Here is a 144,179-nt window from a genome sequence, read left to right as displayed (position 1 = left end):
TTCGATACAACAGATTTGCTGCATTTCAAATACATTTCATGGTCATCCTAATTGAGTCTTCTTTATGTTTATGCAATTCAATGTTGTTCTTATCTCATTTCTCTCCATCGTTCTAAGGAATATTACATTATTTGTTGTTGAGCCCAGAATACATAGCATCTCACACACATACTTCCAGTAGAAGGAAGAAAAGGAAATATATATAAATAAGGGTGAAGAAGGAGGATGGCAAAGTGAGACAAATGTTTGGAATTTAACGTTTTATTCTCTATGTAATACCCAACCCACCAAATAACTTTTAGTTAAAGAAAAGGCTCTCTGCTCCCACCCCACTTATCCCTAACTTACAAATGAAACCATTTGTTCCTGAGTAGATTAACTGAGAAAAGCTCAATTCACTCTATGACCCTCTGCTTAAGAAGTCACTTAATCTTTCCTCTGGTTCTTTGCGTTTACAAGTGGGACAGTGATATTTGCCCTCTACTTTCTCCTCAAATAGAGTGGTTAAAGAAATGTTCTGCTTGCTTTGACCACTAAACTGTGATCATGAGCTCCTTGAGGGCAGGGACTGAGCATCCATCCTTCTATCCCTATATTAGAGCAATGCTCAGTGTTTGATTTAGACCATTTCAATTTTAGTGAGTGAACTAAAATCTGCCTTAGTATCTGTATTGGTTTGCAAGGGCTGCCACAACAAAGTACAAAAAGCTAGCTTAAACAACAGAAATGTATTGTCTCGTATTCTGCGGGCTAGAAGTCCAAAACCAAGATGTGAGAGAAGGACCTGTTCCAGGTCTTTCTCCCCGACTTACAGATAGCCCCCATCTCTCAGAGTCTCTTCACATCATCTTCCCTCAGCGTCTCTTCACATCATCTTCCCTCTGTACATGACTGTTTCTATGTCCAAATTTCCCCTTTTCATTAAGACATCAGTCATAATGCATTAGGGGCTCACCCCACTCCAGTATGACGTCATCTTAACCAATTACACCAGAAATGGCTCTATTTCCAAATGAGGTCAGACTCTAAGGTACTGGAGATTAGGACATGACCATATGAAGTTTTAGGAGACACACTTCAACCCATAACAGTATTCCTTTAAAGACAAACTAATTATCAGCAAGAAACCTAGGCTCTGAATAGGTTCTGGTCTGAAATGTAATGCTATATATATTTGGTAAGGTCTAAACTCCAGAAAGAAAGAAACTTAGTCCTATAAATATATGCTCATGTGTGCTCTCCCTCTCCATCTTATCCCCCTTTCTTTTTCTTTCTTTCTTGTCATTATCCCTTTCTCTCTACTCTGTTCTCTTTTAATAGACTACTCCCAGCAATACAAGGAATGCACACATGCAGGCTAGAACATAACTCTGGTTTTCCTAGCTTTTTTCTTTTTTTTTTTTTTGGTCTGGCTCAACAAAATTTATTTATTCTGCTCTATTGTGGACCACATACAAAGGTCTTTTAATAATACCAAACAGTAGCTCGGTAGAGGCACATATACCCATTTTTAAAAACTATACCAAATTAATAAGGATTATGTGTAAAAGTTCTCATCTCTCCACCCCCATCAAACCTTGAGTTGACAGTCTCTAGAAGCTGAAGCAAAAGAAAAGAACGCAACGTTTCTTTTGCTTTGGATCACATCTACTTCTTTGTTCAGGATGTAGACTTTGACCCTGAGCCATCTATTTTGTGTTTTTGTTCCTGACCTTAGTTATACATTTCAGATGTGAAATTGCTCACAGATGGCTCAGTGATGGTCTTTTGTTACTTACCTTGGAAAAAATTATCTTGTGTCTGTGCATGAATGTCTAATAAGAGAAACAATATCTGTATACTAGGAAAGAGAGATGGATTAGTGCCCTGTAAATCTGTTGAGGGTATTCTGATAGTAAACCTAATCCAAAATATTTGATCAATGATACCATAAAATATTGATTTTTGGCAGCCTATTCCATGCAACAACCAAATCCAGATTATGAACTTTTTCAAACTTTTTATAAGATAGAATTCAGTGGATCAAAAATGAGCTTTGAAGTATGTATCTCAATAGAGAGGTGCATGAGTTCCTATTGAATAGAATATCAACATATATAAACTGTTCAATCAAATGCTCAAGGTAAAATTATTAAGTGATTTAAACCTTTACTTTTATATGTGTGTGTATATCCAAGTTAGAAAACCTTTTCCCTTTCCCTTTAGGTGTTCAGCATTCTTCCCTTCTCTATTCATCAAATCTTACCTTGTAGAAACATCTGAAACTCATTTGCATATATTCAAGTGTGTGTGATAAAAGTTTAAAGTCTTATACCTTCCAATGAGAATTGTAATTATTAATAATATCATTATTAGCAGTAGTAGGTATTGAATCTTTAACATAAGACAACTAAGAGTCCACAGTCAGATTTCAGGCACCTGTAATATATTTGAGTGAACAATTTTAAAAGAAGACAGCAAAAATAATCTTTCTGCATCCTTGAAGACCTCCTGTGAGAGTAAAAGCCACCTCTATCACCTAAGGTAGGCTTTTCAACTGAAAGTTTGTCAACTATTAGATTTCCATAAAATTAATTTAGTGGGATGCAACCAGAATTTTTTTTAGTGAAATAGAACAGAGTTGAAAGAAATAGAATAGAAAGTACCAAATATATGTACATATATTTGTGTATATATGTACATATCATCAAAACAAAAGCAAAATTAAAAATATTTACTCTTTATTAAATACTGAGTCTCTATACAAAGTGTATATTTTACTGGGTGTCATGGTGGAAAACATTTGAAAGGCACTGACGTAGGTGGAAGATGCAGTTTAGAGAATACTGCAATGAACATCCATGAGAACTACCTCAGGATTCCATCCAAGGACTGTCAAATTTGTGTGTTTGGAAGGTCAATTCTACTGTCAATCTGAAAAGAAAATCTTCCACATTTGTAATATCATCATTCAACAAATATTTCCTTGGTGCTCAGTGGGTCATTTGTGTTCAGTACAAGAGAAACAAGTCGAATATGACAGGATCTCGGCCCTTGAGAAATGGACGTCCTTCTGGGAAGACAGACCAAAGAAACAGCTACAGTGCAGTGTGAAAGTGGGATTGATGGTCACAGAAGACTCAAGGAGGAAGGAGAGCTGCTAACCCAGACCAGGAAGGCTTCCTGAAGGTAGTGACCCCAGACCTTAGTGTTTGTGGACAAATAGAGTTAACAACCAGCTCTATCAGTCAGGGTTCAGTTGGAGAAAAGGAACGCACTCCATGTGTAGTTCAAGAGGGAGACTTTAATAGACAGAAGTAGCTGCAAAGGTACTGGAAGAGTTGATGGAGCAAATAGCAAAATGTGAAGCAAGTCAGAGATTAACACCTGCAGGGAATCACTCCAGCTCCTAGGGCTGAAGAGAAAAAGAGAAGTAGTTGTACCTGGCAGGGGCAGGGCAGCTGGGGCTGCCAGGTGGGCATAGAGCCGGGGTGGAGTCTGCTTACCAAGAGCTGGGCCATCAAGGACGTGCAGCACGGCCAGGGAAGCTGCCCGTAGCAGAGAGAGGTGGAAAAATACCCTGATTTCTACCTTTCTCCTGCATGCCAGTTTCCCATCCCTGCCTCCCGCTGCCCGGGGAAGGGAGTCTAAGAATATGTTTTGCAGAGTCAGCTCCCTGTGATACAGAACAGCGCAGGGAAAAGACAGGAAATGAATGGGAGACCCAATAAGCGAGTAAGCAGGAGAACATGCAGGGATGCTGAGGGGCAAGAGAAACAGACAATTCTGGAGGAGCTGTAAGTTGCTCAGTACGGATCGTAGGTGGACACTGGACACTGGTGGAAGAGGTTAGACAGGTCAGCAGTTTTAGGTCACGAAAGGCCCTGTGATCATCCCGATAAGTTTCCATTTTTTTGTAAAGATGATGCGAGCCATTGAAGATTCTGGTGTGATTGTATGCCTATGTGTATACATGCAAAAGTTTTTGTTAAAATCAAAGTAAAACAGGGACACAGTTAAAAAAATTAAAAAAAGGACAACCATAAAGAGCTTATGCTGAAAAGCAGCATTCTGCCCACCATCCTTTCTCTTCCCACTTCCGCTTCACAAGGGAATTTCTTTTCGCCACTTCTGTTTTAGTTCTTCTGGTAATTTCATTGGCAAGTTTAAATATGATGCTGATTCCATTATGCTATTTTCTTGATTTTAAACTTTAGACAGTATATTGTGACCACTCCTCCACTATAGAAGATAAGGACTTAGTTCACTTAAGCTAAACCCCGTGTCTCTCTTCTTCTCTCAACTTTTAAGTTCTTTTACTGTTTTTAGCTATCGTATTTTTGTTTGTTTGTTTTACCTTCTGGAGCTTTAAATGATCGTTCTTTTTGTTCCAGCAATGTTTAACAATATCTCCTGATACCCTTTCCCATCTTGTTAAATGAGAATGTGAATGTTCCTATATTCCTTTTTGCTGCCCATCACCTGCCTCCATCTCCCAACTTGTGCCAGGTTGAAATTCACTTATCAGTCTGGCAAGGCATTAGATATTCATAAGCTGACTTCTGGAAAATGGAATCTTCATGTATACTATAAAGTGGTGAAATCATTCAAGTCTTTCTGACACTACAGTCCACTTTCTTTGCTCCTGATCTCCATTCCATAATGGAGTGTGAATTATTCCTAGGTGCAGTGCTATGTTGGAAACACAAGTGATGTGATTACAAACCATATCCTTGCTAAAATAATGTCTCTATTATTATTTTCAGGAATTAGGTGGTCAAATAGGCAAAATTATTTTAACTAGCATTGGGATAATAGAAATTATTTTCCTAAAGAGTCAACTGAAGGGAAAAGTTAGCTTAAATCTAAGTTCACCTCTAAATGATACAATAATAACTTAAAACTGATCTGTCTTTGGAAAAATAAACAGAATCCTTCACAAAAGAGCAAGGAGAGCCATCAGTGTGGTTATACCTTTCTGTATGCAATTGATGAGGCCTTAAAAACTTGCATGCTAATCACATGCTTAGAAACAGAATTGTATTTCAGGATCATTAGGAGACCTCACTATTCAAAATAATTCCATGATGAACCAGTTATAAAGCACAGAATTCTTTCATGGTGCAAATAATCATCTTCAGTTTATTTTTCAGTCAATCCAAATTTTCACATATTGAGTTTGCTTAACTCACGACACAGCTGTGTTTATGGAGAAAACTGAATCCTTGTAGATGAGTAACATTATCATCATTCATTTTCTCCAGACTATGAAGGATGGGCAAAGATGACAGCTATGATCCTTAAGGCTTGCCAAGAGCTTACCAGAGTGATCTTTTATAAACATGCTATGGATATTTTCTCTAGGATACACACACTTTCATTTCCTTCAAAAAACTTTCCATGAAGGCTGAGCCAGGAAGAAAAGATAGATAAGACTGTACTATCCACCTCTCTCTGCCCCCTGTCCTCCTTGCTTCCTTCACACAGCCTCACCTGTGAGCTTAAGAGGGCGGCTCTTCATTATTTCTAAGAGTCACCCAAATTAGAAGTGGCCACTTTGCACAGCCACTTCAGTAGGTAGTCCTGGTATGTCTTTTGATTGTTTCACAGTCATCTGTCTTAAAATAGTGTGACTCCTGATGGTACAGGTTTAAAATATTTAGTTTAATAAACACAGATTTATCGGGTCTACTGAAGGTGGACCATAATGGGCAACTTGCAATTTCTGATAATGACATAGAGAAAAATTCCTATAGGAAAAAAATTCCCAGTAATGCCATTTCTCTGAAGTGAGTCATTAATCCAATAAAAGAAGAATAAAATGTTATTATTTTTTGTAACAGAATAAAAATTAAAGAAAGTAGCTAACAGAAGAGGAAGGCAAAATTATGTACCTCGTGAGATATTAGACAGCCATTATAAAAATAATGATGATGTGGGGCTGGCCCGGTGGCGCAAGCGGTTGGGTGCGCGTACTCCACTGCCCCTCGGCCCGGGGTTCCCTGGTTCGGATCCCAGGCATGCACCAATGCACTGCTCGTTAAGCCATGCTGTGGCAGTGTCCCATATAAAGTAGAGGAAGATGGGCACAGATGTTAGCCCAGGGTCAGTCTTCCTCAGCAAAAAAAAAAAAAAAAAAAAAAAGAGGAGGATTGGCATTGGATGTTACCTCAGGGCTGGTCTTCCTCACAAAAAAAAAAAAATAATGATGATGATGATCATGGAGCAACAAGGAAAATGGTTATGGTGGGCAAGTGTGCCCTGCTTATGTTAATATAAGGAGATGAACAACTGCTAGAAAAGAACACACACAAGCAAGTGTTGTTAGAGAAGAGCAATTATAAGTAATATTTCTGTAATTTCTAAGTATTTTTATTCTTTATATGGTTTTTGTAATAAAAAAGAAGAAATACTTTGAGTAGGCTCTTATCACCTGTTTTTGAAAAAAGAGAGGGAATGAAAAGGAAAGAAATTACTGCTGAATTCTGAGAAATTGAGCTGTCTTAAATGAATTACTTCAGCTCTTGGACATTTCAACTCTTGTTTATGATTGCAAATACATTTGGGTAAGTAAAGAGTTTTCCCATTGATGAATTCCTGCTAAACAACCTTATAGAAAACTTAGGGAGAAAACTAGAAAGAAGAGCTTAGGGAGCGAGGATGATGAATCAGATGAATGAATGATCCCAGAATGGCTGGTAGGAGAAGGGGAGAATGAGTGAGGAAAATGAAAGACAAGAATTCCTATTTATTAAGTACCTACTATTGGCTAGGTCCTTTTAACAACATATGAAACACTTAGTGCCAGATGCAAAGGAGATGCCCAATGCATAACTATTTTATTAGTTGTATTATTTCTGCCTTTACTACCACTGTTTGAGGTAGCTGTTTGTAAACTCTATAATCTGTTCCACAAATTCAAGGTACAGGTGCATTCACATCTCTACTTTTCTTACATGCTTATTATTAAGAAGATCTCTATCTCCCCAGAGACCTTCCCTTCTCTTGAATTGTCCTTTACCACAGGGTCAAAGGGGAATGATCAGACCGGCTGTCCCTGAATGATATGATATCTATGTAGAGCAGTGTTTTTTTCTGAGACTGAATGAAAATTATGGATGCAGGCCTCTCTATCTTTCCATACGTATTCACATATGGGAAAAATAGTGCATATCATTTCAGGAGAGGTGCCTGGGTCTCCAAGCTAAGAATACCCGATCTAGGAACAATGACAGCAGTTGTACAACTGGTACCCAGTGGGCTCCAAGACATAGATGACAACTGTGCTCACAATGTAAAACTTCTCTTTTCTCCTAACCCTCTCCCCTCCAAGGATGGACCCTGAAAAGGTCTGAAAACACACAGATCACACTGTGTGTGATCTCACACAGAGGAGAAATCCTTGGAAAAGAGAGAGGGCCACTCCCAGCTGAGGCAGAGGGGAAGATTTGATCTTAGATCAAGTGCAGAGTTTTGATAACTTGGTTTGGGACTGTATATCCTAATATCTAAATTGAATCTTGTTTGGGATTTAAAGCGACCAAAGGATTTTTTCTAAATGGCGTCTATTCAGAAAGAGAGATATTATCCAGAGAATTATTACCTCACTAAATAAATTTTAAAGAAACAACGACAGACAATAATAAATTGTCGTTTTGATATACTTGTACTATGGATATACACTATGAATATACATACATGAATACATATTGTATATATATAACAAATCTATATATTTGTATATATACTAGAATGTATAAGTATATATGTATGTATATTATATACATAATTGAACACTGAGTGCCAGAATTATGCTAGTTTCTTAACATATTTTATTCACTCTCAATAATCCAATGAGATAGGCACTGTATTGTCTCTAATTTACAAATTAGCAAACAGAATCACAGAGAAGTGAAGCTACTTAGCTGAGGTCACACAGCTCATAAGTCATATTTTAAACATAGCAGTCTGAATTCAGAATTGGTTTCCTTAACCTCTAGAATATTTCTAACTTGAATTAATCTTCTTTGTTCCTGAGAAGTTGGCCTCCCTTTTGAAAAGTAGGTCATGACTACTGCCTACCCTACTAAGGCGTAATCCACACAGAAGGTAGAGTGGACAGAAGGAGAATGCCCACAGAATTGACCCCTAGGCATTTTTGTATGAGACCATTATCCAAGTTAGGCTCTTGGGCCACACTATGTCTTCACAGAAAACCACGTTAGAGCCAAATAGAATGATAGTCTTTTGGCCATTGTCTATTTATAGGACAAGCATTGTGAGCACTTTATGACTGCTCAGAACATTGGCAGAAATTTAGCTAAGCAGATAATGCTATACCGAGACATGTATAGCCAGTTTGAATATTTACCTTACCTAGATCGAAATATCTTAACAATGGAAATTATGCTCCTTGAATACCATGAGTATAAATATTATGAAAAATTTAGGCCATTCTGAGACATTTGAGTTTCTTAGTCAACTTTGAAGTAAAAGATTTCATATACTATATATTATGTGCTTGCTTATAACTGCAAAAACCAAGCGCTTCTCTTTAGAATATCAGAATAATTATCTCATATTCTTCTCAGGCTTCAGCCAAAACTCCTAATCAGTAGGCAAAGCCTCACTCAATGTCTTGTTGTGTTTTTTCTTGTCCATATTCCTGATCTCCATAAAAGTAAGGACCCAGTCAGTCATGTTCCCTTCTGTATCCTGAGTGTTTAGGAGAGTATCTAGCATAAGGTAGGGCTCATTTTTTTTTTTACACATTTTTGAATGAATAAGTAAAGGAACTAGAATAAAGGTTACTGTTCTGTGCTGGTTAACCTTAAGTGTCAATTTGCCTAGGCTATAATGCCCAGAAGTTTGGCCAAACACCAGCCTACGTGTTGCTGTGAAGATATTTTTTAGATGTAAGTAATGTTGAAATTGGTAGGCTGAGTTAAGCAGATTACCCTCCATAATGTGGATGGGCCTCATCCAGTCAGTTGAAGCCTTAAGAGAAAAAGCTGAAGTCCCCTGAGAAAGAAGGAATTCTACCTCCAGATTGTCTTCAGAATCAAGATTACGACGACAACTCTTCCCTGAGTCTCTAGCCTGCTTGTCCGCTCTGCAAATTTTGGACTTGCCAGCCCCCACAATTATGTGAGCCAACTCCTTAACATAAATAAATTTCTCCCTCTCTCTCTCATACACAACACACATGCACACACACACACTATTGGTTCTGTTTCTCTGAAGAACCCTGTATAATACATGTGCCTTTTACACTTACTTATTTCCAGACCACAACGAAGTATTTAAGGGTCCACTTAATGTCATGTAAAAGAATTTTTCTGGCTTTTCAGTAGATATGGCTTTAGCATTTCCAGTTCAGCTGGGGATGTTCACATGGAATCAGAATCCAGGCTCTCTGCTCAACATGTTGCCTGTTTTCTTACCCAAAACTGTAAACACAAATTTTCTGGGTTGTGAAAGGAGGGGTTAAATGAGCATTTTTATCTCTTGTGAGCTTCTTCTAGCAGCCAAACCACCAACTTGGGGTTCCAGATTACAGATACAATCTGTTCCACATAAATGATACTTTGGCTGCATTGCAGTGTCTCAAGCCAATCTTTCAATCGTTTTATTCTCTAATCCAGTTTGTACATCTATACTTGTCTAATTCACCTTCTAATTTCCATATCAGCAGCCAATTATGTGGATTGCTCCACTACAGCCAAAAGATTTAAGTCAATTTATAGCATTAAAGGTAACTGAAGCCAAATCAAATCATGATCAAGGCTTATTTGTTAAATTTCAACATTTGAAGAGTTGTTAAAAAAAAAAAAACACAGAGCCCCTTTGACAGATGGAAACAAGGCAATGACTGAAAACAGAGCAGAGAGCATGTTGATGATGTTTTTAAAAAAAAAAAAAAAAAAAAGCCAAATCGCCTACGAAATGTTTCTAAATTGAGTGCTTTAAATAGAAAACAATCCATCAACCCAATCGAGGAATTGCGAATGTTGCCAACTCCTTGTCATTTTCACCAACTAAGAACAAGCAGATTGAATTCAGAAGACCATATAAATATTGTGGCTTCATGGATATTAAAAATAGACTTGAGAGAAATGACCATAAAATGTGATTTTGAACTCAGATTGGATGGGACACTAGGTGGATAATAGAGAAGCTGTGTGTTGTAGAGCATGAATTTGGGTATGGATTTGTTGGGATGGAATGGTGGTGGCTGAACTGTAGGGACAATGAAATGAGAGGGGGGATTTAGAGAGTAGGGGTGAGAGTTTAGAGTATTATCAACGAGAGGTTGGCAAAGTGATTAACATGACTGAGACATTGTACACCCCCATATATTGGGAATCTGATTGGCTATACCATGCATTTTAACAAATTTATTAGAACTTCGTTTTTCAAATTTGTAATACAATTTCCTAATTGCTCCATGTTACAACATATTCCCCAAAACAGTTAATATGGAGCTTCCCCTCCAAATTCACCCACTATGCCCAAGGAACCCAGTTATAAAGGTGCCACTACAAACAACAAGCTTGTTACAAACAAGCCAGTTATAATGGTCCCTTACTAGACAATTAATGTGTCTATATTCTGGTTAATATTTTATGTGACATCTCTTTAAGATTCTCTTTTGTAGGCAGGATGCTCTTCTATCGCTGACAAATCACTAATAGGCCTCCTTCTTCCTGAACAGGTTCACTGCATGCACAAAAATTTTTGTATGTTTTTCTTTGTTTTGGGAATTTACCCTCTAGACTACCCCAGGGTTAGTCAAGCTATGATGCCAGGGCCCCTGTAAAGGGGAAAGAGGATGAGTGAACTTGGCTCTTGGGCTTCCACCTCCTGTTTCAACCAGAGAGTCTGGCTTTAAGCCTGTTCACCTTGGTGATCAACTTGAGAGTGTGTTTGAAAAAGGCTTTTATTGCTTTCAAGAAAAAAATTTTTTTTGAAAACTGATGTTCTAGCTTATTCTCTTTCTCAGGTTCTGACCTGCTCTCTTGAAGTGGAGAATAATGTAAAGTTCTGCGTACAAATTCAGGAACAATTTTGTTTTCAGGGATGAAACATAGCAAATCTATGGTAATATTTGTGCAATACTTGTGCATTATTGACATTGAATCTGAACACTTAACAAATAATCTGAACACTTAACAAATAAGAATATTCTCAATTAAACTTGTGTCTTCAGAGCTAGATGAAAGTACCTTCATTTCTGCTTCATTATTCATCTGTCAAGTGTTTAGGAAAATGCGGATTTATTTAGAAGCTGACTTATGGAGTGTCTGACTTGTGTTAGTTTGACAAATCAGTATTCTTATACAAGTCTTTTCTCTACATGCTCTCCAGAGCCCTTATTATAGCAAATGAGTATCTTGTGACAATGAAAGAAAAAAGCTTAGATGGTATTTGGTGTGGAATATGACCCTTTTATTTTTTTGCCAATCTCTTGAAGGTGATAGAAAAACTTTATCACCTGTAGTAGGCAGAATAATGGCCCCCCAAAGATGTCCACGTCTTAATCCCTGGAACTTGTGAATATGTTGCCAGACTTGACAAAGAGACTCTGTGGATGTGAATAAATTAAGAATCCTGAGATGGGGAGACTATCCTGAATTATCTGGGTGGGCCCAATGTAATTATAAGGATCTTTGTAAGAGGAAAGCAGGAAGGTCCAAGTGACAGGGAGATGTGTACATAGTACGTTGCTGACTTATGAAAATCCAAGAAGAGGCCATGATCCAAGGAATGTAGACAGCTTCCAGAAACTGGAAAAGACAAGAAAACACGTTCCTCCCTTGAGCCTCTAGAAAGGAATGGAGTCCGCTGACACCTTCATTTTTAGCCCAGTAAGACTTGTTTTGGATTTCTGATCTCCAGAATTGTAAGATAACATATTAGAGTTGTTTTAAACCATTACTTTTCTGCTAATTTGTTACAGCGTTAATGGAAACTAATACAATACCCATTAGAATTGCAAAAATTGGACACGTGGATAGCATCAAGTACTGGCAAAAATGTGAAGAGATGGGAAGCTTGTATACTGCTAGTGAAAATATGGCCTGCTCTACTCATTCTGGAAAGCAATATGGAAGTGTTTAGTAAGATTATGTATGTGTTTGTTCTGTGACCCAGAGATCTTACTACTGGATACATATCCCAGAGAAATATTCCCATATAGTTTTGTAAAGATAGTCACGTTCAAGGACGTTTGTACAGCATAGTTGGTGCTAGTGGGAGCTTGAAGGAAATCTAAGTGTTTATCTCTAAGATAAGGGATATGTAAACTGATAAAATACTGTGCATCAGTTAGAAATGGCAAGCCAAATATATATAACTATATGGTTAGATCTTCCCAATAAAATATTAAGTGAAAAAGGCAAGAAACAGAAGATTTATTTCTCAGTAATATTTATATAACACAAAAAATAGCAATAATTTATTCAATTGTTGATTTATGTTAGTGTGGCCGCACTGATATTTGTTTTACTCTGTGGACTGTAATTCAATACTATTATCATTTATTTTCTTGCTCAAATTGTTGCATTTTTGGTCATTGAGAGCTCTTTCAGGTTGGCTCCTGTACCTGAACTGGCTCCTGTAGCTGTAACTGAATTAAATTGCTTGTATCTTTACCATAATCTTCAAAATATTTACTTGAAATTTGGTCATACTACAAAAGAAGAAGGAGAAGGAAGAGGAGGAGGAGGAAGAGGACAAGGCAGCAAACAAGCAAACAAAACATTTTGGCTTAGCATGTTTTTGGAGAAGTAATGATGTCATGAATTAATTATTAATTGAAATCAAACACTTAATCATAATAATATTATATCTCCCTCCTCTTCTGTTAAGTTTGGTCTTTAATACCTTGAGGACTGAACACATTCAAGGCTCATCCGTGGGGCTGGATGCAATAACAGACATCCCCATGGAAGACAGATGGAGATACCTTGCGGTAACTCTCAGGACTTGCTCATAAGCACAAATGAGTCAACCCCTGGGGATTCCCAGCAGTAACTCTGTGTGTGTATGTGTGTGTGTGTGTGCATACGTGTGATTACTGTACATGTACATGCAATCACATAAGTATGGCTGAGGCGAGGGGTAAAAATAGTGGAAGTTGTACAGTCAGGAATGAAGCAACATTAAGCAAAATAAAGATGTTTTTATTTCCAAATATTAGCAGTGTCTCACATTGCTACTATATGTGGATGCCAAACAGAATGAAAGAGCTATACTAGAAGATACTTAACTTAGGGACTGGAAACAGTCTTTCCTCACCCCCACTCCCCTTGGTTGCCTTGGCTTCTTGATCCACAATTGACCACTCCCTCCTCCCTGAGCACTCTTTTTCCTTGGTTTCCAGGACACCACATACTCCAGGTCTTGCTCCTGCCTCTTTGGTTGTTAATTTTCAGATTTATTAGTTCCTTCCTATTGTCCCAACCTCTAAATGCGGAAGTATTCCAGGACTCAGTCCTTGCCATTGTCTCTTCTTTGTCTACATCCCCTTCATTGGTGGTTTTACCCTTCTCAGGACTTGAAATTCCTCCTATACACTGACAGTTCCTAAATTTATGTCCCCAGCCTAGACCATTTCCCTGAGCTCTACACTTGTATATCAACTTGCCTACATATTATTTTCTTCTGGATATCTAAGAGACATATGAAAATTAGCAAGTCCAAAGTCCAAAGCTAAATTACTGCCTTCCCCCCACCATACTTCCCCCCACCCCACCAGTTCATTGTCAGGAAATGGCAATGCCAGTTGCTCAAGTCAATATCTTTTGCATTATCCTTGCCTCTTCTCTTTTCCCACACCCCAAAAGCAATCCACTGGCAAGTCTTTTGAAGTTACACATTCAAAATATATCCTGAATCTTTTTATTTCTTAGCACCTCAGTCTCAGCGCCTCACCTGAATTACTGCAATAGCCTCCTAGTTTGTCTCTCTGCTTCTACCTTCACACCCAACCCTTGGAGAATGTCCCCAACAGAGTCACCTTTTAAACTTATGTCAGATCACATCACTCCTTTGCTCAAAATGCTCCATTGGCTCCCAGAGTAAATGTCCATCCTTACAATGGCCTAAAGGCCCTCGACATTGTGTACCCCTCCACTGCTCTTCACATCTTTGATCTCATTCCTTCTACTCTCCAGCCACGCTGACCTTGCTTCTCTCTTGAACCCACTAGGTACATTCGTCTCTCAAGGCATTTGCATTTGCCAGTTCCTCTGCCTGGATGCGATTTCCCGAGATAGGCATGACTCTCCCCTCTTTCAGGTTTTTGTTCATGTGCCACCTACTCAGTCATGTCTTCCACCATAACAAATTTGCAGCCACTTTCCACACCAGGAACTCACTCTCTCCTTTCCCTTCTTTATTTTTTCCATAGCATTTATAAAGATCTAGCGTACTATATATTTTACTTTTTGTTTATTTTGTCTTTTCTAACTAGAAAGCACCATCCATGAAGTCAGGGATGTTTACTACTATTTCTCTTGAACCCAGAACAGTATCTGGCACATTATAAGTGTTCAGTACATCGTTGATGATTGAATGAATTGAATGAAATAAAAATGAATTTCTTTGGCACTTCACCAATCACAAATGGGGCAGATAGTAATACCTCTTTCTTCAAAGCAGCTCAATGTTTGTCAAGGCTGAGTTCATGTCAAAATGCCACTCTTTAGAAGGGATTTTCCTCTCCCTGCAATGGGACTACCCTGTGGTCAAGGAGGGAAGCCCGGGCTAAATGGCCATTGCAGCAACAGGCTGGTGTCCAGAATAGGGAAGAACGTGGCAGGAAGAGGAAGTGGGCAAGCACCCTTGCCTGCTCTTCCCACTCTCTATGCAGACAATGCTCTCCAGAGGCTACTGTGACAGTCTACAAGCTATTTCCACTAGGGCTTTATTTCAGCTCAGTAGCCAAGGATAATCTGAATAAAAGGAATAAGGCGGGTTATTCAGTTTCTAATTGCTATTTGCACAACTTTTTCCTAATTGCATTTTCCATAGACAATTTGTGCCAAAACGAACATTCCACTAATGATGCTGGCAAGGCAGTTTGTCAAACACTGACACCTAGTGAATGTTACTATACAGACCTTGTTCTGGGCTCTATTTCGGGTCCAAGAAATTCCACAGACATTCAATTTAGGAGGCAATCAAATCTCATTCACCTACTTTTAGTATTAGACTTGGCAGAGCTTGACTCCAAAGTGGCGCTCCCGCTCATTATTGGGCCCCTGCATATAAGTGAGTGTATGCCCTTGGAATGCTGGCAACAATTTTAATCTAAGAAAAACAATCAGGACGGAAGAAATCCTGCAAAACTACCCAGAGAGCCTCTCAAGTCAAATATAAATGTTTCATTTTTGTCAACTGCCATGGTGTGTGATCAACAGTGCGCACTGCTCCTTCAGTGATGGAGTGAGCAGAACTCAGTCTTCAGCTTGCAGGGGTCCTGGGTGGAGTGGCTGGGCTCCCTCTGAGATAAGAGTGCCTCAAATCTGAGAACCGGCACGTCAGAGGTACTCTATGCCAACTGGTGTGATATAATGGAGAGATTTTCAGACCCATGGAGAGACAGGGACTTTTGTGAGGTGTGATGGAATCTGAATGGAACTTATAATTACACATAATAGGGAACAAATGAGGGCTCCACCCGAGCCACACTCCACTTATTTACTAAACTTCTCTGCAATTTAGTTTACGATGCCATTAAACAGAGAGCTCACTGAGGCCCACGGTTTTGAGGAATACTAAGTGAGTTGTGCAGGGAGAGAGCCTCATACATTGCAGTGTCCTGCACCTTTCTTTCTGCTCCCTTGGCATCTCACAGCAAAGGACTGGGCCAAGCTAAAACCAGGTCTGTCTTTGAGTTCAGTGTTTCATTTCTCTCTCTCTCTCTCTGCCTTGGTTGTAAGTGTGCTCTGAGATGGGAAAAGCACGGAGCAGAAGGAATGCGCAACCGTCTCTCCCTCCCCTTCTCATAGCTTGTGACTGGAACTCATAAAATCCATGCTGACACTGCCCAGAGAGTGGAGAATGAGCTCAGGGTCCCAGCCGGTAGCCCTGCTTGCTTGTGTGGAGCGTGCTCTCCCACCTGTCTTCCTGAAGTCTAGAGGTGTCAACATTCAGATTCAGAGATAGTCTCCAAACCAGATTCAGGTTCAGAACCCTGCTCCGCCTCTTATTAGCTGTATAGCCTCAGACAAGTTATTTAATCGCTCTCTGCCTTGGTTACTCCATCTGTAAAATGGGGACAAAACAATTCTTACCCAGAGGGTTGCTGTGAGAATTCAGTTAGTGTGTATATATTTTAGCTAATAATAATATTACTATAATGTAAGGAAAATCAGTGTGGGGGTAATGTGTGGAATGTTCCCTAGAGAAGACATGCATGATGGAAAAGCAGCACTAGACTTGTTTGTTTATGTAGTTTTGTTCTGGTTTGGCAGATTTTAGATTACGGTACTGTCCAGTTCTTGGCAAAGTCTAGCTGTTTGAAGTCTCATCTCATTCTTGGATATATAGCAGCACCTTCTATGGACTTCTGAAAGAGACTGACATTTGGCTCATGATCTTCCTTCCCCTCCCCTCCACTCTCCCCCTCTCCACTCCTCCTCTTCCTTTCTCTCCTTCCTCTTCCTCACTCTCTCTGTCTCCGCCCCGCCCCCTTCACTCTCTAATGGAACGCTGGATTTTTCCTTTCATGGCACTCTATTCATCTTCATTCCTCTCCTCTTTGTCTTGGATGCCTCTACTCTGCCCTGAAATCTCTCAGCATCTACAGGAAATAGCGTGCACACGCACACGTGGATGTGTGCGTGGGCGTGCACCCGTCTTCTCTATTTTTATTGACAGCAAATTAGAAATGCTTGCCAAAGCAGGCCCTGCTTTCTTCACTCAAGATTTGTGTCAGGTGGCAAGAAAATACACAGTGGCTCCCTGGGCTCCTCACAGTTACCCTAACAGCTACCAGAAGGATTGGAAGTTTGATCTTTGTTCAAATAAGGTGAAATCTGGAGTACCTAGACAGACAAATGCAAGCGCAGTGCTTTGGTCCCTTAGGTCTTCGCCAAGATGGCAGGCCCATGTTTCTTTTGTTACTGATTCATAGCTCACAATGGACAGTTTTCTTAGTTACACAGATCATTATACAAAAACACAAGTGGCATTTTCAGTCCTAGAAGCCAAATTGTCATTGTGTTAATTGGCTACTGGGGCTCCTGTAGATGGCTTTGGACTGTGTCCTAACTCTGAACCCTGGCCCTTCCCTTATCATCGCTTGTTGTTATTAGGAGGTATTTCAGCCATAACAAAGACTTAGAAAGGTAATATCATGTACCCAACACCTGTCAAAAAATATGACAAATACAGCTTCCTCTTGCCTTAATATCAATTTAAAAAGCTACACGGACTTTTGTTTATTTCTTATGTGCCTGTTTTTTTTTTTTTTTTACATTTAACCTTAAGTGCTGTTATGTTTTAAGTCTGGTTCTTGAATGGATATGTATTGAATTTAGCTTAATTACACTTATTGTGTTTTATTTTTCCCATCACATTTTGTGTTTTCCATCTGTCCTGCTGTTTCTATACTTATTGCTTTTTCTTTTGTAAATTTTATTTGGATTGATCCAGATTTCCTTATTCTTTTACTATCCTGTGTTGGTTTCGAAGCTATATATTCTATTTCTCTTTTTTATGGTTATTCTTAAAATTTTACTTACAGATAATTAAGAAATTCAAAAGTTATATCATAACCTTTACTATTTGTAAACAATAACTTAGAATATTTTAACTTTGAAGATTATCTCCATTAAGTTAGTTCCTGAACCAATTTATCTATTATTTTTCTTAGAGTTTATACAGTATTGCTTTTGTAAATATAACTACAAATTTACCAGTTCCTTTGCTCATCATTGCTTCTTTTGCCTGAGCTCTTCCTTTCTGAGAGAAATTAGAATTTCTAAGTTAAAGTCTTTTGGTGAAAAATTTCCTCAATATTATTCTTTTGAATATGTCATAATTTTATCTTTATTCTTGAAAGATAGTAATTTTAGGGTATAAAAATCTTAGTTGACAGTCATTTTACCTCAGCACTATGAGGATATTATTTTTCTTCTGCTTTCAAGCTTTTTTTTCTGTCCTTTCTGTCTGGCTTCTATTACGATCATTACAGCCATAAAATAATCTGTTTTAATTATACTGTGTTTAGGTGTGAATTTGGTCTATTTTATCTTGCTTGTGATTTAGTGTAATTCATGATTCTGAGGACCCATGTCTTCTCTCATACCTTATTGTTTTGGACTATATGCTTATGTTGGAAAGGAGCAGGGGAGCTTTACTTAAGGAGACCTTATGGGGACTGGATTGAGAGTGTGAGACTCCAGAGTTATTCTATGCTTTCTTCTGCCATGAGCATTACTGATGAATGCCTTGACCTCTTTCATGCTAATATACTAGCTTCTGTATTCCCAGATCACATAGGAGTGTACATTTGATTCAGAATCTCCTTGAGGATGTACCTCTAGTTTCAAATTCTCAGAGATCTTTCTACCCCAGGCTAAAATGGACAAGCTTTCTCTGCTTATCTCCATGAATTGGTGGATGAGTTTTTTTCCTCCTAGACCTTTCTTCCACGAAGGGTGTGGCTCTTTGCTGGTCCTGCTTCATCCAGGCACTTTAGTCAGTTTCTCACTTTGCACAGTCTCAACATTTGTCCCCTATGCCCTGGTGACAGTTTAAAACCTAAGTCTTTTCCATAGTCTACCACCTTGACTTTCACTTTCTTTGTATTTCTTCCTGAGTGCTCAGATATGGATTTAAAATATGTTCATTACATTTTCCCATTAGGATGGCCATTTATCAAAAAAACAGAAAATAATAAGTGTTGGTGAGGATGTGGAGAAATTGGAGCCCCTGCCCATGCTGCTGGGAATATAAAATGGTGCAGCCACTATGAAAAACAGTAGGGCAGTTCTTTAAAAAATTAAACATAGAGTTACCATATGATTCAACAATTCCACTTCTGGGTATATATCCCAAATAATTGAAGGCAGGGACTTGAACAGATATTTGTACACCAATGTTCATAGCAGCATTATCCACAATAGCCAAAATGTGGCAGCAACTCAAGTGTCCATTGAAGGATGAGTGGATAAACACAATGTGTTATATATATACAATATAATATTATTCAGCTGTAAAAAAGGAAGGAAATTCTAACACATGCTACAACATGGATGAATCTTGAAGACATTGTGCTAAGTGAAATTGTGCTAAGCCAGTCACAAAGGACAGATATTGAATGATTCCACTTGTATGAGGTACCTAGAGTAGTCAAATTTATGGAGACAGAAAACAGAATAGTGATTGCCGGGGGCTGAGGGGAGGAAGGAATGAGGAGTTGTTGTTTAATGGATATAGAGTCTCAGTTTTGGAACATGCAAAAGTTCTGGAGGTGGATGGTGGTGATGGTTTCACAACAATGTGAATGCAATTAATGCCACTAAACTATACACTCTAAAATAGTAAATTTTATGTTATATATGCATGTTACTACAATAGAAAACAAGTATATTTGTCACATTTTATCCAGTATTTCTAGGTGTTTTAATATCAGAAAGTTTTCAAAGCTATTTGAACTGCAATTTTTCCCAAACAGGCATTCCCTAATAATGTTGCCCTTGGGCCTTTAGGCTTTTATTCTACTTCAGTGTATTGCTGAGACAAATAAGTAAGAGAGCAGAGAAAATAAAACCTGAGGCTTCACTGTTGGATAGAGAATTCCTTTTCTTTACTCTTATTTGATGTATAGGGTTGTTGTATTGTACAACTATAACAGGATTATAGGGATCTCAAGCCTCCAAAGATGAGAAACCAAGTAGAATCTGACCTCATGAGAAATGGAACTGGTATCAATGCAGCTACATGGCCCCTCACACAGAGCTTCTCTTCTTCTCTCTGGCTTTTCTATTTTCTCTAATAATTATCCCATTATCTTCACTGCTTCATAGTATCCGTTCACTTCAGCTTGTTGTAACGCATTTGAATTGACCAGATCCTCTTTACCTCATAAAAATTCTTGATATGGTATTTTGGCATCCGCCCTTCCTAATAACTGCTACAAGTTCTTAGCTTCCCAATTCCAAATTTCTGAGAGGAGTCTGATTTGATGAGGATTTTGAGTACAATCATCTGGATTAGATGTGTTCATTCATTAATAATGAATACACTAGGAATTTTCACTTCTGGCATGGCAATGTGAGCAGCTCCATGGCCCTACTCTCCAGAAAAACTAGTGAAAATTATTCTTGAAAGCTCCAAACGTTTAAAGTTTCTGGAAATGGTCTTAAGGGTATACAGCAAATGAAGACACATTTATTCAAGAAGCCTGCTAAAACTTGGTAAGAACAGCAAAATTGTGTGGCATTTGAACCACAGTCTGCTCCCTCTATTCTTCCTATCCCAGCTCATCGTGATGGAAACTGCACTCTAGATGGGTGCAGCCAAGAACACAGGGCTTTCTCTTCGCCCAACTCCCAGTCAAAGGCTATAGTTTCCTCCCAGGAGGGACAGGATGTCAGTATTTCTCATCCTGCCCCTAACTACGTGTTGCAGAGGCTAAGTCCTGAGCAAGTGGAACCAACACCTGGGGGATCTCTTCTTCAGCCTCCTCTCATGGGACAGAAGCTCTACCTTGGGTACAGTGAATACTGGAGCCCTATCACCCTTGCCCCACTCATACGGCAGATGTTGCACATCACAAGTGGCAAGTTGAGACCTGAGCCTACTGTCCTCAATCCCTACCTCCTTGCCAAATACCCCAGATCCTAAAGCAGTGGTATCACTCAGAGAAAAGTGTGCCACTTTCTTCACCTGAGCTTCAGAAGGGAACAGAGATTTTGCCCAGAGATAAAGGCAGGTCATAAAACTAAGCAATCAAAGCACTTTCTAAAGGAACTGACTTCATTTGCAACAGAGTATGGGGATGTTCAAGCCTAAGGGCACTCTGAAAAATCATGGAGGTTATGGTGAAAAGCAATTAAGAGGAGACTTATAGATTCATTAGAGATAGAAGATAAACCATGAGCCAGCTAGTTAGCAGAGAAAAACAGTGAAATGGACAATTAGGATGAACCTTCTAGGGTCAGAACAAATCTGAAACACTGACCACAAAAACTATCCCTAACAAAAGATCTTGAATTTAATTGGCTCAGTCTGTGGCGAAATCTATGCCCCCAAGCATTGTTGAAAACAATAGAGCAGTCAGCTAGCAATTAGTTAGGCTTAACAGCTAATATGATTAGGGAAAGAGATCGTCAAAGAGAGCCCAACCAAGCCCAATGTCATCCCAGAGTGACGGTGCATGCTCAAGGCTGCTCCCTCTAGGAGCAACATTGGCCATTTCATACTGTAGGGAAGAAATAGACTTTACTTAAACTAATAGAGCCAATCACTACACAGATAAACAGGCAAAATAAATAAATAAGTAAAGAGCAAACCCTGGTGTGAAGAGCTTGAGAACCAGTACTAGACTTGCTATAATATATTAACTAAAATGTCCAGTTTCCAACAAAAAAATTACAGCACATACAAAGAAAGGAAAATCTATATGTGGGGGAAAAACACAGACAACAGAAACTACCTGTGAAAAAAACAGATGTCAGATTTAATAGGTAAAAACTTTAAAGAAGCCATTATCAATATGTTCAAAGAAGCAAAGGAAACTATGCTTAAAGAAATAATGGAAGATATTTTGGCAGTGTTTCATCAAATAGAGGATACCAAAAAAGAAATTGAAATTATGAAAAAGAACTGAATGGAAATCCTGGTTCTTACTGAAAAGTAAAATAACTGAAATGAAAAATTAACTAGAGGAGTTCAACAGTAGATCTGAACTGGCAGAATAAAGAATTAATGAACTTGAATATAAATCCTTAGACATTATACGACCTGATGTATAATCAACCAGTCTAATCATCTGGTCTAAGAGTGGGAGTCACATGAATACAAAATAAGGCCACTGCTCTCCAGCAGCTATTAGAAGGGAGTACAGCAAAGGCAAACAATAATCAATAACTTAGTAGAATAACTGAGTAATCAACTCTTAATTTTTGTGTTAGATAATAAAAACATATTTAGTTATTATCAGCAGGAACTTTCCATTAATGACAATCCTGAGGTTCTGCCAGATCCTAAAGTACCTTCATAATCAAAGAAAGATTATAAATAATTAGTGATGGTTTAATGACTAAGTATATTGTATTTTGTTTTAATTCCACCTTACCATTATAAATATCAACTTTGTTGAGTTAAATATTTGATGAATGTAGAATATTAACCTGTGTCATATAATAGAGAACTTAGTGTGCAGGACAGTTTCTAAACTAACCTTCTACTTCTCTGGAATAGAATACGCCTCATGCTTAGACACTTAAGGCTTAAGGGATCTTGAAGACTCTCTTTCCCCAATTTCGTTTCTCACAAGACTTATTACTTCTAGTTAAGCCCCTTCCAGAGGCAAATGAAAGAAGGATAATATTTAAAGCTGGATCAATCTATTACCTGAATTTGCATGAGCTAATTTTGTACTTTCCTAAGGCAAGGCAGACAGACTGGAAGGACGCAAGATACCTGAGAGTCACTAATATTGGAAGAGGACACAGCTTGGGCAGTGCCGAGTATGAGACTCAACTTTTACTCCTTCTAGACTTTATTTATACACTGTTCATGGAGAGGATTTTGAAAAGCAAATTACTTTCCTTTTTGGTGAAATAATTCAAATTTGCTAAACTCGTTTGTCTCTGCTTTAGTCCTCAAATCTTTTTGAATGACTACAATTTGAGTCAATGACAGAAAAATCCATAAAGAAAAAATGGTGTTCTGTAGTGAGCCATATACAATGAAGCTATGTTGTAATTATGGAACATACACCAGTTCTGAGGCTTTTTGATTGAGAGGAAAACAATAGTAAAGATGAGTATTTACAGGAAAGACTAAGTGTTTAAATTCTAATGAGTTAAATCATCCACATTCTCTTGTGGATTATAAAATTGGGAAGGAAAGGATGCCAAATTATGGATACCGGTACTTTTTATAAACAAATCTGTAAATCAAGTGGCTTCAAGAATGATCTGATGTGAGGCAGGCCCATGAGATTCCATTTGCCGCACTGCCTTAAAAAAGTGCTGTGGCATTAGCAGCTTCATTCCTTTGAGTTAATCTCAGTGACCCTGGCCTCTGAGGTGCAAAAATGTGGTCAAAAAAGAAATGTGTATTATTTTTCAGTAATTCATAAAACCTGTTGGAAAATATATTTTTGATCATAATAAAACTATACTATGTTAGTTGAAAGATCAGTTTAATTTTAAGTTTTCTTTTCACTGAAAGAACACAGAGGAGGGACACCCATCAGATGTGTGGTGGTGGAAGGGGTCAGGAAGGCTAATTACTGAGCTCATCCTTGAAGGAAAAATAGGAGACAAGAAGTAGTTAGGGTAGGTTATGGAGAAGAGTCCAAACAAAAGAAGCAGCATGCACAAAATCCAGGGGTAAAAGTGAACATGATATGTGCTGGGACCTGCCAGTATGTCAGTTTGGTTGAAGGGTAGGCTGTGACGAGGAGGTAGAAAGATCTATTAAGAGATGTGGCTGGAGAAGTCAGGCAGAGGTTCTCCCAAAATCTAGCAAGAGTTGACAGCGGCCTTAAGTAAAGTAGAGCCAATGGGAATGATGAGAAGTGGAGGAATTTTAGAAATACTGACATGTGGTAAAGACAACAGAATGTGGTATCTTTTGTGGATATAGGAGAAAAAAATGGACGCAAGCATTTACGTCCTGGTATCTGATTTAAGAAATAGGGAGCTGGTGTTAACATTTCCTGAGGTGACACTGCAAATGGAGGTCTATGTTACCATCAAGTGTGGATGATGTGTGGAGGCAGAGGCCAATATTACTGACACTTCAACAAACTTTATTTCATCTTTACAAAGCATAAATTTTGTGAATTCTTTTCCCTTTTCTGGTCTTCTGTGTGCAGAATGGAACACTTATTTCTAAATTTTAATTGAAAATGTTGATAAGAGAACATCATAAGCACTCACATGTGCTACTAGAAAGGCAACCATCCCAGTTCATCAGGAAGTGTGCACAGCTGAGGCATTGACCAAGCAATTCAGGCCAGAACAAGGCTCCTTACCTGAACTATCTGGATCATCAAAGATAAAATAGTGGGAGGCATTTTTCTGTTATCTGAAGGATAATTTCCTCAAATCTTCCCTTTGTTTGATGCATGTAGTCACAGTGAAGCTTAAATTACTTTGCTGGAAAAAATGGATGTTTAAAATCAATCTCCTTTAACTCTAAATAAATAGAATTTGTTTTCTGTAGTGACTATAGTTAGAACATGTTTTAGATATTTAGTCACATCCAGGAACATCTAAGAACACTGACTAGGATCCAGAATTTTTTTTTTTTTACATATCCTCGATGGTAAGTTAACATGATCTTTTTAAGAACTGCCTTGGCTGTTGTCAGTGTGCAAGTTAAAATGTCTGAAATCTGAGAGGAAACAGATCATCTTGGGAAATCACTTCAGATGACAAGGGAACTATAACTTTAGCATTCAAACCACATCAATCATGGGGGTGGAGGACTAGTACTAAGCACCATATGAAATAGTTGGGTAGTTTCCAAAGGCGGGGAAAAAATCTATAGCAAGCACTGTAATGTTTAGTTTTAGGGGTGTGGTTCTTTCTTTTGAAACATTTGAGTAGCTTTAAAAAGAAGCATTTCCTTATACGTTATACTGGCTGATTTTTTTTTAATACTAGCTAAGAACAGCACCACTGGGAAAAGATCTGAGTTGTCTTTGGTTGCTAGAGGATACCTACACTGTTTGAATAAGAGACACATATAATATTTCTTGCTCCCAAAATTATTATCTGCCAGTCTGTTTTAAAAAAATGAAAGTCCACTATTAGAGATTTTTTTCTCAGGAGGGATAATAATCCATAATACTTACTAATCATCTGATAACATCCTTTACATGCCATAGCAGGGGGAAGAAAGTGAAGGAAGCTCAAGACAGGGGAGGTGGAGAGGTGAAACTGGATATCTAGAGAACCACAGGGTATCCTGAGCTGCCAGGAGAAAACAGTGAGAGTAGGAGCAATTGTGGTTGAAAAGGAGGGTGGAAGGACATATTAAAAAAAATTAAATGTTGGCGGACTTCACCATTTTCATGGAGCTGGGTCTGGGGTCAACAGGTAATAAAAGAAGAGGAGAGAGTTGAGTGACTTGCCTGTATGTGTGATCATTACTGATTTTCCAGTATATACATACACTTCCAATACATGTATACATTTCCTAATACATACATGCACTTACATATACATATATTTCTTAACAAAAAATATGATAATCTCTACACATGTCAGTGATAAAAGAGTGTGTGGAGATCAGCAAGCACTGATATAACTACCTTTTCGTATGCAGCAGGCCCATGTATTTGCCTGATAAAGTTTTATTATTACAGGTCCTTGAGCACATGATTGAGCAGTCCTGTCTTGATTTGTTCTGATAGCTTGAGATAAACATGTCTGCTTTGCAGAGATGTCCCTGGGGTAAGAAAGGAGGGCAACATCAGTGAAGATAATGCAAAAAGGAACTCATAGGGGCACCAGAACATCAAGTTATGGTCCACTTCATAGAAAACTATGTAACACATTCATTTAATAAATATTTATTGCGCTGGACATTGTATTTGGGCAAAACATAAATAGGAAAAACAAGCATGGCCTTGGCATTGCAGAGCTTAAAATATTGATAGTGATCAAGTAACCTTATAAGTAAGCAGCATTTAATTGCAAGCGAAATAAGTGCTATGAGAAAAAGGGAACATGATCCATAGGAGAATATAACAAAGACACCCAGACTAGATATGTGGAGTTGTGGAGGGGGAAGATGGTCAGGATAGCTTCCTTGAAAAAGAAAGGGCTGAGCTGAGATCTAGTGGATGTGTAGTAATAGTTCTCGAGGTGAGTAGGGAGACAAGAAGGTATGTATGAGGAGAGAGAGTAAGAGAGAGAGCAAGCCAAGAAGTAGGAATAAAACAGCAGGCGGAAACAAGGTGCAGTGGCTGTATGAAGAGAGGAGGGGCAGAGTGGTTCAAAATGAAGGAGTAGGCAGGGACAAACCATACAGAGCTTTAGGTCAAGTTCAGAATGTTTTGTTTACCTTAAGAGGAAGGAGAAACTGATCAAACATTTTAAGCAGATGTGTTGTAGCAAAAATTATGTTGGCTGTAACTGTGTAGAACGGATTGCAAAGGAACGCAAGTGGCAGAGGGGAGACCAGTTAAGAATCTATTGCGGGAAACCAAATAAAGATAATAGTAGCTTGGATTAGGACAGTTGTGATGGGGATGGAGAAATGTGGATAAATTCGACAACTATTTAGGTAGTAAAGGAACAGTATTTGATGACAGATTTTATATTAAGACTTAAGGAAAGTAATGTGTCAATAATGCTTGTGTAATACGATGGATGAGATGACATTCTTGGGAAGAGAATCTGGTGTAAAAAGGAATATATTCTGGTTTTAGACATATTGAGTTTGCAGGCCCTTGAAATAACAAAGAGAGAATGTTAAGTGCAGGAAGATATCTGGATTTGGAGTTCAATGATTGTGTTTGGAATGGCTGGCGTTACATAACACCTCTTGCTCCATCTGTAGGAAGAAAATGGTATGCTGATGTTAGGAGCTCCTCTGAGCCAGATCAAGTCTGCCTTCTGACCATGCAGAGATTTCAATTAATGCATCTATTGAATTTTGCATCTATTGAAATCTATTTAGCATTTGTAAGCCTATACTTTATTATGTAGCACATATAATAAGCATCATAAGTGACTTCTCTTGTGACTAAAAAAACAACCACCACCACCAGCCTCCATTGACAGATTCATAGAAAAAATGGCCAATTATTTTGACCATTCCTTCAACAAACTATTATTGGGCATCTACTATGGATAAGGTGCTCCAAATACAGCAATAAACAAGACAGGGGGAAAACACCCTACCTTCTCAGAGCTTATGATTTAATGAGCTAAACTTGTTTATATACAAAACAATATATACATTAAGCAAAATGAATAAATTTAGTATATAGTATGTTATATAATGATAACTATTGAAAAGAAAACATCAAGCAAGGAATGGAGTTAGGAAATGTATGCATATTGGAAATGTTTAAATTTTGAGCAGGGCAGCCAGGAAAGACCTCAATGAGAAGCTGATGTTTGAGAAAAGATCATAAAGAATCAAGGGAGTGAACTGTGTGGATACCTGAGGGAAAAGCATTCCAGACATATAGAAAATAAATATCAAAATGGCAGACATAAATCGTACCTTATTAGTAGGTACATTAAATGGAAATGGATCAAATTCTTCAATTAAAGAGCAAATATTGGAAGAATGAATATAAATACATGATCAAACTATATGCTATCCAGAAGAGACAGCGTTATTCAAATAGCCAAAATGTGGAAACAACCCAGATTTCCATCAACTGATGACTGGTAAATGAAATGTGACATATTGTATGATGAAATATTATTCAGCCATAAATTGCAATGAAGTACTGATACATGCTACAACATGGATGAAGTTTGAAAACATTATGCTAACTGAAACAAGCCAGACACAAAAGGCTGCATATTGTATGATTGCATCATAAGAAATATCTAGAACAGGCAAATCCATAGAGAGAAAATATAGATGAGGGGTTGGCAGGAGCTGAGTGGAAGAGTAATGGGGAGTGACTGCATATGATATGGGGTTTCTTTTTGGGGTGATGAAAATGTTCTGGAATTATATAGTAGTGATGGTTGCACAACCTTGTGAATATACAAAAACCCACTGAATCACACACTTTAAAATAGTGAATTTTATGGTATGCAAATTATGTCTCAAAATAAATAATTACCATAGTTCAAGAGGACAAATGACATATCAGATTGGAAAAAGAACAAAATGGAACTTCTAGAATTGAAAAGAACAGTGATTAAAATCAAAACTAATGGATGGTGATAACAGCAGATTAGAGACAGCTGAAGAGAGAATTTGCAAATTGGAAGATAATTCAGAAGAAAATATCCAGCATGAAAAACAGGGAGAAAAATGATGGAAAATGAGAAGATAGACTGAAACCATAAAGGATGCAATGAAAGGTTTAACACAAGTTAATTGAACTCTCAGAAAGAGAAGAGAGAGAGAAAAGAATGGAAGCAATATTTGAAAAAATTATTCATGAAGATTTTCCATAACTAAAACAGATTCAAGCCACAGATTCATGAACTCCAAAAAAAACTCCAAGCAAGGTAACAAAAAACATACCTAGACAGGTGGTAAAACTGCTTAAAAACCAAAGATACAGAGAAAAATATCAAAAGCAGCTGGGGTGCCAACCCAGTGGCATAGTGGTTAAGTGCACGTGCTCCACTTTGGCAACCCAGGGTTCACAGTTTCAGATCCCAGGTGCTCACCAATGCACCACTTGTCAAGCCATGCTGTGGCGGCATCCCATATAAAGTAGAGGAAGACGGGCATCGGATGTTAGCACAGGGCTAATCTTCCTCACCAAATAATAATAATAATAATAATAATCTGCTAGGGAAAAGTAGCAGATTATTCTCAAAGGAGCAACTATTTGGCTGACTGTTGATTTCTCGAGAAACAAGAGAAGTCAGAAAACAACGGAAAGGTATCTTCAGAGAGCTCAAAGAAAATAATGGCCAAGTTAGAATCATAGCCTCATGTAAATTTTATTTGAAGAAAGAAGGAAAATAAGACATTTTCAAATAAAGAAATTACCATAAGAATTATTTTTTTAAAATACCAAAACATGTTCTTCAGGAAGAAACAGCATATCAGATGGAGTTGGAGTAATATGAGCAAATGAGTAGTGATAGGAAAAATTGGTGAAATGGAAGATAGATTTGAAGAAATTACTCAGAATGCAAAATGGTGAGTCAGATGAAAACTATAAAAGTGTGGTTAAATGACATAGAGGATAGAATGAAAATGTCTAATATATCTTTAATTGGAGTCCCCAAAGAAGAGAATTGAGAAGATGAGGAAGAGGTAATATATGAAGGGATAGTTTGAAGAGAGAGTTTTACAAAACTGTTGGAAAATGAAGATTCAGCAGCACATCATAGGTAACGTGCAAAGTAAAGATATTTTAAAACAGAATAAAAAGACATTACAAATAAGACCAACTGAAAATTTTCAACAATATGAATGAAGCTATAATATAGTGAATTATATATCTTGAAGAATGTGAAAAATATATATAACTATTGACTTAAAATTGTATTCCCAGGTACATTTTTGTTCAAGAATGGCACAGATGTTAGCTCAGGGCTGATTTTCCTCAAGCAAAAGAAAAAGAGGAGAATTGGTAATGGATGTTAGCTCAGGGCTAGTCTTCCTCAGAAAAATAAATAAATAAATAAATAAATAAATAAATAAATAAATAAATAAAATTAAGATTACATGTATAAAGAGAGACAGATAAATGAAAAATATTTACAGACAAATAGCAATTAGTTGAACAAACTTGATAAAGCACCGCTCAGCTTAACCCACTGTACCACAGTAGGCAGGGAATGAAAGAGAAGAAAGCAGAGATCAACAAGAAAATACGATGTTTAAAATCATGATAATTTAGAGGAAGAAAACCAGGCATGCAGTTATCCACAATGCAAAGCAAATGTGATGTGCTCCAGGTAAAGTTCTTCAGGAAGAGAAAGGGGGATGAGATTAACTGTGGGTTAGAGAATATAGGAGGAGATGATGTTTAAACTAGATGTTGAAAGATGGGGAAGATTGCCACAGGTTGCTTTGCAAAAGAAGAGTTCAAGATGTCAGAAAATGTCTAAGACATTAGAGAGGATAAAAAAACATGTTCAGGGAATAGGAAGCAGTAGAAATAGAAAATGAAGGGGAATGTCAGACTGGAAAAGAGTATAAAGAAATTAACTTTCTGTGTATTGTGAAAAGAGAAAAATAATCTGATAATGATGGCATGAGGCTGTAATGTGAGCAAAGTGAAGAAGTGATTAGAAACAATAATTCAAATTAGAAATAAGTGAAGCGACCACATAATTTATCCTCCAAACCAGAACACTTTCGAGAGAAACATGGGCACTAAAATCGTTAAAATGTTATAATTTTCAGAAATATTTTTAGGCCAGCAAATTAGTTTTATTTCTTTGATGGACTCGTAAAATTGTTCATTTTAAAATTAATTTTCAAAAGTAGAATATACCAAGCTATATTAAAGCAAAAACACTGATTAGCTGAAAATTAAAATTAAGCAATTATTTTGCTTCTGTTGTATATATTCACATACTTGAATCAGCTCCACAACTTTTTCTGCTTTTAACGCCTTGTCAATAATATTTTCTAGAGAATATATTTTCAATGTAATGTTATTATTTTTAATTTTTTATAAAATTGTCTGCCGTCTTCTTGAAAGTTGCCTTTTATGGTACTGAATTTGAAAAGGACTTGTCTGTATGCAATGATAGTTTTACTTGATCAAGTGCTCTCCCTACACACGTAGACATGCTTAATAAGCTCTGAGCAAGTTCTGCTAAATAGAAGCTTTTCTGAATTTAAAATTTCTTATTAAACTGTGAGATTTTTAGCTTAATATTTCAGATATTTTTTGATTTCCTAATTGAGGAAACTATCTTTGACAAATATTACTCTAAGACAAAATTTATCAAAAAATTCTCTGTATGATTCTTTTCAATGTTTTGCCAAGCTTAAATGTTAGAAACCTGTAGGCCTTCTCAATTTTATTCTATTCCAGTATGGAATTGAAATTTATTTAAAAAAGGAGCTCCCTAAAAGATTCTTCCTGCAAATTGAAACACTTCAAATTTCGATTACAGAACATCAAACTTAAATCTTGTACATCCTTTGAGTTCGCCTTATCTACTTTGTTCAGTTTCTCTTTAGCTTTTGTAAGGATGATTTTCATTGTCTTCCATTTTGCAAGCAATGCTTTCTAGTTGGTGCAATATGCAAATAATTCAAAGATTTTTAATGCTCAATTTGCAGAACATTTTGATTAAAAATTTCCAATTAATTTTAAAGAAAATTTTTCTAAACTGTAAAGGGCTAATTTACAGGAACGTTCAATGCTATTGTAGAACGCTTAGGTTGATTTACAAAGTAGTTCTTCAAAGACTCAAATAGATCTAATCTTCAGTTAATATTCAATTAGTGAAGTGCCTGCAGCATTACTGAAGTGATTTTTTAAATGTTAAAAATCAGGTTCATCTTAGGGGTCAGCCTGGTGGAGTAGTGGTAAAGATCGCACTCTCTGCCTCGGGGACCCAGGGTTCACGGGTTCGGATCTCAGGCACAGACTGACACACTGCTTATCAAGCCATGCTGTGGCAGGCGTCCCACATATAAAGTAGAGGAAGATGGGCATGGATCTTAGACCAGGGGCAATCTTCCTCAGCAAAAAGAGGAGGATTGGCAACAGATGTTACCTCAGGGTTAATCTTCCTCACCAAAAAAAAAAAAAAAAATCAGCTTCATCACAAAAAATGTTAGACCAGTTACTCTAACTATGTATATGTAATAATATTTGTAAATCATAAATTTGGACAATTAACATGTTTTATTTCAATGACTAGAATCTTTATGCTTGTTTGAACTCAGTTATGAATTATATGTTCACCACCACCAATTCCAAGTGAATTATTCTCTCAGTTTCTTTTCAAAACTATTATTTTTATCATAAAACTTTGTTCTAAATTTGTCTTCATATTTTTGCCACAAAATAAATAATTTTATCTTCTGTGTTGAACTTTTAAACAAATTTTACAATAGGATACACACCATCAGCTGTTTTAATTTTGAAAAATAAACTAAACACCTCTCTTTGATTTCAATAATTGGATGAAAAATATTTGAATGATTATTGATATGAATTTAGCTGATTTTCTATTTGAAGTACCTGATGACATTGATGAACAAACAGCATTAGTTCACTCTTTACCAAGGTTTTTTTTGCTAATAGTGGATGCATTAGCAGCTATTGCTTCACTTTCAAATGTGAATGAGAAATTTTGAATTGAAAATGAACTCATTAGATTTAGAAAAACAGTCGATGTAAATAAAAGTCATGTTTCACAGGTTGATATGTAAGCACATTTTCTACTGTTGCACTTACAAAATTTTCTTTTTTACTTTTTTTTCCATGTATTTAAACTAAAAAAACAAACAAAACAGTTCACTAATTTCTCCCAACAGCCACCCTGCCCCTGGCAACCACCAGTCTATTCCCTGTATCTATGAGCTTGGTTTCTTTTATTTATTTATTTATTTATTTATTTATTTATTTATTTATTTATTTATTTATTTTTAGATTTCACATATCAGAGAGCTCATATGGTATTTGTCTTTCTCTGTCTGACATATTTCACTTAGCATAATGCCCTCAAGTTCCATCCATATTGTTACAAATGGCAAGATTTCATTCTTTTTTACGGCTGAATAATATTCCATTGTGTGTATATACCACAATTTCTTTATCTATTCATCCATCGATGGACACTTAGATTGTTTCCATATCTTGGCTATTGCAAAAATACTACAATGAATGTGGGCATGCGTATATCTTTTCAAACTAGTGTTTTTGTTTTCTTTGGATAAATACCCAGAAGTGGAATTGCTGGATCATACGGTAGTTCTATTTTTAATTTTTTGAGAAACCATGCTGTTTTCCATAGGAGCTGCACCAATTTAGATTCCCACTGATAGTGCACAAGGGTTCTCTTTTCTTTCCATCCTGTCCTGTCAACACTAGTTATCTCAATAATAGCCATTCTGACAGGTGTGAAGTGATATCTCGTTGTGGTTTTGATTTGCATTTTCCTGGTGATTAATATGTTGAGCATCTTTTCTTGTACCTGTTGGCCATCTGTATATCTTCTTTGAAAAAATGTCTATTCAGATCTTCTGCCCATTTTTTAATTAGATTCTTTGTTTTTCTGATATTGAGTTCATTATATATTTTGGATATTAGCCTCTTATCAGATATATGATTTGCAAATATTTTCTCCCATTCTGTAGGTTGCATTTTCATTTTGTTGATGATTTCCTTTATTGTGCAGAAGCTTTTTAGTTTAACATAGTCCCACTTGTTTATTTTTGCTTCTGTTGCTTTTGCTTTTGGTGTCAGATTCAATAAATGATTGTCAAGACCTATGTCAAGGAGCTTACTGCCTATGTTCTCTTTTAAGAGTTTTATAGTTTCAGCTCTTACATTCAAATATTTAATATTTTGCATTGATTTTTGTGTATGGTGTATGATAGTGGTCTGGTTTCATTCTTTTGCATGTGGCTGCCCAGTTTTCCCAACACCATTTATTGAAGAGACTGTCCTGTCTCCATTTTATATTCTTGGCCCTTTGTCATAAATTAATTGACCATGTATGTGTGGGTTTATATCTGGGCTCTCTATTCTGTTTCATTCATTTATGTGCCTGTTTTTATGCCAATACCATATTGCTTTGATTACGATAGCTTTGTAATATAGTTTGAAATCAGGGAGCGTGATGCCTCCAGCTTTGTTCTTCTTTCTCAAGATTGCTTTGGCCATTCAAAGTCTTTTGTGGTTCCATAAAAATTTTAGGATTCTTTGTTCTATTTCTGTGAAAAATGCCATTGGAATTTGATAAGGATTGCATTGAATCTCTATATTGCTTTGAGTAGTATGGATATTTTAACAATATTAATTCTTCCAATCCATGACCATGAAATATCTTTCCATTTATTTGTGTCTTCTTAAATTTTTTTGATTAGTGTCTTGTAGTTTTCAATATATAGGTCTTTCAACTCCTTGGTTAAATTTACTCTTAGGTATTTTATTCTTTTTGATGCAATTCTAAATGGGATTGTTTTCTTAATTTCTCTTTCTGGTAGTGCATTATTAGATATATAGAAATACAACAGAATTTTGTGTATTGATTTTGTATCCTGCAACTTTACTGAATTCATTTATTAGTTCTAATATTTTTTGGTGGCGTTTTTAGGTTTTTCAATATGTAATATCATGTCATCTACAAATGGTGATAGTTTTACTTCTTCCTTTCCAATTTGGATGTGTTTCATTTCTTTTTCTTGTCTGATTGCTGTGGCTAGGACTTTTAATACTATGTTGAATAAAAGTGACACGAGTGGGCATCCTTGCCTTGTTCATGATCTTAGAGGAAAAGCATTCAGCTTTTCACCATTGAGTGAACATAATCATCAACATTATTATGTTGAGGTATGTTCCTTTTATACTCACTTTGTTGAGTTTTTATCATAAATAGATGTTGAATTTTGTCAAATTCTTTTTCTCATCTATTGAGTTGATAAAATATATTCATCCTTCATTTTGTTAATATGATGTATCGCATTGACTGATTTTCAGATGTTGAACCATCCTTGGCTTCCTGGAATAAGTGTCACTTGATTGTGAATGATCCTTTTAATGCATTGTTGAATTCAGTTTGCTATTATTTGTTGAGGATTTTTGCATCTATGTTCATCAGGGATATTGGCCTATAATTTTTTTCCTTAATGCATCCTTGTCTGGTTTTGACATCAGGGTAATGCTGGCCTTGTAAAATGAGTATGGAAAAGTTCCCTTCCCTTCTACTTTTTGAAAGAGTTTGAGGAGGATTGGTATTCATTATTCTTTGAATGTTTGGTTAATTAGTTCTTCTTTTGAATGTTTTCTTCAGGCACACTCTTCTTAAAATAATTAATTTTTGAGGGAGATGCTGACACTTCTTTAGCAGATTTATGTCTTCTGGTTTTCCTGTGTTAGTGATGCAGTACAGGTGTCATAGTAATGATGAGCAATTTGTGCAAATTACTTTTTATCATATACTTTCCAGAGAAGTGAAAATTCAATATTTGATTTTCCTTAAATATGCACTTTTACTTTTAGCTCATTGCTTCTGAACATTTGTTGCAAAATTTTAAAATTTGAGAAACAAGAAATAAATATTGTGGATTTACATGATACAATAATGACAAGACCACTGCATCAAGAGTGCAGACTACTCTCTAATCACTCTATAAAAGGACCGCTCCAGCTCTATTTTCTACACACTAATCATGTACGCTTAACTTATAAATTCCCATGTTTCCCTCTGAGGCCTCTCACCCCCATCTATCATGAACAGAATATTTATGAAGGACTGGTGGCCTGGCAGTTTGTCTATCATCTCATAGACCAAAGCAGGACCAAGGCGCCACTGGCTGATTTGCCAATTGGCCAGCTAGAGCAGCAGTGTGGAATGTTCCTCCCTCCACCACTACCTGAGACCAGAAGGACGTGGCTGTCTCTTGCAACTTATGTCCCAAGAACATAACTTGAGATCCAAGTTGGGTCAGCAGCATCCTGCATGCTGACCTTAAAAGGGAAACCTTAATTTTCTTCAGTTTGAGGGTTTCAGGAAAAGAGAAAGAGTTATGTTGGTCGTTTTTCAGTTGAAATTAGGTTTCAGTTCAAAACTATTCATTCCACATATTCTCACACTCTTCTAGATGAGACCATGACAGAAATTACCAAACTATTTTGGCACAATTATTAAGAATACTTTGGGAAAAATTAAAAATCCAGAACAAAGTAAGTCATGACAGGATGTCTGGACAACTGGCAGAAACTGGGACTGTCCTGGGCAAACCTGCATGTAGAATGTTCCAGTTATTGATTGCTATGTATGAAACTACGCCCAAAAGTAATGGCTTAAAACAACCCTTCTATTATATCTCATGATGTTGTTTCAGGAATTCAGGCAGAGTTGAACTGGGTGATTTCTCTCTTCCATATGGCATCAACTGGGGTCACTTGGTGGTATTCAACTGGCAGTTGATCTGGTTTGGGAGAGTCTAAGATGGATTCACTCACATACCTGTTGCCTTACCAGGTGCAGCTGGAAGAATGGGCTGTCACTCCTTTTCCCTTTCCATTGTAATCTCAGAGCTTCTCCACGTGTTCTTTCCCTCAGGGTAGTCAGACTTCTTATGTAGTGGAACAGGGCTCCTAGAAACCAAGGTGAAAGTTGTCAGTCCTCCTTAGACTAGACATGGAACTAGCATAGTGTCATTCTGCAATGTTCCATTGGTCACAGCAGTGAAAGTCTGGCCTGGATTCAAAGGGAAGGGACATCGGGCCCAGTTTCAATGGAAGAAATGTCAAAGAACTTGTGGTCAGATGGTAAATAGACTTTTGGTGGTGAACACAATGTAGTCTATATAGAAGTCAAAATATAATGATGTACACCTGAAAAAAGATACTTCTGGGGTGATGGAAATGTTCTATATCATGAGAGGAATGTGAGTTTCACAGGTGTGGTGTTTATCAAAATAGACTTTTTTTAATCTAGAAAATAAATATCACTTGAATGAAAATGAAATACAATTACACCTACAGAAAAAAAAAAAGAACTTGTGGCCACCTTCAATAAGCCACATAATGGTCACAGTGGGCTGAGGATAACGTTGGAATGTACGTACACAGCCATTCACTCGCTGCTAAACCAGATAGTATCAACTGTTCATCCTTGCTCAAAGCTGGCAACGCTAATTTATATAGTGAGTTTCATCACAATATTAATCTCTTGCTTATCAATCAAGTAGACAAACAACCATTAGCATCATCTATGAACGAGATACTAGCAGTGTGCTAATTGTTATGGAGCAAAAATATGAACCAAACTCCAACCTTTAAAGAGCCAAGACTCTATTGGAAAAATACTCATGCTCAAACAAGAACCAAAAAGAAAGGGACATGTTTCCACCGGGGAATTGACCCCCCGTGCCCACTGAAGAGTAGGTGCAGGCATGCTTACGATTGCAGGAAAACTGTTTATTAAAATAATTAATATTAATACATAAGTATCAAGCCCATTTAACATTTTATTTCCTTTATTGTTACTATTCCAAGGCATTCAGCTGTGGTAATATGATTTAATAATTGACCACAAAATGTTAGGACTAGTTAATGTTTTTAATTAAAAACATTTCACTTATCCTTAAAATTAAAGCCTTTTATAACTTTGGAGAGAAGAAAATGTGATTTGTAAAATGTGGCATTAATGCAGTTAGGCTTACAAATCTGAAAGAACAAATGTACTGTCGTTTTTTTTTTGGTGAGGAGGAAGATTGGCCCTGAGCTAACATCTGTTGCCAATCTTCCTCTTTTTGCTTAACGAAGATTGGCCCTGAGCTAACATCTGTGCCCATCTTCCTATGTGGGACGCCTGCCACAGCATGGCTTGATAAGCAGCGTATAGGTCCACGCCCGGGATCCAAACCCGCAAACCCTGGGCCGCTGAAGCAGAGCACACAAACTTAACCACTACACCACCAGGCCAGCCCCACAAATGTACTGTCTTAAGAGATAGAGCCACTTGTCTGCCAGGCACATGAAGTCCTAGAGGCTTCTCACCAAGTCAAACACACACACACACACACACACACACACACACACAAACAGAGCAAATTGTAGGTGAGTCCACTGTCACTTTGACTTATGATTATCCCAAATGCAAACAATGACAGCCTCAAAAACAAGTGGTGGAAAAAGTCAATGTTATCTGCACTGAGAAACAACTGGTCTAACTCTATGTAGGCGAAAGCTCCAGAGAAAGAGGTGTACCCTCTCCAAATAAGCATTAGCTTTAAATCTGTCAAGAATTATGAGATTTTTTTCCTAAGAAATTTAGCAAAAACTGGAAAACAGTGTAGGATGAGACTAAAAGGAAAAAGAAGAGAGACCCAACTCAATGAATTCTACCTCAGGAAAGTTAAGATTGAAAGCCAGGATCTCATATGTCAGGAAAAGATGAACTAGCAATTCATTCTGGAATTTCTAACAATAATACCACCAGAAATTCCCTCCTGATAAATTCTCAAAGGTCATCCATGCTGATTAACCTGAACACTGCTAAGTGAATGTGTTACAATGTAGTTCTCACACCACACTTTTATTATATTTATCCTTTACTGACTCAAAGCAGATTGTGGCAGAGATATCACTTGACAGAGATTACAGAAATACCTCCTTGGTTTTTTGTTTTTGGTTTTTGTGAGGAAGACTGGCTCTGAGCTAACATCTGTTGCCAATCCTCCTCTTTTTGTTTGAGGAAGATTGTTGCTGAGCTAACATCTGTGCCAATCTTCCTCTATTTTATATATGGGACACTGCTGTAGCATGGCTTGATGAGCGAAGTGTAGGTCCACACCCAGGATATAACCCCAGGCTGCCGAAGTGGAGCACGTGAACTTAACCACCTTGCCACCGGGCCGGCCCCTCCTTGGTTTTTTTAAATTTTTGAGTATTGAAATATTTCTAGCCAGAGCTACAAAGTTTATCTTACTACTCTACTTAGAATGCAGAGAAAGAGATAGACTTGGGATAATTTCTGTGCTTATCAGTCACCACAAATAGGGTTTGTATTACAAATCCATCACATTTATTCGGTATACTTGGTATTTCCGGTTGGTAGCTATTGTTATCATTATTATGAGATGTGAAAGGGTTTTCTTTTTTTTGCTTTATTTAAAAATGTTTTGTTATGAAAACAATAAACTTTCTTTTTAGGAAAAATATCAGTCAAAAGAGAACAATAAAAGTTATCTACAATCTAGAGATAATTCTGTATACGTTTTGTGACTTTTGTCCCGTATTTTAAAAATCTGCATATGTATAAATAAGATCATATTGTGTATTGTGTGTAACTGTATGTACTACATATAAATGGATAGGAAGGGGTTAAATTCAGCATTAAACACATTTAACATCAGACCCTGTGGGGTTGAGAAGAACGTGTAAATCAGATGGGTCTGAGTGGAGATGGGGCAGACACTGAAAGGAGTCTTAGGTTGGGTTCCCTAGAAAAGCACTCAGAATGGAATTTTGTGTAGACGGGGTTTAACTAGGGGTGGTGGGGTGGTGCTCCTCTCCTTTAACCTGTAAGGAAGTAGGAAAAGCTGGATTGGGCAGACCGAAGTTGCAACAGAGGTCTCAGTGCTCCAATGGACAGCTTGGATGGTCCTTCTGCGTTGTCCCACAAGGGAGCCAGGCTTCCAGACGTAATAATCTGTCTATTGTTTTGGAGGGGATGTCTGGGCATGCCCCATACCATTGGACTGCTAAAATCTTAACCGATGTGATGTGTCCCTGAAATTTTGTAGGGTTTATTTCCCACCTTATAGAATGTGTCTAGAGTCCTCCAATATACATGCCACTTCTTAAAATTGATTTTTTTAAATTAATATGTAGGACACTAGCTGTCTTTAAAAAAAGACTCCTGGAAGGAGTCACTCAGCACTTCTTCCTTCTCATGGGCTAGAACTTAGTCAGATAGCCACAACAAGAAGGCTGGGAAATGCACTTTTCGTACTGGGCAATCAAGTGTGCAGCTGAAAATCAAGGTTTCTGTTACCGACGATGGACAAGGTGGAGGGTACATAAAGGAGGACTACTAGCCGCCTCTGCCATAACATTGAATTGATTTAAACATGGAACCGAGCTTAAGCAAATGTGGGAGTTATACTATAAACCAAATGTAAATGCCGTGCATTTTGCCAATATAAAAATGCCATCTAGTAGGGGAGGTGAGAGAAGTCTGTGAGACCCACCACGCAACAGTGCATTATAAGATAAAAGTGATGGCTCTGCGGTCGGGCGTGAGCAGGGCCCCACCACACTGTATGGACAAAGAGCCTCAGATGGAGACAAAGGTCCAGCCTGTGACTTGGTGTCACAACAGAGCAGTGTCTCAAATACTTTTGCTCTTAGGGCAAATGAGTTCACAGTAACATACCATTGGTGATGTCCCATGTTCTTTAACTATCTAGGAGACAAGGAGTTACTTTTCATGACACATTAATTCACCTCCTCAGGGGCCTTCCCCCACCCACCCAAGGAATCCTATTCCTCCAAGCACAGTGCTCATAAATACCCGGGCAACTGGTCCGTTCAAGTCACTTACAGCTAAAAAGGACAAAAGTTATGGACCTGGGCAGGAATGAAAATTACTCTTGGATATATTATTTAACATATGCAGAAAGCTATTCATCAAAGATTGAAAGACGTGATCTGAGTAAATATGGAAAGAAGTTGATTTGGAGATTACAGAATAATAAAATCAATCTTAAAATTGTGTGTTTGTATATTGAGAAAAAATCTTATGTATGGTGAAGTAATTTTACAATGCAATTAATTATTTTTGGGGGCAAGCTGATAGTCTCATTTTTATAAATTTCATTTTTTCAGTTGTTTTATTCAATGTTAATTTAATTCAAAGATATTTAATGTCAAAGATCGGTTATAAAGCATGCTTTTCTCTCCCAGGACACATATTTAAACAACTAAGAGAACCAGTAGTAGCATAAATGTAGTCATTAATGTAGTCATTAAATAACACTTTTCTGTTGTGCCACAAGATGGCAGCACATGCAAGGGTGCCTATTTACAGTAATATTTGTATTAGTGTATAGTTAATGTATCCTTTGGTTTCTGGACCTGTAAATGATGATTTAAAGGCTTACTTCCACCTTCTAGAATGTAACCAGTTCACATTATTGCTTATTTTACTGTTGTTGTTCATGTTCTGAAGTTCAAGAGCAATGTATATTTTTCCCCCTATAATATTGTATTTAAATTTGTTCTTTTATAAATTAAGCTATCTGGTGAAAAATCTATTTACTTTTAAGCCAGTGGCAGAAAACATATCCTCACTCACAAATATTATTTGATCTCGTTTCTGACTTACTGACTTAGGTGGAAAATCCCCTCAAATTGCTATTGCCTCTGAAAAGTTCTTCCTCCAGATTCGACATGGCTCTCTCTCACTTCCGTAGGTCTCTGCTCAATTCAGTTCAGTGAGGCTCTCCATGACTACCTTGTAAAAAATAATGACACAATAGTGCCCCTTCTACCCTTGGTATTCTTCCACGCCCCCAATCTTGATTTACTGTTAAAATCTACAACAATTATCATCAACCAATCTACCATACATTTGCTTGTTTATCTGTTTATTTGTGATCTTCCCTAATAAGATGTAAGCTCCACAACAGAGAGGATTTTGTCAGTTTTGTTCATTGTGTCCCCAGCCCTGAGAACAGTTCCTGCACGTGTTGGGTGTTTAATAAATATGTGCTGAACGTATTACCATGGAGGCTGGAACAAATAATTATAGCAAGATGGTAGATGTATTTAAACAGGACAAGTGTTATAAATGAAAGAGTGCTAATCTAAGACCAGAGAGGTAGAAGTTCTCATTCCTGTTCTGTTCCTGTTCATAGCGACATAGGTATGAAACTTCGAACCATGTTGATGACTCCCGAATTCATATCTCCAGGCAGGAATCCCTCCCTCCACTTCAGACCTCAGTGCCCCCTCAACATCTCTCCTGGATGGTCTCACAGGCTTCTCAAACCTGATATGCCTGAAACTGAACTCCGGGCAATTCTTTCTGATGATTCAGGTCAAAAACCTTGGGTTTGTCTTTGCCTCCTCTTCTCTCCCACATCCTAACCTCTAATTCATCAGCATATGCTGTCAGCTCCATTGTCTTAATGTATCCAAACTCTGGCCACTTTTCTCCTTCTTCACTACTGTCAGCCAGGTCCACAATACTCTCATTCCTAGAGTAGATTAGTACAACAGCTTCCTAACTGGTCTCCCAGTTCTGCCCTTGTCCTGTCAGTCTATTTTTAACCCAACACCTAGGGTGACCTTGTCAAAATATAAGTGTGATCACATCACTCATATGTTCCCAAACACCAATGGCTTCCCATCTCACTCAGAAAAAGTTAATTCAATTTGGAGCTAAATTTAGTCAATAAGGTGGGTGTTAGTTGGAGTCCAAAATGAGCTGTGGTGATAATATAAGATTTATTATTATTATTACTATTATTTTTTTTGGTGAGGAATGTTGGCCCTGAGCTAACATCTGTGGTAAGTCTTCCTCTTTTTGCTGAGGAAGATTGGCCCTGGGCTAACATCCATGCCCATCTTCCTCTATTTTATATGTGGGATGCCTGCCACAGCATGGCTTAATTAGCAGTGCATATGTCTGCACCAAGGATCTGAACCTGCAAACCTTGGGCTGCCAAAGCAGAGCATGCAAACTTAACCACTACACCACCAGGCCAGCCCCATAAGATTTATTTGGACACACACACACAAAAACACCTTATTTGGAAGTATAAAATCTATTATTAATATTTTAAAAGTTGGGGGCAGAATTTCAGGCACATCTTGAAACAATCTAATTTTTTTCCAAACAGAGTGAGATGATGGCAGGCACTATTAGATATTCTGCAATATCAAGGGAAGACATACTAAAAACAGTACTGACTTGGAAAAGCAGTCTCATCAAAATCTTTATCGAGATGATGAAGATGTATCTTGACCACATATCCAAGTTATTTCCTGCTGGCGTACATTGCCTGATGTTGTCATAGATGAGAAATTAGTTGCTATTATATATTGTGTATTTTTTGGACTTATGTAACCAAGAGACCTAACATTACTTTTGATTTTGCTACATCAGTGTATTTGAACTTTCTTTCTCAACACTCATTCATTCAACAGATAAAAAGGGTCTGATATGAGCAAAACATTTTGCTAGCTGGAAACAGTAAGATGGCATATACAGCAGTAATTATTATTTAAATGCCTAGTTATGGAAACTTGATTAAATTTCGAAATAATTAACAAGAGAGAGAAGTATATAATTAGATGCTAAAATAAGCAGATGAGAAAATAAGTGTTACAAGATTAGGATACATGAGTGCTAAAGATGTTGAAATATTTTCAAAATAAATTGGTCTTGAGCTACATACCTGACAGTTTGAGAAGGGGCAAGTGGCATGAAAAGCACAAGGTAAGGCTTGAAGTTGGAAACGGCAAGTTTGGGGCAAAGAGCGGCACTAAGAATTCATGGGAGGGCCGGTCCCGCGGCTTAGCATTTAAGTGCGCGTGCTCCGCTGCTGGCGGCCCGGGTTCAGATCCCAGGCGTGCACCGATGCACCGCTTCTCCAGCCATGCTGAGGCCGCGTCCCACATACAGCAACTAGAAGGATGTGCAACTATGACATACAACTATCTACTGGGGCTTTGGGGGAAAAATAAAAAAAAAAAATTAAAGAATTCATAGGAGATATTTGAATAGTTGGGGGGAGAGGTGTAGATTAGAGAACATGATGTAGCCAGGAAGAGAGATTTTGAGTGCTATCTTACAAAATATGGAGGATGGCAGAGCATTTTTGAAGAAAAGAATGACCTGGAATTGGTGTTTTAAAAATATTAATATGGGGCCAATCCCGGTGGCCTAGTGGTTAAGTTTGGCATGCTTCACTTCAGTGGCCGGGGTTCGGTTCCTGGGCGCCGACATACACCACTCATCTGTCAGTGGCCATGCTGTGGTGGCGGCTCATATACAAAAAGAGGAAGATTAGCAGTGGATGTTAGCTCAGGGTGAATCTTCCTCAGCAAAAAATAAGTAAATAAATAAAAATTAATATGGCTGCAGAATTCAAAGTGGATTGTAGCAGAAGGAAATTATGTATAAAAGAATTCCAAATAAGAGACTGAGATTGTTGCTGAAATTATCTAATACCTTTGTCTGACTCAACCAACCAAACCTCTACAACTGTGGCCATGGCTATATGTGTTTAGGCTGTGTCTCATCGTTAGTCAAAGCATACATAGATGTTTTCTAGACCTGCATGAGATGTCTCTAGCACAGGTAGTTTTTTAAAAAGTGTGGATTCTGACCATCCTCTGACTCTTGGGCATATACCATGGATGATTCTGTCTACTACTTACCTTGACTATTAAAAAGGTAAATTTAAAAAAGGACTCATCTCTGTCCATTAACTTAATTATTAAGAAGAGCTCATGGTAATTTACATCCTATGAAATTAGTATACTCGTTTTTAAATACGAACACTTTCCAAAATCCTTAGACTTACTGTTACCTTCTTGGTATAAAATATATTCATTAAACCCTATTATTTGCATAACTGGAGAATCATGATCCAATTTAAAATGATACTTTTTGGTAAGAAATAAAAAAGAAAAAGATGTGAGGTACAGCAATGATGATTAGAAAAACTGTCAGACAACCATTAAAATCATAGTGATTTTTCAGATTCTCAGAATCCGCCTGCCAATCTGAGGTGCAGGAGTAATGGAGAATCCTTCTCAGAAGACAGTTGCGATTCAATTCTTAGACATTCTTTAGAAAATAGGAGATTAGTTATGATGTTAAAGCGTCCTGGGTTCCATGTCCGCCTTTTAAAACGCCTGACTTATCCAGTTCAGTCGTGAAATGAAACATACTCAAGGACAACCATATTGGTTTGTATGACAAATAAGATAACTTTATAAACACATTATTGTACGTGAGGAAAGACTGACAATCGTGGCCATGCTTCCACGGATTGATGGATATGAGAACATGGGAAATGGGAAAACATGGAAATTACTAGTATTAATAATTTATATTGACAACTCTGAATTATCTCATTTCTTTGGATAATTGACCTGTTTGAGAAAGCCCTTTTTCGAAAGTGCACAGAAATGTTTCCCATGGTCAGACTTACATAGTAGCTGACATACACCACTACACATATTTTGCGATTTCAGTGTTAATGAAAATATCTACAGTTCCTTTTCCAACCACTTACTGGTCTAAACTTAAACCTTTCTTTATGTGAGGTTTTGTGTTTTGGTAAAAAGCAAACACTAACTCCTGCGTAACAGCCCATGAGGTGCTTCTACTGCACTCCGGGACAACCAGTCCTCCCTGTGCTCATGTGAGGCTGCAGTGGACATCCTTGTGCTTGTCTTCTCATAAATCTCAGAGACAATTTGGGGATGCTATGGCCCTTATATACCCTGCCCATCCTAACAGCCTGCAGTTGCTGAGAATTTCTACAGTCATGGGGTAGGCAATAGTTTTCCCTAGGCAATGTGGTGGAAGGTGAGAACAGAACGTACAGCTTTTCCCCAAATTATCCTCTCACTTTAGCCTCCAGCCACTGCTGCCTCCATAACACCACTGCCTCTCACTCCTCATGCCAACTCATGACAGTCTTCAGTCTCCCCAGGCAGACTCTTGCTTCTGTAGTTTCTTAGGCTCCATTCAGAGGAAAGGAGTCAGGAGCCACTTAACAAAAACCAAGTAAATTTTTTGGAAGTGGTATTCCTTTTCTTACCATGATTCAACTCAGGAGGAAGCTCATGGCATACTCATAAAGCCCTTCTGTATCCAGCTCTTGAGGTGAATAAGAACCACTATCACCGTTCCTATCTGCCTTTAGGAGCCTAAGATCAATAGGTGATAATTATAATTGTTGCTAGATGTTTAACATGGTTTAAAATTCATTTTTAAGTTACCAACGGGGTGGAATACTTTTTTAAATTTCATGCAATTTGAATTTCATAGTTTATTGCTTTCACAATTGGGTAAACTAAAAAACAAACAAAGAAAATACAATCAAAACATTTAGTATTAAGTGTGTCTGTATTCATGGTGTTGTGTTAAATTTCGTGTAGAATTAGCAAAGTAAGGACTCAATGACTCTATCATTGAGCCAGTGTGCTGAAGCTTTAGGAAAAACATGCTTATACCTTTGCAAAATTTATTATGAGTAGTAAATACCGAAAGTTGACATTGAATAATTTCTATGAAATTGCAAATATAAAGAAGAAACAGTAGTTCTAATGCCTCATTTAGAGGAATTCTAATTCTTAGCTAGACTACTACTTTCTCTCTTTAGAGATCTTTGAATTTGCATCTCTCTGGTAAATTTATGTTCAGATTTTAAAAATTAAGCAAATTCTGAAAGCAAAGTTGCGTCATATCTTTTAGTCTCACTCCATACACATTGCATCTATGAAAAATCCAGTGTGCCATGACCTCAGAAACCGTGGTTGAAATACATTCTCCTTCCTATCTAATTAAGTATATAGTGCACAAGAAAATAAGTTCCTTTTTGTCAAAAAGTTGGAAGCTTTTCTTGCAGACAAGTTATTTTATTTCTACATACTCACACACTATACACTGAAATTTTAAAATTTGTTAATTTCCATAAAGTAAAAACAAGTATGACCTCAACCAAATTTTCCTTTAGCCCAGTGTTACTCAAATGTCCTCATTTCTCTCCTTGAGAAATATATTATATAAAAGAGAGAGACAGATTGCCTTTTATTTAAACTCTAAAAATAAAAACAGAACCCCACATTTCCAGTAAAGTTGTAATCCAGATATCTAAGATTTACATTGTAGGGAAGAAAAAAGATATCAATATCAGCAAGGGTCAGGAAGACACCCAGTAGCTTCTAGATAATTAAAAGCAAAGATTAAGAGGCAAATCTAATCAACTAGTGGAGAAGATAGGGCCTACAGGCAGAGAAGGAAATAAATAGGATAGCTTTCATTGAAGAAGTACCCTGTTAGTCTCTAAAATATTTGAATTCCAGTTTGAAAACTATATCTTAAAACACGTAAATGAGTTGGCTATTCCCAGTGATTTTAAACACACCATACTCAAACTATCAAGAATTTGTGCCATCTCACTATAAGAATAGTATTCATTATGTGTGGTTATAGTGCAAATAGTGCCTGATTGCAGCTCAACACCAAGGGAAAGATATGGAAGGGCAAAACAACCTAATTACATGATGATCACAACAAAGAGACAACCATGTGACTGGGATCTCAGATTCCTGGCGTATAGAAAGATCATGTCTTCATCTTAGGCTTCAGCATATGTTGAGTATAATTTTCAGAAGGAGCATGACATCGTTATTTCTAGAAGTTATTTCTGAGCATTTCTTCAGTGACTGAGCCCCATCTCTGTACTTCTGCAGAAAATGCAATACCTGAATGTATCCCCCACTCGGTACCTGAGTACAGAAACCCATCCTGAGCCATGAAGAGCAGGACCCTAAAGTTCTAACACTGATCTCCTTTCACAATACATTGTTTAGGAGTTTGCTTTTAGTAGCCTTTTCGTTTCTGTCATAGCCTAGGAAGGGGTTGTTTGGAATCACTTGGGATTTAAAAAGGCAACCACTTCTTAGAGACAAAAGGAAAGAAAAATTGTGTTTGCCTTTCTATTCATTCATGCCATAGGCACCTACATATGGACAGTTTGGAAATGCATTTCTCTCATTATTCTTAAAAGAATCATTGTCAGTACTTATTGGCAGTAAATATCCCTTGTTTAAATTGCACTAAAATGTAGAATTACAAGTAATCCTAAATTTATTAATAAGATTACCATAGACAGAAAACCAGTGGTTCACACATTACGCAGCCTCAGTGCAACCTCACATAATCCATTAAGAATGGGCTCCTTGTAGTGGAAGCATCTCCTTTAGAAAACGGGTCCTATTTATGGACTGTGGCTTTAACAGGGTATCTGGTATGGAGGCGGAAAGCCTTCTGAAAGCAAGGAAAAGGGTGATAGAAAATCTTAAGATTCTCTTACCATATGACTCTATGATTCATGATAGTATCCTCTAGGAAAAACTGATGAACTGGCGATACTGTCATAGTTAGTTTGGGCTGCTATAACAAAAGTACCATAGACTGGGTGGCTTAAACAACAAACATTTCTTTCTCACAGTTCTGGAGGCTGAAAGTCCAAATCAGGGTGCCAGCATGATCAGGTTCTTAGTAAAGGCCCTCTTTCTGGTTTACAGATAGGCATCCTCTCATTATATCCTCCCATGGCAGGGAGAGAGAGGAAGCAAGCTCTCTCATGTCTCTTTTTATAGGGACATTAGTCTCATTAATGAGAGCACTACTCTTGTGACCTAATTACCTCCCAAAGGCCCCACATCCTAATACCATCACATTGGGGATTAGAATTTCAACACGTGAATTTTGGAGAGATACAAACATTCAGTCCATAACAGGCACTCAGGGATATTTGCCAAACATCACAGAATATTTCAAGTTGTTAAGATTTATTTAGTAGAAGCTATGTAATGAATATATTGATTATGAATATATATACACATATGCACATGTATAATGCATGTAATACACATAACCATGTATGCATACATGTATACACTATGTAAGTGCATACAACACACGTATACATATGTGTCTGCATATATGTATACATACATATTTGTGTGTGTAGTTTGGAAAGTGTATTAGTTTCTTAGGGCTGACATAACATTACCACAAACTTGGTGGTTTACAACCATAGAAATGTATTCTCTCACAGTTCTGGTGGCCAGAGTCCAAAATCAAGGGGTTGGCAGGGCCTCACTCCCGATAAAAACTCTAGGGGAGAATTGGTCTCATGCCTTTTCCAGCTTCTGGGTAATGGTCACATCACTCCAGTCTCTGCCACGTCTTCACATTACCTTCTCCTCTTTATGTCTGTCTTCCCTTCTGTGTGTCTCTTATAAAGATAGTTGTCATTGGATTTGGGACCCACCCAGATAGTCCAAGATGATCTCCTCATCTCAAGATCCTTAACTTAATTACATTGCACAGAACTTTTTTCCAAATGAGATAACATTCACAGGGTCCAGGGACTAGGGCATAGACATATCCTTTTGGGGCCACTGTTCAACCCACTGCAGAAAGGACAATATTTCACTTTTAGTTTTACTTTGTTTTTGCTTGTCTGGCATTAATCTTTTTACTGTATTTTTTAGCTTCATGTTTATGTCATCATTGCCACAGTAATACTATAGTGTTAATTCTTTCATCTCAGGCAATCAACTATGGTGTACTAGAGAGAAAGCCATTTTATATCCAGTTTGGCCTTGATATACTATCCACGATCATCTCCAAATTCGTCATTCTTTTTTTATATCAATTATCAAGAAGGTGAAAGGACTGTCAAACTAATGAAGTAAAAACACCATTTGGTAAAATTGTGGTTGTTTTGGCAAACACTGAAGTAAGTGTGAATCAAACTTGTAGATCTCGATAGGCCGGGCTCAGGCAGCCCATCTAGACAAAAGCGTGCCACCATTTATCTCAGAGAAGACCCTGTGATGTCCCACAGCCCCAGTGGTGTTTGTGTGGATGAAGACAAATATATTTCCCTCTGTGGATCTATAAACCTCAATCATTTTAATTGGACTAAACAGTTCAAGAAATTTCTTCCAAGTCTCAGGCCTTATTCCATTTCCCAGTGCCAGGCCTACTTGCTGATCTTTCTTTTCTTCTGAAAATGTTATAACATTTTTACATGGGGTATAATCAAACAGTGTTAAAAAAAAAAAAAAAAAACAGTGGAAAGGAACACTAGTGAGGCCAAAATACTAGAAGCACAGTTTGTCTTGAGGACTTTATAAAAACTGTAACATATGCGTCCATTTTAATCATTAAGTTATAAATGTCATGCACAGTATTGTGCTAACTTTCTTTACTGGCTTCTAGAGTCTTAAAATTACATATTCAATGATTCTTTTCAAAAAATGAGAATCTTTCATTCTCAGAATGAATTTTTACTTTGCCATTGTGTGGCTATGGTAAACAGAATACTTGTTTCTTATTTGTTACTTTCCTGTGGAAAACTCCTTCCCTTGGTGATAATAGGGTACGATTTGAGGATTATCTCAGAACACTGTGACTTTGTAGGTCTCAAAGTTACCCTCAGACTTTGAACTGAGGATCTTAGAGTTGAGGTCAAATGGCCTCAAGATAGGATGTGCCGTTCTTCAACACTCCTTGGTCCCTTGTGGATAATTGACCAAATATACTCTCTCATGATTAGCGAGGAGGCATGTATGAAGCTGTATGGGTGATAATCATAATATTCAATGCATCCATTTTGTAAAAGCTTTTATTTAGAACAATTGTGCAAACATCTAGTTGATTGGTAAAAATGAGAATACAATACAATTCTCATTTTATGGCCCGACATTTTAACAAAATGCCGTTTGTACAGTAATGTAACTACAGTGTTCCTCAGTTTCACATGTGTGTGGCTTGAGCTGGAAGGAGCCCGTCACTTTCAGTGTCTCCGAAAATTTCCATGTGCCTTTCTTTCTTGAAGTTGATTTTCTGGTTTAAGCTTTCCTTTTAACAAACTGCTAGAAATGTTCTCATATTTTGCTTGTCCTTCTCTTGCTTTTACCTTTTCCCCTGCTTGTGATGGTTATTTGTTTTCCCACAATTAATTAGATTTTGGGTTCATGGTACAAATGAAAATATTTATGAGTTTTTTTAAGCAAAAATGTGAATTTTTAAATTTTCAGATACAAAAATTATTGTGGAAAATGGCACTAAATGGATGATGTAAAATGATGATTTTTGTATATTTGCTATTGCTTATAATTATAAATTATTTGAGGTATGTAGAAATGTAAGAAGAGCAATCAGACAACTGGAAGAAATGTCCATACCCCACCTAAATCAAAAAGCACCAAATTTCAGGGCCAGCCCAGTAGTGTAGTGGTTAAGTTTGCAAGCTCTGTTTCGGTGGCCCAGTGTTTGCAGGTTCGGATCCTGGGCGTGGACCTATGCACCACTCATCAGGCCATGCTCTGGCAGTGTCCCACATACAAAATAGAGGAAGATGGGCACAGATGTCAGTTCAGGGCCAATCTTCCCCAGCAAAAAAGAGCAAGATCAGCAACAGATGTTAGCTCAGGGCCAAAGTTCCTCAGCAAAAATAAAGCACTAAGTGTCATTCATAACATGAATTTGAAATATATTTGCTCACATGAAAAGGTTCATATTTTTTATTCAAAAATTATGAATGCCTCGCCAGTAATTAAATACAAATAGAAAGTTTCTCCTAAATCTTGGGCTAAATTTCTAATTGCCATACAGCAAAACCGAGGCTACTTGATGGAGTAAACTGAAAGATGATCTTAATGTAGTGATAGGATAGTGGGAAGGGCTGGAGGATATAATTAATAATAAAGATATCTGATTGTTTTCTTGATAACTATTTTATTCTACATTACTCAATTCCCTAGGCTCTTCTCAATGTTAAATTTTTTTCTGTTGTTCATATTAATTTTTCATATAAATGCATAAGAAGCCAATCATAAGAAAGATGTCTTCTGAAGCATCATAGATTAACTGAAATCTTCTCCATCGTTCTTATGGTATTTTCTCTTTATAAAGTGTTGATTTTCTATTTTAGATTTTACTGGGAATTTGCTTATATGGCTCATATTTATTTATATACTAGCTAACTCCTTGTTTGTTTAGAATCTCCCTGAAGACAGGAATAATGGTAAAGATTATAAACTCATCATTCACATATTCTGTGTTATTCAAACATGTTTGCATGATTCAGTAAAATTATCTCTGTTACTTAGTACTATATTTAGGTCAAAGTAGGTGGTCAAATAATTCTGTTTGCTCCAAAACCTACACTCTTATTGACATATTGGAAATCATCTGCATGTTATGTATTAATATTAACACCACTAATGATCATTCTTTTGTTTCCCTAAGTGGTACCTAAAAAAAAAGAAGATTCCATTTGCACTTTCATTGACTATCTATTCAGTGCAAGACTATGTTCTTGGTGCTGCATGGAATGCATAGAGGACTGAGATAGTGTCTGGCTTCAAGAATCTGACCATCAAATTCTAAGGATAAGGCAAGAGTACTATGTAGAACAGATAATAAAAACTGCAGTTGGAAGCACACACAACGTGCTGTGGGATTCAAAGTAGGGAGAGATTAGATCAGATTAGAAGTTAAAGAAAAGATTTCATTGAATAGGTGACATATAAGACACCGTGACAGGAACTGTGAGTTGTCTACCATGGATAACCACGGTCCCCCCTCCTTCCTAGTCCAGAATCTTGAATTTTGGCTGAGCACATTGATGCATGGAAAGAAAGACTACATTTCCCAGCTTCTCTTAAAGCTAGGTACAGTCATGTGACTAAGCACTGGCCAGTAAGATGTCAGCAAAAGTGTTATGTGTGATTTCTGTGACTATTGCTTAAAGGTAGCTGACTTGCAGGAAGGAGTCTCTTTACCATTCTGGGTTTTGTCTGTCTTCTGGCCCACAACTCATATATAATGGCTGGAGTTCCACAGACCATCTTGGGTCATGAGGTGACTTAAAGATGAAAACCTTGTGCTAGGCTGGCAGAACAGAAAGACAGGAATTGGGGTTTCTGATGAAAACATAGAATGGACTTCTTACCTCCAGATTATTTTATATGAGAATAAAATAAAGTTCTAATTTATGTAAGCCCCTATTATTCAGGTGTATTCTGGTCTACACAGCTGAAACAGATCCTAATACTACAGGCCCTAAAGAGTTTCACTAAAGGGAGGCAGAAAGGAAAGTTACTCTAGCAAAAGAAATAGCCTCCTCCTGGGGGTTTATAATTTTACCTTTATTCTCAATTTGATAATGTTTGTGAAGCCTCTGGTAATCTTCCTTGTGGTCCTCTTTCCTTCCAACAGTCCTTCAACATCAAGAGAGGTGGTTGAGCACAGTGATTTGGGGTGTGGACTCTTGAGTCAGACCACATGGTTAGGATCCCAGCTAGGCCTCTCATGAGCTGTGTAACTTTGAGCAATTATTTAGCCTTCCTTGGTTTCCTCATTTGAAAAATGTAAACAGTGATGAGACCCACTTCATGGGTTTTTGTGAAGATTAATTAGTAAAGCATGTAACAGTAAATGTTAGAGAGAAATGTAGCTATCACATTCCAGAATGACTTGTTGAGTATCTGTTGTGTATGGGGCTCTATCTTCAACCCAGGGACACAGAGTTAAATAAATCACATTCCTTACTCTCTAGAAGTTTACGGCCTGGTGCTCTGTGAGAGAAAATGTGTTTGCATTCTTGGTGATGATTCTCTTTGTAGTTCCATGTCCTGTGAACCACACCACACGACACAAGTCTGAGTTACAGAACAACGTTTAATCAGCAGATAAATTGTGCAATTCCGTGCACTCTCCAGTACTAAGAAGAGATGCCCTGGCATGGTGCATAAGAAGGTCAACGTGGTAGTATCACGAGATTTTTCCCTCACAAAGAAGAAAAACAGACTAGCTCTCACTATCTTCAAGTGAAGGATAGCTCAGTTTTAAGGAGAGCGAAAATGAATAATGGCAGAGTATGACAACATTAAAAATATCTAATATTACTGCAATTTGTGCAAATTCCAAATTAAACTTTATAAGCTTTTTAAAAGAATTTTTGCACTATGAAAAAAATGACAAAGCATTTTCTACGTCGCTTCTACTGCCTGTTCATATGTTCATAATGAGAGATACTTTCTCTATTGTCCACATGACTTTTCACCAGTCCCCACTTCTACTTAGAACTATTGGAGGAAGTTACCAAATCATTATAAAATTGTGTCAGTTCTTTAGAAATTGAACGTGTTTTCCATAGAAATAATATACATGTTGCCTACCTAACTCACAATGTGCCTAAATATAGCAGTAAGAACACGATAGACTCCAGTGGTATGTTCCAAGCTCTCTCAGGGGAAATTCTTAATGGATTCTAGCTTGGGAGGACAGGAACCATGTCTCACTGCTGTAACCCTTTCTGACACTCTTTCCTCTATCACTGGAAATGATTACTGGGACTTGGATAAAGAGTTCCAGCCATAGGGGGCTTGGGTAAAGGACAACAGAAAGAGAGCAAGGAATCCTCAGAGGCGCTTGGTTCTGCATCAGCTCCTAATTACATTTCTTACAGGGCCCTGAGAGTGGCTCACATATTTCCAGTTCTGCTACTCTGACCTGTCCCTTCTGCCCACAGTTTGTCTCCTCTCCCAGGCCACTGTCCTGAAAAACTGAAATTATTCTCTAGTTTCGGAGTCTCTGAATCAAAGTGTACAGATCTTTGGAGCAGTGGTTTTTAAAATGTTTTTGACTATGACTCACAGTAATAAAACCATTTTACATCATAATTAACTAAATATATACCTACGTATATATATATATAACCAAAATGAAAGTTTTATGGAACAAAACTTATCATACTGTGTGATAAGTACATTGATAATTTCTATTCCATTCTAGTCTATTAAAAAAATGTTAGTCACATGTCTGATTTACAGGTTACATCCCACAGTTTGAAGAACTCCTATTTGGAGGTTTAAAAAAATTTTTAATAATAAAAGTTTTTAAAAAATAGCTTAAAACTAACAAATAAGGGAAAACTCACAAAATTTCAAGTCATGTCAAAAATGTCACTCTACTAGACATTTAGTTTACTTTGGCTGTTTAGGTGTTGAAGCTCCTTCCTATGTTTAGGAAGTTCTCTACCTTGTGATACTTGGAGAGGCAAGGCCCTTCTGCTACAAAATCTCGACTGTCCAAACACTCTCTTTCTCCAGCCTCTGGAAGTGAAGATGGATACTACCTTCCAGGACCTTGGTCTGGAGCAAGAATTTATCTGGTAGCATAAATTACTATTGGCTGCAGTTACTGTGGTGCAACAGGGTACACTGTCTAGTGCCAAATGGCCCCGGGTGCCGGCTGCTGCACCCAACATCCAGTGTCTGCATCCACATGGTGTTTGGTGGTGTGGTTCTAGCTGGAATCATTGTGTCCAGCCTTCTTTGATTCTTGCCTTGCTTGTGTTGGATTTTCCAGCCTTCTGGCAATTCCCTTTCTGTTTAAATCTGCATAGTGTAAATCGGTTTCTCTTTTTTTGCAATCAATTGCAATCAGTTTCCCTAAGGTTTAGTTAAACATTAGGGATTTTAGCTCTGCTTTATGCAAAAGATGACTATCCTGGCAATTCCTTGCAAAATCTGCATTGGAAGTCCAATGAAGAGAAGGATGGGGAACTCGGAGAGGTGAAAGTCTGATTGGGAGATTGAGAATGTAGCTTGCTGGTGAGACAATAAGTACAGGAAGAACCCACCTTGGAGTCTTTTTTTATTGATGTATACTTAACATACAATATTATATTAGTGTCAGGTGTACTGCGTAGTGATCCAACATTTATATACATTATGAAATGGCCACCATGGCAAATCTAGTAGCCATCTGTCGCCATGCAAAGTTATTACAATATTATTGATTATATTCCCTATGCTGTACGTTACATCCCATGACTTATTTATTTTATAACTGGAAGTTTGTATCTCTTAATCCCCTTCACCTATTTTGTCCATCCTGCCAACGCCTTCCCCTCTGGCAACCACCAGTTTGTTATTTGTATCTAGGAGTCTGTTTCAGTTTAGTTTAGTTTGTTCATTTGATTTGCTTTTTAGATTCAACATGTAAGTAAAATCATATGGTATTTCTCTTTCTCTGTCAGACTTATTTCATTTAGCATAATAACCTCTAGGTCTATCCATGTTGTTGGATATGGCAAGATTTCATTCTTTTTTATGGCTGAATAATATTCTATTGTATACATATACCACATCTTCTTTATCCATTCATCTATCGATGGACACTTAGGTTGCTTCCATATCTTGGCTATCCTAAATACTGCTGCAGTGAAAATAGGGGTGCATATATATTTTCAAATTAGTGTTTTCATTTTCTTCAGGTAAATACCCAGAAGTGGAATTGCTGGATCATATAGTAGTTCTATTTTTAATTTTTTGAGGAACCTCTGTACTGTTTTCCATAGTGACTGCACCAATTTACATTCCCACCAACAGTGTATGAGGTTTCCCTTTTCTCCACATCCTTGCCAACACTTGTTATTTGTTATCTTTTTGAGAATAGCAGTTCTGACAGGTGTGAGGTGATAGCTCATTGTGGTTTTGATTTGCATTTCCTTGATGGTTAGTGATGTTGAGCATCTCTTCATGTGTCTGTTGGCCATCTGTATGTCTCCTTTGGAAAAATGTCTATTCGCGTCCTCTGCCTATTTTTTAATCTGATTGTTTTTTTTGATATTGAGTTTATGAGTTCTTTATATGTTTTGGATATTAACCCCTTATTGGATATATAATTTACAAATATCTTCTCCCATTTAGTAGGTTGCCTTTTTTTTTGTTGATAGTGTCCTTCACTGTGCAAAAGCTTTTTAGTTTGATGTAGTCTCATTTGTTTATTTTTGCTTTTGTTGCCTTTGACTGAAGAGACAGATCCATAAAAATATTGCTGAGACTGACGTCAAAGAGCTGACTATGTTTTCTTCTAGGAGTTTTATGGATTCATGTCTTATATTTATGTCCTTAATGTATTTTGAGTTTATTTTTGTATATATTTTAAGAAAGTGGTCTAGTTTTATTCTTTTCCATGTAGCTGTCCAGCTTTCCCAACACCATTTATTGAAGAGACTGTCTTTTCCCCACTGTATATTCTTGCCTCCTTTGTCATAGACTAATTGACCATGTAAACATGTGTTTATTTCTGGGCTCTCTATTCTGTTCCATTGATCTATGTGTCTGTTTTTATGCCTGTACCATACTATTTTGATTATTATAGGTTTGTAGTATAGTTTGAAATCAGACATTGTGATACCTCTAGCTTTGTTCTTCTCTCTCAAAATTGCTTCAGCTATCCAGGGTCTTTTGTAGTTCCATAAAAAATTTTAGGATTATTTGTTCTAGTTCTGTAAAACATGCCATTAGTATTTTGATAGAGATTACATTGAATCTGTAGATTGCTTTGAGTAGTATGGACATTTTAGCAATATTAATTCTTCCAATCCATGAGCATGGAATTTCTTTCCATTAATTTGTGTCATCTTCAATTTCTTTCATCAATGTCTTACCGTTTTCAGAGTACAGTTCTTTCACCTCCTTGGTTAAATTTATTCCTAGGTATTTTATTCTTCTTGATGCAATTGTAACTGGGATTCTTTTCCTAATTTCTCTTTCTGATAGCTTGTTATTAGTGTATAGAAATGCAACAGATTTCTGTGTATTGATTTTTGTATCCTGCAACCTTACTGAATTCATTTATTAGTTCTAATATTTATTGGTGGAGTTTTTAGGGTTTTCTATCTATAGTATAGTGTCATCTGAAATTAGTGACAGGTTTACTTCTTCCTTTCCGATTCAAATGTCTTTTATTTCTTTTTCTTGTCTGATTGCTGTGGCTAGGACTTCCAACACTGTGTAAAGTAAAAGTGGTGAGAGTGGGCATCCTTGTCTTGTTCCTGACCTTAGAGGAAATGCTTTCAGCTTTCATTGTTGAGTATGATGTTAGCTGTGGGTTTGTCAAATACAGCCTTTATTATGTTGAGGTATGTTCCCTCTGTAGCCACTTTGTTGAGAGTTTTTATCATAAATGGGTGTTGAATTTTGTTGAATGCTATTTCTGCATCTATTGAGATAATCATATGATTTTTATCCTTTGTTTTGTTAATGTGATGTATCATGTTGATTGATTTGTGGCTATTGAACTATCTTTGCACCCCTGGGATAAAACCCACTTGGTCATGGTGTATGATCCTTTAATGTATTGTTGAATTTAGTTTGGCAATGTTTTGTTAAGGATTTTTGCATGTATATTTATCAAGGATATTGGCCTGTAGTTTTCTTTTTTTTTTAGGGACTTTGTGTGGTTTTGGTATCAGGGTAATGCTGGCCTCATAAAATGAATTTGTGAGCATTCCTTCCTCTTCAACTTTTTGGAAGAGTTTGAGAAGAACAAGTATTAACTCTTCTTTAAATGTTTGGTAGAATTCAACTGTGAAGTCATCTAGTACTAGACTTTTGTTTGTTGGGAGTTTTTTGATTACTGGCCTCTCTCTTATTTTCTTGATGAGTCTGGCTAAAGGGTTATCAATTTTCTGTATCTTTTCGAAGAACCAGCTCTTAGTTTCATTGATCTTTTCTATTGTTTTTTTAGTCTCTATTTCATTTATTTCCATTCTGATCTTTATTTCCTTCCTTCTACTAACTTTGGGCTTTGCTCTTCTTTTTCTAGTTTCTTTAGATGTAAGATTAGATTGTTTATTTGAGATTTTTCTTGTTTTCTGAGGTAAGCCTATATTTCTATAAACTTCCCTCTTAGAACTGCTTTTGCTACATCCCATAGATTTTGGAACATTGTGCTTCTATTTTCACTTGTTTCGATGTATTTTTTGATTTTCTCTTTCATTTCTCTGTTGACCCATTGGTTGTTTAATAGCATGCTGTTTAGCCTCCACGTATTGTGTTTTTTCCGGTATTCTCCTTGTAATTGATTTCTAGTTTTACACTATTGTGATTGGAAAAGATGCTTGATATGATTTCAATCTTAAATTTATTGAGACTTGTTTTGTGGCCTAACATTTGTTCTATCCTGGAGAATGTTCCATGTGCACTTGAAAATAATGTGCATTCTGCTGTTTTGGGATAAAATATTCTTTGTATATCTATGAAGTCTATCTGGTCAAATGTGTCACTTAAGGTCACTGTTTCCTTGTTGATTTTCTACCTGGATGATCTATCCATTGATGTAAGTGGGGTGTTAAAGTCCCCTACTATTATTGTATTACTGTCAATTTCTCCCTTTATGTCTGTTAATATTTGCTTTATGTATTTAGGTGCTCCTATATTGGGTGCATAGATATTTACAAGTGTTATGTCCTCTTGTTGGATTGTTCCCTTTATCATTATGTAGTGCCCTTCTTTGTCTCTTGTTACAATTTTTGTTTTAAAGTTTATTTTGTCTGGTATAAGTATTGTTACCTCACCTTTCTTTTCATTTCCGTTTGTATGGAGTATCTTTTTCTATCCCTTCACTTTCAGTTTGTGAGTGTCTTTAGGTCTGAAGTGTATCTCTGGTAGGCAGCATATATATGGGTCTTGATTTTTATCCATTCAGCCACCCTATGTCTTTTGATTGGAGCATTCAGTCCATTGACATTTAAAGTAGCTATTGATACGTATGTATTTATTGTCATTTTGTTACTTTTTTTCTGGGTGTTTTAGTAATTCTTCTCTGTTCCTTTCTTCTTCTCTTGCTCTCTTCCCTTATGATTTGATAACTTTCTTTAGTGTTATGTTTGTATTCCTTTCTGTTTATTTTTTCTGTATCTATTCTAGGTTTTTGGTTTGTGGTTACTATGAGAATCATATATAACAACCTATGTATATAGCAGTCTATATTAAGTTGACAATTACTTAAATTTGAGAACGTTCTAAAAGCACTACATTTTTACTCTCCCCTCCATGTTTTATGTTTTTGATATCATGTTTTACATCTTTTTATTTTGTGTATTCTTTAACTAATTATTGTAGATATAGATGATTTTACTACTTTTGTCTTTGAACCTTCAAAGTAGCTATATAGACAGTTGACCACTACCTTTACTATGTGTTTGCCATTACCAGTGAGATTTTTTTCTTTCATAATTTTCTTATTTCTAGTACTAGCCTTTTCTTTTCCATTTAAAGAACTTCCTTTAATATTTCTTATAAGGCTGGTTTAGTGGTGACGAGCTCCTTTAGCTTTTGCTTGTCTGGGAAACTCCTTATCCCTTCTTGAATTCTAAATGATAGCTTTGCTAGGTAGAGTATTTTGGTTATAAGTTTTTTCCATTAAGCACTTTGAATATATTGTGCCACTCTCTTCTGGCCGGATAAGTTTCTGCTGAAAAATTGGCTAATAGTCTTATGGGGGTTCCCTTGTACGTAAATAGTTGTTTTTCTCTTACTGCTTTTAAAATTCTCTCTTTATCTTCAACTTTTGACATTTTAATGTGTTTGGTGTGAGTCTCTTTGGGTTCATCTTAGTTGGGACTGTCTATGCTTCCTGAACTTGGATGTCCATTTCCTGTTTGTCAGGTTGGGGAAGTTTTCAGCCATTATTTCTTCAAATAAGTTTTCTGTCCCTTTCTCTCTCTCTTCTCCTTCTGAGACCTCTATAATGTGACTATTAGTATGCTTGATGTTGTCCCAGAGATCCCTTAAACTAACTTCATTTAACATTTTTTTTTCTTTTTGCTATTTCAATTGGGTGATATCCACTACCCTGTCTTCCCGATCACTGATCCATTCTTCTGCACCATCTAATCTGCTGTTGATTCCCTCTAGTGTATTTTTCATCTCAGTTATTGCATTCTTCAACTCTGATTGGTTCTTTTTTATATTTTCTATCTCTTTGTTGAAATTCTGACTGTGTTCATCCATTCTTCTCCGAGTTCAGTGAGCATCTTTATGACCATTACTTTGAACTCTTTATCTGGTAGATTGCTTATCTCCATTTTTTTTCTGAGGTTTTGATATCTTTTGTTTGGAACATATTCCTTTGTCTCCACATTTTGCCTAACTCTCTGTGTTTGTTTCTATGTACTATGTCTCCTGGTAGGTCAGCTATGTATTCTGGTCTTGAAGGGATGGCCTTATGTAGAAGGTGTCCTGTGGGGTCTGGTCAGCAATCCCCTCTGGTCACCAGAGCTAGGTGTTCCATGTATGTCCCCTGTGTAGGCTGTGTGCACCCTCCTGTTGTGCCTAAGCCCTGATTGCAGCAGGAGTGTTGGTGTGCAGGATTGGCCCCTGGGGTAGGAGCCACTTGTAGAGGCATCAGGCAGGGTGAGTCTGCAGGGGAACGCCAGGGTGGGTTGAGTGGTTCTAGCACCGGGTTGAGTGGTTCTAGCAAAGTAGACGGACAGTGTGACAAATGGCACCCACCAGGGCCAGGCCAGCTGGGTAGAAGGAGAGTTAAAAAAAACAAAAAAGGCACCTGCCAGTGCTTCCATGCCCAGAGAAAGTTTGAACAGATACCTGCCCCTCCAGCACATGCCCTAAAATTAGTCAATGCATCTCCTTCATGTATAGCCCAGGTACTTTTCAAACTACTGCCTCTGTGCTGAGATTCAAAGCAAGTGAGTTTGTACATGCACCCTTTAAGAGCAGAGTCTCAGTTTCCTATAGCCCTCCGGCTCTGCCAGACGTAAACCCTGCTGGTTTTCAAAGCCAGACGTTATGAGGGCTTGTCTTTCTGGTGCAGGTCCCCCAGGCTGGGGAGCCAGATGTGGGGCTCAGGCCTCTCACTCATCTGGCAGGACCTCTGTGGTTGTGATATCCCTCCTGCTTGTTGGTCACCATGCTGAGAGTGTGGGTCCTGACTAGACTGTGTCTCTGCCCCTCCTACTCATCTCAGTGTGACTTTTTCTTTATATCCTTAGTTGTAGAAAATCTTCAGGTCATTCTCAGTGATAGTTATTCTATATGTAGTTGTAGTTTTGGTGTGGCCATGGGAGGAGGTAAACTAAGGATCTTCCTACTCTGCCATCTTGATCCAATCTGGCTGGAGTTTTTCCACTTTCTTTTCTCACCTAGCTTCCTCATTGTTTCTCTTCTTACCATCAAAAACTCTGAGGGTTACCAAAAGACCAAGATTCTTTGGGGAGAAAAGGGAAGCAGTCATAGGCAATGAAAGGGAGGGGAGCCCTATTTGCAGCACTGGGGAATAAAAGCAAGCCATTTTGGTAGCTCCCTGAAATAGCCTCACACACAAGAGGCCAATCCTGAGTCTATATGGGTAGAGAACTATATGTCAAACTAAAGTACATCTACTACTCAGGAGCAGTTGTCTGAAAATAAATATCATCATTATTATTATTTTGGTCACCAGACTGTGAGATCCAGTTTAATTCTTCCCAATCAAGGGTGAGATAATCAGTATAAATTCTCCTCATTGATTCACCCCAGATGGTACCTCAATTTCTGTATAGTTTCTAATCAATAGGATTAGAATAAGAAGTACACAAGAACAAGGGTACAGGTTTGTTGGGGCAAACATTCATTAAATTCCATTGTTGCTTTCCTCTTTGAAATGCTATGTTTTGACATTTCAACCCTCTTCACTGCATAAGAGAATTCAGACTAAATGTTTTGTATATAAATCCAGTGCAAATATGTTGAAAAGTTTAATTCACACCCAAAATGTCACCAGCCTACCAAATCTGCACTGGATTAATGCACATGCATAAATGTGATGACTCCTTATGCCTGCTTCTATGCCAAGTGAACATAAATGTGTTCTTGTAGCAAATAAACACTTGTGAAATATCTAATGAAACAAACATGAAATACCAATAAATTAACAAAAAAGCAAAAAAAAGGACGATGTAACAAATAATTTCACTTAAACTTTGACTAATTTATCTTAGGCAGTCGATGTGTAGATACAATTAATATAAATATTGTTTCAATATCAAAATATCAATTTTCATATTTAAAAAATTTGGGGAAAGTGATACTCATTGGCATTGATTTCATGAATTTACATTTAAAAAATAGAGTCTTAGAAATATTTATTTTCTTAGAAATTTTTGTTTCTTTAAAATTTTTCTTTTCTTCACCTTCATTGTGATAATGAGATATAGATATAGGGCACAGATATTGTTCATATGACTGCTTGTGCAACAGAGATTTTGAACATTATGAATAAATGATTAAAAGATATCACCTACGGTTTCAGACTTGAATATGATTAAGGCTGGGCTGCCTACACTTGCTGCAGTTCTGAGACGTGAAGGGATACGATCTTTGGGGGCATCTTCTAGTTTATCCAATAAAGTTTTAATGTGTAGGAAAGGAATAATTCTTGCTCATGAACCAAATGCTAAAGTTAGCTGCTAGAAGCTGACAGATAAGCTTATATTCACAAATATTCACATAATCAACAATGAGAAGGAAAATACTTAAAATTTTTAAAGTAACAACAAATAGTTTTAATTTTTGATCCAACTGATAAAAAAATAATTGAAGGGGTATCACAGTTAAAACAATGTGAAGATTTTAAAATCTTTTCATTTATCATAAATTTCTGAGTGCTACTTTACTTAGGAATGATATGCTCGCAAGCATGTTTAGAGTCAAGAAAAATGAAAATGAAGTAAATTCTATTTTCAAAAGAGTTATAAATTAATTTGGGGAATTTGTTTTTCAGGAGATTAATTACCTGTGTGGCTGTGGCTGACTAGCTTCTCTGGGTCTGCCTTTCCTCATCTGTGAGTCCTGAACCAGATAGTGTCACGCTAATACCTGATATGACTAAACACCTGATAACGTAAAGAAAGCAAGAATGGATCATATTTACTAGAAACTTACTAGTGCTACACAGTATTCTTTATTTATGTGATATCATTTAATGTCCACAGTAGTGGACCAAGGAGGTGGTAGATGCTAAAGTAAAACACAAAGAGGCCAAGTAACTTCACCATATCACATGAAGCCCAGGCGAAATCCAGGTAGTCTAACACTTGAGCCTGTTCCTGGGGCATCTCTACTCTATGGTATGAGGAAATTCAGAAAAGCTCATTTCAAGTATTACTTCCTTTAGAAAGATTTCTCTGACTCTTCCAAGCAACTCAAGAATTCTTTCCTTTTGCCCCTCAATACATTTTGTTCATTTATCCATTATATAAATCATCATACTGGTTGCCCCATGTCCGCTTCCCTTTCCCAAGAGAGGGGACTGGGATATTTCATGTTGTATCCCCAAATCAATCAATATCTGCTACAGAATAAGTAATAAGTACATATCCATTAAATAAATGAATGGCATATTTAACATGTTTCTATGGAAATAAAAGCCATTAGATTGATCATCAATGTAAATAAAATATTACCATCACTCAATACCAATATGGTGGCTCTGCTTGTGTGAGAACAGTGCAGGCAGGAGCTGGATTGAGCATTGGTATGAGGAGTGCTGCTACGTGGTCCAACTTGACCAGTCCAAACCACACGTGAATGAAATCTGACATATTGCTCAGCAGCAAGGCAATGTGTCTCTCTTCTGGTGAGCTGCCTGGTCCAGCAAGACATGGTTAACCTGGTTGCTCCGGTGTCCTCATCCTGATAGGTGTAGACTTTTTTCTCACACAGGATAAAAGATTTATTTTATCTCCACTTGCTGAGCAAAATGGTCCACCAATGTCAAGTGTCCCTCATTAATTCTTTTAGGATTTATCCTCTCTTGCAGATGTATCTTCTCCAAGAAGAGCAAATCTTCCCCCAATATAGGGGGAAATGCATCTGAATGAAGCATGCAATTTTGCTGCTCCAGACAAAGTGTTGATGCTTACAAAATTACCATTAGCGTGGATAACATAATAATGTTTAGTTAAATTATTTTATAATGATAACATATTTATAAATATACATATCAAGAGCAATCATATTTAGGTGAGAAATTAAACAATACATAATAAATAAATTATTTAATGACATAGTAATTTATGTTGCTTATTAATATATTTGAAAATATTTAGGAAAGAAAAAGAAAAAAGGTAACGTAATGACAAACCTAAGCTTTTGATTGATTCAAAACATTCATATGTAATAAATATCTTTAAAAATATGAAAAAGCTAATGGGCTTTTACATTCATTAATAATATTTCTTTTTTTAATCTATAGTTATATTTCAGTCTTGTTTTTAGGGTACAATTGACATACAACATTATATTAGTTTTAGGTGTATAACATAATTATTTGATATTTGTATGTAGTGCAAAATGATCACCACAATACATCTAGTTAACATCTGTCAGCATACACGAAGAATTTTTTTTCTTGTGATGAGACCTTTTAAGATTTACTCTCCTAGCAACTTTCAAATTTGCAATACAATATTATTAGCTATAGTTGCCATGCTGTACATTACATTCCCATGACTTATTTATTTTATAACCAGAAGTTTGTACCTTTTGACTCCCTTCATCATTTTACCCACCCCTCAGCCTCTGACAACCACCAACCTGTTCTCTGTATCTATAAGGTCGTTTTTTGTTTTTTGGGCTTTTTTTAGATTCCACACATAAGTGAGATCATACAGTATTTGTATTTCTCTGTCTGACTTATTTCACTTAGCATAGTTCCCTCAAGGTCCATTCATGTTGTCGCAAATGGCAAGATTTCATTCTTTTTATAGCTGAATAATATTCCATTGTGTATATATACACCATATCTTCTAGTTCTGTTCATCCATTGATGGACATTTAGGTTGTTTCCACATCTTGGCTATTGTAAATAAGGCTGCAAAGAACATGGAGGTGCATATATATTTTTGAATTAGTGTTTCGTTTTCTTCTAACACATATGCAGAAGTGGAATTGCTGAATGATATGGTAGTTCTATTATTAATTTTTTGAAGAACTTCCGTGCTGTTTTGCATAGTGGCTGCACCAATTTACATTCCCACCAACAGTGTACGAGGGTTCCCTTTTCTCCGCATCCTCACTAGCACTATCGCTTGTCTTTTTGATAATAGCCATTCTAACAGGTGTGAGGTGGTATCTCAGTATGGTTTGGATTTGCATTTCTGTGATGATTAGCAACGTTCAGCATCTTTTCACATACCTGCTGGCCATCTGTCTGTAAGTCTTCTTTGTCTGCTCAGATACTCTGCCCATATTTTAATCAGATTGTTTGTTTCTTTGCTATTGAGTTGTATGAGTTCTTTGTATACTTTGGATATTAACCCCTCATTGGATATATGACTTGCCAATATTTTCTCCTTTGCAGTAGGGTGCCTGTTCATTTTGTCGGTGGTTTTGCCTTTGCTGTGCAGCTTTTTAGTTTGAAACATTCCTACTTGCTTATTTTCGGTATTGTTGCCTTTGCTTCTGGTGTCATATAACAAAATTTCTTACCCTGCACTGAACACTTTACATTTTACAAAGTATGTGCTTACACATTAACTCCTTAAAACTCTACAATCTCCTCCTGTGGAAGTTTTATTCTTAGTTATCATAAAAGAACAGAGAGATTCAGTGAGGTTAGATTTCTACTTTGTATATCTAACTATCTCTCCATTAAATAATAGAGTCAGCATATATGATACAGCATCATGTTAATATTCTTAAAAACCTAAAAAAAAATTAAAGAGCAGAATTTTCATAAAATATTTAAAAAAAAGTGATAAGAAAAATAAATTTTACCATATATGCTAAATAATTATATTTCAAAAGTAAGCAGAGGGGGCTGGCCTGGTGGTGTAGTGGTTAAGTTTGCGCACTCCACTTTGGGGGCCTGGCGTTAGAGGGTTCGGATCCTGAGCATGGACCTACGCACCGCTTGTCAAGCCATGCTGTGGCAGACATCCCATATAAAGTAGAGGAAGATGGGCTCGGATGTTAGCCTAGGGCCAGTCTTCCTGAGCAAAAAGAGGAGGATTGGCAGTGGATGTTAGCTCAGGGCTAATCTTCCCCACACACACACACAAAAAAGTGAGCAGAACTAAGTGTAGGTAGTTGTGAAAATAATCTTGTTATACAACACTCAATAATAATATTTTCATTGTGTAATTTCTTGGAATAGCTTTTTAATAGGTTTTCTATTCATTCAAAGCTGAATTCCTAGTTATAATATTCTCTTTATTCTGGCAGAAAAGATTACTAACAATCTTTTGGAATTACACTATAAGTACTAATCTTCCTGTAAATCAAAAAATTATCAGCTAATCATTCATTTTTTCTTTCAAGACTTTGCTAGAGAACACAGAATGCTGAATATTTCTTGAAAGCAAATAAAAATTATTTTAAGAGGGAAAAATAAGAATATATTTAATTTTAAGTGATAAGGAAATCTTGTGCAGAAGACTTCTGTTTCTGGTTAAGACAGACTAACAGGGTTGGATTCAATCTTGTGTCTGAAACAACTTAAAAACTGGACAAAATATGTGAAAAATGGTTTTTGAGACATTGAATGTCTGGCAATGAAGAGATGGGAAGAATGAGGTGAGCCTTATGCTTGTCCCAGCTTACTGACTGGAAAGAATTCCAGGACACAGCGAGGGGAGAGAGAACTAGATGGGATCTGGCAGTCTCTCTGAGTTGAGGAGATGGAGCTCAGAATCCTGGGAGACTGACATGGTCAGAGGTTGCAAGGCATAGTATCAGTGAGGAGAGAGCTACCTAGAGAAAACTCTAAATCTGTAGAGAGTACTACTTAAGTCTTCAGCTGAGTTCAGATCAATGAAAGCATGTGAGTAAAGTATTCAAGGCTGGGGAAAGAGCCAACCAAAAGGATAAGAGGGAACAAGACTCAAAGCTCACACAGGGCCAGTAATACTTCCTATTCCAACCATCTAGAGTAGAAAACCTCATTATTCACAGGGCATTGGGTAGACAAGTCAGAAATGTTCTACCTCAGTAGTGGGGCAAAATAAGCACTACGCTAATCATCACTCTAGTTCTAACAAAGCTTAAAAACAAGTTTCAAAAGGATCAAACTTAACAGCATCCCGGGAAAATAGGTCAATACTTAAAGGAATACAAAAATATCCAGCAGTAAGTTAAATTCACAATGTCTAGCATCCAATCAAAAATTATCAGATATGTAGAGAAGAAGGAAAATATGACCCATTTTGAGGAAATAAATCGATCCATTGAAATTGATACAGAAATTACACATGTGATGGTATTAAAAGGACAGTTAAACAATAAGTATAATTGTATTCTCCATGTTCAAGAAACTAAAAGATATATTGAGCATGTTAAATATAAGCATGGAATTTATAAATATTATTAATGTTTATATTAATATCAGACAAACTAGGGTTAAGAGGAAAGAATATTATCAAGGTCATTTAATAATGATAATAGTATCAATTCATCAAGAGGACAAAACAATCCTCAATGTTTATGCTTCTAATAATACAGATTTAAAATACATGAAGCAAAAATTGATAGAATTACAAGGAGAAATAGATAAGTGCACAAATATAGTTAATGATTTCAACATCCTTCTTCAATACATTACAGAACAATTAGTCAGAAAATCAGTAATGCCTTAGAATATTTGAACAATACTGTCAATCAAACTTAACCTAATAGACATTTATAGAACACTCTACCTACAAATAGCAGAGGACACATTATTTTCAAGTGCCCTTGGAGCATTTATAGGCCATATTCTGAGCCATAAAACAAGTCTCAATAAATTTAAAATAATTTAAATCATATAAAGTGTGTTCTCTGACTACAATGGAATTAAATTTGAAATGAATAAGAGAAAGGCATCTGGAAAATCTGCGAATATTTAGAAGCTAAACAACAGCTTTATAAATAACCCATAAGTCAAAGAAGAAATCTAAAGGGATCAGAAAGTATTTTGAACAGAATGAAATTAAAAATACAACATTTCAGAATTTGTTGAGACGCACTAAAGCAGTACTTAGTAGAAAATCAAGGTCCTTGAGCTCCACCTTAAGAAACTACTAAAAGAACAAATTAGGGGCTGGCCCCCTGGGCCTAGTGGTTAGGTTCAGCGTGCTCCACTTCAGCAGACTGGGCCTTGTTCCTGGGCACAGACCTACATCACTCGTTGGCGGCCATGCTGTGGCAGCGACCCACATATAATAAAAATAGAGGAAGATTGGCACAGGTGTTAGCTCAGGGCAAATCTTCCTCAAGCAAAAAGAGGAAGATTGGCAACAGATGTTAGCTCAGGACGAATCTTCCTCAACAAAAAAAAAAAAAAAAGAAGAAGAAGAAGAAGAAGAAGACCAAATTAAATCCGAAATAAGCAGAATAAAGGAAATAATAAACATCAGAGAGGAATTCAATGAAATAGAAAACAGAAAAAAAGAATCAATAAACTAAACATTGGTTCTTTGAAGAGATCCATAAAACTGATAAACCTCTAGACAGACTTATCAGGAAAAAGAGACAGAAGACATGAATTACTAATATTAATAATGGGAGAAGTGACATCAATACAGATTCTACAGATATTAAAAGGGATAATAGGTGTATTATTTTCCTATTGCCACTGTAACAAATTGCCACAAACTTATTGGCTTGAAACAACACAAATTTATTCTCTTAAATGTCTGGAGGTCAGAAGTCTGAAATGGGTTTCACTGTGCTAAAATTAAAAGGTTCTCAGGATTGCATTCTTTCTGGAGGTTTAAGAGGAGACTCTGTCCTCTTAACTTTTCCAGGTTCTAGAGGTCACTGAATTCCTGAGTCCCCTCTTCCATCTGTAAAATTAATGGCATGCCATATTCAAATCTTTATCTGATTCTGACTTATGCCTCCCTCCATCACTTATACATTGATACATATACTTATACACTTATACATGTGATTACATTGGACTCACCTAGATAATCCAGGATAATCTCCTCCATCTCAAGATCCTTAACTTAATCACATCTGCAAAATCCCTTTGCAATGTAAGATAGCATATTCACAGGTTCTGGGTATTGGGACTCAGATATCTCTGGTGGGCCATTATTCTGCTTACTACCGTAGGTGATACTTTAAACCACTTTATATCGACAAATTAGACAATTTAGATGAAATGGACAAATTCATTTAAAAAAGCAAACTACCAAAGCACACACTAAAAACAGATAGATTAATCTAAGTAACCCTATATCTACTAAAGACATTGAATATGTAGTTATAAAACTTCTCACAAAGAAGCTTTCAGGCCAAGATCACTTCACTGAAGAATTCTACCAAACATTTAAGAAAAAAATAATACCAGTTCTACATAAACTCTTCCAGAAAATTGAAAAGGAAAGAATACTTCCTAACTCATTCTATGAGGTATTACCCTGATACCAGAATCAGACAAAAAGACACTATAAGGAAAGAAAGATAGAGAACAGTATCGATCATGCACAAAGGTAAAACAATTCTTACAAAATGTTAGTAAATCAAATACAGCAATATATAAAAAGGATAATAAAATGGATAACATATTATGACCAAGTGAAGTTTATCCCAAGAATATAAGGTTGGTTTTTACATTAGAAAATCAATGACAGTAGACTGAAAAAGAAATGCCAGATGATTATCTAAATAGACGCAGAAAAAGCACTGGACAAAATCCAACGACCTTTCTTGATTAAAAAAACTCACACCAAACTAGATATAGATGAGAATTTCCTCAACTTGATAAAGGGTATTGATCAAAAATCTACATTTAACATCATACTTAATGGTGAAAGACTGAATGTTATCTTCCTAATATTAGGAAAAAGGCAAGGATGTCCTTTCCTTACCATTATTCAACATTGTATTGGCAGTTCTTGCTAGCACAATAAGGTAAAACCAAACAAATGATAAAGGCATCCAGATTGGAAAAGAAGAAGGAACTCTGTATTTATTCACTGATGACATGATCATCTATACAGAAAATCCAATGAAATGTGCAAAAAAGCTTAACATAATTAATAAGTGAGTTTAGTAACAGTTCCAGGGTACAAGATTAACATACAGAAATCGATTGTATTTCCTTATACTAGCAATGAAAAATTTCATATTGAAAAAAATTTTATATACTATATATAGTAGTATCAAGAATATGAAATACTTATATAAATCTGACAAAAGTTGGGCAATACCTGTGCACCAAAATCTACAAAAAAATTGTTGACAGAAGTTAAAGAAGACTGAATAAATGAAGAGATATATTGTGTTCCTGGATTGGAAGATCAATATTGTTAAGACTCTCGAAACTCTACAAGAAAACAAAAAACCCACTCTGAAAATAGGCAAATAATTTGAACAGACACTTCACCAAGGAAGTTACATGATGGCAAATGAGACCTTGAATAGTAGCTCAAAGTCATTACTCATTAGGGAGGAGAAAATTAAGACCACAATGAGCTATCACTACACAGATATGAGAATGTTTAAAATGAAAAAGTTTCACGTTACTAAGTATTGATCAAGCTATGGAGCAACTGCAACTTTTATTCACTATTAATGAGAATAAAAAATTGTCCAAGCACTTTGGAAAATATTTTGGCCATTTCTTTGAAAGTTAAATAGATCCTTACCCTATGACCCATTCATTCTACTCCTAGGTATTTATTCAAGAAAACTGAAAGCATATGTCCAGGCAAATATTTGTACAATAGTGTTCATAGCAGCTTTATTTATAATGGCTAAAAACTGGGAAACAACTCAAATGTTCATTAAAAGGTGAATGGATAAACAAATTGTGGCATATCCATTCAATACAATACTACTATAAACCATTTCTACCTGCAGCAACAGAGGTTAATCTAAAAATAATTATGCTGAGTGAAAGAAGCCTGACTAAACCAAAAAAAGTGCATATTCTATGATTCATTTACATGCAATACTAGAAAAGCAAACCAATCTGTAATCATAGAAAGCACTGTCAGGATTGGCTTGGGGACAGGGGTGGGGCAGGTGTGGTGGGGAGTGGCAGGAAAAAGGGATTTCAAAGTGGGGACACTTTGGGAGTTGATGGATACGTTCATTATCTTGATTGTGGTGATGATTTCACCGGCATATCCATATGTCAAGACTTCTTAAATTGTACACTTTATGTACAGTTTTTATATTAATATATTATATTATACCTCAATAAAGTTGTTTCAAAAGCAAGACATTCACAAGAAACTCACCCAGTCACCTAAAGAACACAAATTTAACTAATAATAATATTTCTTATTATTAGATATTAGTGAAAGAATATACATATATGCATACATACATATATCTATTAAGCTAATTCTGAGTTATTTACCTTGTCATGAAGTTAAAACAAACAGAAAGAACCCATATACCACTGTGAATGCCTCAGTAGTAGATGCTTCTGTATATGTGTGTTGATGAAGCTCTATTTTTAGTACAGTGAACAAGCATGCATTTTTTTCTTTTGCAAAGCCTTCTGCAATTCAAGTCTGCACAGAAGCCAAACAGCTTACAAGAGCACATCAGAAAACAATCGACTAACTTTGCTAAAAGCAGAAGCAGCACTGCTGAAGGAAGTGGAATAGTAAATAAGTGGGTTAGTCTTAGCCTAGTACTTTAAATAAATCATAATTCCTAGCAATAAAATATAAAGAAGTGGTTTATATATTCTAGTCCTTTTATTCTATCGTCTGAAATCTGTTGAACCTGTCTTATAAGCCTCAAATGCATTTTCAAATAATTAAGAGCCTTTAAGAAAAAAAAAAATCCTCTTTAAGATTTGCCAGTCCCTTCCTCATTCTAGCTCCATAATGAATCTCCAATAATCTGTAGATTTATTCCACCCTTCTCCTAATCCAGTATGAGGAAATATACTAAGCTTCATGCCTGGGAAGAAAAATGGACTATTAGGAAAGTTTCCCTTTTGCTAAATGAGGTCATAGCCTCCTCCTACATCTTCTCCTGTTCTGCCATCTACACTTGACCCTATGCTGACCCTCCTGCTTTATAGTCAAAGGATAGATTGACCTTTAAACTCTCCATTTGAAGCTCAATGTTGGCCTGCTCCTGCGATTGAATCTGTCCCTTCCCTGCCTCTGGTGGAAATACGGCTGGATTAATTGTCTTATACACATTGCAGTATTTGTCTGACGGCCTCTGGAAGGTACAAGGGCAAGCCTGAGGCATTGGTAGCAATAGAGGAAAATGCTAAAAGAAAAAACAAAAACGTAAAATGTTAAAGAAATTCTCAATAATTCAGTAAATTATCTTTCAGGGAATTAAATTATAGTGAATTTGTCACTCATTAAATTAATCTTTGGCACATTGGTAATTTAAGGATCAATCAAGTGTGAGAATCAGTGGGGGATAGCTAGCTGCAGAAGTTGAAAGACCAACCTGTCAACCTGCCTATAGTAGAGCCTGCAGCATTTCTAGTGGAAAAGTCCAAGAACGGGTCCCAGCAGTGATATTTCTCTCACATGTGAGCTGAAGGTCCTTCAAGTGTCAGACAACATTACTCATCAGTCATCTAGTAGGTGCTCTCCGCTAAAGGAAGGCAGGCTGGGCCCCTTGGTGTTCTGCTGATTAAACAGAACCAAGGAACTACAATATGCTTGAGGTAGGCCTATATCCCTTCCATTTCTGATACTACAACTGACCATTGTGGTTATGTGAGTACAGGATTATCATGTCATATATCCCAGTCCTCTACTCTTAATACTGAGGCTGGTAAAAGAGAGATGTAACCCGGTAGAATCCTATGGGCTAGTGATAGGAGAGAATGGTGAAGGCCAGGGTTCAAGTCTTGGGAAAAGGGAAAAGAAGCTTCAGGCAGAAGTTTTCTTGGAGTATTAGCTTGATCTCTGAGCATTAGCCAAGGAACTTCTTTTTTATTTAATGAAAGGTCTGAGTAGAATGATTATGGAGAGGAGAGAGTTGTAGCTCATGCCTGCCAAGGCTCCTTAATATGTATGGGCCTGAAGAATGTTGGCCTTGTTGGCTATGGTTTTCTGTCACTGATTTACCTTTGAGCCCTTTTATTTGTCATGCAGTTTCTCCAAATCCTGGCCTGCTATTGGAATAGCCACAATAACAGTGAGAGAGATAAAAGCTGTTATAATGAAGAATACATACTGCTTAAATGCCTGGAGAGAATTAGAGAATGTCAATTTTGTTCCAAAGAAGTGACTGATACACTAGGTCATACAGCACTGATACACTAAGAGATGCCCCTCAGCTCACAGTTTTCTCTGCGTTTGTTATTGCCGTGGGAATGGGCACTAAATAGGACTACAGAAGTACCTAGAATTTTTGAAAAGGGTCCACCAAGAGAAGAATATGTATTAAAATTCTTTAGTCTTATATCATGTGATCTTGGAAGCCAGAGGACATGCAGACCTAGGTGTGGAGATCTGAGGATGATTCATATCAGGCGGCTAAATTGGGCAACCTTGGCTAACGAGTGTGAAGACCAATATGCAGGTCCACTGAGACCAGACCCCATGGTGCTTGGGGGTCAAGAGCAGGTACAGAAAACTCTTTGGTCCATATGGTCTTGATGAATATATTCTATAAAGTGTGGGTCATTATATCAGTTGGGCATCATCAGATGACCCTGAAGCCCAAATTCTATATGCTTTATATTGCTGGTGATCAACCAGTATTATGCCAGAGCAAAAGTACAGTGCCAAACATAAGCTTCCCTGGGGAGAGACAACTTAATTAATTAACATTCCCTTTATAGCCTTGTCACAGATGGTCCTGAGTTGCATGAAGCACTCCCGTGCCGAAGCTTTGACCAATTATGTGGCCAAATGGCAGCAGCCAGGTCTAACTGTGCTTCTACCCTCCCCAAGGTAAATCCTTTAGCCCAAGGTTCTATCAGCATGTTATTGCTGCAAGTCGGTCCCTTGTATTCTGATCTTGAAAGCAGAGTGTCAGTTACCATGTTTGTTCTGGTTCTCCGTTTGTTGGAGCAGGGCCACAGAATTTGGCATTGACTCTGTTTGTTGGAAACCCATAGTGTGACAGAGAAGCGGGCTTTCTCCATCTATTTTTGGGTGTCCTTCATTGGCAAAAGAATGCATTATCAAATTTGTAGTTCTTTTCCTGAAATTTCCACACTGAGAAAGGACCATATTAGGCTTTTTGGAATCTATCTCAAAAGCTAATTTTAGAGAGTTGACAAGTTTTTCCTGTTAGCATGCATCAGAAATTCCTTGTCTGTAAAAACCTTTAGGTTTTCATTTGATGTTATATTATGCAACTCGTGAATATCGTTAATTAAATGAGCCAAAATTTGTATGTGCCTCCTGTAGCAAATAAGAACACACATTCTTATAATAATTTGGAGGACAATATCTCTTTGAAGTGTGTGGTCTGGATTTTGAGGCCACGTGGCTGCCATATTTCTCAGCTCTGAAAAGATCTGTTAATTTAGTTTAGCTTGTGTTTTAAATATGCTTTTCTAATTTACTATTAATACAGACTGGAAATTTAGTATTGCAAAATCATAAAACAGATGTGGATTTTGAATTATATAGTTTCATGTAAAATAAAAAGAAAAATTTATATTCCATAAGCATGAAATACTTCAATAATGGTGTTAGAACATAGAACCAAAACCTTTTCAATATCTAACATGAATTAACTTGTACATGTTTGTGGGAACATTATATATAGTTCAATTATATATTTCCAATTTAGTGAAAGTAGTCTTATTAGAGACTTCTTTTGCGTATCCCAAATACTCTCATATATTGAAGGTGGGCATGCCAATGACACAGCTGATATGGAGGGGAAATTGACAATATCCAGAAAAATCACAGATGTGTTTACTCTTTGACTCAGCAATCCCATTTCTAGGAGTCTATCGTGAAGTTACCCTGGCAAAGGTATATACCCTGTGCACAGACTCATTAATTGTAACACTATTTGTAATGGCAAACGATTGAAAACAAGCCCATCAGTAGAGAGCAATTTAAGTTATGATATTGTCACACAATGGAATATATATGCAATCATAAAGAAAAGGAGGAGGATCTCTGCATAGTTTGTGATCATCAGGATACATTAAGTGAAAAAAGCTAGGTGCATATCAATGTATACAGCAAGCTATGTTTCCTCATCAATAGTGACGTGTTATGTAATTCACAACCACTAGATATAATGTTTATCTTGATGTAATACAAAATAAAGTACATAGCATCACCTGTGAAGTATTCTTGCCAAAAATGTTTAATCTGAGTCTCATCAAGTCTTTAGGTCTAATGACCAGTTTATACAAAATACAGGAACAAAGGGACATGTTACAGGAGACACGGGGAAGCAGTCAGACCAATGCAGAAGGAGGGACACTCTACAACACCACTGGCCTGTTGTCTTTAACAAGGAAATATCTTGGGAAAAGATAAAGAGATTGTGACACGGACTATGCTACTTCAAAAGAGAACTTAGACTTTAGAGCTTGAATTGATTCTGGTTTTAGACCAACCAACGCCAAAAGACATTTTGGAAGGAATTAAATATGGACTAAGTAGCAGATGGTTTTGATGAATTAGGGTTAATTTTATCAAATGTGATCATGGTATGGTGATTAGGTAGAGAAATGTCCTATTTTCAGAGATTTCCCCAGAGGTATTTAGGGTAGAAATGCCATGTTGTCTGTAATTAAAATACTTCAAAAAAATAGTTAAAACAAATTGGGCAGAATGTTAAAAATCATGAAATCTAGTGATGAGTATATGGCAGGGGGTGTCATTTTATTATTTCTACCTTTGTATATGTTTGAAACTTTTCATTTAATAAAAAGCAAAAAAATAAAGCCAAAACAAAGAAACTCCAATCGACGTGACTGCCCTGGTCCTCCCTTTCCCCCTCTTGAGGCCTGGGAGCAGGCATGTGCTGGACCAGCTGCCTTGACTCCATAAGTAGAAGCCACAGGTTGAAGCTGGCAGAGTCGTGCCAGCCTTGGACCATCCGCCTACCAGCACTGGACCTTGCCTACCCAGAGAGAGATAATCATTATAATTAAGCTATTGGAAAAAATTCAATTTTAAGTGTTGTAAATTTGCAGGTTGTGTCAAGAAACGAGATATACCTCTCTGAACCTCTGAACTCCCACTCTCCCCGCCCACACCTTTGAGACTAAATCTTAGACCTTATGGGACATGCAGAAGTAGGGGTCTGTGGAACAACTCACTGCAAAATTCGGGACATTGTTAATTCCTAATAAAAGTTGCCGAAGAGTTTCTTTGACTTATCTCACTAATGATCAGACGACTTGCCTCCATGTAGGTGGCTTATAAAATAGAAAGGAAGCTGCCCTGAGGACTCAGAGTCAGTGATAAAACTTTACATAAATATCTTTTTGAAATAGTACATTTCACCAACACTGAGGAAGGGGAAGTTATCATGAACCAAAATATCTCCATATAAGAAAGCTATTTTAAAAAACCATGAATAGACTATATGTGTAAAATGTCTTCTTGGCAAGATCCTGATTGGCATTAATTTATGGGCATACTTTATAGTCTGTGGCAAAAGTGATAGTTAAGTATTTAATTTGTTTGGGAATCCTTCCCAAGGATATTATTATAGACTCATTTATTTGGTGCTATAAAAATTTTATGTTTCAAGAAGTGTTTGATATGTCTAAGACATGTAGTAATGTTAATACCTCCCAACCTTCTAACAGCTCCTCATCTTTAATGTTGAGTTCTTCATGAGTCCTTGGGAGGAATAATATTCTGGGCAAAGATTGTTCATTAATATAAACAAACAGATTGTAAGAACAGTACGCTTCCCGTCAAAAACCAAGCTATGATCGGAGACTAAAGTAGTGATTAAAACCTGAGCAGGACCCTGATGCTGGACAGAGTCGTAAAGTCGATGTCTTACATTCAGCATTCTCATCCTCATTTTTAGAGCCATCCATCTCCCTCACATACCCACTCCACTCTTATCCTCTTCCCCGAGTGCCAGCTGCTGTCTAGGTACTCAGAGCTTCTTGGCCCATTTCAAATACCTATCGTGGCATTTTGGTACCAACATAGCATCATTTGGATTCCTTTCTGAATCTCTACCTTTTCACCCACACCTCCCATAATCCAAAATGTGATTGCTGTAGAATTTCATCAGAAGACTTATGGACACAAGTAATTTGTCTGCACAAAGTCAGGATTCTTAAGTCTCAGTGGTAAAATTCTATGGGGATAAGATGAGTCAGGGTCCATCACATGATACTGTTTGTTCAGTCTTACTTTGATCTACTCACTAAACAATTCATCTTCAACAGAACTGAGGGTATGGAGGGGGTTGGGAGTGGGTTAGAGAGGAAAGTCAAATCAGAAATGGGGAAGGGGTAGAGGAGAGCATATTTAGATCGAAAAATAAAGCAAGATTTTTCTTTTTGCATTGATTTGTATTTAATCACAATACTTATTTTCAAATAGTACTAAAGTAAAACATAAAATTTCTATATTTACTAAAGGGCAATCTGAGAAATATTGCATTGTCCCTGATCAAAAGTAATGTTAACGAATGTCTAGACTATTTACATGTGTTTTTCTCTTTATTTTAGTTAAATGATAAATTTACTCACTTGCAACTAGCTCTGATTCTCTTCCCCCCATTTTACAGTGATTAAAAACTATAATTAATAATTATATCTACTTAGCTGTCTTTGGCACTATTTGAAAGTGAATACAAAATTTCTGGAAAACATAGGAACAGACGCATTGGCTGATGTACGAATGCACACAATGCATACAATCTCAAGATTTTCATTGATTCCTTCTTTTGTGATGAAATTTCAGGCATGAAATTGGTCTTGGCCAATATAAATTTTGGCAACATATGCTTGTAGTTCTCCTAATAAATCAAACTGTCTCACATTTACAGTGCCAAATATATTCTTGAGTCACTTATGTCAGTAGTTGCTAAAAATTTAGTTCCATGCCTTGGGATGGTGTTAGCAGGTCCATGATAAGAAGAAGTGTAACACAATGAGTTTTTCATAAAGTTAATTTTATTTATTTTGACTGTCCTTTATTATGATGGTCTTCCCTTCCTTCTTTTTAATGTTGAAATAAATCCTTCCCTTTATGAAACAATGGTGATAGTATATAGTAATTGTTTTAATGTGTGCTTAGTGTTTCTAATTTAACAAAATAAAAAGATGGAAACCTTGTTTCTTTACTCGTTTTTTTCCACTAAAGGAGGACAGATTTTTACCTGGATTGGAAATCCAAAAGTCTGCGACCAACTGCTCCATAGATTCTCTGCTTCAAATGTTTTCTGGGAGGTGACTGAATCAGACTAGAGCCAGGAGAGAAAAGGATAGAATTACAAAGCTGGTTTTCCAGTTGTAAACTGGCGTTTCCAGTTGTAAACTACTTGATAATAATACTTTTTTTTTTTTAAACTGAAAAAATGTTTCTGAATTGAAAAGACCAGAGCTTCTGAGTAAATTTAGAAAGCATTTTCTTCATCTACCCGAAAGGGTTTTAAGAGCCTGTCTTACTTCTGGGCTCTTCACTGTGTCTTCAATGCAATAATTTTCAGATTAATAAACCAGAGTCTGTCTTCAGAGTTGTCAGTTTTTTTCTTTATTAGGAAATCTGAGGTTAGCCAGAAGCCAGGTATAGAACAGAAGAAAGCAGGAGGAGGAAAAGCCTGGCAATGTGAGGCAATGCTTAATCATTTCAATATGTGCAACTAACCATTTATACATATTTCTTAAGAGCAGAGAGCTGGGATGATGGTATCTACAAGAAAAAAATGTGTAATTAAATGCCCCTCAGTTTATTATCTTCGGTACAACTTCATCATTGTAAAACATTTTATTGTTGCCTTTACCTGTTTCCTCTTCACTTCTCTCTCCCGGCTTTAGAATCCTTAGTTTGAAGTCCTGATAATTCTTTAAAGGACCTAACTTACATCTAACTTTATTTTCTTGTTAAAAATAAAACAAAAACTTCTCGTATTTTTAAGGACGGAGAAATCAACATTTTATACTTTTAAAAAATTATGGTTGTGGGTACGGACTAAGCTTCCACATCAATCAATATTTTTGGAAAATTTTGTGAAAAACACTGCCTAGGCACTCTAAGGATAGAATTCCAATATAAATGTCAATACCAACCTATTAATATAAGTTTTCAAAAATAGTTTATGTAAAACAATATATCAATTTTGTGATGTTTTGTGAAGAGTTCAAATATTCCTTGATCTGTCAAATTCATAAATATATTTTTTGTTCTCTCTCCCTTTCTCCCCTCCCAACTCTCTTTTGTTTTTTTTGTTTTTTTCTTTAATTCTTCCCCTCTCCTCTTCAGTGTCTAGTTTAGTTCCCTTTAATTGGTTTTTGGTTTAATGAATGCACTCCCCCCACCCCACCCCCAACCCAATTCCAGCAGCCTGGTTCCCCTCGACCCCACGCCGTGTCTTCCAGGATCCCTGGCTTTCTCTCCATGGGATCGTCCTTTCCCCACCAGAAGCCCCCGTCGCGGCACACTTGCGCGCAGAGGGAGGAGCCGCGAGGGGGCCCGAGCTGTCCAGCGGCCGCGGTGGGAGCTGGGGTTGGCCCGGAGCTGGAGGCGGGAGGCGGGCGGAGGACACCTCCGCTGCGGTTCGGGGGAGAGATACAGCAGCCGCTGAGACCCGGGGGAGGAGCTGCTTCCAGCGGGCGCAATAGTCAGTTCGCGGGGACCCGGTGTGTGCGAGGGCAGCTCCTGGGAGCTCGGCCGGGGCGCTGGGCGGAGCGGGGGCGGGGCTGAGGGGCCCGGATCCCAGGAGCCCTAGGGACACATCAGGCTGAGGCGTGGACCCGAGCCCCAGCACGGTTTCTGGCAGGTCAAGACAAGAAGCCTTTGCAATCTCAGCGTTCGCTACCCCAGCTTCTCCCGGCTCGATTCAGCCCTCAAATTGCAGCCGCCGGAAAGACTACTCCGAGAAGGAGAGCATACACCCCTGGACCTGCTTCTCCTGCGGGTGGTGGCGTTTGCTCAGGGCTACAGAGGCGCCAGGGTCTGACCCATCCCGCCAAGAGAGGGCTGGAAAGTGCGAGAGAACCCGGCAAGGTGCAAGCCACTGTCGGGGCTCCCGAGGCGAGGGCGCTGCGCTGGCTTCGTAGATTCCGGGGCCCTTGCGGGTGCCTGCGTTGATTTCGCACTTAGAAGATCCGCTGGGTGTTCCAAGCCTTATCTCCACCATCCCCTGGGGCAGTCTCCTCTGTGCAAACTTCTGCTTCTGTTTTTTAAGATCCCTCTCCCCGTCCGCCACCCGGCGGTCTCCGTGGAGAGCTGCGCTTAGGAAAGGAGACTGATAGGGCTGGGATCCGAGCTGCCTTCTGGTCGCGAGGCCCCCATGCTCCTGCCATGGCTAACAGGACTAGGGACCGGAATGGTCTTCCTGCACTTCGTGCAGAAACTCCTGTTCCCTTACTTCTGGGACGACTTTTGGTACTTGCTGAAGGTGATACGCTATGGAGTTCGGCTGGAGATGTGCAGACTGAAAGGGGAGCTGGTCACTGTCCTGGATAAATTCCTGAGCTATGCCAAGAAGCAGCCCCAGAAGCCTTTCATCATCTACGAGGGAGACATCTACACCTATCAGGATGTGGATAAAAGGAGTAGCAGAGTGGCGCATGTCTTCCTGAACCATTCCACGCTGAAAAGGGGGGACACAGTGGCCCTGCTGATGAGCAATGAGCCCGACTTCGTGCACGTGTGGTTCGGCCTGGCCAAGCTGGGCTGCGTGGTGGCCTTCCTCAACTCCAACATTCGCTCCAACTGCCTCCTGCATTGCATCCGTAGCTGCGAGCCCCGGGCCCTTGTGGTGGGCGCAGGTAGAGTATGGGGTGTGGTCTGCTTGTGCGGAATGGCAACCCTGCCTGGCCCGCCATTCTCCTTTTTTGTTAGAACAGTTCACAACTAATCTTTTGGGTGTGTGATGAAGTGTGCGTGTTAAGGGTACAAAATAATGTTACAATTCTCTGACCGGCAGTTTAATAATCCCTCTCCCACTTCAATTACTTATTCTGTTGTAAATTAGTAAATATCAAGACAGCTTCAGAAAACTTTTCTGAAATCTCTGCTTCTTACTATTTTGAGAGGGGGGGATTTCACTGTTATTGATACCTTAAATGAGTACAGGAACACAGAGATAGAACTTGGTAAATTCTAAATTTTGTCAATCTGACAAAATTGTTTGATGAGTAAGAGAGTTATCTTAATTTCATTGTGGAAAACCTACCAGCCTGTAACAGTACCACTATCAAGGTTGACTACATTTGCAGAACAAATATGTTTAATGTGAAGTGCACGAATTCCTATCTTCATGTCTGCTCTTCTTTTGCACTGTCTGCAGCAACCAGGGCTTGCCAGCAAGGTTGGGCTCCCACCTCCCAGCCAGCTCTTAGCAGACTTCAGGCCCCTTTCTCTCTCTTCCTCCACGCCCATCCGTGCATCATTTTATTTCTTTCAGTAAGTTCTAGCCTTCTTCCCCCTCCCTTTTGAGTTAGGCTTTGGATACACACTTTTGTGTAGGCTTTTGACACTGAACTACAAAGAGAAGTCTTTGGTTGAGTGCCTAATTAACAAAGAACTAGGAAGATGGGCTGTGTGAAAAAGTGGAGTTGAAGTATGAAAAGTGCTACTTATTTGGTATAATCTAAATGGTTTATGCATATTCTTCTTGCTTGGGGGTAGGAAGGTGGAGGATGAGAAGGACCCATGGCAAGGACCTTAGTGAAAATATTTAAGTATTTTAGATTAATAGATACATACTGACACCACATATAGAGTTTTTAGATTCACAGAGCAGTATGGAAAAATAATCTACATTTATACACCTGTGATCTCTAAAGTATAGAACTTTCCAGGTAACCTTGATCATATAATAATTGCATATCACACAAAAGCGAGTAGGCAATGTATGGTAAAAAGGTTAGTTATTCAAGGCTTTCAGATTTGTTTGTTTTTGTTGTCCTTCTAGCTCAACTTGTGACCTGATCAAGTATCCAAATGTTTAATCTCAAGCACTGATTTTATCTCACTTAAGCTACAGAGTGGAGAAGCCAGAAAGTCTCTCTTGTGTATTTTTGGTTAATTTTTTTTCATTCAACAGTCAAATCCTCCAAAATTGAAATTCAACCTCTCACCTTGGAAAGAGGTTAACTAGTGTAATGAAATTTCTGTGAACTGTATCAGTAAGTAGGATAAATGAGTAACACAGAATTTTGATAACGTAGTGGAACAAGGTTTACCACTTGTGCAGGGGCAGGTGATAATGTGAATGCAGCAGGAAAAAGCATCACAGTTCATCATCTCTGGATATATCCTGACATTTTATTGCACTTCCATGTTATTGCTCAATCTAATTTAGATTGCAGTTTCTGGCACAAAACTAAACCTGAAGTTGTGGTAAAAATTGATAAAGCCATAAATTCTCTTTTGAAGAGCAAACTAAGAAGGCCACAGTATCCCTGAAAAGATTTCTGTGGCCATGATGTTGAAGGAACCTGAGAAACATCCCATCGCTGGTCTCCTGAGGGATCCCTCTTAAGGTACTATGGCTGGTTACCTCTCAAAATAGAGCATTCAAACTTTGCTGTTGACTGAGTCGTTGCCTCATTAGGACCAATTAATTTTGCCGTTTTACTTGTGCCAGCTTTTGCTTTGCTTGCCAATAACTAATTGCATTGTTTCCTTGTTTTTGTTTTTAACACCAACAGTCAGTTTTTGTATAAAAAAGCTACTTAGAGATGCTGGAGTTCTAAGCCAAAACCATTTAGTTGATTTGCTCAGTAAGTAGGTAGCTGGAGAAATCAACTTGAAATCTTACTAATGGCTCTTTTTAGCATACCTTCAAAATACATAAATTACATCTGTTTTTCAAAGATGGGACCATTCTATTTCAATTAATTACTGGATTTTTTTTTTTTTTGTAAGACGCTGCTTAGATCACAGTCACTTTTCTGTATTTGAAGCTCTTACCCTGAAATACTGTATACTTGGCATCTTGAGTCTAATCAGTGAATAAGATGTACATATAGTTTTTAGAACTTTAGATTTCAGAGGTCTTAGATTCTCATTGGATGTTTCTGACGGAGATGTACTATTAAATCATTATATCCCCAGGGAGAGTGTATTGAAGTGGCAAGACCACTCAAGTGGTTTGGATGGAGATAAGCCGGACAGGTCTGGATTTCCTGTATAGTCTGCCACTTTTTAGCTGTGTGACTGGAGATAAGATCATCAGCTGCCTTGGGTCTCACTTTACTTAGTTGTAAAATGGTGATAATACCACCTGCTTCGCAGTGTCATTCTGAGGATTAAATGACGTAGCTTTTGTAAGTGGCTAGCTGAGTTCTTGGTGTGTACAAATTAGATCCTTGGTGAATTGAAATAATTGCTATTATTAGCATTATAGAGTCATCCAAGGCTTTTAATAAGGATTTTGGATTTTGCTGCTGCAATCTAATTTGGTGGTAGCTATAAGAAAGACTAGTAAGTCATTTGTTTGGAATAGGATCTTAACGCTTTACTTGGGTATGTTTTAGCAAAATTTTATTTTTCAGAAGTTATATAGAAGCAGTTTCAAACAGGTTTTATAGGCAAGCCAGATAATGTCCATGGTGATAGATGAAATTTCAATTATGGCAGGTGTCTGATAATTCTATCTCCAGGAACAAGTCAAAGGAAGAGAAATCAACTAAGCCACCAGGCAAATGTTATTCTAGCTGTTATTGTCATTAACAACAATATCAACAGTTGCCATTTACTCAAGGCTGACTATGTAAAAGGTACTCCCAGTGATTCTGAAAGGCAGGTACAGAGCTATCTTTTGGAAACTGAGAGGGAAAGAAATTCACCTAGTGTGTCTAGGATGTCACAAACTAGGTTGCAGAGCAAAGACTCAAAACCCGGTCCGGACATAAGAGAGTTTGGTTTAGAAGGTGTGTCAAGCAACATCTCAAATTTCCCTGGAAAATTTCAGCACTTATTGAAAATTAAATAGTCATACGCACTGCTTCTCTGGCCATGCTGAGGCTGCATCCCGCATACAGCAACTAGAAGGATGTGCAGCTATGACATACAACTATATACTGGGGCTTTGGGGGAAAAAAAAAGGAGGAGGATTGGCAATAGATGTTAGCTCAGAGCCGGTCTTCCTCAGCAAAAAGAGGAGGATTAGCACGGATGTTAGCTCAGGGCAGATCTTCCTCACAAAAAAAAAACAAAACAAAAATTAAATAGTCGTAGATTGGACTTAGTCCTTTACCCCCAATATTTCAATTCTGGTATTTCTAATAGTGCCTGCTGCCAAGATTATCATCTACCTGTATTTGCTTTTCTCTTAGAACAAACAGAAAAACGTTGGGATGCTTGTATATCATTTTTAAAAGTCTATGTAATTATATCCTTTGACATATTTGGCCATAATAATAATAATAATAATGTTAACAAATAATAATCATAATCCCTTCCATTTTTAAAGTACTTTATAAATTACAAAGTGTTTTTATACATATTATCTTATGTGATCCTCACCACAGCCATGGCCTTTTTTAAAGATGAGGAAAGCATGGTTTAGAGTGGGCAAGTAATCTCCTCCAGCTCATGCATCTAGGAGAGGCAGTGTGGGGTCTGGAGCCCGGATTTTCTGATGCTAAATCATGAAAGCCAGCTGGGGACAACTTTGTCTTTGTCCTCCTTTCTGCTACTGTTCACTCCCTCATCTCTATCTTTTCCCATCCACTCCCCCTCCCCTTTCCATTAAATCCTCCTGCCTCAAGTGTGCTATGGCTATTCACAGTGACCCAATGGAATGGTAAAGTTCTGTTTGCCAATTCACAAATAGATATTTGTGTGCCTTTGAGAATAGGCCAAGAACTCCAATGTACGCTCTTTGAGCTGAGGAAGGTTGTTTTGTTCACTGCTAAATTCTCAGAACTTAGCACAAAGGAGATGCTCAATAAATATTTATTGCCTGGATGAATGAATAAATGAATGAATGACCTAATGAAAACCTATCAGGTACATATAGGCATTCAATAACTTTTTATTTACTTGCATATTTTTGCTAATAAACTGACCCTCTGCTGTGTATTTGGTAACTGACAGTAGATCTATCAGTGGAATTGCTTTGTTGTGTCATTTTATATCAATGTTGCTAAGTATTAGAATCATGACTCCCCAAAAGTATAAAGTATTTTAGACACACTAAGAATCTACCAGGTTTGGATTTACTTGTATTTTTTGCACTCTCTCCTTATTCAATAAACCACATATTAAATCATTATAAGTGGACAACCAAAAAATATATATTAATATTTTCCTAAACTCTTTTACTTTAGATTCAGTAGTATTTTGTGTCTTAACAGGTTTGGAAGGGTTTTGTGTTTCTGTTCACAAGAGGTAAAAATCCGTGTCTGCTCTATAAACTGACAGTAATGCATGCAGCCTTGCCCTGTTAGTTTTCATGAACTGTTGCATTCAGCCTGTGCCGGGCAAATGTTCCAGTTAACAATCGAGCCATTGTAATTCCCCAAATGACTTTCAGCCATAAAACCATCCGCTTTTTAAAGCCCAAGAGGAAGAGTTAGAGGAAAAATAAATACCCTTTGAGTCTTATAGAAAGTAATATGTATTCAGATAGATAAGACGTGGCTCGTGTGAACTTTTACTACTTTATCCATGTACTGTGATAGTCTCACAAATGTCTATTTTCATTTTCAGGGCATTTCTATATTCTTATTTGTAGTTAGTAGAATGAATGGCTGTTTTGCATTTTTTTTTTTTTTTTACCATTTTAGACTTTTAGTTCAAGAATTACCTCCATTCCAAAAGAAAATACCTTATTCCTATATTAAGTTGCAGTGGTTGCGTGGTTTGCTAGCTGGAAAAGGCAGTGTTCTAAGCCCTGATGCCTGCGTGTTTTTTCTTTACTGATCATGGAGACCCTGACCCTGGAGTTCTTATTTACAGTATCTGCTGAACATGTGTTTACTGTTAGGGACTGATGCTTGAATACAAGCAGGAGCAAAAACAATGTAAAGGGAGGTTGTGCCTCCTTGGAGAAGTGGCAATGCTGAATGGGAGAAATACACATCTTGGAGTCAGGCAAACATGGGCTTGAATCCTAACTCTGCCATTAACTGACTCTAACACATAGCAGATGATCAATGCAGATCATTGGGTCTTGTGTGAATTAAGGGTACAGCAGAGAGCCTGGACCATAGTATATATTCAATAATTGGTTGCCATAATTATTTTTAATTACATGGTAGCAGAGACATATATGCAAAGTAAGAGGTCAGTCTTTGCCCCAGCCTCTTTATTTGGGATTTGCTGTGGGCAGAGGGCTTTATGGATGGCGGTGCAGGCTCATGTCACACGACCTGAGTGAACTGGTCTTAAGCAGCTGTCCTGTCTTCCCCAGTAGCAGTGCAGTCATATCTGCTTCCCAACCCTCAGTGGCCAGAGCTGGAACGCTTTCAGACACAAGTTAGGATCTGGATGGTTAGCTATTCTCTGGCCAAGAAGAGGAGGATTATTCGATTTATAACCAAGAAGGCATGTGGAAAATAGCCCTGATGGGGTTTGAATCCTGACGAAATACCACTTTGGATTTGCCTTTTTAAAAAAATATAGTTTACTTACTGATTAGTCTAAGCATGTCCAGAGAGCTTTTCTATACATTTACTTTTCTAATTTTTACCACTTGGTCACTGAAAAATAGTAAGCCAGATACTTCATGCCATTGTGGTCCCATTGAGTAAAAATTATTCATTAGCAATAGGAGATGTGTTGGAAATAACATCAAATGAAGGGTTCTACTTTTTATTTTCTTGCACAATTTTACCTGTAATAAATACACTGTCCCTTCCCCAAATGATGGGGGGACAGATGAGAGTGAAAACACATAAACTCACTTGCAAACTTGTGTGCATATATTCAGGGCAGTTAATAAAATCATTTCAGGGAAGAATGTGTTATCACAATTGAAAGGCTTGTACTCCTATGCACTTCCTAGGGTTATTGTGATTATTAATAAATTAATACTTGTAAAAATAGCTGGCACATTATTCATGATGCAATGAGTTTCTGGCCTGTTATGAAGTATTAGTATCTACATCATGATATGAATTGCTTTAGGACATTGCTTCCTTAAGCATCAATTTTCTTGGAAACCATAGCCTGCCCATGCATTCTATGAAAATCCCGTTGAGCGGCTCTAAGTAGTAGAATGGTAGTTATAAGCGTGTGGTGAGATCTATAATTTCACTTTGGATTCTGTGTGAATATTGCTTTGCAGTGTGGAAAGCTCAAGTTAACCATTTGTAGTTGAATTTCATATTAATTTTATTAATACAAAAAATTTTAAAGTTTAAATATTTGCCAATGTATTAAGACCTACAACCAGTACCTTTGAAAGTATGAGCTTGTTTCATGTAGAATAAGATAATTTAAAGAGTTTTTAATACATTACGAATACATAATTCACACTAATGGCATACTAGAGGGGGCTATATTAAATTTTTACTCATTGATTGCATAGTTTCAGAAATGTGAATAACAGATGTAATAATGATGTAGAAACGAGAAATTAATTTGTACAAAGTACTAACGGAGCATAAGCAGAGATTATAAATTACCTGTTTTAATGCTTGCAACCCTACCTAACGCAGTGTCTTGCATATGTGACAAACAGTATTTCTTGGAAGTAACTATTGCTGTGAAAACAGCGATTGAGCCTTGTCCTGTAATGTAGACTTTGTTAAAGGTCATAGAATATTCAGCTGTCTCATTTTCTTATGGTAATTTACTGTCATGACCTGCATATACAGTGGATCCCGTGGGCAGAGCTCAATTCTATAACCAGATATCTATCCAGCACCTATGGTGTGTGTGCCAGGTGCAGTCAGCCGAAGGATGGAGTAGGACACACATCATTCCTTTGAGGTGCTTAAGGTTCTACAGGTTTCAATGGTAGAACACTTTACTAAAGAGTAAATTTTCGTGAAATACAACCAAGTTTCCATGAAGTATTTAAACAAATGCTATTTTGTGTCAGGAGTTAATATTCAGAATTTACTTTCAAAATGACGCTAAAACTTTTCATTTTATTAAGAAAGATTGACAGTGATAAGTAAATAATGATTCTTTATCCCCTACAAGACTGCAAATTTTTATTTCAATTTTCACTATCCTCACCCACAAAATGTAGTTAGATGAATTTGGTTAGATAAAATTCTATTTGAGAATTCTAAATATCTCAGCTTAAGTCGATTTAATTTTAATGTATGAAGGAAATTAAATTTTATCTCCCCTGATTCCTAGGACGCCACTCATTTCCTTTTTCATCTAAAAGTCATCACTCTTTGTAAATACTCAGTGTTTTTTAAGACTCTACAATTCCAACAAAGATTTGGGGCCACAATTAATAATATTGTAACTTTCTTTGCACTTATTTTGCCAAATTAGACATACATACTAAGAACATATTAAAGTTTGTACTGTTAATTTACAATTCCAGATGAGAGATTTAAAATTAAGGTAATGAAACTGAGTCAGTTCAGAGACTTGTACTTATACATTCAAAATGCCAGAGAGAGTCCTTAAAACAAAATCAAGTACTAAAAATTAAAAGAAAATAGAAAGTCTAGATCATTTGCTTGTTCTGCTTTTTCGTTCATTTATGACTTCTCCTTCCTCTGGCATTTCTTGTGAATTTTCACTTCTCCTTCTTACTAAAGCCATCTATATACAGCAGCACGCTGTGTATGCTCGGTGGAACTAGATATTTTCTCTGGCCTTTTACACTTTATTTGGATTTTTTATAAAAATGGTAATTCATTCAAAAAATTTCAAGTCCCAATCTGCCTCCCCAACCCTGATTTATCAACTCCTCATCATTGTCTGTGTTTCCCTTTGTTTTCTTGCAGGTTTTATTTGTGAACTGCCTAGTCCCATTTGATGTATTTCTCTTGCTGCTTCTTTGTGATCAATCTGGGTTGTAGATTTTGAGGAAGTAAATCATGAGTTTTTCTCAAATGTATTGTATTGTAGTAGGACTAAACAGTGGCTGACGATGGCTTTTTGAGATAACCAGATACTGATTTACATTTCTAGGAAAATGTTTAATGCAGTGCCCTAAATTTAGCTTCAAAGCAGAATGTATCTTGTGATTATTTTTAAAGTTTTGTTAAAAAATTAGAAAAAAAATATAATTGTTTAGATGGAAATGGCTATATTTACATGTACTTGAACATTCTGACCAAGGTATATTTTACACTTAATAACATTATTTTTTATCATTCTTTTACAAGGTAATGTATATATTTTAAAGTTAATTAGATTTGGGTTAGAGTAACAATTCTGCTCTCCACCAACTTGTGACTTTGATGTATTCATTTCCTAGGGCTGCTGTAGTAAAAGTACCACAAACTGGGTAGCTTAAAACAATAGAGGTTTATTCCCTCATAGTTCTGGGGGCTAGAAGTCCAAAATAAAAGTGTGTGCAGGGGCCATGCTCCCTCTGAAGAATCCAAGAAAGAATCTTTCCTTGCCTCTTCCTAGCTTCTGGTGGCCGCTGGTAATCTTTTCAAATGCACATGCAACATTCTCCAGGATTGATCACATATTAGGCCACAAAACAAGTCTCCATAAATTTAAGACGATTGAAATAATACCAAGCATCTTTTCTGACCACAACGGTATGAAACTGGAAATCAACTATAGGAAGAAAATCAGAAAAGCCACAAATACATGGAGATTAAACAAAATGCTACTGAACAACGACTGGGTTAACAAAGAAATCAAAGAAGAAATCAAAAAATACCTGGAGACAAATGAAAATGAAAATACGACATGCCAGAATTTATGGGATACAGCAAAAGCGGTTCTAAGAGGGAAGTTTATAGCAATACAGGCCTATCTCAACAAACAAGAAAAATCTCAAATAAACAATCTAACAATGCATCTAAAGGAACTGGAAAAAGAGGAACAAACAAAGCCCAAAGTCAGTAGAAGAAGGGAAATAATAAAAATCAGAGCAGAAATTAATGAAATAGAGACCAAAAAAACAATAGAAAAAATTAATAAAACCAAGAGCTGGTTCTTTGAAAAGATCAACAAAATAGACAAACCTTTAGCTAGACTCACCAAGAAAAAAAGAGAGAAGGCACAAATAAGTAAAATCAGAAATGAAAGAGGAGAAATTACAACAGACACCTCAGAAATACAAAAGATTATAAGAGAATACTATGAAAAGCTATATGCCAACCAATGCGACAATCTGGAAGAAATAGATAAATTCTTAGAATCATACAACCTTCCAAAACTGGATCAAGAAGAAGTAGAGAATTTGAATAGACCAATCACCAGTAAGGAGATCGAAACAGTAATCAAAAACCTCCCCAAAAATACAAGTCCAGGACCAGACGGCTTCCCTGGTGAATTCTACCAAACATTCAAAGAAGACTTAACACCTATCCTTCTCAAACTCTTCCAAAAAATTGAGGAGGGAGGGAAGCTCCCTAACTCATTCTACGAAGCTGACATTACCCTGATACCAAAACCAGACAAGGACAACACAAAAAAAGAAAACTACAGGCCAATATCACTGATGAACATTGATGCGAAAATCTTCAACAAAATACTAGCAAATCGCATACAACAATACGTTCAAAAGATTATACACCATGATCAAGTGGGATTTATTCCAGGTATGCAGGGATGGTTTAACATTCGCAAATCAATCAACGTAATACACCACATTAATAAAACGAAGAACAAAAATCACATGATCATCTCAATAGATGCAGAGAAAGCATTTGACAAGATCCAGCATCCATTTATGATAAAAACCCTGAATAAAATGGGTATAGAAGGAAAGTACCTCAAGATAATAAAGACCATATATGACAAACCCACAGCTAATATCATCCTCAATGGTGAAAAACTGAAAGCTATCCCTCTAAGAACAGGAACCAGACAAGGATGCCCACTGTCACCACTCCTATTTAACATAGTATTGGAAGTCCTAGCCAGAGCAATCAGGCAAGAGAAAGAAATACAAGGGATCCAAATTGGAAAGGAAGAAGTGAAACTGTCACTATTTGCAGATGACATGATTTTATATATAGAAAACCCTAAAGAATCCACCAGAAAACTTTTAGAAGTAATAGACGAATATGGTCAAGTTGCGGGATACAAAATCAACATACAAAAATCAGTTGCATTTCTGTACACTAACAACGAAGTAGCAGAAAGAGAAATTAAGAATACCATCCCATTTACAATTGCAACAAAAAGAATAAAATACCTAGGAATAAACTTAACCAAAGAGGTGAAAGATCTGTACACCAAAAACTATAAAACATTGCTGAAAGAAATTGAAGAAGACACAAAGAAATGGAAAGATATTCCATGCTCTTGGATTGGAAGAATTAACATAGTTAAGATGTCCATACTTCCTAAAGCCATCTATAGATTCAATGCAATCCCTATCAAAGTTCCAACAACATTTTTCACAGAAATAGAACAAAGAATCCTAAAATTTATATGGAACGACAAAAGACCCCGAATAGCTAAAGGAATCCTGAGAAAAAAGAACAAAGCTGGAGGTATCACACTCCCTGATTTCAAAATATACTACAAAGCTATAGTAACCAAAACAGCATGGTACTGGCACAAAAACAGACACACAGATCAATGGAATAGACTCGAAAGCCCAGAAATAAACCCACACATCTATGGACAGCTAATCTTTGACAAAGGAGCCAAGAACATACAATGGGGAAAAGAAAGTCTCTTCAACAAATGGTGTTGGGAAAACTGGATAGCCATATGCAAAAAAATGAAAGTAGACCCTTACCTTACACCATACACAAAAATTAACTCCAAATGGATTAAAGACTTGAATGTAAGACCTGAAACTATGAAACTTCTAGAAGAAAACATAGGCAGTACGCTCTTCCACATCGGTCTTAGCAACATCTTTTCAAACACCACATCTGACCGGGCAAGAGAAACAATAGAAAAAATAAACAAATGGGACTACATCAAACTAAAAAGCTTCTGCACAGCAAAGGAAACCATCAACAAAACGAAAAGACAACCTAACAATTGGGAGAAGATATTTGCAAACCATACATCTGATAAGGGCTTAATCTCCAAAATATATAAAGAACTCATGCATCTCAACAACAAAAAAACTAACAACCCAATTAAAAAATGGGCAAAAGACCTGAACAGACATTTCTCCAAAGAAGATATACAGATGGCCAACAGACACATGAAAAGATGTTCAAAATCACTAACTATCAGGGAAATGCAAATCAAAACTACAATGAGATATCACCTCACGCCCGTCAGAATGGCTATAATTAACAAGACAGGAAACAACACGTGTTGGAGAGGATGTGGAGAGAAGGGAACTCTCATACACTGCTGGTGGGAGTGCAAACTGGTGCAGCCGCTATGGAAAACAGTATGGAGATTCCTCAAAAAATCAATGATAGAACTACCATATGATCCAGCTATTCCACTGTTGGGTATTTATCCAAAGAACTTGAAAACACCAATTTGCAAAGGTACATGCACCCCTGTGTTCATTGCAGCGTTATTCACAATAGCCAAAACTTGGAAGCAACCTAAGTGCCCATCAAGGGACGAATGGATAAAGAAGCTGTGGTATATATACATAATGGAATACTACTCAGCCATAAGAAACGACGAAATCCAGCCATTTGTGACAACATGGATGGACATTGAGGGTATAATGCAAAGTGAAATAAGTCAGAGGGAGAAGGTCAAATACCGTATGATTTCCTTCATTAAGTAGTAGATAATAACAACAATAAACAAACACATAGGGACAGAGATTGGATTGGTGGTTACCAGAGGGGAAGGGGGGAGGGAGGAGGGTGAAAGGGATAATTCAGTACATGTGTGTGGTGATGGGTTGTAATTAGTATTTTGGTGGTGAACATGATGTAGTCCATGCAGAAATGGAAGTACAATGATGTACACCTGAAAGTTTTACAATGTTATAAACCAATGTTACTGCAATAAACAAAAAATTAAAAAAAAAGAAAAAAAAAAAAAGAACCGAAATTTGACCAACTGCAAAAAAAAAAAATGGAGTTTTATTTAAAAATTGGAAAAAAAATATAATCTGGAAAATGGAATCTCCAAAATGCAATTTCAATTTGTCTTTTTGCATTGATTAAATCAGGTGATAACCAGATTTCCCTTTCAGTTGGTCCTGTTAAAACAGACTCGTAAAATGGCTGTGATATTACTTATCCAAGATGAAAAGGAAATCAGCATTGTATTTATATTTTATCCCTGTTCTGACACACAAAAGAGAACACAGGTGAACGGTTTGAGATTAATATTTTGTTTACCTATTCCTAATCCTTTGTTTTTTAGATTTGCTTGGAACTATAGAAGAAATCCTTCCAAGCCTCCCAGAAGGTATCAGTGTTTGGGGGATGAAAGATTCTGTTCCACAAGGTGTAATTTCACTCAAAGAAAAACTGAGCACAGCATCTGACAAGCCAGTGCCACACAGCCACCATGTTGCCTCAAGTCTCAGGTCTCCTTATCTTTATATTTTTACCTCTGGAACAACAGGTATGATCCATTTCTTCTTAAGACTTAAAAAGACTGCAATGTATTTGCAAAGCCACAATTTTGGGCAACTTCCTGCCATGCATAGTCACCAAACGTCTACCCCTCTCCCCAGCCCGGAAAGATCAAGCTGGAGCAGACTATTAACAACTTTTGTTCCTCAAGATTAAACCAGATGTTTTATACATTTGTACAACAGGCTGAAAGCAAAAGCACTACGAATGTTTTTTTCGTAGTGATATTTATTGGTATTAAAGTTATACAGCACAGAGATGAAAAATTCTAATAGTTTTAGAAATTTTAGAGAAAAGTATCCTGCACACCCTCCTATTTCTCCTTTCCAAAACCAACTACATTCAGTACTTTTAGATCTTTCTTTTTATAATCACCTCCATATCTCTAAATAGAATGAGTATCTTACTGGATACTTAAAAGAAACTTACGGGGCCGGCCCGGTGACGCAAGCAGTTGGGTGTGCGCGCTCCGCTGCGGCAGCCCAGGGTTCACCGGTTTGGATCCCGGGTGTGCACCGTCGCATTGCTTGGCAAGCCATGCTGTGGCGGCGTCCCAGATACAGTGGAGGAAGATGGGTACGGATGTTAGCCCAGGGCCAGTCTTCCTCAGCAAAAAAAGAGGAGGATTGGCAGATGTTAGCACAGGGCTGATCTCCTCATCAAAAAAAAAAAAAGATACTTACTAAAAAGTATCTGCTGATTTCCCATGATGGAAGATGAGGATTTTGTCTTCTTTCATCACCACTCTGTCTCTCCACTCATTTCTTTCTCTCTCTTGCAGACACTTTCTCTCCCCAGCATCACACTAATATTGTTTCCTCATAAATTTTGGCTTGATTGGTGTCAGCATCATAACTTAGTAAACACAATTGCTAGCTGAGCTCTATAGTATAACTAAATTATATTTATTTCCTTTCATGTAAAGTTCCCTCCAACCTGGCATTAATCATTGTTTTGGTTTGTTTACTTGCTTAGTTTTGTATACACCTATAACTGGTTCTTATTCGCCCCTTTGTCAAAAAGGTAACTCACCTTGGACATTAAAAAGATAGTCTGTATTTTGTCAAGCTCATGTTCTTGCCCACCTCTTCCAGAGTCTTCCTCCCTGTCATTTCAGTCTTGACCAGTTGCTCTACTGTCCTGGGTTCATTCTTCACCATTGTCCTGGGAATTCCCTTCAACTTTTTCTTTGTTCTGATCCCCTCATTCCTAGATCCTAAATTAGTTTCCTTGGTTTACTTTTTATTTTATCACTGTGCTGCTTTCAGTAGCTGTCTGATAAAAGAGTATTTAGGAGGTAAGTTTTTACATATCTGAGAATGTCTTTTTTCTACCCTTACACTTGTTTGTATAGAATTTTCTGGGTTAAAAATGATTTTTATGCAGGGGTTTCAAGACATTGCTCTGTTATCTTCTGACTTGCAGAATCCATATTGAGAACTCTTTTTCTTTCTGTTTTCTCATCCTTTACATGAAACCTGGTGTTTTCTTTCTTTTTTGGGATTTTTAGAACCTTTTATGAGTCTTCAGTAGTCTATACCATCATGTGACTTGTATTGGAACTGGTCTTATTTATCTATTTTGCTGGGGAATTTGTAGGCCTTTTCAGTCTATAAACTCATATGTTGCAATTTTAGGTGCTTGAAAATTTTAAAAAAGATTGTTTTCTACATCCTCTTCTTTATTTCTGTTCTTTCTGCCCATTCCCTCCTTCTATTACATTCGTTTGTTCGTTCTTTTATCTTTGGAACTCTAACTTTTTGAAGATTGGCCCTCTTGGACTAAGTTATTAATTTCCTAATCTCTTCTATTCCATTTTCCTTCTTTTATCTTTTGATTAACTTTTTGAGAGATTTAGCTTCTAACCCTTCTGTTCTTTGAATATTCCTCTTTCTGTAGCATGTTATTTTTGTATTATTGATACTTGATTATCTTGTATCTCTCAGAATATTAATGATAATTTTTTGAAAATTTCTCCTCTCTACCCTGTCTCTATTTTATCCAACATCCTTTGCCTTTTGGTTTATATTGGTCTCTTATCTTTTATCCTAGATGATTTCCTCAAATATCTGGTGACCTTTGGCTGTCAGTTCATTTTTAAAATGCAGATGCAAAAACACAAAAATAGCAAACCAAATCCTGACTAGAAGCTCTGTGTGCCTGAGTGGGACTTGTGGACTAGTTGGTTTCATTGTCCAGGATGTTGTGTTTGGCGATTCATGACTCTCAGTGTCTTTCAGTTTTTACTTGTGGGCTATTCGGATTCCTCAGACAAGGGTCTTGATGGGTAAAACTAGTCAAGTGTTAAAAGGGAGCTGGAGGAGTATGCAGACTTTCTCTTATTCTCTCTATTTATTCAACCTCTCTTCTTCCTGCTGCTTCCATAGGCTCATCTTTTCCAGAAAAAAAATCTCAGATCTTCCACCAGTGTGGAAGTAGCAATCTGGGGCTGTAATTTTGTTTTATTTTATTTTTTGAATTTTAAAGCAAATACCAAAAGCGTTTATTGACATTCTTCCAAAATTGGGGTGTGAATGATCTTATATAGGGAAAGTTATACAAATATCATCTCCTTTTAACTTAAACTCCTGAGCAGTATGGGGTCTTGCAGAGAGCAGAGCAGAGCAACATACAGAACTTGGCATACAGTAGATGTCATGATTTATGAATATAAAGCTATTGAAGAGTGTAGCAAAATCACCTTGAGCCTCCTTAAAGATTTAATTGATATTTTTGCCTCATTAAAGATTTAATTGATATTTTTTATAAAAAACATCTCTCTCTTTCTTTCTCACTAATATAAACTGATGTTTTGAGACTCAAAACCCAGAGCTGAATTAAGTGATTATTATGGTAATAAATATGAGAATTTATATTAATATGCCACCTAATATAAAAATCACTTGATTCTCACACACAGAAACATCTTATGATGTTGATAAAGAAGGTGTTGGTGCAAGTTAGGAAGCCTCATACATAGAAATGAGGCTTTGAAAGGTTAAATGATGGGAGTAGAGCCTGCTCAGAGGCCCTTTTGGCAGGTTATAAGGGAGCCCTTTGGATGATATTGAACATTTCCTAGCCATTCTTAATACTGCCAAGTACTGTTTGCCCAAGATCACCAAAATGTTATATTCCTGGACCCAGGAACAAACTTAGAGTGTCTCTGAAAAAGAAAAGGATTGAGGTCAGTTTTTATACCATTCATGTCTCTTTGACCTAGGAGATTATGTGATATCTTGATGAACAAGGCATGAGAGTTATATAGATTCCCTTATCTATGACCTTGATGTAATTGCTTCTTAAACAGAACTTCCATAAAGCCCCATGTTTATAGTTCCATATTTATCGTCACTCTATGAGGCCTTTCAGGGGTTCTGTGGGGGCGAATCAGCTTTCTTCAAGGCTTTACCTTAGATTTCAGCCTCTTGGGTCTGCTGTGTGAGTCACCACAGTTGTCCATCTGCTTTTCTAAAGTTTTCTTGCTGTCATCTCCAATTCCATTCTTTGTGCCTTGAGGGTCTATGTATGTGTTCAGTCTACTTCCAGTTCTGTTATTGCTCATTGGACTTGGTGAGGTAGCCTCAAGAATCTCTAGGAAAGGCTGTTTAAGCCTGAACAGAGCAGCCATGCATTCAACCACTCCTATAAGTGGTGGGAGAAGGAAAACAAGATAACTGCCTGCCGTGCTGCACCTGAGAGCCAGTTGTTATCACCATCTAAATCTCTATTTCCTGTTGTCTCTCCTTCTCCTTAACTTTATGGATTTTTCCTTTTTTCCAAAATTATCCTAGAATTCCCCAAATTATTTATCCCTGCCTCTGAATTGGTTGTCTCTTGCCATCATCTCTTCCTCCTAATCCCTAATTCATTGGACATAGCCTCATTCCCACCTCTATGTCTGGACTTCATCCCAATGGTCTACTCAAATCTGGGAACGTTTGAAGAGTTCCAATGACAGGGATTCATAGAACGTTAGAAGAGCAAAGGACTTTAAAGACCATCTAAGGGATCCTTTCTCAAAACGTGTTCCACAGCATATCCCTTCATGTCTTCAGAGAAATGAAATAAATATTGAAAAGGGGCTTTATTGCCATGTGGTTTGAGAAACACCATTAATAAAAATACCAAGCGTTCTGTACTACTGGGCTTCTCAAGGGCTTTGATATGTTAATGTGCTTTTCTAATTCTTTTAAGAGGGGACTCTAAAATGCAGTTTTAACAAATTTCATTTACGCTCCTGGTTCTTCTTTCCTTCTTCCAAACTTTAAACTCCATCAACCCCTTTGATCACTTTCATTTGTTGGACAAGCTCATATCTGTTGTCTCCTTTATCAAAAAATCTGAGTACCTTAGCTGGTTTATAATAAATTAATGAGATCGTTATTCACTTAAAGCTAGCCAAATTAGGAAGGAAAACATTGCTAATTCGTTTACTAAAGTGCTTTGAAGGAGTAACATAAGCATACAGGTGGAAAATAACTAAATAAAAGCATCCTTCTTTTTTTGACACCTCTCCAATTGAAAAGTTATTATAGTTAAAGCTGGGCTGCCATGAGATCAGGAACAGAGTGGGAAGTAGGGAATATGATAACTGAAGAACCATGGGTGAGAACTTTTTGGAAACAGAACACATAAATATTTGGTCCTCTGGATGAAGAACAGAAAGGCATTGCATTATCTAGAATCAAGGCTGGAGCTAGTCTCACTCAAAATCTTTATACATGGCTGTGACTAGAAAATTTGGAGAGATTCTCTATGCGTGTGGGTGACAATAAACTCTTTCAGTCCATGAGATGCCAAGCTATCATGAAGAACTACAGAGACTTCTTCTGAAAAAATTAATAAATGAATTTTAGTTAAGATAACAGGCAAAATAATGCCAACTTTGTGTATGAGATTAAGTATCTTCCGGTTAGTGGAAATGGAGCACAAAGCCTGTCAGAAAATGTCAAAGCAGGTGTAGCCACGAGGTGGACTTGAGGCTCACCCTGGTAAGAGTGTCTAGAAGTGACTGTAGACTGTGGCTCATAGCTCCATGTGCTGCTGTAACCAGAAATCCCATGAAAACTTTGGCTTTCGTCAGTGAATGTGTTAAACCAGAGAAAGATTGATGTCCTATTCTAATTAAGATGGTGCCTCAGTTGACTGTGTAATGTATGAGTAGTTCTGGTTACTACAGACCACAAAATGTATTATGAAACCAGAGAAGGCCTTAAAGAGCAAAATTGGGGGTTAGTTTGTATGGATAGATAAAGCTGGTGGTCTGAGTGAGTTGTATGTTGGGAGATAGAAAGAGCAGCACGTGTAGGTCAAATGTCAGTTGGAAGACAGAGCATCATATCAAGGAGGTTGAGCCAAGTCAGGTAAATGACCAGTGGCAAGGAGATCCAGTAACAAATACCAGTCACAGGGCATTACATGGGGCTAGGGCATATCCAGAGAAGCGTGTAGTAGGCAGTGGGGAATTCTGGCTATAAAAATTGGGACACCAGACATGGGAATATATTTTAATGTTGGACTCTAGTCTTAGACAAGCAGACTATAGCAAGGAAGTACTTCAGTCTGGAAAACACATTGTCAAGTTTAGGACTCAATTTCTAGAATTGGGAAATAAAATCAAATCAGGTGCAGCAATAAGTTTGCAGAGCCACTGAAGTTAGTAACCCCCCTTTGACAAATGGCTAAGCAGGACTATATCAGAACATGCAATAGAGTAAAGGACAACACTTAAGGCTCTTCTGTCTGCTACTCTTCACTCCTGATCCTGCCATTTGCTTGCTTCCTATGGCTTGTCTGCCATTGGTCTCTGCTTGCCTGTGGGACAACTACTGATACTCCTTGTCACCACTGCATTTTATGAAGCAAAGGAACTTTATCAATGAGGTAGATTTGGGATGGGGCCCTCTACATGAAGATATTCCAAAGATGTTAGGACTCTGAACTGACAGATAGCCTGTGACTATAAGATGGTTTAATCGAACAAGTTTATTCAAGAGATGATACTTATCGTTGTGAAAACAACTTGTGTTCCATGGTAAGGAAATATAGGTTGAAACATAAAATTGCTAATGTTCAACCGTAGGTATGGCAATTTTATATTATATTATGTATTAACTGGATGAATTTATTATGCTGACGTTATAATACAGAAGACATGGAAAATGTTTAGGCTAAAAATGTCAAGTAACAAAAGCAGTAAGCAAAACTTTTTATACATTAATTACAGCTAAAAATTTTTATAAGAAACCCATTGTACATAGAAGAAGACTGGAAGAAAAAAAGAAAACTCTTTAGTTTGGATCATGAATGTATAGAACTATTTCAACATTGTGTATCATGGAATCTGATATTCTATAATGGTCTTTTTCCAGAACACATTGAACATGAGAAAATTAATGGCTCATAGTTGAGACAGACTCTTATTTGGAATTGTTCACCAGAAAATTTCTACTTTAAGTATAATTTATATTGTGATTTGCCTCATTTTGGGTATACGCTTTCAGATTTTGGGTATTTATGTCATTCTTATAGCAGATATGGCTCTTTGAAGTTTACAGTATCTCAAACTCTATATAATTTTATAGTTTTGATCCTTCTGGGGGGATCTAAGATTCTAGAAATTAATTACAGCAGTAGCACATATTTGCATGGCCTCTTTTATAAAGCATCTAGAATTCTTTGATGTATTTTGTCTTAATTGCTGTTGTAGTTGATACCAGCATAGACTTGCTTTCTATGACATATTTTTTTTTTCTTCCAGGTCTACCAAAAGCTGCTGTGATTAGTCAGCTGCAGGCTTTAAAGGGTTCTGCTGGGTTGTGGGCTTTTGGTTGTACTGCTGATGACATCATTTATATAACCCTGCCTCTGTATCATAGTTCAGGATCTCTTCTGGGAATCGGTGGATGTATTGAGTTAGGTAAGTTTTAACCTTCTGTTTGATAAGTTTTCAAAATTCCTAATAATTAGAACTTGTGTTCATTAAAGTTTGAAACTCTATTGGAATTTAGGGTGATTGTGTGCATATTATATAATTATAATATTTATTAAAAGGACATAATTTCATGACATACTCAGTGTATTCCTGAAGTGGAAAGAACAGTGCCCTAGGAATTTTGCCATGTGATTGGAGCTGGCTGTTGACTGGGCTTCCCTCTCCATGTGGTCACTCATCCTTTAATGGTCTACCCTCGCCTCCTTTAATGGTGGTTGGAGCCTTCCAAGAGGGTGAATGTGGAAGCTGCATAGCTGTTAAGGCTTAGCCTCAGAAGTCGTATAGATCATTTCACCTGCATTTTGTTGATCAAAGCAAGTCACAAGCCAGTCCAGATTCAAGATTTGAGGGGTGGGGAAATAGACCCTACCTGCTGAAGGGAGGAGTGACAAATTGACATTGCAAAGGTAAGTGCATAGAAGGAATTGTTGGGCTAGCTTTGCAAACAGTGTACCCCAGGCACCCAATAAGTCAGTTGGCAGAGCTTGTGACTCAGTAGATTCCATTCATAAACAGGCTGAGATTATGTCTGTTACTAGCTAGCCCTGAAATAATATATATAGAAATCATTCACTACTATTTATATATGTCTAAAATACTAAAAAGTAATTTTAAAGAATAGCATATTTAGAATATGATCAATGTCCACAATAAATAAAGATGAATGTCACGACATTAGCATTTTCCTTGGAACATATTCATATGACTCACATTGCTAAAATTAAGTTCTGCTGTCATCAATGAACTTTTTTATTGGTGCTATCTTACCAGCTCTACCTTAGTAACTCTTGACTTCAAGATATATTGAGGCTGATTTAAGGTTTTAAAAATAAATAATATGTATATATTCAAAGTCAAAAGTAAGTGAATATTCTTGGTCTCTTTGAAGGTTGACCCTTATCTGTAGTCATGCTCTGATACTTGTAACTCTCCTACTTATTTTGACTGCTTCTTTCATCTCATGTATTGCAAAAGGTATATCTGCAGTCAAAATATAGAATTACAACATGAATATTTTTTAAAGATTTATTAGACTGTATGATTAAAGTTTTCAAATGAGCTTGATATAAATGGCCTCTGATGGATTATAAAAGCCTTGAGAGTGAGCAAAAGTGCAACATCATTCGTGTTTTATGTTAATTTTTCCCTTTAGTTATTTCTGTAGTGCCTGTTTTTGCTTTTTCTCATAGGCGCTACTTGTGTGTTAAAGAAGAAATTCTCAGCAAGCCAATTTTGGAATGACTGCAAAAAGTATAACGTGACTGTGTTTCAGTATATTGGAGAACTTTGTCGCTACCTTTGCAAACAACCTAAGGTAAGACTAATCATTATCAGAGAGAAAAAGTAATTTCAGATTGAAAAAGTAATTTTTGCTTCTTTATACTCCACCTTCTTCCAGAAGATAGTTTAGCTGACTTACGAAGATGTATGCAATACCCCCAAGATAAAATGAATATAAAACAAGTCAGAGAAAATAAAAGAAGAGCTATCCGGGAATGTACTAATGTGTTTTATATTGTGGCAGGATAGGACAGACTCGCAGTCCAGTCCACTTCACATTTAGACTGATTAAAATTTCTGTAAACATAGCATGCATCCAATTATGAAATTAGATGTGTGCTGTGTTTACAGACAGCAATTATTCCAAGGTTGAATTAGGTAATTTTTTAAAATGCTATTCTTTAAAAAAAAAAAAAAAAACTAATGACACTCATTATACTTGTTTTTCTATTTTTTTGAGTGATTACATTAGAATATTATTTTGTTTGGTTTTGCTTTGATTTGCACTTGTCTCCCCACCTAAAGCAATCATTTTGATACTTTTGATAAATTGCCCCCTTCTGAAAACAGACAAGCAGAGAGAGTTGCAACAGCCTGAAGTTGGTCTTTATTAGTTTGTTTACTTTTTTGCCTTCAGAAGTTATTTTCCTTTTCCTTTCTCATTTGTATTTCAAGATGCTTATTTTTCAAATGTCTGATTTTCTAAACATTCTTGAGGCTACAAAGAAGTAACTCTTTCTGTAATCAAATCAACACCAGCGGCTTGAAGTGTGGTGATAGAGAATGCCTCCCTATGTGGGATGGGGCAGCAGAACCTGATGGCCTGCCCCTGACCTTTGAGAAATATGTTTCCTAGGCTAGGGCATCTCTCACTCATCACCTCTGCCATCATCACACCAGCTTAAGACATGGCTGGTGAGCTGGGATATCTTCTCTGGCTGGCTAAAATATGGACATGTAATCCTTTCATTACCCATAGCACAGCTGAGACTAGGCTGGAGGCATTTAAATAAGACTTTATTAAAGATATGGAATTACACAGGGCAGATAAACACAGAAAAGAATGTGAAACTGGATAATCATATTTACAAAATGCTTTTATTCATTTTAAGCTTGGATTTTATCATGGGGAGACCTCCTGTCTGTCTCCTAACCCACCTCCTTGTGGCAGAAGGCATCCTTGCTCTTTTTTTGGTCCAGAGTGCTTCGAACAGCTGTAGATTCCCTAGATCCATGACTAAGATGGAGATTCCCAGAGAAATGTTTTAGGTTTTTTGACCTTTATTCTCTTCAGTGAGACTTCGCCAATATCAGGATTGTGGTCTTAGCTGAAGAAGCCCAGTAGAACAATTATAATGCCACAACTTGATATTTTCTCTTCTAGTTTTCATTGTAGTCTTTGGTAATGTGATTTCTGGACTAGGTTAATTTAAGGAATTAATGCCCTCCAAGAAGATAAAAGCCACCTTCAGTAAAAGACGTAGTAGGTGCTACCTTCTTCATTGCCTTTCTAAAGCCTGCCGCCAGCCATTCCTATTTCCTCTCATCCTTTAATAGCAACGTTAGCTTTTCAAGGTCATTTGCTCAGTAAGTATTTATTGGATGTTGAATACATGCATTTTTTTTTTCTAAAATTTTACCATCTTAAATAATGCTGCAGTGAGTATCTTCATGCAATAAAGCCAGTACAGGGTCTCAGAAGTGAAGGCAGTCAAAGGACATGGATATTTTGGTGATTTTATGGCATATTTCCAGATTACTGTTCAGAGTGGTTGGCATGATTTACAATCTCATCGACGATGTGGGAGTATGCCTATTGCACAGTCTCTTATCAGTCCTGGGTGGTATTAAAAATAGTGATCTTTCCGTTGTGCTCCATAGAGAGCTAGAATCTCCTTCAAGCCTCCTCAAAAGTCCCTGAAGGATGGAGAACAGGGAAACTGGGCCAATCTTGATGGCCCACCCTTTCAGATGTGGTGGATGAAACCCAATTTGCTTGGGCTTCTTAATAATATTTTGTTTGAACAAAGAACCTGTTGTTTTTTAAAAAAAAAAATGCGGTAAAGATTATTTAATTTTATGTATAATTTTATAGACCAGAAACAAACGTATTTTAAATTTCTTTGTTAAGAGTACTGGCGGGCCAGCCCCATGGCTTAGCGGTTAAGTGCCCGCGCTCTGCTACTGGCGGCCCGGGTTTGGATCCCGGGCGCGCTCTGATGCACCGCTTCTCCGGCCATGCTGAGGCCGCATCCCACATACAGCAACTAGAAGGATGTGCAACTATGACATACAGCTATCTACTGGGGCTTTGGGGAAAAAAAAAAGGAAGAAGATTGGCAATAGATGTTAGGTCAGAGCCGGTCTTCCTCAGCAAAAAGAGGAGGATTAGCACAGATGTTAGCTCAGGGCTTATCTTCCGCACAAAAAAAAAAAGAGTACTGGCAAGGCGGGGTAGTTTTCTAGCTGTATTTGCCTTTTAAATTGTCTCTTCTGAGTCTTTTACTCATTTATCTCTTTGGCACATATGTTTTATCTTATCCTTTTGAGCTATCATTTCATATAATAAAGGTATTAATAGTTTGTCACATTTGCTACAAATCTTTTTTCAAGATGTTTTCCTTTGAATTTTTTTTTTGTGAAGTGAAATATCCTTTTCACCTCTCTGAATTTGTAATGCACTAATTTTGGAAACATACTACAGCTGCAGAGAATTTGAGAGCACTGAGAATTGAAAGCAGAGTTCCTGATTGCTTTTAGTTAATTAAATATTTTAATACTTAACCAAAGTTCTGTGAAGAAAAGATAGTGTTTATGAAATAATCTCTAAGCACTTACCTGAGGCAAATTGAGGAGGAGAGAGGGAAATAAATATAGTTTTGCCCAAAGGAAAACATAATAATTTTTTTGAGCAGAGATGCATTGTATTACCTAATCCCCTTTGTTGATTTCACACAGGAGTACAAGCAGTTCCTGGCATTAAAGATTAGGAAAAGGAGAAAGTCATTCTGTTATGACATCTTATTCCTTCAAGAAGATCTTGCATTTTTGCTGTTCAATGTTCATTACTTTCAGTGAACTTCTCCTGGAGGGAAGGGGCAGTGTCTGCTGTGCAGCCAACACAGCAGTGGACTCAGGGCGGGCCAGAGAGTAAACAAGGGACACGGCCCACAACCTCAAAGAATTAAAGTTGAACGTCTCATAAGCCGTGGTTTGAAGCCCCACAGACGTTTATTTAAAATAAATCCTTATGTAAAAGAAAGCAAAACTACATATTCTCTAAATATATCCAGATTTGGTACAGATTTACCTGCAGGCAAAATCTCAGTTTGTGTTGAGTGTTTATGTGTAGTTGCATAAAAACACACTAGGATTGGCTTTCCCTGGCTGGAAGCATTTATCTATCTAGCCTCCACCCAACCCTGTCTTTTTTCTCGTTTTCAAAACTCCAATTACAAAAGTTCCTTTGGTGTAAACATTGGATGTACCTCTAACTGCTGGCAGCAGCACTATCCTTAAAAAAATGCTGAGGTACTCGCTCCTCTTAGTCACGGAGGGATGGGGTAATTAATCTCTTCCCGTGAGAGTAGGAAAGCAGCTCTTCCCCACTTTCCAATCTTCCAAGTTTTCTACATTACTGAAGCACCATCATGCAATTTCTGATTGGACCTAGTTCTATATTCTCTTAATATCAGTGCTGCATTTCATATTGATAGGTGAGGGAACACGGTGGAACTCTAGACATCAGTGATCCTCCGGGGCACTTCTGCTGCAGAGTTTATCTTATTTAAATAACTCTGCCTAAGGCAGTCAATAGTTAGCCATACTAAGGGATATATCTAGGGATAGGATCTTATATGTCACTCACTCATTGATTCATTCATTCATTCAAGTGATATTGTAGATTTGGGAATACAGGGGCACACAAGACAAACAAGACTCCTTTTCTCATGGAACTTATACTCTAGTTTGGGGAGAGAGAAAATAAACCAGCAAACACATGAAGAAAAGTAATTGCAGACAATGATAAGTATTATGAAGAAACAAAACAGGCTGAGCTGATGGAGACTGATGGGTGGTGGGAGTAGGGCATTGCTGATTAGACTGATTGGTCGGGGAAGACTTCACTGAAATGGTGACCTATGAGCTAGGGAGCTGATAAGACAAGTGGGATCCAGCCATGGAAAAGCTGAGGGATTCCAGTTGCAACAGAATAAACTGAAAATGAAGAAGCCCACAGAGGACACGGGCTGAATGTTTGAAGAGAAGGGGAGCGTGGCCAGCCGTCCTACAATTGGATCTTGTAGGGCTCGGTAGACCATGGAGGAGACATTTGGATTTTATTCTCATCAGGGCACTTGGAAAAGATGGAGACAAACTGGAAAAAACTATACCAATTTGGGAGTGATGCAGAGATAACAACACTTGTTAGTTCAGGGATGGGACAGGAATGAATAGAATCAAGGGTGAATCCCAGGTTTTTGGTTCAAACATCTAGGTAAGTTGTGAACCATTTGTGGAGATAAGGAAAACTGAGGTTTAAGGAATGAAAATTAAATTTCTTTTGGACCTGTTAAGTTTGGAATGTTAATTAGGCATGTGGGTGAAGAAGTAAAGTAGACAGCTGGGTGTAGGAATCCAGATCCCAAAGAGTACAGAGGATGGGGCGTAGTTCACAAAGCAAAGACCTGCATTATGATGCATATGTCTGATGCCTATTTTTCAAGTTAATATTATAGTTTATCATTTAGGCTATATAGTTTATCTGTAGCTCTCAATGTGTAACACTTACATTCAGACATTCTCAAGGCAGAGCCTACACTTTTTAATAAATGTATTTTAGTATATCTATTTTCTATAAATTATATCCCTTCTATTATTCTGTTTTCTTAAAAGCTAAGAAATTACCTAGGAGCCATCAAGTATCCTTATGATTCTGGATAACTTTTGTTAAAGTGTATTAAAACTTTGACAAAATGGATTTATATTCAACTCCCATTATGAAAAAAGACATTTTAAAGCACCTGGATATTTGGTAAATGTTTATTAAATATTGTTTGTTAAAAGCCATACAAATCGTACTAAATTTTTCACTAGTAATGTTTAGACAATCTAGCAGTGAACCCTAAGTGTTTGCTGGGGGTTTTTTGAGGGTAACAGAATGAAAATGTTGGATGACAAGAATCAAATGACGGCACTGTGAGAATTTTTAAGACTTCAATTTGAAAGGACACCTACTTTGTTTTCTCCAAAGAGAGCTCATCTTTTCTTTCAAGCTTTAAGAGTTTCCCTTGTCATATTTAGGTAAGATGTGAGGATAAGGAAGGTGCAACAGTACCAGAGAATAAAATTCCAGTAGAGGAGACTAAATGATGCTGACTTGACCTACATCTCTTGAACTTGTTTGTTTTACCAGTTATGTTTTGAATGGGTCTGAAGACAGTTACAGGCTAAATGCATTGGCATTACCTTGTTCCTGGTTCAGTGCATTACTATCTATTCTTTTTTTCCTATTGAAAATAGGTATATTAAAAATTTGTTCTTTTATTATGTTTACATTTTCTTAGTTTCTTTACAACTTCAAGTGTTTTATCTTCATGTTTTCCCCATTCCACATCTTGTAAAAGATGTAGTTTATCAAAGCATTAAGGTTTAGAAACTTTTCTCATCATGCTTAGTAACCTCTAAAGAATGATGTTTTTAAATTAGTGTGAACTTTAATTGTTATTAAGATATTCTGATTTAGTTCCACTACCATTTTCTTCTCTGCAACACTCAAAACAATTGATTTTATCTCCAAGACTTAGTTGTTTTAAGATATTTATACATTTTTTTATTATTTCTTTTCCCCAAACATTTGAAGCATATTATTATGTGGTTGAGAAAATCGCCTCTTTTTTAAAATCCTTAAATAAATCAAAAATATGTTTAATATTCTCATACTAGATATGAAAGCATTTAGAAAAGTTGGCAAGCTACCAGAGCCTCCTTTTCTGCTTAGAAACTACAAATATAGAACTATGAGGGAGTAAGATAAGAAATAGCTATTAGCAGCCCAAATGCTAGTAGAATTAAAAGAGAATTAATGAATATTTTGGAATGTTTTAGAACTATGTATATATTAAAGGCTTTTAATAAGTGCTAATTTTAATATTTAATGATTCATATTTCATGAGTAGTGGTATATATAAAATATACATGTCTTTTTCTGTCTCTCTGCTTATACCATTCATGTTGTCATTTCCGTTAAGAATACACATATCCCTTGTTTATTAAATTTCCCAACTAATTTAGCTTTATGTAGAAAGTCATCAGATAGTGCATTGGCTGTGGAATCAAAAAACATAGGCTCAGTTTCAAGCTCTTGTTGTGACTTTCTGCTGGTCACTTCTCCTCTTTGAGCCATAGTTCCTGTCTTTATATAAAATAGGTAATAATATCTACTTCTCTTAATTTGGCCCTTGATTTTCACAATCCAGTTAATATGTGAAAAAATGTAAAGTGGGAAACCCAATACAAATGGAAGGATGTTATTTTTAAACAGAATTCAGTAATGTTTTCCATCAATGTCATTATAAAATTAGAGTAATTTTTGTGAATGTTGAAAAATAATTGGTCTTTAATAAAAATCATACAACATTGCAAAAGCCCATTTAAATAAATCATGATGATTTAAAAATACAATTTTAATAATATTAAAATATTAATAATTTTATAATACTTTTCACATATAAAACACTAGAAATAAAAATACAAAATCAGAAACCCTGAAAATATTATGCCTGTTTTCTCTTGGGTTATACACTATTGTTACTGTAAATGTGGTGTGTTAGTAAGGTTTTCCTACATTTCAAACTATTTAACATTTTAAAATCTACATCCAAGATTATTTTGTTATTTATTTGCTATTTTTAACATTGCCTATTCCTTTAATAGTCTGTTCCTGACGTCCTTGCTATGGACACATAAAGTTAATGTCACAAATGGTGAGTCTTTGCCCTGCAGTGAGAGCTTACAGCAAATATAAGAATCTTCAGCAAATGATTAACAACTAGACTTTTCCAATAGGTCGTTTTATTCCCAATGGAAAAAAATAACAGTGAATTCAGATACAAAAGATCAAGGATCTAAGTCCAGCTTTTCCATTAATTCACCATGTGACATCAGGCAAGTCATTTAATTTCTTTGCCCCTTAGAGTCTGGGAGCTTGAAATTCGAGACTTACTTCCATGTCTTACAAGCTCTGTGATCTTGGGCTAATTATCTTGGTTTTCTGAGCAGCCTTCACCCCAGTTTTTCCTCTACAAAATGAGTGTAATAACAATTACATCCAGAGTTGGTATAAGGATTAATTAGTTAAGAGTAGAAATACAAATGGAAACAGATTGACGACAATGGTGGGGGCTCTCTGGAAGAGGAGACTTAGCCTTCTCCCAAGGGGCTTCACAAGATGGTTTTTGTTATCATAGCGATAGCCAAAATTGAAGATCTAGTCTCCAGCCTGACAGGTTCAGAGTCCCATTTATCAGTACAGGTCTTTAGATTAGCCAGGCTCAAGAATGTGTTTATAGCTTTAAATTGTCTCCATTGCTAGATCTTCCTCAGTCTTCCTGACCTCTAAATATTAGGGTGCCTAGAACTCCCAATCAAACCTTTTCTCTCTGCTCTCATTCCCTGGACATGTTCCTGGCTGCAAATACCATCTACAACTTAACTCTCAAATTTATATCTCCAGCCCTGTCTTCTCCCTTGATTTCGTTTTCTATATCTAGATTCCTACTTGACATCTCCACTTAGAAATCTGAGTGACATCTCAAAAATGGCCAAAGCCTAACTTTTTAACCATCTCCTCCATCAACATATACTCCTTGCCCCTATCTTGACCGTCTCAGTTAATGACAACTCCATTCTTCCAGGTACTGAGTCACAAAACCTCTGTAATCTCCCGAAGCTTCTCTTTCTCTCACAGCACTGTCTAATCCATGAGCAAATCCTGCAGACTCTACCTTCAAATATATCTAGAATCAAACCACATCTTACCACCTTCCTACTGCTCTCACCTAAGTCAGCAGTACTACCCCCTGAAATTTTACCAATGGCCTCTTCTTAACTGCACTTTTGCCTGCCTAAATTCTGTTCTTGAGTAGCAGTTGGATGATTCTGTGAAAATGTAAGTCAGATTATGTTACTTCACTACTGAAATCCCTCTGATGGTTTACTTGGAAGAAAATCCAAATTCCCTTAGCCTGGCTACACAGCTCTCTGTGGTCTGCTTCCCTTGCTGGGATCTCCCCTCACCTGCCCAGCCCCTACTCCTTTTTCACTCCACTCCAGCCTCACCACCCCCTTGCTTGTCCTTCAGTGCACCAGGACTCTCACCTGCCTCCGCTTGAATGTTCCCCCAGATATTTGCACGGCTCACTCCCTAACCCATGCGGATGCCCTCCTCGGAGAGGGCTTCTCTGGTCACAGACCCTATTGACGTCTGGTATGGTCACCTTACCAACTCAGATGGACCACACCCCCAAAATTTGGTTCCGATGTTGAGACTGATGATGCCACACATGCACCGAGAGAATATGAACAGGTTTATTACTCACATAATGAACTTTAGACTTTCAGGAGAGAAAAAATAGACTTTCAGGGGAGAGCAGGGCAGGGTCCCAAGCATATCCAAAAATGGCTTGAGAGAGCAGGTGAAAGAGAAAGGTGGAAGTTCAGGTTTTATTGTGATAAGGGGGTGGCACTGGGGTAAGGGGTCTTGTGCTCATGGGGCTGCTTGTGTGCTTTGAACTTCCTGTTGGTGCCAAAGGAAGGAGCACTGGGCTTCCTCATCAGCTCGCCCAGATGTGGGGCGGAAGAGGAAAGGGGAGTGGTGGGGCTTGAAGACTGTCAGCAGTCAAACATCAAGAAAGACTTGAAAAGAAACATCAAGTCAGACTCTTTATTACATTGTTTGTCTCAAGTCTTCTTTCACTGCTTTATTTTTCTTCATAAAACTTCTTACCCCATTACCTATTTTATATAATTTTTCCTTTATTCTCTCTTAATTTCCCCCTGCCCCCCCCCACTATTATATAAGTCCCAGGAAAGCAGGAAGTTTATCTTTTTTATCTATGGTTATACCCTCAGTACTCAGAATGGTGCCTGTCACATAGTAGGTGCTCAATAAAAATTTGCTGAATTATTTTTAAAAAGTAAAGTAACAAATATAATGAGCCCAATTGTGGGGATACTTATGCGCTTATGACCAGCACAATTTTTCCCTAGTCCCAGACCTGCAGGGAAGCTCAATTATAATCAGAAAGTCAGAGTTCCTGGGAAGGACAGAGTCCAATGAGGGAGTTTGAAGAAATCAAAGGTTTGCATCATTGCTTGGAAGGAGTCAGGCCATGGCCGCATCCAGCTCACAGCAGAAATTGTCCTGCTAATGGGCCCCTGCACTTTTCAGAACACTGCATTAATGAATCATGGTAGTCAGGGCTCAGGTGACCCTTTTTCTGGGTTTCCAGGGGAGGTCAACCTCCCTTTATGTCTGCAACCTTTTTTAAGGTGAGTTAATCATTCAGGTTAGAGGCCAGTCTTGCAGACTCCTGGAGCTGGTCTTTCCATACAAGGCAACTTTGAAATGTCTCTGATCTGAAGCATTGCTTTCCTTCCACTATCAGTTGCCAAGTGCTGCCAGGAGGGAAAGCAACTATTGGGACTACGTGGTCTGTAAATGGCAGTCCCTATTCCTGTGACATCTAGAAAATGAGCTTGAAATAAGCCCACAATGTGGTTGCTTCTTCTGTAACACTTGAGATCACAGAGGTCTTTTCAAGCTGTTATTTATGACTTAAGATGGTTTGTTGAACTGACGGCTGTCATCTCTGAAACTATGGCCTGTCCAAACTCAGACTGGAGAGGCAACATGACAGAGGCTTTTAGGGGCAGCCTGCACTGTCTCAGCCTTGCAGGCCTCTCCTTTTAAATACTCTCTGGTCCTTTCTCAAAAGCGGTCTCCACCCTCCCCCACCATTCCTTTCCTGCTACAGTCTAGGAAAGGCTGCTATTTGATGCCTATTTTTCTACCCTAGGATTCTCTGACATCCTGTTTGCGTTTAGTGTTACTTTGTACCTATTGGGTAATACCCACTTGGCTTGCTGCGTATATTGTTTCAATGTATAATATTGGAGTGTCTGTGAAGGAAACAACTGTTGGAATGTATAGTTATTCTTATTATTACATGGGGTGTGTGGTGTGACATATGTGCATGTGTAATTATCAGTGAGTTTTAGGAAAAAGAGGTCTTATGTTAAATTGAATCAAGATGGAAGAATCATAATCCCTAACAGGTGTTGTTATATATTTTAGGCAATGCTTGAGGAATTAGGCCGTACTTTTGTGCATAAAGCAGCTAGTTATCCAGGGCTTAAGGCAGAAATGATTTGCCTCTTTGTTTTCATTATGAATTTATGTTTTTTTCCTGTCTCCCCATCCATCAACAGTCTTTGTTTCCTGAGAAATCAAGGTTGGTAAAAAATTACCTGTATTTAAACAGAACCTCCAGAGTTTCACATTTCACATGTATATAAAGAGGCTATTCAGCCTGGGTGTATTATAGATTCTCTGAGTAGGATAAAGCACATGTTCTGGAAGAAAGGGACTTTGTTTCTAGGAGTGCATTGTTAGAAGCCTGCCTGTTTCACAAAATGAATAAATAAATCTGTGACCTGGTAGGAAGTAACAATAGTCAAACCAATGCCTCGCATATAGCAGCTCAAAAGATACTGCTGGAAAATAGTTCCCAGAGAACGTTTTTAAGAAACAAGAGCCTTGGTTCAAATTGATGTGACTCCTTGACTAATATCATCACATCAGTTTCATGTGTGCTACTGAAAGCCGGAGGGAAACTGGTCTACTGAAATCCAGGACCTTGGGATCTCTATATTAAAAGAGCTCACCCATTCAGCAAATTCTCTTTTAAATTTCAAATGGGATTTCAAATGGCTGATGAAATGAGCACTTTCTGCGTATTGTAAAATGGCTTACTCTGTGTGTGCACGCAAGTGTGTAAACATTTAAGCACTAACTACTGAATTAGAAACTTGTGTTTTGATTGCTTCCTATGACTGGGAGAGGCTTGGAAAAACAGAGCATGGGCTTTGGAGGGGTTTTTGAGCCGGTTGTCTCTTTCTTCTTGGATTCTTTTCTTTCCTCTCTCTAGGTCTTCCTCCCTCCCTCCCTCCCTCCCTCCCTCCTCCCTTTCTTCCTTCCACCTGCCTTTCCTCCTTTTCTTTCTTCTTTCCACAAATATGTTGTGAACATCTCTTACGCACCAAGCACTGTCCTAGGCAATGTGGTACAGCAGAGGCAGAACAGGCAACAGTCTCTGTCCACATAGCACTTACATTTTAATGAGTTCAAATTCTGTCTATTTGGTATGTGACACTGGACCCAAACTTCATTATCCCAATGTGAAAAATGAGAATAATGCTTCTTATTTTATAGCGTTATTCTGGTGATTAAAATGAGATAATACCGTAACCTGGACATGGGGCTCAAACATATTCACTCCCTTTGCTTCTCCTGATTCAGCGGCAAACGTGTTTCTTGTTCCCGTCTCACACTCCCTGAATTTCTGTATTTGCCCCCTTTCTCAGTCTCTCTCTGTCTTGGTTTCTGTTTGTATGTCTCTGTTTGCATGTGTCTTTTTTTGTGTGTCTCTGCATACAACTCTGTCTCCGTATTTGTGTCTCTATGTGTGCGCTCCCTCTCTTTTTTTGAGTATGCCTCTCTGTGTCCAGTTTATCTCTTTTTTTTGCCTTTCTGTTTGTGTGTTTGTGTGTCGAGGGGGGAGCAAGAGAGAGAGAGAGAGACAAAGAGGGAGAGAATCTCTCTGTGTGCCTGTGTCTCTGTATCTCACTCTGTGTGTGGGTCTCTGTCTCTGTGTGTCTTACTTCACATCCCTGTATCATGAGCGTGTGCTAGTGTCTCTCTGCAGCTCTCACAGTGTGGGTCTCTCTCTGCATATGTCTCTGCATATGTCACTATGTTTCTGTGTATCTCTGTTTCACTCTGTCCCTTTCTCTGTTGTGTTCATATCCCCCTCCCACACCCCCACCCCTTCCCTGGCTCTCACTCTAACTTGCTCTCTGTCTCACTCTCCCTGTCTCTGTCTCTCTCTCTCTTCTCTTGCTCTATGTGTCTCTCTTGCTTTCTTTCTCTGTAGGTTTCTCACTTTCTTTCATTTTCACTCTGTTGTCTTTTCTGCTTTCTGTCTGTCTCTCATGTACTTTCTCCATCTCTTTGTCTCTCTCTGTCTCTTAGTCTATGCCACTCTTTGTCTTTCTCTTGTGTATGTGTATATGTAGGTGTTATATATTCATTCATTCATTCATTTAATTGTACTTGTATTTATACATTCTCTCCTCTCCCCTTTCCAACATAGCTTAGATATCCAGTGATATTTAGGTAGTAACCTCATGTCTCAGGAAGAATTAAAAGGAATAGGAATTTGTTCTAAAGAAGCCTTGAGGGGACTTATGGACAGAGAAAGCGATTTTTAAAATTATAGATGGACGTTAGGAAGATTTAGTTGTATTTTAGATGATGTATTGCTAGTTTCACAGCAACCTCAAAATGGACGCATATATAAAACCAAATATAATTAGCAACCCCAGACCCTCTTCTCAATTTCCATATATTCCAGGGTCACTTTTTTTTTTGCTGAGGAAGATTAGCCCCGAGCTAACATCTGTGCCAGTCTTCCTCTATTAGGTATGCGGGTCCCCGCCACAGCATGGCTGACGAGTGGTATAGGTCTGCACCCAGGATCCAAACCTGCGAACCCCAGGCCACCAAAGTGGAGAGCACAGAACTATAACCACTTGGCTGTGGGGCCAGCCCCCACGGTCACTTTTTAAGACTCCCTTTACCAATCTTGATGATTTTTTCTCCCTCACAGTTGTCATTCTGCTGACCTTCCTTTTCCATTTCCCTGACCACATCCTGGGTTCTTCCCTCATCATCTTTTATCTGGACCACTTCAGCTGCTATCCTTGACCCCTGCCAACCTCCCAGTCCATCATGCCAGTTGGTGCCAGGTTAATGTTATTACATCAGGCTCTGCTTGATGCCCACCCCCTTGGCTTCCAGTCATCTTCCAGGGTCACCAAAAGAGCTACACAACATCACTAGCTGGATAGGCTTTTTAAAATGGCTCATCTGACCAATATTTTGCCCACCTACCAATATGCTCAATATGCATAAGAAGCTAATCACCCACTTTACAAATAAAACCATCTCCCAGTTATTTCCATTGAGGTAAAGCCCTTCCTAAGAAAGAAACATAAAATGAACATACATGGGAATCTGGATGAGGAAGCTTAATGAACCAATATTTGTAGCACCAATGTATTGTCCAGTTAACCAGATGGTGCTTGACTTGTAAAAGCAAGCTTTTCCTGTAAAGCACCAGATTAGTAAATATTTTGGCTTTGTGGATCATACTGTCTCTATCACAGCTGCTTAATTCTGCCTCTTTATTGCAAAAGCAGCAATAGATGATCCATATAAATGGGTGTGACTGTGTTCTAGTAAAACTTTATTTACAAAAACAGGAGGTAGGCTAGATTTGGCCCCTGCAAGCTGTAGTTTACTATCCCTTGATTTAGACTTTATGATAACATCTGATTGTATATATCTTTTAAGTAAAATATCCATTCCTGTGTGAACTAGTTTTTTAAAACTTCTGTTTATTTTGCTTCTCTCTCTCCATATATATATATATGTGTGTGTATATATATATATATATATATGTATATATACATATATATATATATATGTGAGTGTGTGTGTGTATGGCAAAAATAACTGTATCTTTTGGGCTTGCTACAGGGCTTCATATAATTTTTACATTATTATTATAAATAAAGGAATCATATTATTTTCACTTATATATTTCCATGCTTGTGATTTGAATCAGCAAACAAAAATCTGAATGATGGGGACCAGCCCAGTAGCATAGTGGTCAAGTTCGCGTGCTCCGTTTTGGCGGCCCAGGGTTCACAGGTTCAGGATCCCAGGCATGGACCTACACACCGCTCGTCAAGCCATGCTGTGGCAGTGTTCCGCATACAAAATAGAGGAAGACTGGCACAGATGTTAGCTCAGGGACAATCTTCCTCACCAAAAAAAAAAAAGAAAACCTGATTGATGTCATTGACAAGTTTGATAATTATCTCAATAAACTGTAAAATAACTAATTTATATTACCTATTTCAGTTATATCTTTATGTTTTAGTCTTTAAGGAGTGCTTACATTTAGATTCTCAGTAATCTTTTAAGGGAAAATTTTAGAGAATTGTTTAAAAGTATTATGTGTTCATATGCTTACTGAAACAGCTTAAAATTTTAGACTTTTATTAATTGAGGACCTTCTATTTGCAAGTCTTGGATAAGTACAGTTGAATAAATTTAAAATTAAATTTTCGTGAAGTCTGAATTGGACATAAATAAGATAAATCATTATATGAAATTTAGAAAATTATACCTTTCTCACAAAGTTAATTCTAGATGAATATAATAGTTAAGTGTAAAGAAGAAAATAATCTATCAATTTTTTTGGCTATGGGTGGGTAAGGAGATTTTTTATCAAAAATTAAGTAGAAATAGTAACACGAGAAGAGAATAATATATTTAATTATGAAAATAAACACATTGAATAAAAATATTAAAAATTAAATTAAAAGGAAACAAATACTATTAAAACAAGGTGTTAATCTTATTAACATAGTATTATATGACAAGCATTCACCTTGCCTAAAATCAAAGAAAAACAAATTAAATCCAAAATAAGAATAAGCCACATTTTCTTATCAAATTGACAGTGTTTTAAATTAAATGAAAATCCTTAGTTCTAGTACATTGAGGAGGTATGATGTAAATAGGATATCCTTTTTATACAACAATTTGGCAACAAAGTCATAAAAATATTTACAACTATTGGCTTCTTCCAGAAATCTATCCTAATGAGATGCAAAGATTTATAGACAAGATATTCACTCAGTATCATTTATAAGGGTGAATCTTTAAAAACAATGTGGCTATCCAAAAATAGGTGATAGTAAATAAATTGTAGTATAATTTTATGACAATTATATAAACATAAAAAATCATATTTTTGAAGGATAAGAGCTAATAGCTTAGAACAATGTTCAGAATATATTAATAAAGTAGAATATATAGTTCTATATACAGTGTGATTATAACTTGTCATGTATATATGTATATATAAAAATAATAATATTGGTGTCATAGGATTACAGAATATTTTTATTTCTTTTTTTATTTTTCTATACTTTATAAATTTTCTATGATGTGCGTGCATTTCAACATCAGAAGAAATATACATTCTCTTTTTCCCCACAACACTAAGTAATGAATCAGTTGATCTTTCCTCATACTCCTCAAAGCGTGATCTTCTGGGTTTTCTTTAAAGGAGAGGAAAACAGCATAAAGATATCTTGAGAGTTAAATAATGAATTTCATATTTCTAAACAAAAGGCTTATCCTAGTTTTGATAATTTGATTTTCTATATCAATGGAATCATTTTGGATGAATATTCATTCTTATTTAGTAAGCTTATATAGCTATAGCCCACACAGGTTAAAGTCTATGGAATTTAGTTTATAAACCACCTTCTTACTTGTTTCTGGAATGTGCCAACACATTTTGTAAATAATGATACTTGCTAAAACTCATCTCTACCTGAAAAGCATCCAAGAGTTATGTCATAGAAATGAGTGTTCTCTGTTCAAGCACAATAAATCCTAAGATTTGCAGTGCTACTCTTTTATATAGGAAAATGGCAGTGGAATTTCCAAAAGCTAGTTCCATGCCAGGTAGGCAATATCTGACATGCCCATAGCAGGTGAGAATCAGGCCAGAACCGCTCAGGGTTATATTTAGTGGTAGAAAAGAATCCTGTTTTGGAAGGAGCCGGTCTTATCTGAGTGAGTTTTTTTCTGTATCTGCACAATATTTACCTTAAACCCCGTTGATGGGCCTAAGGAAATCAGCAAGGCAGAGTGTTATTTCTGATGTATCCACAGTCTTGGCTGTCTCAAATTTTTTTAATTTAATTTTTATTTTCTCAAATTAGTACTTTTATGGCTTTAAAAAATAAAATAGTACTCTCAAGATAAACAGTACGCCCCGTGTTATCAATATTTAATCTCTAGAGGTAAACATTTTTAATTATTTTAAGATATTTTTGGTTATCATTTACTTCTATATTTCTCAGTAGAATATATATGTTACTACTTGATTTTTCAGTTTTAACTATCACCTACCTGGCTTCCTACTCACATATTCACACACGTTTCTTCTCCCTCTATGGCACCAATATAATTATGATAGTTTTTAAATATGCTGATTATCAGTTTGTAAATTATTATAAAGAAATTATAATATATAAATTTTGTTTGTAGCTAAGACATATAATGTATTTAAAATATAATTACAGTTTGGTTTTTTCCAACTTTTTATTCCTGATAATTGCCTTTTTGTTTACTCTGGCTTTCTGAATGCCAGTCATTAATTCATCTCAAATTCGCCATCATAGCTGAAATTTCTGAATATGATTTAACAAACACTTCAAGTATTTTTAATCAATTTTATTTATTTTTTTCTTGGAGATATTTGCCCTGGATGTCCTCAAGAATCAGTCATTGTCCTACCAAATGTGATTAATATTCTGATTTCTCTCAATATAGATTAGTTTTGCTCTGAGATCAGAGCAGAAGTTAGTGACCTCACCATTTAGTATTCAGACTTTCTTGTAACTCTACTGTTTTCAGCAGATTTCCTCAACCCAAACTGGCATCTGTCTGCTTGGAATTCTCCAAAGTCTCCAGTATTTGGCCAATGTGTAGCAAAGGCTAGATGCATTGTTTACATTACAGTATCTAGGGGAGCAATTGCTTTTTAAACAAATTTCCGATCAAGCCTTCCTCATTCTTTTTGATGCTTCCTTGACATTCTCAGGAGCATTTTGTTGTGTTCCCACCTCAGGCTTAGAGTTCAGCCTTATTCATTCTGCCTAGTCACATGCATCTTATCTATTCACTTTTCAGTTTCCAAAATTACCTTTCACTCACATTCTCTTTGTTCTTGAGAGTTAATAGATTAAAATCTTTCCTTTAAGACTGAGAAGTGGGGCTGGCCCAGTGGCGTAGTGGTTAAGTTTGCGTGCTCTGCTTTGGCGACCTGGGATTCATGGGTTTGGATCCTGGGCGCGGACCTACACACTGCTCATCAAGCCATGCTGTGGTGGCGTCCCACATACAAAATGGAGGAAGATTGGCACAGATGTTAGCTCAGAGACAATCTTCCTCAGGCAAAAAGAGGAAGATTGGCAACAGGTTAGCTCAGGGACAGTCTTCCTCACCAAAAAAAACAAAAAAAAGGCTGAGAAGGAACTGAGATAAAGAATGTGATCAATTGATCATTTTTAATTGTAAGTGTAAGGGTCGTTGATTTCTGTATTTTATTATTGTTGTTGATTTATTATTAGTTCTTTTTATTTTGTATTACTTTTGGTGAGGATGGAGGTAGCTCAGAGGTAATCATGAATTTACCATGCCTACACTGATAATACATTCTTACTCTAATTGTTTTTATTGAGGTATAATTGACATATAATACGATATTCGTTTCAGGTGTACGAAGTAATGATTTGATATTTGTGTATATTGCAAAATGATCACCAAAATAAGTCTAATTGACATCTGACACCATACATAGAATTTTTTTTTCTTGTGATGAGAATTTTTTAAGATTTACTCTCTTAGCAACTTTCAAATATGCAGTACAGTATTAACTGTGATGTACATTACATCATCATGACTTATTTGTTTTATAACTGAAAATTTGTACCTTTTGACCCCCTTCACCCATTCCATTTACCACCCACCCCACACCTCTGGCCACCACCAATCTGTATCTATGAGATTGGTATTTTTGTTTTTGTTTTTAGATTCCATATAAAGTGAGATCATACGGTATTTGTCTTTCTCTGTCTGACTTATTTCACCAAGCATAATGCCCTTAAGGTCCATCCATGTTTTTGCAAATGACAAGATTTCATTTGTTTTTATGGCTGAATAATATTCCATTGTGACATCCATGTTGTTGCAAATGGTAAGATTTCATTCTTTTTTATAGCTGAATAATATTCCATTGTGTATCTATACCACATTTTCTTTATCCATTCATCCATTGATGGACATTTAGGTTGTTTCTATGTTTTGGCTATTGTAAATAATGCTGCAGTGAACATGGGGGTACAGATATCTTTTCAAATTAGTGTTTGCATTTTCTTTGGATGAATACCTAGAGGTGGAATTGCTGAATCATATGGTAGTTCTATTTTTAATTTTTTGAGGAACCTCCATACTGTTTTCCATAGTGGCTGCACCAATTTACATTCCCACCAGCAGTGCACAAGGGTTTCCTTTTCTCCACATCCTCGCCAACACTTGTCATTTCTTGTCTTTTGATAATAGCCATTCTAATAAGTATGAGGTTTTAATTTTTGATCCATGTATAATTCATGTTAATTAACATAGTGCTTATTGAATATAGAATAAAATATAGTTCTATTTTTCCTTTAATTCTAAAATGTGAACTAGAAGTAAAAATATGAGACTATTGCACATTCAAAAATAATAGTTAGAAATAATTGTCATAATATTTGCAAACCAAATATTACAGTGATTAGATGACCTCATTTTACTGTTTACTGTATGCTAGAAACTGAACTTAACTGTATACTGTGGTATATAAATGAGACAGATATTATCAGTTTTTGCAGATGAATAAACTGAGAATCAGAATGGTATTCAACCTCTTGTTCTAAGTTATATAGATAATAAATAATAGAGCTGAGAGTACAAACTCAAGTATGTTTTATAATTTTTTTAAAGTAATGCTTTTTTTCCTGAAATATGGTTTTTTCCTTACTTGACCTCTGCCAAAATAAGGCTCAAGTAAGCTGGAATTGAGGAAGAGTTTTTCCCAGATTTGGGGAAATAAAAGCTATATTACTCTGGGCTAGTGTTTGTTTCATTAGTTATTGGACACATTTCTGCAACAGACTTACATGATTTTATTTTTAATTCCCTTTCATTATTCCACATATGCAACTTACCCATGGATATTTGCAATTTAAGTAATAGTAATGAAAGAAATAGTTGGTAACCAGAATTATTAAAGTACAAATAAAATTTTTCTTCTAACAGAGAGAAGGAGAAATGGATCATCAGGTGCGTTTGGCAGTTGGAAATGGCATGCGAAGTGAGGTATGGAGAGAATTTCTAGACAGATTTGGAAACATTAAGATGTGTGAGCTTTATGGAGCTACTGAAGGAAACATTTGTTTCATGAATCACACTGGGAAAATTGGATCAGTCGGGAGAACAAATTTCTTTTACAAAGTAAGTACAATATTTTCTTTACAAAAGAAATATACTGAGGTCTGCTAAACTCTTTTCTATACTTTGTGCTTGTTAATTATGGTACATATTATTGACTTTTTTTTTTAAGTTGATAACTTCTATAAATAAAGTAGTGGCCTCTAGGTGAACTGTGGTGCTGTAGGTTATGAAAACCTCAACCATCTCCCATGTTTTCCCTCTATAATATGGAGATAATGATACCTAATTGTTTTGTTCAGTTTTCAAATTTTATGATATAATATATAAACAGCAAGCATAGGTCCTGATATATATTAATTGGACTGTTTCCATTTTCCTTGAGTATTTTCAACCCACTTTTTCTATTTACCTTTCATTTTTATATCACTCAAAAATTATATATAGCAGTCCCCCCTTTATCCATGGGGATATGTTCCAAGACCCCCACTGGATGCCTGAAACTGTGGATAGTACCGAACCCTACATATACTATGTTTTTTCTTATACAAACATACCTATAATAAAATTTAATTTATAAATTAAGCTCATTAAGAGATTAACAACTAATAATAAAATAGAACAATTATGACAATATACTGTAATAAAAGTTACCATAGATCTTAGCAACCCCAGCATCTGATTTTTTTTCTTTCCTTATTAAGTCAAGAGCTTTCACTTTTTCACTTAAAGGAAGCACTTTACAGTTTCTTTTTGGCGTATGTGAATTGCCGGCATCACTACTCCTGTGCTTTGGGGCCATTATTAAGTAAAATAAGGGTTACTTAACACAAGCACTGCAATACCACAACAGTCAATCTGATAATCAAGACAGCTATGAAGTGACTAACAGTGTGCGATTTAAAACTTATGAATTGTTTATCTCTGGAATTTTCCATTTAATATTTTCAGACTGTGGTTGACCGAAGGTAACTGAAACTGTGGAAAGTGAAACTGCGGATAAGGGGGGACTACTGTATTGGCTTCTAATATATTGTTTCTTTAAAAACTATATCAAGATACCACTAAAATCTTAAAAGCAGCCAAAAAATCACCTTCCTAGAAATAAGACTTACTGTTGATTTCGCAGTAGCAATTGTGGAAGACAAAAGATAGTGGACAGATATCTTCATCTGGCTTGGAGAAAATAATTCTCAAAATAGAATTTATACTCAACAATAATGTTTTTTAAAGAATAAAAGTGAAAATAAATGTCTCAAAATTAATATAGCAAACTTTATATAACCTCAAGGGGAAAAAAAATCCAGAATCACAGTAGGATATTTTATTGTAGCTCTTTCAGTATCTGATAGAACAAGCAAAAAAAATCTTCAATGATATCAAACATTTGAATAATACAATAATCAAACTACTTGAACTAATTGACATATATAGGACACTGTATTTAAAAACTATCGAATATCCATTGTTTTCAATGTGTATGAAACATTCACAAAGATTACTAGGCCACTTATGGAATTCCAGCAAATTTCAAAGGATTGAATCATTCAATGGATTATGTTCTCTAACAATAGTTTAATTACAGTAGAAGTAAAATTTTAAAACGACAGCTAGATCATCTCCTATATATTTGGAAATAAAATATCTTTAAGTTTCTATAAGTCAACAAAAAATCAAAATAGAAATTAGAAAATAGTTTGAGCTGAATCATAATGAAAACGTTGCATTTCAAAACTTGTGGGCTCAGATAAGAACAGATGAAAATTAGTGAGCTAAATGTTGATTTCTATAAGTTAATTAAAAAAACAACTAAAACAAACTCAAAGGAAATAAAAGGAATAAATTAAAGAAATAGAAAAGAAACATTAGTGAGGAATGTCAAAAGAGATAAAAATATAATTTTTAAAAAGTAAAGAAATAGGTTCAAAGCTGGTGTAAATTGCCCTAATGTTTGGAACCTCAAGAAGGTGCAACTATTTTTATAATGCATTCTTTGGGATTCTGAAGGTCTTACTGACATCTCAGAAATACGTCTGCATTCTGAACAAAAGTAACTTTGGGAAAATAAATGCTGATATTACTGGGTTTTACATTCCTTACAGTTAATTTTCTCAATTCATTGCACTGATTCTGTTAAAAATTTGGTATTCACAGTTAATGGGAAAAACAGACCAATAAATGATTTGGCCCAAGTCTTACCGAGGGCTACGGAGATAATCTTGCTACCATGGTAAAGATCATAAATGGTACTTCTACATAACATAGCAAAGTGACCTCAGTCTGTCTCTCCCATGAGAAAAGGGAGGAATAAAGGGGATTAAAATGCATTAAAAAAAAAAGGGTGGGGGGGAGGAAAGCAAAGCTTTTAGAAGCCAGTGGGAAGAACTGACTTTTTCACATGCTGTCTCCCTCTACATTTTATAGTAGGAATTTTCCTTACTTATTTTATTGCAAAGTCTTGGTTTGTAGTTCACTTTTCAAAATGTTCCAAAGAAAGTCTATAATTCAGATGCTATGTTATGTTGCGTAAGGAGTGTCTGAGTAGTTAACAAAGTTTACTTTTCTAGTTGTTCATCTATTTTTAAAAAGGCCAATATTCAACTTTATTCTGGACCTGCTATTAAAAGAACCATTATAACGTTTCACAACTAATAACCTTGAATATATTTCCCCACAAGAGAATACTTTTCCTTTTCCTGCTCAAGTAACAGTTTCTCAGAACTCTATCTACATCTTCCTAGACTATGATTAGAGGCTCCTTCCATCTTAAATATGATTTGAGTCTACCCTGCTCTGAAGATATAATTTCTTAGGCATTAATTAATCATATGTGTTCTTCTATCTTCAAATATCAGAAGATGCAAAAAACGAGAAAAGCAAAAACACAACCCTATCGTCAAATGTTTAAAATTTCTGTGATCAGTAAATACGGCAAAATGTTAACATTTGTTATATCTCAATAGGTTGATAATGGATTTCGATTATGTTGTTCTCTGAGGAGAAAAAATCTATATTAGAAAGTACCAAGATTTGCCATTCGTCCTACGATTTAACATGTAAAAGCTTAAAGAATGACCTATTTTGTAAGTGACATGTTATTGAAAACGGGCTACCACAAACATTTTCCTCCTTCCAAAAGTGACAGAGTATGTATGTCAACCTAGTGCGCAAACTAACCTGATTTTTTCCTGAAAAAAACATGAGTCCACCTTATTCCTGGTTCAACTCTGTGTTTCATAAACACAAGCTGTTCGTACACAAAGGTGGAGTTCGTATTTTCCCATTTGATCTTCATATCAAGCCCCATTTTGCAAAGGAGAAAATGCTCATAGACAAAGTATCCTGTTCTTCTCTTATACCATGATCAGACCAAATAAAGGATGGTAGCAAAGAGAATTCAAGGAAATTATAAAAATAAAGTTGCTCAGCTAAAAAAATTACTATTTTGCCTCATTAAAAGATGAAATAATCAATGAAATGAAGTCATTCATTAAGAAAAGCAGCTTAATCTCTCAAAGACCAAACAAACTGGTAGCATCTGGGTCAATGGTTCTTATCAGCCAAAAGCTGTGAACAGTTAAAAATCTAGGATCTCAAACTGCTTCATAAAAGCCCAGCTTCCTTCCTTCACGTTTAATGTAAAACCTCCAAAATCCAATTTTGGGAAAAACATTCAAAAACAACTTCTGAGTTCTCACTACACTTTGAATACACTTTTTTGTTATTGTTTCTTCATTGTAGCCAATTATTAACATCTGTAACCCTAAACTGGACGGTGAATTCTTTGCAGGAGGACCTAGTCTTCAGCTGTGAGCCCTCAGAATCCAGCACTGTGCCTGGAACAAAGCACTGTAGTTTTACAATTAATGTGTATAGAATAAAGTCAATGGGGAACTGCCTCAAAAAAAAAAATTTGGTATTCATATTAAAGCTCCTTAGTGAAGCTGAGTCATTCCAAAGTAATCAAGCAATGGGAGTACAATGAAGGAGATTTGTATTTTATTTTATTGGCTTGACTTCATTATAATTTTCTAATGTCTTAAATTCCCTGTCAGACTGTAATAATGTCAATAATGCAGGAAGTCATGATTGTCTCCAGTTTATTTGGAAACTTCTGATTTTCAATTACTTTTAGTTAGTTTTTCTTTTTCAGTTAGTAAATTTTTAAAAATATACCCAAAATCATATGAATTCTAGTCTCTTTTATCATTCTCTTCACATATTGTTTTGTTACATAGCAGATAATCAGAAAAATTTGGGCCAATGACTGTTTCATAATTACATGGGGAGATTTGATGTGTCTCTCAAAAATGTAAACCTAATGGCAGACTTACACTTAACCATCTCAGAGAGGAATCAGCCTCTAAATGGAGATAGGGTGTTAATAGTGAAGGAAAAAGTTGAGGCAGCAAGACTGAGTTCCTGTGACCCAAATGTCCCTCTTGTGTGCTATACTTATTTAAATGCATGAAACTGAAGGGATATGTGCCCCCTAGGCAAGCAATATAAAAAATTTGGTGACAATGCCTGTCAGAGACAAACCCAAGTCAGTTATGGACTGCCTTCTCCTTTTCTATACCCAGGGATAATAATTGGGAAGGAACAAACAGTAAATCCCTAAAGGAAATAAAACTTGAAAAAAGGGAGAAAATGAATCTAAATAAAAGACAGCTGAAAAAAATATGGATGTACATTAAAATAATAAGTCCTCCAAAATGGCAAGGAAATGTTTAGAAAAAAAATTTCCCATAGGTTCAAAAATTGCAATAATATTCTCTTTAAAAGTAAGAGCTCAAAGAAGAGGAAAGTGCAAGGGAAACATGCTCATCTCAAAGAAAAAAAATAAAGGAAAAAATGAAAATATTACAGAGATGAACACCACATTAAAAGACAAAAATAAACAGGAATGTAAACATTGTTAGGGAGCAAGATGGATGGGATTAAGGAGTCACACAAAGAATAAAAAGAATAAGCAAATAATAATATAAAATAAATTAAAAAGATAGATTTTGAAAACATAGACAGCAATCTGACATATGTTTAATTGGTGTTACTGCAGAAAAAATCAAATCAAAGAGAAAAAAAATTATTTCAAATCTAATGGAAGAAAATTTCCTTAAAATAAAAACTTGAATCTTTAGCAGAAGAGCACATTGTGTTTCAGAAAAAAAAAAAAATGATACAGAATGATTATCAGAAAAATATATCCTGGTGAAATTACTCAACATAAATTAAAGAACCATGAAGAGATGCTGAGACAGAAAAAGCAAAGGATGTAGCAAGTATAGGGTGAAGACGGGAAACATCTCAGGCATCTCTCAAAACAGAAACAAAACATTCAATGCCAGAAAGAAGGGAAAGTAATGTTTCCACCTAAGAACTTTTGTTCTAAGTTGTTCTTCAAGTATAAAGGCAACAAAGAGGTGTTCTGAAAATTTTGAGAAATCAGAGAATATAATACCCATGTATTTACAGGAATGCAATACTTGTTTGTAAAATTCACTGAATGAAAATTTCTGGTCAACCTGAAGATTAAAGAACTTAGAAATGAAGGAATCACCTTCAGTTAAAAGGTTTGATTGGATCTGTTTAAATATAGAAGATTGAACAGCTCTGAATTCTTTTATAGATGGAATGAAAGTATAAATCCTGACAATATAAAAATAATTATAACACTAACAAAAATGGGAATTGGGTGGGAGGAAAGGAGACGTATAAGTGCTCATTCTCTCGTCTTTCATAGTGATAAATCCATAGATACAATGTAAAGATAAAATATGGGATTTGACCGAAAGGCTCACTTTCTTCACATTTTTACAAACTTTTTTAATGTCTTAAAAGTAGGCATCTTATAGAGACTAGGAAATTAAGCCAACTGCAAATTTAGGAAACAGTGCCCACCAGACCACCCTCACTCCTGACATCAATTGCATTTTATGAGTCCCTAAGACCAACTTTAGGTTTGATAATTCGCTAGGACTCACAAAACTCACTGAAAGCTGTTATCCTCATAGTTACAGCTTATTACATCTAAAGGATACAGGTTAAAATGAGGGCAGAATCCAGGAGGGTACCAAATGCAAGGCTTCTAGTTGTCTTCCCCTGTGGAGTCAGGACAGTGGCATTACTCTCCAGAATCCATGTGTGACAATATACATGGACTATTGCCAATTAGGGAAGCTCACTCAGCCTTGATGTCCAGAGTCTTTTTTGCAGCTTGATCATTTAAATCTAGTTGGCTGCCTCTGTGGCTGACCTCCATCTCCAGCCCCCCAGGAGGTCAAGCTGGGTGACTTAAAGCCCCCCTTCCCCCCACCCATCACATTATTGGTGTGGCTCAGAGACCCCACTCTAAATCATATTGTTGCTATCTGTCACAACATTGCAAGGGCTTAGAGATTATCTCCCAGGAGCTGAAAGCGAAAGCTAGACCTCTGGTTAAATTTTGGGTTAAGGTTAAATTCTTTAGCCAACAAAACTGATATCTCTTATGCCAAAGAAATACTTTATTTTAACTTTAGTTCTATTTTCTTTTGTTAAATTCAAGAAAATTTAAGTTGATTGCATTTATTAAAATAGTGTAGTTTCATTTCTCATAAATGTTATGAATGGGACGCTCTGCAGCTGTGCTCTGGGCATGTATACACATACCTATACCTACAGCTGTACCTGTACATGTACATATACATTTAGGACATATTAAAGTGTGGCATCTATCTTTTGTTATTATAACAGCCATTTTTGTAATCTTGTGGGACCTCTTGAAGGCAGGAAAAAAAATGCAAATCCCTTTAGCTGAGACTTAATGCTGTGATCCAGACCACTTCTAGAAGATGCTGTGACATATTTAAATTTCCTTTGTATTATAAAATTACCCAATTTCTGACCATCAAGTCCCTGTGTCTGATAACAGACACACGGAACAGTGATTGGGTGTGGAATGAATCACCCAGGCATGGGTTGCCAAATTAATCTAAAAAAAAATAACACTAAAGCTGTTATAATATCACCAGTTGCTGGGCAAATTTTTCAAAATATAAAGCATGTTAAAACACGAGAGAAAAGAACGGATAATGAACGGGGCTCTGTTCTTGTTTGGCCAAAATGATAAATGCAGTTCCGGAACTTCTGGAATCTTTCTTTTGACCAGTCATTAGGCAAGTTGCCAATATCCTGTTATCCCAATTACAGACCAAGACCAACAAGATGCCAGCTTGCATTTTAATAAAGAATCTTTATGTCTCGAATAACAACATATTTTGCTTTGCTGCCTCTTTCATTGGCCCTCATCTTAAAACAGGATTATACTAATTCCTACCTCATAGGGGGTTTTGACGATTAAATTAAATACTGCTCTTAAGCTCTCAGTAGTGTCTGGCATACAGTAAGTACTCAATCAATATTAGTTGCTCTCCTTTATATTTTAATTTAAATAACGAATTCTGATGCTAGTTACATGCTTATTTTACTGAGATTAAAAACCAGAGATGTTTGTGTTTAGTCTTTGATAATAAATAATACTATTAATTAATCTTATTCATTTCCCACTTATTTGTTCTATATTTGTTCATTTCTCTCCTCCTCCTTCTCCTCTTTCTATTTGTCTTTATTATTTTTTCTCACTTCAGTTTATTACCTCCATTTTAGTTTACTATTTCCTAGTTCACCTTAATGAAATTGCTTGTTTATAATTATCAGGAAAACCTCATTTTTTTAATATATAAAATGAAGGGGTTGGATTGAAGCAATCTGTGATTCTCTCTCAGGGTCAGATTTTAGTGGATCTGTGAGTCTGTATGACATGATAATATGGACAGTACAGGAGCAGGGGAGCTGGAAATATTTAGGCACAGGGAGAGATGTCCAGTTACCTTGTTTCCCAGTATGATGAGGGTGTTCCAACAAGTTTGCCGTCTCACACCATGACAGTATACGGAAGTACTGAGGGTTACTTCAGGGACATTAAGGTGAAAGGCCTGGGGAAAAGGTCAGTAAGTGTCAAATAATAAGTACTTTTTAGGCATCTGATCCCTTTTCGAAGTATTGGAGGTTAGAAATAGACAACAAAATCCTTGCACTCACTAGTTTATATTTTAGTTCTGTTAAAACTTTCCATTTCAAGGAATGTTTTGAATAATTGCAAGAAGGAGAAGGCAAGAAAGTGGTGGTCTTACCTGTTGTTAGTAGAGTATGTCATTATGTGCAGAGATTGCTTGCTATCACTCATTCAAGATTAAAATTAGTAATGTTTTGCTAACGTAACATGCATCATAAAAGAAATGAAAGTAAATGCCAGCACGAGTGCTGTTTACTAATACCTTCAATTTTGATTTTCAAATGTTTAATTTTTCATCAGTAAAGGTTACTTGTTTTAATAAATCCACATTCTAATTCTTTATTTCAGTTGACTGAGCATAAAATCTGCTACTAGTAGATGTTATTGCACAAATAAATATTGAATCTTGTTTTCGTTTGTTTGATTTTGTTTTTGCAGCTTTTTTTCACTTTTGACTTGATAAAGTATGATTTTCAGAAAGATGAACCTGTTAGAAATGAACAGGGCTGGTGTAGTCATGTAAAAAAAGGTAAGATTCTTGTATCTGAAGATGTCTCCTCAGGCAAGGTTTCCAAAGTTCTATTTAATTACTACTGAATTTAGAAAAGAAAGAATAGGTATTTCTAATATGTAATGTGACTTATTTGGAATTTCAACACAGGTAGAATGGTTTAATTATTAGATGTTAGGAGCCTCAAGAGGGTCACTCAGATAGTACATTATTAAAATTTAAAAATGGACACTATTAGGCTCATATTTTTCTTTTTTTTTTTTTTTTGTGAAGAAGATTGGCCCTGAGCTAACATGTGTGCCAATCTTCCTCTATTTTGTATGTGGGACACTGCCACAGCATGGCTTGATGAGCAGTGTGTAGGTCCGCACCCAGGATCCGAACCCGCAAACCCCAGGCCACTGAAGCGGAGCACGCGATCTTAACCACTGTGCCACCGGGCCGGCCCCAGGCTCATATTTTTCTTAATCTACCACTTTTAGTTTGTAACAATGGCGTATGTCTAATGCCCTGTATCACCAAAATATAATATAAAAATGAATGACTTAATTTATCATTCTAGATATGGTAGAAAGACAAACAGACTTGGATTTAAATCTGGGCTCTTGCATTTAGAAACTCTACAACTTTGGGCAGCTCACTCAACCTGAGTCTCATTTTCTTCATATGTAGAATAAGAGTGATGATATTTATTTCGTGAGGTTATTGTTGGCAACTAAATGAGATGATGTGAACAAAACCCTGTGGAGGGCCTGGCATGTGCCTTGTTACCCCTCTCCCCTTCTCTTCCTCCTCTCAGGCCCCCTCCTCCACCACCAAGGTAGACTTTCTTATAATTTTTGGTTAGAAATTTTAATGAAAGCAAGTGCCCCAATTAACTTGCTGCTACATATAATTAATCTAGAAAATTAAATGTAGAGATATTCACTTAGAATTGTTTAGAGATCCAGTCTGAATAAATCAGGCCAAAATTACTTTTTTTTTTTACAGCCTCAGAATATGTTTAAACTACATTTCAGAGATGATTTCCTTTAAATCTTTACTTCACACGTGGAGATAAAGGTTGCAAATATGTTTTGTTTTTTTTCTGGTAGCTGAAAGATTGGAAAAAATATAAGCCTTATCTAATAAAAAACAAATTTCCCAATCCTCTGAACTTCAAGCCTAGGGGCACTCATCAACTATCTTTCCCTAATTCAACTCTATAGACAGCGTCTAAGATAAAAGCCATTTCTAAAGAGATTGCAAAGAACTTTATTTAAACACACTTCTCTAGTGGGTTTTATTTATTACAATTACAGTAATATCTGACATTGGAACTTGAATCCCAGAACTGCTTATACAACCTCAGGGTTTCTTAAAAAGCAGGTTGGAACAGTATGGTGCTGGCATGAAAACAGACACATAGATCAATGGAATAGAATAGAGAGCCCAGAAATGAACTCACTCATTTATAGTCAATTAATTTACAACAAAGGAGGTAAGCATATGCAATGGGGAAAGGACAGTCTCTTCAATAAATGGTGTTGGGCAAACTGGACAGCTACATGCAAAAGAATGAAACTGGACACTATCTTCTACCATATACAAAAATAAATTCAAAATGAATTCAAGACTTGAATGTAAGACCTAAAACCATAAAACTCCTAGAATAAAACATAGGCAGTCAGTTCACTGACGTTAGTCTTAGCAGTATTTTTTTGGACCAGTTTCCTCAGGCAATGGTAACAAAAGCAAAAATAAACAAATGGAATTACATCAATCTAAAAAGATTTTGCACAGCAAAGGAAACCATCAACAAAACAAAAAGGCAACCTACTGAATGGGAGAAGATATTTGTAAATCATACATCTGATAAGGGGTTAATATCCAAAATATATAAAGAACTTATACTACTTGATATCAGAAAACAATCTGATTAAAAAATGAGCAGAGGGCTTAAATATTTTTCCAAAGAAGACATACAGATGGCCAACAGGCACAAAAGACGTTCAGCATCACTAATTATCAGGGAAATGTAAATCAAAACCACAATGAGATAGCACCTCACACCTGTTAGAATGGCTATTATCAAAAAGACAAAAAATAACAAGTGTTGGCAAGGATGTGGAGAAAAGGGAACCCTTGTACACTTTGTTGGTGGGAATGTAAATTGGTGCAGCCACTATGGAAAACAGTCTGGAGGTTCCTAAAAAAATTAAAAATAGAACTACTATACAATCCAACAGATCTACTTCTGGATATTTATCAGAAGAAAACAAGAACACTAATTCAAAGGGATATATGCACTCCCAAGTTCATTGCAGCATTATTTACAATAGCCAAGATATAGAAACAACTTAAATGTCCATTGATAGATGAATGGATAAAGAAGATGTGGTAAATATATACAATGGAGTATTACTCAGCCATAAAAAATAATGAAATCTTGCCATTTGCAGCAACATGGATGGACCTAGAAGGTATTATGCTAAATGAAATAGGTCAGACAGAGAAGGACAAATATCGTATGATTTCGCTTATAGGTGGAATCTAAAAAAACAAAACAAACAAACAAACAAAACAGAAACAGACTCACAGATACAGGAAATTGGTGGTGACTGGAGTGGGGAGGAATTGAGAGGGCAGGTGAAATAGGTGAAGAGAATTAAAAGGTACAAACTTGCAGTTATAAAATTAATAAGTCATGGGGATGTAATGTATACCATAGAGAATGTAGTCAATAATGTCATAACTTTGTATGGTGACAGATGGTAACTAGACTTATTGTAGTGATCGTTTCACAATGTATATAAACATCAAATCACTAGGATGTATACCTGAAACTAATAGGATATTGTATGTCAATTATACTTCAATTAAAAAAAGCAGATTGTCCCCAGATATCTGCTTTACTATTTTGCAATTCTCATTTTGGGTTACTCAATATTTTTTTTTCCATTAAAGTATTTTGTCTTGCATAAATTGTGCCTAGAAGGGAAAAATAAGAATATGCTATGACCTTTTTAAGCATTTGCAGTAATTAATTTGTCAGGCAAGAAACTGTCATCTGTCTCCTGAAGAAAAAAAACAAAGAACTTAAATTTTAAGGAATTGGAAAATTCTGATATACAAGGACTGTAGACTGATGGAATACGTGATGGAGGAGAGGCTCTGGAGTTGGATGGACCTGGTTAAAAAAACTCCAACTCCAACATTTGGCAGCTGTGTGACCTTGGACAAATTACTTTTTCTTCCGCAATTTCTTCACCTGTACAATGAAGATAATATGAGGGCATGTCTTATAGGTTTGTGATGAAGACCAGATGGGATACATAGGTAAAGCACTCAGAATAGTGACTGGTACCCAGAAAGTGCTCAATAAGTGTAACAATGGCAATGAGGATGATGATGATGATAATGAAATGATGGTGTTGGTGATGACAGTGACAATCAGGGGCCTCTGCTGTAGCAGAGAAGGCTTGTTTTCACCAGTGGCATGTGCGCCCTTGGAAGCCAGAATGTCCAATAAGGAGTGGGAGCAATGGGAGTTGAATAGAGAGTGTTAAAATGACATGAACTGCTTTACAGTTTGCTGGAATTCAACCCCAAGTAACTCATCACGTGTATGTTGCTTCTCATCACAGAGCAAGTCAACAATGGCCTTGAAATCTGGGGCAGTGATTGCTGCTCCCTTTGTCTTCTACTTTTCTCTTAGTTTTTTACCTTGCACGTTGCTGGACAAAATCTTGATTAATTTGAATAAATCTGATTGAAAAATTATTTCAGGTAATGTATCTAAATATAAGTAAAACTAATACATTTCATGTCTCGTCTCTTGCCTGTAAGTATTTTCAGACTAACATCCCAGAGGAATAAAACATTTTCTTAGGGGCTGGCCTGGTGGCATAATGGTTAAGTTCAGCACACTCTGCTTCAGTGGCCTGGGGTTTGCAGGTTTGGATCAGGGGTGCTGACATACACCACTCATCAGCCATGCTGTGGAGGCATCCCACATACAAAATAGAGGAAAGATGGGCACAGATGTTAGCTCAGGGCCAATCTTCCTCAAGCAAAAAGAGGAAGATTGGCAACAGGTGTTAGCTCAGGGCCACTATTCCTCAACAACAACAAACAAAAAACCTTATCTTAAAATTTCTAGTAACATATTAACTAGATCGGATACAGTATTGTACAGAAACCTTGTTCCAAAATTGTAGAGACTTGAATTTAAGTTCTAAGTCCATTGCTTTCTATCTGTTGGACCTTGGTAACTTACTTCACCCTTCTGCGCCTTGGTTCCTTCCCCGTGAAACAGGGATTATAATTATCAACTTCAAAGGATTTCTGTGAAGAATAAACAAGATGACAGCTGCAAAAGGCTTATGGGGCTTGCTACATAGTAAATGTCCAATAAATATTGCTACTATCATAATCTTATTAAAATTATTATTATGGTTATTATTTATATAGTTGTTATTATTATCAGTGTTAAAATCTACATAATCAAAAAAAGTAGCCATTTATCTATCTACCCAGGATGTAAAATAAATTTAACATACCTTTCTTTACATTCAATTTCCTTTTTCTTAGTTTTTCCAAAGTAATTTGTGTTTGTGGCAATCTAGGAAAGGATATGCTGATGTAGGCACCCAGAGTAAATGATATCACATATAATAAAAACAAGTTCAGAGGAAAGTAAGATAAATAACACCAGTTGTGTTGGTCACACACAATTTAGATACCTGCATGGTGTCTGTAATAATAGTTTTAATGAGATCACTGAAAAGTGCCTTTCTCTCACAGGAGAACCTGGACTTCTCATTTCTCGAGTGAATGCAAAGAATCCCTTCTTTGGTTATGCTGGGAATAAGAAGCACACAGAGAAAAAATTGCTCTGTGATGTGTTTAAGAAGGGAGATGTTTACTTTAACACAGGAGATTTAATGGTCCAAGATCAGGAGAATTTCCTATATTTTTGGGACCGTGTTGGAGACACGTTCAGGTATGAAGTGTCCTTGGTTGTGCTGCTTGTGCTGTGACTGTGAACCACGCCCTGAGCAGGGCCCTGTGGAGACATTACAGACCACATGTTCTTGACCTTCAGGGCAGACAGAGCCCTTTTATCTCAATAGTGTCTCCCCATTTAAAAGTTCATGGTGGGGCCAGCCTGGTGGTGCAAACGGTTAAGTGCGCCCGCTCCGCTGCAGTGGCCCGGGGTGGCAGCCCGGGTTTCACCGGTTCAGATCCCGGGTGCGCACCGCTTGTCAAGCCATGTTGTGGCGGTGTCCCATATAAAGTGGAGGAAAATGGGCACGGATGTTAGCCCAGGGCCAGTCTTCCTCAGCAAAAAGAAGAGGATTGGCAGATGTTAGCTCAGGGCCGATGTTCCTCACACAAAAAAAAATAATAATAAAAAAAATATGTGTCTAGATTGAAACATAAGATAAATTTTGATGTCAATTTTTATAATTATTTTAATGAATCAGTTTGGTCCAAATCAGTGAGTTCCTTTTTTAAGGATATAAAACAGGTAGGCAGATGTTAATTCTAAATAGTACGGTTAAAACATAAAACCAGTTGCATCAAATATGGTCTAATTCTTGACCTAATGATAACAATGAAACAGCAAAATTTCCCTTTCTTATATGTTCTTTTTTACTTCCTTAAGATTATTTTAGGATTATGAAATTATTTTGCTTTACTAGTCAATGACTATAGAACAGTGAAGGATAGATAGTGGACATTCAAAAAATGATTGAATGAATAAATGAATTATACTTCCTACTTCCTCGCCTTCTTATACCATGTTGTGAGCTCACTTTAATTATCTTAATTAAAATAAAATATTCATTCATATGCATTAGAAGAGCCAAAGGGGTTAATCCCTAGAAGCAAGGGTGTCAGTAGACGTAAGACCACTGCTATAGCCTTCCTTTCAGTTTTTTCTATGTCTGTCATTAAAGATAGGGAATGTTTTGTACTTAACTGTTATTATATTACAAAATAAAGAGGTATTTATCATTGTTTTACTTTTTTTTTTTGTGAGGAGATCAGCCCTGTGCTAACATCCGCCAATCCTCCTCTTTTTTTGCCGAGGAAGACGGCCCTGGGCTAACATCCGTGCCCATCCTCCTCCATTTTATATGGGACGCCGCCACAGCATGGCTTGCCAAAGCAGTGCGTCGGTGCACGCCCGGGATCCGAACCAGCGAACCCCGGGCCGCCACAGCGGAGCGCGCGCACCCAACCGCTTGCGCCACCGGGCCGGCCCCTCATTGTTTTACTTTTTATAACATATTATAAAGATTTTACCTTTTCAGTAAGCAATTTATACCAATGAGACATAGATAAAGTAATTTTAACTAAGAAACAGATACTGATTTTGTTGACTTGGTTGACTTATCAACAAAGTGCTTCCTTAGAAATGCCTTTTGTTCTGAAAACTGCCATTGTTTTTGGTTACTACCTGCTCACACAGAGCCAAGTGCAAGGCACTGAAACTAGAACTGGGTACCTAGTTCTTCAAATATAAGGGCACTCACTGGATCTTGTTTTTTATTTAGATGGAAAGGGGAAAATGTTGCAACCACAGAGGTTGCTGACACTATTGGAAAGCTGGATTTCATACAGGAAACAAACGTCTATGGTGTGGCTGTGCCAGGTATGAATATATTTCAGGTTTTCAAATGATTCTCAGAATGGCATGTGCCACTTTTCTTTAGTTTTGCAATGATCTTACTAATTCAACATCTTATTTTGTATATGTTAAAATAAATATCTTAGTCTTGTCTCGGCAAGTAATGCCCTAGACCAAGCTAACAAACTTCAAGTTCACCTCGGGGAAAAGGTACCCACTGAATTTTAATGTTAAGTGTGTATCTTTAAGCAAAGCCTGAAAACTCTGGTCAGCGACTCACTGCTTGAAAATAGTTACAGCTTTTCAATAGTCTATTATTTTTCTCTTTATGACTGGAGTTTATACACGCCATTAAACAAGAACATGTTCTAGTTTAAATGTTTAATGACACTTGTAGTTAGGTTGAAATTTTTTAGAAAATTATTTTAAAATCTGTTTGGCCTCATTTATCTTTATAAACATATGAGGATTGTCTCATGATGGTGAAAATGGCCAAGAAAAGTGACTGACCTGAAATCATGGACAGCTGTTCCCCTTCACTTCTTTTTTTTACAGATGACAGCATTTTCCAGCTCAAGTTTGTAGGTGCAGGGGACACTGCGGGTGGCGTGTTTGGATAGGAGAGCAGAGGGAGGGGAAGTTTACTCTAAGAGACAGCAACTGGGTGCTGGAGAATTGCTACAGGAGATTCTGATCCCCTGGAAAAATCCATAGGTGGCATGATAAGCAGTAAGCGATCTGTGGAATTAGCAGTCTCTAGTTTCTTAACTTAAAAATATACCCTTTATTTTTTGCATTAATGCTTAACATGGACATTTCTCTGGAATAAATTTGCCTTTAAATAAATGTTTCCTCTTCATATTTTTATATTAATGGTGGTAGGATGCAAATTATGGAGCGTTTATGGTGTTTTCCATTCCATCTATTTCATTTTTATAGTGTAGACAATCAGGGATAGACTCTACCCTTCTCTGTTCCTAAATTATTTCTAGGGAGTAAATCATATGCTCAGGGAAGGCCCCACTCATTTATGCTACTGTTGCATTGTTATTATTGCAATAGATTTAATGTCTCTATTTGCAACAATTAGTATGCAATTAATAAGATCATTTTAAAAATTTACCTAGTACTTGTCAAATTGATTCTATTTCAAACTTTTTTTTTCAGATTATGAAGGAAAAGCAGGAATGGCTTCTATTATTTTAAAACCAAATAAGGCTTTAGACTTGGAAAAAGTTTATGAACAAGTTGTAACATATCTACCAGCTTATGCCTGCCCGCGATTCTTAAGAATTCAGGTAATTTTACTGTCTGAATTTTAAGAATTCAGGTAATTTTAGTTACCCATCAAATTTTAGACCAGGATCCAGGAGATAGTTTAATTACAAAATAATATTTTATCCTTTAGATAATATGTGCATTTTATTTATATTAGAAAATTTCAAGAACAGTGAAAAGTATTGGGATGCTAATTTATGTCGTATTTGAAGCCTGATTATATGGAAGGAAGCATGATGAAATGCTAGCATGTCTTTGTCTTTGTCCTAATGATAGAATTGCAATCTTCCTCTTCAGTCAAGACCTTAGGGTAAAAAATGATGGTCCCAGTGATGGTGTCAAGCCCAAACCACATCTTACACATGCCTTGTGAAGACATTTGGTGCCGTGTCCCTAAAATTAGGTCCCACCAAGCTGACATCAAGGTGTCTGCAGGATGTGTCCAGAACCTAAAGGCAATTTGCTTTAAGCAATTCTGCTTCTATTATTTAGCCTCATTCTGTCCAGCCTCCCTTTGGGACTTTATATTTTTGGGGAATTCTGAATTCATTTGTTTTGAGAGGTAGGCTCTCTCTTGTTAGGTTACTAGAATAAAGTACAGTAAAAAGAAAACAAATTTACTCAGCTACTAGGTAACTTTACTTGTTCATTTATTCAGCCATTCATTTATTTAATATTGTGCCTCAAATATAATTTCCCAAAGCTAGTACTCATCATCTCTTAACATCCAATCACATAGAATTTTTCTGGATACTTTTGTCATATCGCTATTAGATCCCTAATGGAGCAATAGATGGAGACATTTCATTTTTAAAGCATTTGCTGAGCAATCGTCGTGGCCAAGTCACTGCTTGGCCAATGGGACACGTCATCTGAAATGTCATAAATACATATTTCATTTACATAATATTTTTTTATTTTTAAGAGCTTATACATACATTGTCTCTGATTATTTTCATAACAAGCCTCTGAAATACTAAAGGTAAGTAAATATGAAGCAGAAGTAACACATTTTCAATTGCAATTTTTATTGAGATAATTGTAGATTCACGTGCAGTTGTAAGAAATAATACAGAGAGATCCTGTGTACCCTTTACTTGGTTTCCTCCAATGGTAACATTTTTCAAAACTGTTATAACCAGGATACTGACATTGATATAATCCACCCATCTTTTTAAAATTTCCTCTGTTTTACTTGTATTCATTTGTGTGTGTGTGTAGTAAGTTCTATATAATTTTATCACCCGTGTAGCTTCATGCATCAATGACCACAGTCAAGATATGAACATGTTCAACACCACAAGGATCCCTCATGTTGCCCTTTTATAACCACACCCAGCTCCACCCCTCCCCATCCCACCCCAGAAATAATGTATTTTAATAGAGTAGAAAGTTGATGGATCAAATAAAATTTTAAATATTTTTACCTTAGGGCAACTTAAAATTCACTTTCATTAAGCAGAGGAAATATTTTGGCATAGGACTACTTGAAGACTAAATCAGTCTTGTACAAATTTAGAAAATATTTTAGCATCATTAAACACCTAAAAGAACTTGGGCCATGACTGTTATGCTTATTACAGTATTTGCTATACTTAGCACAATGCATGACACTTAGTTGGCAGTCAAAATGTTTATTTAATAAATGTTTTATAATAAATGATCTGATATAAGCAATGCAAAAGTATAAGTTACTTCTGACAAAAATGAATAAAACAACAATCTCATTAAAAATCTGTTTAGCACAAATTTTAAAAAGATTCTTTTTGCCGATAAATTTGCAAAAGAATTTAAAATGTGATATTACTCAGTATAGCTGGCATGAAGTTAAATTGGTCCTTTCATTCTGCTTGTGGATACACAAATTATTATAACCTCTCTAAAAAATGGTTTGGTAAATATGTGATCAGACTCTTAAAATTTGCATATATTTTGACTTAGTAATTTCATTTCCAGAAATTTATCCTTAGGAAATAATAAAAGATGCACAAATGTTATATATAAAGATGTTCTTCAAAGTATTTATAGTAGTAATAATTTTTGATACTCTCTATAAGGTCAAGGATAAAAGTAAAGTTAATTAAAATATTATAATTAGATGAGATCTTATGAAACCATTGAAAAGTACTGTTTTGATGAAAATTACCTAACCTGGGGAAATATATCTGGTATAATATTGATTTTTTTTTTAAAAAAAGGCAGAACATCAAATTATATAAGTACAGTGAGCTTCTAATTTTCTAAAAAGGAGAAGAAGAAAATGTGTTTCTACACAGTCACGTCTAATTCTGTGATGACAGTGTTGGGTGGGGAGGGGAGAGAAGGGATGAGATCAGGGAAGGAAGTTCAAAGAGAAGTTGACTCTTGAATTAGTCCAGAAGGATGAATAAAAATGGCTGAGTTACTCATAGAACCTTATGTGGACCTCTGCGTGTCATCTGATTTACAACAAGGTTGCTTCTCCATGCCTGAAAGTGCCACCAAGACATACGCTCATCTCCTTTAATCTCTTAAAGCGGAGAATCTTAAACTTTCTAAATTCATGGGCTCTTTAGTATCTCAGTAGTTATTTCATAGCCAGCCCTGGTGGTCTAGTGGTTATCATTCCATGCTTTCACTGCCACAGCCTGGGTTTGTCTTCTGTTCAGGGAACCACACCACCCGTCTGTCAGTTATACTGTGACGCCTGCATGTTCCTGTGATGCTGAAAGCTATGCCACCAAGTATTTCAAATACCAGCAGAGTCACCCGTGGTGGACAGGTTTCAGCGGAGCTTCCAGACTAAGTCAGATTAGGAAGAAAGACCTGGCCACTCACTTCTGAAAAAACTGGCCATGAAAACCCTATGAATAGCAGTGAAGCATTGTCTGAGATAGTGCTGGAAGGTGAGAGGATGGCACAAAAAGACCAGACAGGGTTCCGCTCTGCTGTACACAGGGTCACTAGCAGCCAGAATTGACTCCACAGCACTACAACAACAAAATCATTTCATGGCATTCTTGAGCCAAAACAAATACTTAAACATTCCTTTATTCAGTAGTTAGGTCAAAACAAACTAATAAGTATTTAGGTTTAACAAATTAGTTGCCATTTGAAAAAATAATGCATATAAATTGAAAGAAAAAATATTTGTATTTCATTTTTAAATAACCACAAGTACTAAGGAGATATAAGCTGGGCATTGCGCAACTCTTCAAAATTTGGTGTTAGATTGGACTGAACAGGGCCAGCCTAATTCCACATTCTACACTGATTTTTGGCTATACTTGCTTTTCATCGCAGCAACCACTGAAAAGTCTGTTTTGCAAAGATATGACATCATTGACAAGAATGTATCACAAACTAATATGCAAACTGTGAGCTACCTTGAGGTAGTAGTTTGCGAGTGTCACTGGGTTTACCTTCAGAATTTAAAACATCCCATGGGGACTCTGGAAATTCACTGAGGTACCACAAGGCACCTCAGTGTATGGTTTGGAAACCCGAGTTTTAGATCATTCTTTACTCCCTCTGGTTCTTATAGTTTTCTGCCTTATGGAATAGATTGTTGTCTTTTACAGCTTTCATTTTCTTGGTGTCTAACAGCATTCTCTGTACATAATATTGTATTGACACTTAATTGAAGCAATAAGCCTATGTGTTTTAGACATGTTTGTAATCAGTTGTAATCAGTTATTGACTGTATTCATAATTATTATATGTTGAATAAAGTTCACAGGTAAATTAAGCTAAAGATTTAAATGTTCTAGGGGGCATTTTCTATTTCTAATGTTAAATTATTAGTAGTAAATATAGAGATGGTCATTGGATATAAAAATGTTATAATTAAATATTACAGTCTATAGTATTAAATGTTTTATTTATATATTTTAGATAATATTAAATGATTCCACTAATCCTGGTAAATGCTTTATAGGAAAAGATGGAAACGACAGGGACATTCAAACCACAGAAGTTTCAGTTGGTGGAAGAAGGATTTAGTCCATTGAAAATTTTGGATCCACTTTATTTCATGGATAACTTGAAAAAATCTTATGTTCCATTGACCAAAGAACTTTATGATCAAATAATATTAGGGGAGATCAAACTTTAAGATATTTTATATATGGCATTTTCATATGCTTTCTTAGGAGAAGTGAGAGTATCTGATTCTTTAATATGAAATGGGGAAAGGGAACTGACATTAATTATGTGCTATATTTCCTTAATATGCAACAGCTTTTCTTTAGGTAAGAAGTTTAATTTGTTTTAATTGATAACAAACTTTACTTGATTATTCTTTTTACCTATTTGGGGATTCAGTGCATAACTAAATATTTGCCTTAATCTTAAAGATTTTAAATAATAAGTGGTTAACAGTTTAGACACTTACTAAAAATGTACTTTTAAATATTTAAAGTTTCTAGTTTTGAATAAATCATTAAATTATACTCAAATAATTGGTTTTCATGTGCCCTTTCCTATATAACTCAATAAAACCCTCTTCATTAATATGTGTTTTGAGACTTTTGTTCTGATATTTTTAATTCTAAACTTCCAGTCAAAGGAAGCTGACTGATGAAATGTATGCACTCATATCTCCCTTATCTTAAAGTCACATTAAGATGATAGAAGAAATATAAAAATACAAAACAGCAAAGCAGGAAAACTGGTAAGCTGAAAGCATGTAGGAATTTTTGGAAGATATATAAATGGGATTAAATTGATGATAAAATCCAACAGAGCTGTAGAAACCATTAATAATACAGGAAAAGAACAGACTAGAATTGAACCCAGGTATTAACACCAAGATCAGAGGCAGAAAGGGCTTTGAGTGTGAGCAGGTCTGTGAGTAGTTAACTGGGAAACGCATTACAAGAATAGTGTAATAAGCACAATTGTACTTACTGCAATCTGGAAGCACCAGGCTCCAGTGTTTGCTTTAAGCTAGAACCACTCTCTTAACAAAGTGAGCTGCCCTCCATAGGACGGGGTTGTGGGGCTGGACTAAGAAATGGCGTAGGGACCAGCAGGAAGCTCCTTTGCCCATAAACCTAGCTCCCTGTGCAACCAGGAGGAAAATTGGCTTTGCCTCATGTTTCCTCCCCACGTGAAAAAGCTTATTTTGGTTGGAAGAGAAGCTGCACGTAGTTCGTTTTTGTCATTGCTAGGAAAACATGTGTTATAAAGTTAAAACATTTTTTTAAATGTAAAGGTTAACCGTAAGTAGCATAGAAATAAAAGGTCAAAGTTTAGAATGAACAAGTAGACCAGAAAATGTAATCAATTTTGTGAAAGTCAGGAATTTTAAAAGAAAAAGAAATATTAAAAATGATAAATAGAAAAAATTAAATAAATAAGTATAAGAATATCCATTCTCCCACTATATAAATAAGAATGGATTTTCGTTGATAAAAAAGTATTAAATGAATGAATAAATTGACATTTAATTTATATATTGGTGATTTGGCTGTTCTTCACCTTTCCATTAAAAAATTGCTTTGCCTTTATGTATATATTTTAAATTTATAGATGCCCTTTAAGTGTCATAAATGTGAATGAACACTTTTCTACTAATTCATAGCTCTTTAAAATCTTTGGAGTTAGATCATAATGGTGAATTAAGCATACATATCTCACCCCCTTCCCCCACCCTTCCTGTCAAATCCATTACAATAAAAGACAAAATATTACAAAGAGAATAAGCCACTAAAAGATGAGGGGGAAAAAACCAAGAGAGTGTGTCTTCAATAGATGAAACATTGTGAGAAATTACTGGAAAATAAAAAATAGATGGAATCAGATTATCAAACAACTGAGGAAGGGGGAAAACAAAACCTCACACGTATGTAGCTGGAAACTGCTTCAAAGGCAAAAGAAACTCCAACCACATTGAAAACACATATAAAGACCAAGATGGGGCCTCTGTGTAATCTCAAAACTTGAGATCATGAGGTGCCTTGCCTTTCCTTGCTTATAGAAAACTTACATCAGCAGATGAAATAATTTATGACATGAAAGAAATAGAAAGCAAGATCACATGAAAATGAAAGTTTCTTTAAGACAAAGACACTAAGGATTAAAGTTTTTAAAGAGCTAGAAACTAGGAGAAAATATCTAGAAACTAGGGAAAAATAGTTGCTCATATATATAGTGTATAAAGAATACTTACAAATAAAAAAATACAAAGGCAAAATAATTTTTAATGGGAAAAATATAAGAACAGATAACAAAATGAAAATTGGAA

The 144,179-nt window shown here is 36.7% G+C and overlaps 1 protein-coding gene across 1 annotated transcript; it reads left to right on the top strand.

Moving 5' to 3' along the window:
* Positions 1-79,936: 79,936 nt before the first annotated feature.
* On the top strand, positions 79,937-142,444 carry SLC27A6 (solute carrier family 27 member 6). The gene is made up of 10 exons (XM_004420245.3): positions 79,937-80,981; positions 93,577-93,780; positions 100,555-100,713; positions 101,979-102,103; positions 121,358-121,552; positions 129,984-130,074; positions 134,842-135,040; positions 136,602-136,699; positions 137,843-137,973; positions 141,870-142,444. The coding sequence occupies exons 1-10, from the start codon at positions 80,501-80,503 to the stop codon at positions 142,044-142,046; spliced, it is 1,860 nt and encodes a 619-aa protein (XP_004420302.1). The 5' UTR covers positions 79,937-80,500; the 3' UTR covers positions 142,047-142,444.
* Positions 142,445-144,179: the final 1,735 nt, after the last annotated feature.

The sequence above is a fragment of the Ceratotherium simum genome, chromosome 4 (genome assembly GCF_057802395.1).
Source record: "Ceratotherium simum simum isolate JZ-2026a chromosome 4, ASM5780239v1, whole genome shotgun sequence".
Classification (NCBI taxonomy): domain Eukaryota; kingdom Metazoa; phylum Chordata; class Mammalia; order Perissodactyla; family Rhinocerotidae; genus Ceratotherium; species Ceratotherium simum.
The sequence above is the reverse complement of the archived record's forward strand: the minus strand, read 5'-3'. Positions and strand labels throughout refer to the sequence as shown.

Coding starts and splice junctions, on each gene's coding strand:
- SLC27A6 (XM_004420245.3), top strand. CDS start 80,501: ATGCTCCTGCCATGGCTAACAGGACTAGGGACCGGAATGGTCTTCCTG. Junction 100,714..101,978: donor CGGTGGATGTATTGAGTTAG/GTAAGTTTTAAC, acceptor TTTTTCTCATAG/GCGCTACTTGTGTGTTAAAG. Junction 135,041..136,601: donor CGTGTTGGAGACACGTTCAG/GTATGAAGTGTC, acceptor TTTTTTATTTAG/ATGGAAAGGGGAAAATGTTG.